A 144179-nucleotide genomic window follows, 5' to 3' on the forward strand; every position below is an offset into this window, starting at 1 on the left:
GAAAAGGAGTCCCCGCTCTCACCCATACCATGACCCCCCTGGCAAACGCCGAGTACGTTGTACCAAACACCTGGCCCCTCCATCTCCTCTGTAATGCCATACATTCTTGCCTAGTTAGGTGGGTCTCCTGAAGCAACGCTATATGGATTCCCCGCCTCACCAAATATGTGTGCACTTTATGGCGCCTGGACATAGTATGCAATCCACGTACGTTCCATGTGATACATTTCAATTCAGGTAATGTCCCCATTGATAAGGCACTTCGTACTCTCCTCCCTCCAACATAGCCAGCCCACACCAGGACCTTCGAACCATAAACCCAAACTTTGTGAAACAATACCCATCCCCCTCCCCCCCAGAACAGGACCCAATAACACATTATCAGTCCCCATCCAAACTTCCACAACAAACCACACACTACTACCCTGTAGTTACCACCACAGGTCGCCTTAAGGGCTATAGGGAGGTGGCGTAGGCCCGACAGGCGGCGGGTCGCATCCCAGCCCCCAGCCCTTCAATCCCCATAGCAATATGGTGCAGCCCAAATGTTCATAATGATCTCCAACTGGCCCAGCGGACCCTCAGCTAGGCTGTAAATATTTACCCTCTTTGGTTGTGGTGAAAGTCACAAATCGTCAGCCAACCTGGGCGTTATTTCCGGGCCTTTAATACTATCCGTGTCCGAGAACTCAGGCCCCGATTGTCGCTTGTCTTCTTCAGAGTCTGTGCCCCTAGTTGAGTTCTCAGTCTGCGACCCATTTATTGCAGCCGTGGCCAACAGCGCGTCCTGTCTGTCCGCCGCCAGCTGCGTAGTTTGGGACGCTTTTTTAGCTTTTTCTCTTTTACGGATCCTTTGTGATTGGCGCATTCGCGGCTGTTTATATTGTGCACCGGGCCCATTGTTCCTGCGGTCTGTTCCTGCTCTATATGATTCAAGCCATGTCCATGCTTCATCCGGTGTTAAGAAAAACTGTGTCACCCCGTCCACGATGACCCTCAACTTTGCTGGAAATAACAGCGAGTATTGAATTCTTTCCGCTCTAAGCTCCTTTTTAATCGCTAGATAGGAAGCTCTCCGTCTTTGAATGTCTTGGGTATAGTCCGGGAATATTGTCACAGTGCAGTTTTCTACTTTAAAGGGCCCATTGGAGCGTGCATTCTGGATTAGTAGGTCTCGGTCTTTATAATGAAGAACCCTGGCCACCACAGGACGAGGACGGCGACCCGGCAGGGGCGGCTTGGCCGGCACTCTGTGTGCCCTTTCCAGGGTAAAGAAGGCGGATAAACCCTCTGGCGCCACCCGTGTTTTGAACCAATCCTCCAGGTACGCTACCATGTCCTTTCCTTCGATTTTCTCGGGCAGGCCCACTACCCGTACATTATTGCGTCGATTACAACTTTCGGAATCCTCCGCTCTTCTTTCCAGGGTTGTCAGGCGCTGCAGCACATCCTCCAGTTTACGTTCCACCGTTACCACCGCCGGCTTCAGCTCCTTTATAGTGGATTCGGCATCCCTGACCCTGTCCGCCAGCTTCTCGTGATCCGCCCGTAGAAGCCCCAGCCCTGTAGCCACTTGTGAGATATCCTGGTGCAGGGAATCCTTTGTTGCCGCAATCGCTTCCAGGATTTTATCCAGGCGTTCAGTGAGTCTCTTCTCCGCTGGCGTGCTCTCCGCGTCCTCATTGCCGCCTTTGGCACCATCCTGTTCTGCTGCTCCCTCCGTTTTACCTTTGGGCTTCATTCGGACTGATTGGGCGCATCACCACTTTGCCACCAAGTGATTCCCTGTTCCCACAACGAGCTGCACTCTCCTCACAGGTCTCCCGTGCTCTGAAAGATGCGTCCACTGCTTAGTGCTTTCGCCGGGTGCTTCTCACCAGTGACCCGCACTAATAACTCTCAGTGTGCAAGCCACATCACCCCCTGCCGTTCGGGCCCCTAGTCATCACATCACTCACCGGCAGCTTTATTGCCACGGATGTCCTCACTTGTTCATCGTAGCCCGACAGCAGGGGGGCTAGTATCAATGTCAGGACCCACTGGCTCCAATTTTCCCCACCAGATACTGCTTGTCTAGTAGCCCTCTTTTGCCCAGCTTCCGCCAGGTATTTACCGTCCTTCCCGCTTTCCAGAGGGGGGGGTGGGGGGGGAGCGCGGCAGCAAGGATCCAGCTCCGTGGTCCACCGAGCTCACTTTCCCGGTTCCTCAGGTCTGTCCCCAGCTCCGTTGCGGTGTCCCTGGGCCTGCGCTACTGCTCCCACCCCCGTCCGCCGATTCTCCAGTCACCAGCCGTCGCCTTCCAACAATCACTCGCGGGGCACCCTCCGGCGTTCTTGGCCTCGTCCCAGGCGGCAGTCGCGCAGTCACTCACCCTGCCCAGCAGCACTCAATAGCCGCTCGTCTCCTCCTCCTCGGACCTCAGGAGCCACAGACCCCAGGAGCCTCCACCTTGCTCCCCTCGGACAGATCAGTCAATCGATCGCTGGCTCAGCGCCCCTTAGTCTGCCGATGGCTTGCGCCTCCCACCAGCTTCACCTCAGCGCGCTCCCGGCAGTCCGCCCTCTCAGCGCCATACTGAATACTTCGGGTGAGGCAGCCGGTCTCAGTTTCCGATTCCAATGAGCGCACCAGCCACTATTTGCGGGTTCCTCACCGCCTGTAGCACCGATCCCACGGCGAACTCCGGTTTCAGGCTCGCTGCTGGTTTACGAGCACTCGGCACTCCCAAGGCATTTCTTCTCGGCCTCAAACGCCGAGCACCGCCGCCATTTTGCCGCACCTTCTCCGAGAGAGTCAGCCCCGTCCCCCGCCACAGAGGCACTCCGCGACCTTCAAAGGGCACCGCAACCGACCAGCATGTTTTCCAGGTGTTCCGACACCCGTGGGTGCGAAAACGGCTGCACCAAAGGTCAGTTCTGCAGGATTATTGGTGGGGTCAGGCCCGGAGCTAGCCGCTCACGCCGCCTTCACCATCGGCGCCCTAGCCACGCCCCCCTGACTAGTGGAGAAGTTACTGACGTCATGCCAGGTGAGCGTTGTGGGGGAGGGAAATCCTTTAAAGTCTAATTTTCTTTCTGGATTTCCCTTCTCTTCTTAAAACGCAAGAGCAGCAACATTGTGGTGTCACCAGGGCTTTAAACTGAAGCTTTTTTCAATATTATATGTAACAAGCCATAATTGCTAATTATTTATCTTATGCAACTAATAACCATTGACAAAGCCAACAGTCCTGACTTGTTGTAGGTATATTACTTGTTGTATCACATATCTGGATGGGATCACTGAAAAAATATCGAGGGTCAAAATATCGACTTGCAAAAATATCGTGGACAAAATATCGACAGTCAAAATATCGAGTTTGTATCTACAAACAGGTAAGTACAAAAATATCGAGTACAAAATATCGTTTACAATAATATAGTTATAAAAAATATCGACTTTGTTAAAAACAGGGTTTAATTAAATTAATATTAAAATTTAATTACTAAAATATACTTAAAAATACTTACATTAAATTATAATAATTAAATAATAAATGAACTTAATAAAAATAATGTTTTACAATCATATTTGTAAAAACATATATATATAATAACATACTATAATTAAATAGGATACTATTATATTAGCGTACAATACCAGAAGTGTAAAAAATACTATTCCCACTCCAAAGAGTAACGACGGTCACATTATCGACTTGCAAAAATATCGTTTAAAAACTGAAAACTGCCCCTGAACCCTAAAAATACCCCTTACCCAAAAACCCAAAACTGACCCTGAACCCTAAAAATACCCCTTTACCCAAAAACTGAAAACTGACCCTGAACCCTAAAAATGCCCCTTTACCCAAAAACTGAAAACTGACCCTGAACCCTAAAAATACCCCTTTACCCAAGAACTGAAAACTGACCCTGAACCCTAAAAATACCCCTTTACCCATGAACTGAAAACTGACCCTGAACCCTAAAAATACCCCTTTACCCTAAAACTGAAAACTGACCCTGAACCCTAAAAATGCCCCTTTACCCTAAAACTGAAAACTGACCCTGAACCCTAAAAATACCCCTTTACCCTAAAACTGAAAACTGACCCAAAACCCTAAAAATGCCCCTTTACCCAAAAACTGAAAACTGACCCTGAACCCTAAAAATACCCCTTTACCCTAAAACTGAAAACTGACCCAAAATCCTAAAAATGCCCCTTTACCCAAAAACTGAAAACTGACCCTGAACCCTAAAAATACCCCTTTACCCTAAAACTGAAAACTGACCCTGAACCCTAAAAATGCTCCTTTACCCAAAATTTATCAATATTATTTAATTACCAATTAATTATTAATTAACAATAACAATAAAGTAAATATATTAGCACATTAGCTGTAATTATTTTAATAATTAATATTATTTTTTCCCAATTAATTACTTAAAAATAACACAAAATTATATATATTAAAAATGTACTCTAATTAATGTAATTAACTAATTACAATTAATTAATTACCAATTAATTACTAATACAAAATATGTTAAAAATTATATTAATTAATTAACTAATTAGTATTAATTAATTATCAATTAATTATTAATTAAAAATATTAACAACCATATATTAATTAATTAATTATTATTAAATTACTTCCCACCCTATTCCCCTATAAACCCACAACCCGCTACAGAATTACATTACGCAATTATTATAAAAACAAAATTCATTTAATAAAATATTTTATAACATTAATACACACTTTTCACACATATTATTACATAAAAATACACTATAAAATATTATATATTATTATAAATTCGATATTTTTGCTATCTATATTTTATACAGTCGATATTACTTCACTTACCTGAAAAACGATATTTTTGTAGTCGATATTATGTCCAGTCGATATTTTGTCCAGTCTATATTTAAAACTCGATATTATGTCCAGTAGATATTTTGGAGTCGATATTTTGTCTGTACACCATCTGGATGCAATGACAGAAACAGCAAAATACAAGTCGGGTGGCACACTATGCTAAGCACAGATTTTTAGCGTAAGTGTTTTAAAGCCACGCCCTTACTTACATCGGCCACGCCCCTTTGAACACAAGTATCCCTCAGTCTTGCTAAAAACATGTACACGATTTCAAGAACATAAGAATGGGATCAAACCTTAAACAACTAAATAAAGTCCATCATCCACATAGAGGAAGGGGAACCAAGGATTTAGGTGGTCGTCAGAGTAGTTGTAGTCCCTTTTCCGTTGTCAGTGGCTTGGCATGCCTCACAGGAGTGACACATTTGTTGGGTGGCTGAGGGAAAGAAGGGTGTACATCACTGGGTTGCTGCAGCATGAAATACACCATCCCTTCCAATATGAGCATTAATGTGGTTGGAAAGCAGACCTAATGGGGCTACAACTCTCCCTGTTATGTCCCTCCACTGCGTCAGTTTTCCTTTTACAAATCTGCTTGATCCAGGATGTGTTTTCATTCTCAGATGCCTGCTGATGCAACAAGGACAAGATTTTAAGTGGAAAGTACACTAATTTTATCAGTACCTAAAAAATACATAGCAATTTCATGAATTGGAAACAAAGCCGCTTTCTTAGTCATCTAATTGGCAAATGTATTACTTCTAGACACTGCAGATTACTGGTGAGCAGTACCTTGAACAATGGCAATTTTACATGGAAGCATAAGAATTCCTGACAAGTTTTTCATAAATGCCCTGTTTTTAGTGCTGGTTGCTCCAGAAGTCCTGGGCCGCACCACATACATACGTAAAATCTATAAATATAGCTTCAATTTTGTGCGAAGCCAAAATGCATGTGTACCAAAGAGTAACAGGTTCGGCTACTTGAGCAGAATGGACCTGAGGCAATTGTTAACTCTTATCTCCCTATACGATTTAGATTCAGTGTCTCCAGCACCTAGTTTTCTGACACTTCTATGATGTGATTCATCCACATAATAAACAAGTTCACTGGTGGGGAAAGGGGCATCAGACAGATCAGTCATGGAGTTACCTAAATATTCAGAAACAAATAAACAATCTTGAGGCTCACAATCCTGTGCAGTGGGCTTAATAGAAGACAGGGTCAGGGCTGGCAACAGACTAGATTGATGTGAGATACCGAGAGTAGCAATATTCATATTGGGGCAATCATGCAAAAGACAATGAGTTTTGATGGTGTGGAGTAGGGCGGCTACAGAATCAGGAATAGCAACTCTTTAGGTGGAACCCAGAACAATATTTTGGAAAGGGTCAAAAGTCACAGGCAGCACGGATGCAGCAATGGACATATGGATTTCGCTGGCACTTTTGTAAAAATCGCGGCATTTTTAAATAAGTGCTGTTTTCGCAGGCATTTTTGTAAAAATCGCGGCACTTTTACAAAAGTGCAGATTTTGCGGCAAACCGGGAAATCGCGAAATCCTGGACGGTCTGATTGGGACAGCTGGCAGCGTGATGCCGGAGCGGTGAAAGAGATCACCTCGCCACTCTGCCACCCCTTTTAAAGGGGCAGGATTCGGCGCAGACTGGTTCCCCGCGATCCAAAAGTGCTTAATGCACTTCCGGATTACTGTGCCGGGCGGACCAATGCCCGTGCCTGGATTATCGCTGGTGCTGGCGGCATCACTCGCTGCCGTCACCAGCCACTTCCCTTCCGGCAGGGACCAGCTCCATGCCATAGGCGTGGTGCTCCCGAGGCCGGGGGAGCACCCTGGCATTTTGGCTGCTTGGTTGCCCCTCTACAGGAACTACGTATTTAAAGTTGTATGCATCTAGCTATCCCAGTAGAGAAAGCACCACCCACTATAGGCTTATGTAGCACTCAGCAAAGAGCCTGACAGTTTTTGTTGTGTACTGCACTGCTGCCCTCTGTGCTGTTCTAACGCCGCATTCACACATGGGCCTTCCACCTTCCAAGGGTGTCTTTGGTTAACTAAGCGGGACACTAAGACTGTCCCTTTCTCTATCTCAACCTTTTTCCGTATTGCTACCTACCTCTACTTTTGACTCTATATATCCCACCTCACCACTCCAAGTTTCAATCCACTTACTTTCTCTGCCTCATTTATCTCTCACTCTATCATCTCTCTGTACTTTGCTTGCCTCCTTTTCCGCTTTCCATATTGCTCTGCCTACCTTCTTCTAGCTTATTCTTACTTATATGTGTCTATCTTGCCTCTCTCTGTATTTCTTCCCTCTCTTTCTACACCCCCCTTTTCTACCTCATCGCACTCGTTATACCTCTCTGTTTTGTTTTGTTGTAGCTCATCTCTCAGTCATCAGTCACTAAATCTTCACCCTGGTCTCAACCTCCCTTCCTAACTCTCCTTGTCTCGGACTACCTCCTTACCACTGCACTTTATCACCGTCTACCTCGCTTTATCTATCTCACTATCCTTCATGTCTCACGCCTCTCTCCTGACTTCACCTCACTTCTTCTATCTCACCCCATCTTTTATCGACCTAGCTCTACTATGTAATTTCCTCATTATTCTAGATCTACTCTTTGTGTCTCACCTCTACCTCATCTCAAATACAGTACACCTCTCTCTACCATGACTTACTCTACTCGTTTCTCATGACCTCACTTTGTTCTGTACCTCTCTCCGTGCTTACGTCTATATCTCTATCACTCTACCCTTTCTAACACAACTCTTTCTTTACCGTCTCTCTGCACCTCACAGTTTTTTCTATCTCGCCTCCTCTGCCTCCCCTCCATCCACGTCATCACTTTTTCATCCAATTCTCTCTTTGTCTCACTTCTCGGTCTCACCCCTTCCTCTACATCACCACTTTCTAACTCTCCTCTCTCACTACCTCATTAGTCTCACCATTGATTGCCTACCTTGCTGCACCGCCTCCCCTCTTTCTTTGGTCTCCTACCTCACTTTATCACTACCCTAATTCTTTCTCTGTACCGTTTTTTCTCTACCTCTTCCTTCCCTTCTGTATCTCAATTTCTCTCCCTCGCCTCTCTTTCTCTGCCTGTCCCTACCCCACCCTCTTCACCACTGTTTCAGCCTCACCTCTTTCTCTACCTCAACGAAGCCTCTCTTCTTCCTCTCTTTTCTCTCTACACCTCATCTCTCTCCTAGCTGTCACACCAGTCTCTGTACCTTTTTCACTGTGTCACGATTCTCTCTACCTCATTTGTCTTTTTATATTTCACTTCTCATATTGCCCCTCTCTATATCATTACCATAGCAGCCCCTCTGCTGATAATGAATACAGAGCCATTTTTTTAAAAATTTGGCTTACAAATTTTACACATTTAAACCCAATGAGCGCTGCACCATCTCATTTAGCACTGTGGTTGCAACCTACTGGTTTTGAGTCTAAACAATGTTATGAATGTTTGGAATACACAATCTATATGTGTGAATACACAATCAATAGGTGTGAATACACAATCTAAATGTGTGAATTACATTACATTGGACTGTATGAAAACCACCTACTATTCTATCCCTCTGGCCCATGTCCATTACATATGTATGTACTTAACATATGATACTTTTGAGAGGTACAATTCATTTACACATCTCAAACAGCCATGGGGTCTATTCACATACTGCATTTTGTACTAAGTTTAGTAGTATTATAATAGTACTACAGTAGTACTGCTCACCTACTACAAATACTATTCACAAACATACATGAGGAGACCACTGCCGCTGCCCCTCCTATCTTTTCTACGAGTCTTTCTCCGCCACAAATGCGCAGAGATGTCAGCACACGTAGGTATACATTTCAGTACTAAATATGGGAGGAACAAGTGGGAGTGGCTGGAAAATGAGTAATACTTACTACTACGCGGGTGGTTTAAGGAAGGGGAAGAAGGGACTTAGGAAGGGCTAAGGAGGGGTTTATAAAGAGACGTGCAAATGCAAACGCCCACCCACAAAAGAGTGAGATGTTTGCTTTAACACGCTGTACTTCTAAGGTTACTGCAGCCACAAAGGAACCCAAACAATAGTACATTTACTCCAGGCCAGTCTTGAAGTAAGTCTAGCAGGACACATGGCCACTGCCAGGTACTGCAGCACACTCCCGTGGAGAACAATGCAAGGCAGGGACTTAAAATAACACCCAGTAGGAAAAATCCGAAATAAAATAAATCATTTCAAATTTTATATCACATATATATTGTACGAGTGTAAAAAGTTATAACCAGTTTAAGTGTCTTTTCTCCAAATAAATATTTAACTTCTAGTTTAAAAATAAATAAAACGTTTGCACATTTAAAAATAAACTGAAATTCATTTTTTTAAACATGTTTTAATAAAATTAAATATAAATATGATAAATGAGTGTAAGCAATCTATGTAAATTTACCTTAGTGTATATTCCTTACGTGGTTAATTGAATGAACACCAAGGAACCACCGTTTCTTTTGTTTATAGGTGTGGCTATTAATCATGGTACAAATATATCTTTCCTTCGAATGGAAATAATTACATACATTGCACTTAAACTCTTCTAAATAAAATCCCAGCTTGATAAGCACACTGTGATACGATGCATTATTTTCAAAATAAGGGTTCATATTTGAAATATTTAAAAACAGAACCCTAAACAGGGCCAAGATAGGGCTCTGCTCTTATAGACAGCATTTAAAAGTGTAATCATGAATCTTAAAGTGGCTCTGTGTGTAACATTTTTCGCATAGTGGAATAGCACAGTGACTCTTGTAGGGTTAGTGATGTATCCGCTCCGATCAGCCCTGATAATGAATGTGATATTGTACTTGACACCGACGAATATGTCTTGTCTTTCTGATCGGCTCATCTGTCCCTCACTAATGAAACTGCCTTTAGTCCCTCTCCATGAGCCTGCAAAGAACAGACTATCCAGGCCGCTCATTGGGAACTCTCAAGTGGCTCTCGCATAGGCCTCACATTTATTTTAACCGCTTTTTGACTTTAAAAATGACCGACGCCTTGTTAAATGTTCATTGATCCAGGCCAATGCACTTTGAGGGAATGTTTGGGATGGGCCAGCATTTCCTTATTTGTAGACTCTCAACTTTGACAGATTGAGGGGCAATGCCAGGACCCCGGAGATCCTGAAGGTATGTGTAAAGTGGTTGAGCCAAAAGAGAGGCATAGCGAGTACAGCTCTAAATTTTTTTTTTAAATCATTTTAAATACGGATATTAACAAAATATATAAAAAGACAAATGATTGCCCTTATCAATGTTCATTCTACCTTTCTACATCTGCACCCCCATGTTTCCACCCCTCTCTTTTCTCCTCAGTGGCCTGCCGCCCCCGCCATCAATGGGTAGAGAGGTCTTTCTTTCCTCCCTCGTGCGTCTCGGTGGCCCAGCGGCCCCGCCCCCACGGCACCGACAGCCTGCCCTAGAAATCGATGGCTCCAATATGTCGGCCACTCCACCGGAGCTATGATGAATTACACAGGCGGTTAGGCACACAAGCGCTGCTGCTGGCTCTGCCATTACGGGGTCATTAGAACATCCCCTGAGCCGTTTATGTCTGTTGTTTTTAGATAAAAGATAAACTCGTGCCTGCAATCATAGGTTGTGAGGGGAGGAGGCCCCGGGGCCCGCTGTACGAAGGTGCGTGTTTCATTGCAGGGGCAGAGCACCTGTTAATCAGGAAAAAACACATATAGCTCGTGAGCCCAGAGAACGACGCCAACAGTCAGGTGTGAGGACTTTTGTCAGACGTAATACCTACTTAAGCAAAGACAAGGAGATGACGGAGGAGCGCTAAAACTTTTCAGCCACTCACCCCAAGTCACAGATCCGGGTTGAATCTATCATCGTTCTTTAGCTCACTTCCCCCATCTCAGCTCAGACACAGCTATATACAAATCAGTCTTGACCCTGTGCCTCCTGGGAACTGTCCAGCCCTTACTGCCATGCCAGGTCTTCCCTGAACCGGAAACAAGCATCCTGGGACCGGTTTCTGGGTAACACCCTTTATCTGCCAGGCTAGCTTGAATCCAGTGGCAAAGTGAGGAAGGGACCCACGTCTGGACATACGCTGCCAACTTAGGGCCAACAAAGCAAACACATGGATGGACGGAGCGCTGAAACTTTTCAGACACTCACCCCCAGTCACAGATCTGGGTTGAATCCATCATCGTTCTTTAGCTCACTTTGCCACCCCAGTTTAGACATAGCTGTATGCAAATCGGTCTTGACCCTGTGCCTCATAGAACAGTCCAGTTCTGCCAAGCCATGTCTTCCCTGGACCGGAAACAAGCAACCTGGGACCGGTTTCAGCCTGCCTGCCTGCTTCCTGTTCCTGCTGGAGGCAGGAACAGGAAGCAGCCGAGCAGCCGAGAAGACGTGGGACCCGGCCAGCGTAAAGGTAAGTCTATTTTTTTCATTATTAAATTAAACCCCCCCTCCCAGTGTGATCCCCCCACCCCCTCCCACCCGCAAGATATGCCAGCCGCAAATATGGTGCTGTCTACCCAGCATGTAAAAAGGGGGAAGTACATCATCACGACATCCTGTTCTTTTCTTTCTGTGCTGCAGAAATGGTGCCTACCGAGGTCAGGTAAGATGATTGTGCTTTTATTTTCATATTTAGGGGCCGATTACGATGCGGTTAGAAAAAGCTCCAACTGTCGGTCAGAGCCTTTCGACCGCATCATAATATTTCGGTCAGATTCCTTTCCGACTGCCTCATTACAATGGAGGCGGTCGGAAAAGAATCCGATCGGGCATTTCGACTGTCTTCCAACAGGCTCAGAGAGCCCTTCTGCTAGTCGGGATGTGGCCAGTAATCCCTAGGACATCTCTTTCTGTCTGAGGGATTATGATGTCAGGTTTTGGCAAATTTTCCGTGCCGCTCTTTCTGACACAGAAAGGCTGTCAGAACTCGACTTTGGGGGCCCCCAGCTGAGCCCCCTTAGGTGCACGGCCTCCGGTTGAAGGCAGAGTTGATTCTTGCAACCCGTGGCAGGCACCTTCAGGTGCCTGCCACAGAGTGAAGTGATGAGCTGCACCTCCTATTTTCCAATGGGAGCATGCATTCTGGCCAGAATATATGCTCCCATTGTAAAGTATAGGAATGCGATCGAACAGTGTTTGGTCGCATCCTAATTAGTCATCGGGACCGCTGACCGGGTGTCGGTTGGTCCCATGACCGAAATGATGTCGGGTGGAGAAAACTCCGCCTGACATTGTAATTGGGCCCTCAATGTTTTTACATATGTTTGTCTGCGATGAGACTTGCTTTAGCAGGTTCTATTTAGGGGACCATATCGCATTGCACAGTGGGCATTGGTCCGTGCTTCTGGGCTGCGGCACTAAGCGTCCTTTTGCCTGTTTTCATCCCCAGCAGGATATGGTGCTGCCCTGAGCATGGGGACTCTTGCCTGCAGCCTTGCAGCCTCCTTACGGGCAAGAGTACGCATCCTGCTCTGGGAGCCCACAGCAACCATGCCATAAATAGTTCTGTATTTGTGGCTCCTTTACTGCGAGCGCTCCTGATTTCATGGGTTGGTGCAGCTGCACACTAGTCACATTTGCCTTTTCATATACATTTCCGTTTGCCGTTTTTGGCATTCTTGTGTTCTATGTTCTGCGCCTGGCTATGGTGGCCCAGGCTCACTTTGAAGAGTCCTTTATGGATGGCTCTCGTGGCTGTCTCTCTCTACCATAGCGTCCTGCTTTAGCGAAGAGGGCCCACGCATTTTAGTGTGATATTGTTGCAGCTGCTTTTGGTGTCCCTGGCTTGTTTGCTCTGCATTAGCAAACAGGGGCTGGGGACTCCAGGTTTGGAAAATTGGAGTCCCTCGCCCATTGTGCTCAGCATTAGCTGGCAGGACTTGGGGGTTTTTGTGTACAATTTACCCTGCTGTTGTGGGCGTATTGGTTGTTTCCCTCTCGCTGAGACTCGAAAAGTGGTCCTTATGTCGAGGGGGCTGGGTGTGTGTGTGTCCTTTTTTGTTTTCCCACGCACAGCGTTTGGGGATTCCAGTCAGTTAGCTCGGCCAATGGTCTGGCCTCTCTGGATACCATCATGTGGTATGTCGAGGAGGTAGTATTTGCTGCCTCATGTTTGTGGTATACAGGGTGATCAGAGTGGTTGGTTTTGTTGTATTGTGGCTGGTGCTACGTTGAGGCCATCAGTGGTGGTACCAGGTCCTTCTATGCACCCTTCTTTGCCTTCCTTACTGGCCATGATTGGGCTACGGAGGAGGTGCCCTTTGTGCCCCAGGCAACCTCTGCTTATGGTCCCCAGGCGGGATGTGTTTTGCCTGCTAGGGAGTGCCAGAGGAGTCACTATGTTCAGGGTTCTGGTCTTGCAGACCTACTAAGGCATGAGGCGTTTTTGTGGGCCTCATTTCGGCTGCGTGAGCCTGGACGTGTACCCTTGCATCACGCTGTTTGGACTAGGTCTGGTTTCTTCTGCAGGTGCCACAGGCTCCTCCAGGGCAAGGGATCGATTCATGCCAATGCTGGCATTCAACCACTGTGAGGACCTCCATTTGCCCTCATGGTCACAGGTTATTTTCCCGGCGGGTCCCCTCAGCCTTTCTTCCTTCTGAGGTGCCAATTAGCATCTGCTGTTCAGAGCCAAGATGCCTTTTTGGGTGGATGTGCGCTTATATGCAAATTCTGTAAAGTGAGTGCTGTTGCATGTTTGGAAGGTGGTGGATGATTCCTCTTTCCTTTGCTTTCTTTCAGGGCATTGCCCTGTAGTCATGTTTGCAGCTGCTTTTCCATCTGTGGCGTTATCCAACATTGGGGTCTAGTGGCTCAGGTTTTGGAACATGGGATCCAATATTTCCCCAAGTTTAACATGTCCTGCGGTGGTGGTTGGGCCCTGATGCTCTCACTAGGGGTCCTCCCTTGGGTCTGCTCCCTCCTGCATGAGGTTTGGTTCTGGGGGGAGCCTCTCCTTTTTCTTTCATCTGGTAGGCCTTGGCCCTGGTTCCAGCTGCTCTGTTTTATTTCCTCCCATCAGTAGAGGATCATTGGCTGTGTATTTTGACAGAAAACCTGGTGTCAAGGTCTTATGGGTGCCAACAAGGGAGTGTGATGGTTCCCTTCCTTTTTGTTCAATCCCGGGTATGGAGAATGGGCTCTCAGTTCTGCTCAGTCTTCAAGGAACACACATTTGCTGCTCCTGAGTTGTGCTTCCTCACATCCTTCGAACTGATGGACAGCTGCCTTCAGGTTCCCATCTATCTGGCTGGTCAGCGGTTTCTTCGTTTAGCTTTGGGCTCACACTGCTGCAGTTTCTGTTTTAGCTTTTCTCCGGTGTCAGGGATTTTTATGACCCTCTTGGCCCCTCTGCTCAGGGTATTCGATTCTACCCATATCTTGCGGACTGGCTGATTGTCTCTCCTTCTTTCTATAGGCAACAAAGGAGGTGTGTATGGTCTACCATCTTCTGGATTCTGTTGGGTTTCTTTTTCCCCACAGGTTGTCCTCCCTGCTCCCATCTTGGTCACTGCTGTTCCTCTGGGCCCTCTTCTGTCTGTTCCACCTTCTATCCTGGGCTCGGTGTGACAGGCACTACCTTTGCTTCCCTCCTCTCCTTCGGCACCTTGCTGTCTGTGTTCAGACCGTCTGCCAGGTCGCTCATGCTTCTGTCGACTGGCTGGGGGACGCGCAAGTCTCTGTTTTCTTTTTTCCCAGGGTGGTTGGCCTGTGGGCCTTGAGGAGTCTCCTCTCTCTCTCTCTCTCTCTCTCTCTCTCTCTCTCTCTCTCTCTCTCTCTCTCTCTCTCTCTGCAGTCCCTCTTCTGGGGGCAGGGAGGGGGGGGGGGATGCGTTTTCTTTGTGCTGAATGTTCTGTTTCTCTCCACGTTCTGCCTTCCCTGGCTGGATTTGTTTGCCTCAACAATGTTGCCCCTTCTTCTTCAGCTTGAGACCTGCTTCCCTCAAGTTTTGGCCGGGACGATATGTGCATTCTCCATCCCTTGGCCCTTTCTTTCCCGGGTCCTTATGGGGATTCAGCTGGTGCAGACGGGGCTTCTTTTGGTTGGTCAGTATAGGTCTTGATGCCATGTGTTCCCCTTCTTGAGGATTTGACAGTTTTTCTGCACTGGTGGGTTCCCATACGACCATCCTCAGTGCTTGCTCCTCTTCTCTGAGTTTGGCCCATGTGAGGATGTTCCTGTTGGCTCTGCGCCTCGGACATCTTGCAGTTGTCCTTGGAGGGTCTTTGACTCTTGGTATAGAGGTATGGGTCTTTCCCCTGTTTCCTGTATTTTGGTTAGGGTGTCGTTTTTTGGGGGGATGGTTTTGTGTTGGGTCTAACGATCTCCCCTATCTGTGTCCAATGGGACTCCGTTCTGGCCTTTGGGGCCTTCTCTTGACACATCTACTCTGGAGTTGGAGGATCTCCGTTCTCTGGATATATTGTGATCCCTTCGCATCTCTGTGGGCCTTTCCATTGCTTTTGGGCTGGTGGCTCCCTTGTGTGTCGCCTCTGTTCTCCGAGGGAGGGGTCTTGAGTCCTCTTTATCCATTCTGCCACAAGGCGTGTTGTGCTTGGTTGTCTTGTCTCATGTGGTTGCTCACCATCCTCTTCCCTCTTTTGGTCCAGTGGTGGTCACCTCAGAGTGTTTCCTCATCCTTGGAACTATTTTGGGGTGCGTCACTACGTGACATTTGTAATGCTGTTCTGTGGGATTTTTCCAACACCCTTTGTTTACCACTACAGACTTCTGTTAGGGATGACTGTGTCCACAGAGTTTGGGGCTCATATTGTCAGCTGTACATGATCTGTGCTTTATGTTTTTTGGTTTGAATTTCCTGTCATGTATGTTGGGTCATCCTTGGTTTCTGTGTAAATCACCATGCTCTTGGGTATGGGCTCATGCATAAGGAATGGGACGGGAAGACAGAAGAGGAGGTAATGCCCGGTTACTCACCGGTAATCTTCCATTCCTGAGCCAGTCCCTCCTTCCCTGGTTTCAGTTTATGGTGATTGGTTTTTTTTTTTTTCTTTCTTATAAGTTTCTTTGGTGTTCTCAATATGTCCTGATGATGTGCTTCCCCCTTTATGCATGCTGGGTAGGCAGTGCCATATTGGGGGCAAGTATTTTGACCATAGCTAGGTAATATTTTCTGTGGAGTAGGCAAACTGCTCATGCATAAGGAATGGAACGGGAATACCAGGACTCAGAGTAATGAAGATTACCGGTGAGGAACCGGGCATTCTATTCTATGACACCATTCAATTCGTTATGGGATTATATCAGTGTTGAAAGTTTTTTTGTACGGGCGAGCACGTGTTTGCATAGTCTGTTAGCAGTACTACTTTGCAAAACAACAAAGAGTGATGGGTAAAATGCTTGCAAAATCCTCAGTCATTGAAAGTTGCTTTTCCGACTGTGCCTCTCCACACCCGCAGCAACCATATTCAAGTCTATCTTCATGCTGCTCTAACTGCTACAGTCCAGGCCAAACTGCCAGGCCTACTTAACAGTAGTGAAGTGCTATGGCGAGGTGAGCCCTTGATCCATGTCAGGGTATACTTGGCACACTTAGGGTAGCCCATTAAAGCAACAAAAGGTAACAGCTGCAAGGCTTGCCAAAAGTCTCAGCGATTGCAAATCGTTATGCCCACAGCGCCGTTCCAGAGAGTGAGCAACCATATTCAAGTCAGTTTCAGTCATCTTCTAATATCTTAGCTATTGGCAACCACTCAAGAGGCATTTCAGTCAAAACTCTTTTTTTTGCCCACTCTGCCATGCCCATCTGTAAATCAGTCTTGGTGCTGCTCTAATCAGATCAGTCCACTCCAATATGTGAAGCTGCATTCCCGTGATGAGTGGAATGCTTGCAAAACTTTTAAGCTGCCAAGTAATCTGCTGCGGAGTGTAAACCCTGCTGGCCTCTAGATAGCTGTGTACATTAGCTCTCTACCCAAGAGGAAGACGAACGAGGTCTCCCTCGGCCCTATGTAAGGACTTTTGACATCCATTGGGATGCACAGCTGCATGAGTGCAAGTTTCAGGGCGATCCGTCAAGCTTGGGGCCAAGAAAAAGGGAGGTTCCAAAACGCATTTCCCCTTTCAATTTTCTAGAGGAATATTGAAAAACAAAACCAAAAAATGGCTCAACAGAATTACACCAAATTTAGCAGAATACTCTATCTTGGCCCAAAAAGTGTGACTTTGTGATTTGGTGTAAATATTTTCAGTAGTTTTTGAATAATGTAATTTCAAAAACTTTGTATATTTGATGCTGCGGAGGAGCCTCTTAGCTGACATATCTCAAGATAAGATCTGATTGGCTCCCACCCACAGATAACAATACCTGGTGAATTTCAGTGGTTTTGTTTGTTTAAAATAGTATGTCTTAGCTGAAAATATTACCTAACTACAACATCCCTTTAATCTTTGTTTTTATTTATTACGTTTCCAAAGTTTTCTTGTGAAGTAACATACTATTTCAATTCCGAACTATAAAGTCACATTACCTTTTTTAAGTGAATTTCTATGTTTTTAACGCAAAGTAAGATGTCCATCAGCATATGTAGCATGAGGTTGGGCGTAGGGCTTTGTCTATGGCCATGCCCTGTGCTTAGCCCCTGTTGGCAGCATAAAAACAAAAACCTGCACATGGCCTTCGGCACAGGGAATGCTTGGCCTTACCTTGAGCTGAGCGTCAGCATAGATGGAGTACAGGCTGCTTGCTGTGACTTGGCCTCCTACATCAGGCCATCGAGTAGCTACACAGAATTCTTCAGGAACCCTACACTCGAATGACCTAGACTACTGACCTCACTGTACATTTCTGAAAATGATAAGGGAGCTCTGGTGTGTTTTCAACCTTACACTGAATTGTAAAGCTTGTCCTAAGCTGGAACCAAGTGTTTTTGCTAAGGATAATCAGTGTGGCGAGAACGGTATATTAGAATCCTGCTGGTGCCCATGCAGTGAAACACTGACAACGGCTCCTGCTGCTTCCTCAGCAATGCCTTCCTTGCCTCCCTTGTGCAGAGGCCCAGACCACAAGCAGGATGTCTCCGTTGTGTCAGGGGTACTCGAGAACCTGTCATCTACCAGTTCCCCAGCACATCTTGTGCCAGCCTCACTGGCTAACTATCCATCATCTCAGCAATCCAAAGATTAACCCCTTCGATGCTGGTGACGGAACCATTCCGTCATCAGTCACGGTTGAGCTGTGCTGATGATGGAATGGTTCCGTCACGACCACACCCAGTCATAACATTGCAGCACAGCAGGAAAATTCCTGTAGCAGCGATGTGGTTAAGAAGATTGTTCTGCTTTCCCCCTTCACCCTGCTAGCAACAGCCCGGAAGGATCCTACTAATACTTAGTTTGACCCTGGGAACTGGCCCTTCAAATAGGCGCTGCACTGCAGCACCATTCAGTCAGTGCTCCAAAATCTTCACACGCGGTATCCAAGCAGATAGAGCCATTCCTGGAAGCACAGGTCTGGCACACTCACAATTCTAGCATCCCGATTGCTTCTTCCTCTTTGAACATGCAATCGAATGGAGTAGACCCATGGCTTCTGCCTCGCGTCCTGCAGTCTGGGCCTCTTATGAGTAGCTAGGGCCTGCACCTCAACCATACCTCAATCCTACATCGAGGCAAGCCATCTTTTCATCTCAGATGTGTGTCCGTATACTAGAGTGTGACCAGATTCCACCTCAACTCTTGCGGTCTTCCATGCCGTTAGCCACTGCTTTTGGGCCCAAACTTTACAGCAGACCCTGGATCCACCTCAAGTCTCAGGGGCACTGTGCAATCCTACCAGAGCCTCAGCTATGATCACCAATGTGCTTAAATAAGAAGAAATACAGGGCCATGTTTACGAGAGAAGTGACGGATGCGGGGCGTTAGCCTCCTTGGCTTAACGCCATGCTTCGACAGTTCTGAAACGCAAGGCTGCACCGTATTTACAAGAATATGGTGTAGCCCTGCGTTTCCCCCTGTGTTGGCGCGAATTTAGCTGCTTACCGCCAACGCAGGCACCCTTGCACCATAGTGAAATGATTGTGTATGTGCAGGAAGGTGTCCCTTCCTGCACATAAGCAGTCAGTAATGGTGCCTAATGCAGCACACATGGAAGCTGCAAAAGGTAATTTTTTTTCAATGATTGTTTATGTGCAGGAAGGGACACTTTCCTGCACACAAACAATTAATGGCCTTTTGCTGTTTCTTTTTTTTTTTTTTTTAATTTTTGAAAACCTTTATTGTGCGCAAGGAAAATGAACAAATACGGGCCTACAACCATCCGGCCGGCCACGAACACTCAGTTAAGCACGAAAGCAAACATTATGGCGACCCAGTACTGCATCAGAACCATATGCATTAAAGACAGAAAAACTGGAGGATATCGCAGCACCGTGGCGCAGGATGTATGAACGTTAAATTTAAAGTTTTTTGTTATGCAACTATCTCACAGGCCGTACTGAACCGTACTAACAAAATAAGAAAGAAGAGCAAGGTCCATGTAGGTGGGACACGACATTAGCAACTGTAGCAAGCAATTCGCGTATCAACAAACAGGTCCCCGCCAGGCAGGATGGTTACACAATATCCATGCTACAAAGTAGCGGCTGTAACCCAGTAACACTACCACTGCCACCCATCACCCAGCACTCCCTATCATGGGCAAAAAGGTAAAATCATAAAAGAATAAAACAGGTCCCATAGAAACTAACAAAAAAGAAAAGTATAACCCCCCACCCTACACACATGCAGAGGCTATGGCCTACCCCCCCTCAAGCAGCGTGCCTGTCGCCCTATAAACCCGAAATTTAGGAAGAAGAAAAGTCGGGAGAAAGAAGAGGAGACAGCAAGAAGCGCCATAAGGAGGAAGAAAGATGAAAATAAAAAAGGGAAAATGTCACTTTTGACTATAGGGAGGGAAAAAAGAACAAGCTAATCTACCGCTCCCAAATAGGGGAAGTTGGCGGGGAGGAGCCCACCCAGTAACTGATCTCCCGGACTCCCAATCATCTGCAGCCCTAGTGCCTTGCGGAGTAAACAACCAGCGTCATGCAGGAGAGGAGGAGCGATTCTAAGGAAGTGGGCAAGGGGAACCGAAACAGACCCAACCCGTCACCGCCCGCCACTGTATCTAACACATTGAATAAGCCCAGTTGCAAATATTTCCGAACAGTCCCGCCATACAATCCGCCACCGCCCCGGAAATTCTAGTAAACAATTACAGTCTCAGCATAACTGGAGATGGGGCGAGGCCTAATAAATCACACATTTCAGTCTATATTCACTGGTTTCCGTTCCGAGTCCCCGCCAACCTGTCAGTCCCGGTCACAAAGTTCAGCATATCATCCCTGGCCAGAGCGCGAGCGTCCCTTCAAACTCAGCAACCGAGGGGGGCCAGCTCCACAAAGAACCTGCAAGCAAAATGGCCGCCGCCGATGAGGATGAGGGAAGAAGAGGCAATATGGACGTCCAGCAGCAGCAGCCGAGCAGCAAACCATCAGAAAAAGTATCCCCGAGTACCAGAGTAGAGACCCGGGCCAATGCTGGAGAAAGGGCACTCGGGAGACAGTAAACGCAGGGGGATACTTATATAGCGGCAAAGAGGGTCGGGGGCACATCAACAATCCTAGAAACAAAGTTCCAAGTTCCGCAGGGAACCGCAACAGTGTATCCCCATCCGAGTCACCAAGCAGTCCCGTGCCGGAATCACAGCTCCGGGAAATAATCGCCCCTTCGCCTGCAGCAGTCGGCACCACAGTATCCTCCGTGCCCATGTCAGCTGGGAAGGTCGAGTTCGCACTGCGCCAGGGATCAGCCACACAATCCCGTCGCAGCTGTTGCACCACACCGTCCATCCGGTCCCCAAGCCGCGCAGAGAGTGACCGCAATTCCGTCCTAAGTGCAACGAGTGCATCCATAATATCCCGGCGTGTCAGCTCCCTCTGAACGTTAGGTTGCCGCTCCGTACTCGGCGGGTGTCGTGATGGAGCCTCCAGGTCACCGTCAAGCGGCGAGATAGTGCCAGTGGGCGAGTTAGCCATCGGCGCTGTGAAAGAGACAGCCGCCATTTCGGTCATCCAGGAAGAAGGAGGCTGCACTCCAGGGGGAAGCCAAAGTGGACCCAGGGGGCTCGGGGCTAGCCGTGGGAGCCGATGGAGACAGGAGGGGCGCACGGGGGGGGGACACCACCGCTGCGCAGCAAGCAGGGGACAAATCGTGAGGCGATCCGCCCAATGGCCGCCGCGGGCCGGTTACAGCGTCGGCCAGTGGAGCGAGGATTAGAGTGAACCCCGCTCCTCAACACTTTGGCTCACCGAGACGGGACTGATGAGTGCAGCGGTAAAATTCCGTCCCAGGCCTCCAGCACCGGCTCCAGAATCAGGGACGATCTCATTCCCAGGGTCGCAGCAGGCGGCTGCCGTCCCGAAAGTCCGCGACGGCAGGGAATGGCGCCGGTCTCAGAGCGCAGCCATGGAGCCCAGCGCCCGGCACGGCGCTATCTTCGGAAGTCCGGCAGGCAGGGACTCCGGAAAAACGCCCAGGGCATCAGCGCGATCGCGGCTACTGTCCGCGGCTGCAAAATCACGGATATGCGAGCAGGATGTGGGTGCAGAACGCACTAGCCAGCGGAGCCGGGAATCGAGCGTCCGTTCAGGTCGCCATCTTGGCTCCTCCCCCCTTTTGCTGTTTCTATGTGTGCTGCACAATGCAGCACACATGGAAACAGCACAAACGAGGAAAAATAAAGCATTTCTCCTCGTTTCGTCTGTTTAAGACCAGGGGCACCATTATGATGTCGGGCAGATTGCCCCCGCCAGGCTGGCAGCCTGGTGGGGGCAATCCGCCCGATATCCACGCTCGTTTTCCCCCCGCCATATTAGTATGGTGGGGAGGACCTCGGCGGACGGCAAGACCGTCCGCCGCTTTTCCGGGGCGGAAAAGGAATAATATGGTAGCGGTGTCTATAAGACACTGCCAGCCATATTACGATGGGCCTGGGCAGGTGCCTTTCCGTGGCGGCGATGCCGCCACGGAAAGTCATGCGGTCTTCACTTTGGGGGCCCCCTGTGGGCCCCCAAAGTGAAGGAGGGTTGGGGGTGCACACGGGGGGGGTACCACCCCCTGCATTTACATATACAATGCGGTAGGCACCGCGCTGTGCCTGCCGCATTGTGTAAGCAAATGCATACATGCATTTATGGCATTGTGGCGGGCGGTGCAGAGAGCACCGCCCGCCACAATGTTATAAATGCAGGATGCTGCTGCCACTGTGGTGGCCGCATCCTAATTCCACCCACGGGACCCCAGCCCTTATGGCGGGCGGTCCCGAGTCCCGATAGGATGGCGGGCGGACTAAGTCCGCCCGTCATCCTAATGACCCCCAGGTTTTTATCTGGTCTTAATTTTGGTGCTGCCTCTTGTTTACATCACCCTTGTAAATAGGGTACAGTGTCCAAATCAATAGGTGTTGGGGTGGAACCCCCACCCCGACACCCATTGCCCTCCCCTTTCACGCTAAGTGTAGCGTGAAAGGGGGCTTTATTTACAAGGCAGAATTAAGCCACTTTAATATGGCAAAGTCCCTATCGCCACCACAACGTCTTAAAAAGTGATGTCATAGTGGCTATAGGTGCTTGGAAATATGCCCTGCAATGTGCTTATGGAGAGTGAACTGAGAACCTGTTTGCATTGCAGGTCGGGGTAGCGTTAACTGCATGGATGTATTAACCTTTGCTTTCACACAAATGGTTAGTTTGTTCAATAAAGGTGTTCACCGTTTTTTTATTTGTCATACAGCCATGCTCTGCTGGTTTGTTTCCTGCATGTGTACCATGTCAGGTGTTATCTTCCCATTCAGGTGCCTGCTCGCTCATTTTGTCCCAGCTACGTCATCTCTCCATAGGGTGATTATCTTCGTCTGTGAGGCTCAAACACACTCTTCTCACACAGCTAACACCTGGGTTGGAGCTCACACTTCCCAAGAGGCACCCTTCTTTCTGTTCTTGTCTTCACAATGCTGACAACCTATCCTTTGTGGGTCTAAGCTATTGCCAGGGGGACAGCATTGAAGGGACTCCAGGTTTCCCAGGTGCATCCAGAAATCTACAAACCGCATTGCACAGACATTATTTTGAAATGTGAAACTGGAGAAAAACCATCACCCAAGAATTCACTTGCCTCATGAACAGTCTATTTTTACTGTTAAGATGTGCAAATTCTGTCACCAAATGCACATTTTCCAAATAAGAGGCCTCAAAATGTGTCTATGTCAGGGCCCCAATAATCGCTAAGAGGGGTCAGCATGAACACATTTCTCAAAAGCAGACCTTCTACCCTCTAAAATGTATATCCTGCAAACTTAGGCAGACATCAGCCACTTGTGCTTAGACCACTGAGTTACCTCACTAGTGATTTGGCTCGGATAACCATGGTACATGCAATTGCAAAGAAATGTTCAATGTAAGGAGATCCTGGCAGTGAATCACTAGGCTCTTACAAAACGTACATCAATGAAGGCCCTAACGTTTTCTAGAACTACCTTGTCTGACGTTTATTGGCACTCTGGATCCAAAAATGTATTCCAGGGCCCAAGTAGGGCCATCCTAATGCTTCTCCCATTTTTGCCAGGTGCAATGAGCACCTGTTTCTAATTAATGAAATAAATGTAGTCCAGGGAAAGAGAAAATCCAACTTAATGCCCTCTGCTTGTTGTGCATACCCTGTTCCAGCATCAGCCCGATTAACAATTTTATGAATCTACAACATTATAAGTAATGCAATCTTCTTTCAACAAGCCAATTGTGCAACAGCCCTGCCCTCAAAGACTGTTAAGGGAAGAAATGATTTTGAAGAATGGAATAGGCAGAGTTCAATAATGCCACTTTCATCCTACGGACAAGCCCCCTCAACATTGTCAGCTTGTCCAAGAATTGTCTGGATTCAAAGACCTTCTATGAAATCCGATTTGGCCAATAGCATAAATTACCAGTTAAATCAGGATCATAAGTAGTGGGGAGAACACTTCATGCATAATTTTCCCCATGCAGATTTTTCCTGCAAAATCTTGTAAAAATATGCACAGCTAAAATTTGGTAAAACATTCAGAAACTGGTACACTAATTTCATATTTCTGTGGTTAGCCCCAACTGGAGGACAGAAACATATAATGGTTGTATTACTGCATCCTGTGGTATCTGGAATATTGTATGCGGTACTACAAAATTGGGAGATCCAAAGAACTTATAATGAAGACCCTAATGTTGCATTTGACGAGCTCTGCGCCCCATTCAGAGCTCTTGGCCAGTACTGTGGTATGATTGCTATCCAACTATGTCATCAAAATTTTCACCTGAACGGGGGATGTGGTCTAGCCGTGCTGCGAGATGGCCGCTCTCTGAAAGGGCTCTGCCAACTGAGTCATCATCCGCCCAAAATCCTTACATATCGGGAAGCATAAAAAACCTTTAATCTCTAATATTTAATTCCGCAACACATCCGGCGCTATTTGAGCCCGCTTTGTAGGCTGCAAGTCCCAGGAATCCACCAGTTGCAGGTCGGGACTAGCAGGCCCTGAAACGCGAGACGAGGGCCTCTGATGAGGGTGAATCGGCGTGTGAGTCGACAAGCGTAGCCTGTGCCGGACGGTTTATGATTCTCACCTGCTTCTTTGCGACCTGACCGGTAAGGCAAGGGGCCTGTTCCATGGAGGGTGTGAGAGGTGGAAAACCCGATCCTGGGACCAACTGCATGCCCCGGCATGGGCGGTGTGCGGTGGACGGGATTTGAGCGACCCTGGTTGTTGTAGCTGGACTGCGGAGTCGCCGTCCCTCATGCTGCAATGGGGCATGTGGTCAAGGCCTCTTCCTGTCTGGGGGCTCCCCTGCGCCCAGTTCGTGACCGAGTTAGATATATGAGGCGGGGCACACCGGCAGGCGTGCAGATGCCGTGGCTAGCAGACGTCACTTTTCTAGCAATCTGACATCACTCGAGTCGGGGAGGGATCCTCCATTTTACAATTTATCCCACATGCAATCGCCCTGGGACGCGGACGTCATTGAAGCACGCCCCCCCTTGGACTCCTGCTCATCTCGGACACAGAGACGTGGCCCCATGCTGACTGCTACATTGGCGTGGGGGAATGTTTGGATTTGGCTTTGCTCCAGGGCCCCAAATTGAAGTCCTACCCCGGCACTTCACTGGCTGTGATCCCTTAGGGTCGCTTACACAGAGGTGTTTGCATCCACAGGAATACCAGCTGGGCAGGGATTGTCGGACGTGCCCCTCCTGGTGCCTACTTGCTTTCCCAGTGACAACAGCGGGCTGGGGTACAACAGTCAGGCCAGGTATTCCCCCTGTGCCAGGACTAGAAAAAGGCGGTGTAACGCAACTGTACCCCCATATTAATCATCCCAATGCCGGGAGGAGTACAAGGGTGAACATCGCCAGAAACATGGGGAAAACGGATACTAAACAATCCAAACAGCCATTTGAAAACAAAAGGTTAACAAGACACACTGATTCTGAACAGGACCCCGAAGTTGAGCACAGAGATGGGGCCACCGAGGGGTACAATGATCTGCACTCCATTCTAATGGAGGTAAAGTCTAGCCTCAAAACAATTGACAATAAGATAGATAAGCTCACACACAGGCTAGACCAGGTTAAAAAACATGTGGACACTCATGAACCGCCTTGATGAGTTAGAAAACCGACCCACAGATGCGCACAAGGTTCAGGTTGCATCCAGAGAACAATTGCTAAATATAGAGAGGGTCCTGGAGGTCATTAAGGCTAAAAATGAGAACTTGGAGGCTCGGTCCCGCTGAAACAACATTCGCATTACAGGCATACCAGAGACCACAGCGATGGGCAAATTTGAGGGCTTTGTTGAAACCCTTTTGCAGGACATTTTTTGATCTTCTCTTTCTGCCATGTTTATTGTGGAGAGAGCTCACAGATCCTTGGCCCCGAGATCTCTAGTGGGTGGCACCTCTCGACCCATCCTGGCTCGCTTACTCAACTTTCGTGATCAAGACGGAATTCTTTGTGCAGCAAGAGAGATGGGCCAGATAACGCACCAGGGTAACCAGATCTCCTTTTTCCCGAATTTCACCCCGGCGGTCCAGTCTGCGAGAAGAGAATTCATCCCAGACAAACGTATCCTTCATCAAGCGGGCATCATCTACGCTCTTCTGTGCCCAGCCAAGCTCAAGGTAACACATGAAGGCAGTCACCACCTGTTCATGGACGCAAAATCGGCTATGAAGTTTGCCAAACATGTGGCTGGTAACAAATGCTTGCCAAAACCTTCAGGAAAATCAGAAGCGACCCTCACTGACAACGATTGACATTTTTGCGTATTTCCAATGATAGGATTCTTGGGAGTGGTGGTAATGAGTGAGATGGGGGCACGGACATGATGTACTAAAGATTCGATTGTTGTCTGCACCTTCCACTGTCCAACTTACATTGTCAAAAAGGGAATGGGTAATCACAACAGATCTCTCATTAAAACTCTCAGCCACCTGGCCTCCGGTAAGGCTGTATGCTGAAGACACCTCGCCCCTTAGGAGATCTCCCATAACTGCTCTCTTTAGCACATGTTGGGGGGCTGTTTGAATTTTGTGGGGGAGTGGGATGCTAATGCTCAACCTAATTGGGGGTTGGTGTGAATGGGGGCTACAGTTCAGGGTTACAGTGCAGTAGAATACTGTTAAAAATTCAAGAAATGTGTGTAAACTACTAGACATGTTTTATCCTATTATTTGTGACAGCAGGGAAAGCCACACTGATATTTGTTCCCAGATTGGGCTGGCTTCTGTACCTATGATGAAGGTTCAGACATGGAGGTACAAATGGAAAATTGGACATATTGCATTAACCCCTTCCGTGCGGCCGCGATTTTCCCCGTGTGCTGCAGCCGGCAGAACACGGGCGGGCCATGACGAACCCCAGCCGTCATCAGCACACGAGCACTGTAGTGCATGACGGCTGGGGTTCGTCACCAGCATGGAAGGGGTTAAAGATACATGACAGCCCTTAGGTTCTTAACATGGAATATCAGAGGTCTGAATGACCACAAAAAGACCAGGCTCATACAAGCATATTTGGTATGTCATTAGATCGATTGCTATTTTCTGCAGGAGACCCATCTGTCTGACACCTCCAATACTAAGCTTCACCATAGATATTGGGGGGAGGTTTACGCCACTGGTTACTCTAATTATGTAAGAGGGGTGGCTATGCTCACGCGCAAGGGTCTGGAATGGAACACCACACATACACACTTAGACACCGAAGGGAGATTCGTCATTCTTAAAGGCTCATTGTGTGGCACAGAGGTGGTGTTCGCAGCTAACTACAGCCCGAACACAGACGAGCCAGAGTACTTCCACAATGTATGGGCTCATATAGCAGGCTTTGAATGCGAAACTTGTCATTTGGGGAGGTGACTTTAAATGCCGTTTTAAATGATTCCCTAGATAGAAGAGGGGCGTTGCGGAGACTACATCCCTGTGTTAGCAAAACTCTTAATTGTCTTATTCAAGCAAATGATCTGCTGGACATATGGAGGCATCAGAACCCAGACAGCACAGTAGGAACATGCATCACGTCACATCATAACGCCTGGTCTAGACTAGACTACTGGGTGTTTTCCCGGGATATTGCGACATGGATGTCAGATGTGTGTCTTTTGCCCAGAACCCTCTCTGACCACGCCCCCTGTCTGTTGCAGCTAGAAACCCCATCGCCAACTAGACACGCTTTCACATGGAGGCTCCCACCCCTGGCCCCACTTGATTCGGCCTTCCATGAGGAAATCAGGAAAGATATAAGTGTCTATTTTGCAGAAAACAAGGGCTCAGTCACCTCGGCAGGAGCACTGTGGGAGGCTTTTAAGGTGGTAATAAGGGAATGCTGTATTTCCCAAAAAGAGGGCATATTCAAATCTATCAGACAAAGACTCCAAACTCTCGAGTCACAAATTAAAGATAGGGAGGGAGATGAATTTTTATAGTATGGGCGAAGGGGAACACTTGGCATCACTTAGAGCACTCCTTTCGGAATATACAGAGGAAGCAAATCGGGAAGTGAAGTTTATGGGGAAATACAACACTGCTAGAAGATACGGGGAGGGAGACCACCCTGGGAGAACTCTGGCATCCATGCTTAGACCTCAGAGAAACTCTGCAATCATTACAGAGCTTAGGGATGAGCATGACAAACCCATTAGAGGATCACAACAGATACTCAATCAACTATCCAACTTTTATGCTAACTCATATTCCTCTACTGTTCCGGGTATAAAGGATGAGCTACATACCTATTTAGAATCACTGGAGCTGCTCTGGCTGGGTAGGGCACACAGGGAACAACTAGATAAACCCTATACAGTAGAAGATATAATGCAGGTCATTAATAGTCTTCCCAATGATAAGGTCCCAGGCCTGGGTGGCCTGACCGCTTCTTTTATAAAACATATGGTACTTTATTAGCCCCACACATTAGAGGTTTACCAGGAATCGATCGACACAGGTCATCTCCCACCCACGATGCATGAAGCAGTAATATTAACACTCTTAAAGCCTGATAAAGACCCAACAAGCCGAGACTTCTATCGTCCGCTGTCTCTCATAAATGTAGATAACAAAATATATGCCAAACTAATAGCCCTCAGATTACTGCCCCATCTCCCTCTGGTGGCCAGGCCAGGTCAATCCGGCTTTATACCTGGTAGGTCGACAGCACATAATAGGAGAACCTTTTTTGCTTTAATTCATTACTTAAACCCCCAGACACCAGCAGCGGCTGTGTTCCTAGACGCAACTAAAGCATTCATTTCTCTTGAATGGACATACCTATTCACTATATTGTCTAGATTAGGCTACAGTCCGGCATTCATAAATCAAGTAAAGCTCCTCTACTCCGGTCCCACCACTAGACTCTGGGTAAATGGTCTCCTGTCAGAGAGCTTTCCCATCACTAGGTGCACAAGGCAAGGGTGTCCTCTATCCCCACTCCTCTTCGCCATAGTTATGGAACCTTTGGCCGCTCGCATGCAACAGCATCATGCCAATAGAGGGGTGGGGTTCTCATCTAGAGGCTTGCTGATCTCGCTGTAGGCGGATAATAACACGCTTCATATAAATGACCAGGTAGTAAACACACTCCCTATACTCCACAAAATGACCAGATTTGGTGGGCTTTCTGGGATCCAAATAAGCTGGTCCTAATCCACAATGTTCCCTCTGACAGATTGCACAGTCCCATTTCCACTTGACTATCCACTCAAATGGGCGGAGGGTCCAGTTAAATACCTGGGGATCTGGCTAAGTCGTGACATGCAGGAGCTCTCGGAGATGAACTTTGGACGCACAATTAGCTGGCTGGAAGGGGAAGTTAATACTTGGTCCCGTCTACCCCTGTTCTGAGCAGGAAGCATCGCTATAGCCAAGATGCTTGTGCTGCCCAAACTTTTATATCTCTTTGTCAATCTCCCCATCCCCCTCACACAATCGTTCCTAAAAACAGTAAAATCCCTGATGATAAAATTAGTATGGGCTGGGAAGCAGGTGCAAATTTCATGGGAACTGCTTATCCTCCCTGAGTCCGGGGAGGGGGGCTGGGAGTACCAGATATCTCCTTGTATGCCTATTGTGCACAAGCCCAATCCCTACATTATTGGGCATTCCCCACCCCATTTCAGCCGCACGTAGCTATTGAGCTGGACAGATCAGCGCCTGTTCCACTAAACGTGGCAATATTCTCCAAATTCAAAAGACCCAGAAATGAAATTGACACTACTGAAATGCTCCGGTGGGCTTGGGACGGGTTACACATGAGAGCAGAGAAGGAGTTGCTGTATGCCCCTTCCCCTGCTCTCACATATAACCCCCAGATACCAACAATGGCCAATCGTGGCGAGGTACTTAGAGCTGAAAGACTCGGCTGGAAGACATTTGCTGATCTGTACCCAGAAGATACCTACTTCTCCCCTCCGGTGGCAACAGGGGTTGGCACTGCACATTTTTCTGACTTGCTCCTAGACTACCTATTAGGGTTAGTTGTTGCAAATTACATAACTCCTTCCCTGCTTCCCCACCCACATTAATGGCCCTAGAGCACATACTAAATAATGCATTCCAGCGTAAGCTTATCACACGATTATACAATTCTATGCAACTCAATTTCCTGATCATACAAACCAAGGTCTTAGCAGGTTGGAACAAAGAGCTACCCAAGCCTCTGACCGAAGAACAGTCAAACTTTTGCTGTGGACAGGTGAAGATGCTTTCTCCAAATTATAAACTCCATTTGATTCACTTTAAATTCTTGCATAGATATTATAGGACGCCTGTGCAGCTTCTCCAGTTGGGTCAGCGTGAGGATGCCAGATGCTGGAGAAGCGGCTCGCACCAGGCCCCCTTCCTCCACATGTCTTGGTACTGCCCCAAGATAGCACAATACTGGCTAGATATTTTTGTTTCAATTAGCAGAATACTCGAGTCTGGATTGGAGCTGTCACCGCCCCTGGGTATCCTAGGGTACACAAAAGACATCCCACCTGATATTAGGCGCTTACTTGCGATGTTGCTACTGTCAGCAAAGAGACGTGTTGTCATGACCTGAGGGAGGGCAAGGGTCCCGAAGGTCCAGTCTTAGATTAACGATGTCACACATTGCCAAGAACAACTCAATACATTCTGGGAGCTGATGCGGATGGCCGCTAGACCCCGGGACATTTGGGGTCCCTTTCAGGCTTAGATTCACTTACAAGACCCATTAGATGTGAATATTTATTTTATTTTTATTTTATGGAGTTTGTAAAGCGCGCAGCTACCCCCGAAGGGGTGTCCCGGCGCTGAGATCCAGGGGTTACTGAGTGGAAACAGGAAGAGAAGAGAAAAGGACGGTGCAAGAAGTTAGAGTCCGGAGAAGAGCCAGGTTTTGAGCTTGGCTCGGAAGACGGTTTCAGAGGGGCAGAACCTCAGCTCAAGAGGAAGGGAGTTCCAAAGTCTGGCAGCAATGACACCGAAACCTCTGCCACCGGTTCTGGAAAGTCTGAAGCGGGGCGAAATGAGGAGGCGGAGGTCATTGGATCTCAAGGATCTGGTGGAGCAGGATATCGAGACCCGATTTTTCAGGTAAGTGGGACCAGAGTTGTTGACGGCACGATAGGTAAGGGTGAGTACCTTAAACTGGATGCGGCTGGCCACAGGGAGCCAGTGGAGTTGCCTTCGATATGCAGAAACAGATTGGCGGTAAGGGATGTTACCGATCAGCCTGGCCGCAGCATTCTGGACAATCTGCAGCCTGCCGATCAGGTACTGCGGAGCTCCTGCATAGAGGCTATTCGCATAGTCCAGGTGGGACGTGATAAGGGCCTGGGTGACTGTGCGACGGGAGTCCGTGGGAAGATACGGGAGGATCTTTTTTATCATCCGTAATTTCATGAAGCAGGCAGAGGTAACCTTATTAATCTGGGATTTACATGACAGGGAGTCATCAAATAGGAAACCCAGATTCCGCGCCGAGCGCACCGGGGTTGGGGCGGGATTAAGGGCTGTCGGCCACCAACAAGGCGAGGGAATAGAGGTTTTTTGATTAAAAAACAGAACCTCCGTTTTATCTGCATTCAGTCTTAAATGATTCGTAGTCATCCAGCTGCTGATGTTATTCAGACATTGGCGGAAGTTGAGAAATGCGGAGTCCGAATGGTCCCGAAAGGAAAACACCAACTGAGTGTCGTCGGCGTAGGATACCACCCTGACCCCGTAGGACTCCACGACGTCAGCCAGGGGGGCCAGATAGACATTGAAGAATAGAGGGCTGAGGGCGGAGCCCTGTGGCACCCCACAAGACAGGGGTTTTTCCTGTGATTTGTAGGGGCGCAGTAGCACTTTCTGACTTCTAGATGAGAGAAAGGACTCTATCCAGCCGAGAGCAGTGCCACCGATGCCTATCTGCCTGAGACGGTCCAGGAGGATGGGGTGAGAGACCGTATCGAAAGCTGCGGACAGGTCGAGGAGAACCAGCATGGCCTCCTCGCCCCTGTCCACACACTCCCGAATGGTCTCCGACACCTCCAACAGGGCCGTCTCGGTGCTAAACCCTGCTCGAAAACCGGATTGGGATCCGTGAAGCAGAGAGTGGCTTTCTAGGTAGTCAGTAAGTTGGAGCTGAACTGCTTTTTCTAAGACTTTGGCAGGTTTGGGGAGGAGGGAGATAGGACGGTAATTGGAAAAGATCGAGGGGTCCGCGTCTGCTTTTTTCAAGATGGGGATCACCAATGCCTCCTTCCAGGAGGTGGGGAAGAAGCCATGGTGAAGGGAGGCATTCCAGACGGAGAGGAAAGGGCAGGCCAATGAGGGTGCCAGTTCTCCCATGATTTTGGCGGGAACAGGATCGGAGGGGGCACCAGATTTGCAGGCGATGAGCAATCTAATGGCCTCGTCCTTGCTTAGTTTGTTAAATGCAAGGAGAGATGGGGACTCAGGGGGATAGAGAGTAGGAGGTGAAGTGATTGTCTCGGTGGGGAAGGAGACACATAGTTTATTTATTTTTTCTAGAAAAAAATCTGAGAGTCCCTCACAAAGGGCCTGACTAGCGGTATTTTGGGGGGCTCTAGCAGGAGGGTGGATGAAGTCTTTAACAACGTTAAAGAGCGTTTTTGAAGAGTTTTTTGCTCTGTTGATTTGGGTGGCAAAGTGGTCTTTCATAGCGCCCTTTTTCAGTTTAAGAAATTGTTTGAGGGCCATTCTGTAGAGTTGTTTGGCATCAGGGTCATAGTGAAGCCTCCATTTGCGTTCCAGAGCTTTGCACTTGCTTTTCTCCTCCCGAAGGGAGGTGGAAAACCAGGGAGCCGAGGGCCGTGACCTGGTGGAGGAGATGGTTATCTGGGGGGAAATGGAGTCGATTGCCTTAAGGAGGGTAGAATTTAGCCTAGCGACATTTTCATCAATGTTCGGGGAGAGGATCTCCGATTGGTAGTGGAAAATGGGGTCCAGGGTGGCACAAGTGACCTTATGCCACTTTCGTCCTAATTCCTTCCTAAGAACCGGTTGGACAGATTTGCGTCCTAGGGTGAGCGAGAATGGGACGAGAAAGTGATCGGTCCAGGTTAGAGGGAGAGGCTGGAGGGCAGTGATGACCGGAAAGTTAGCAAAGATGAGGTCCAGGGTGTGGCCTGCCACATGCGTGGGACCTGCAACCAGTTGCTTAAGATTGAGGCTTTCCATGGTGTCAATCAGGTTAGTAGCTTTAGCACAAAGCGGGTTGTCGATGTGGAGATTAAAATCGCCCAGAACAATGAAGTGTTGATGTTTAATAGAGAGATCGGCTAGTAAGTGGACAAGGGCATTCAGGGAGGGCGTAGAGACGGGAGGGGGACAGTAGACGAGTGAGCCAGCTAGAATAGTAGACGCATTGTCGGAGAGGGAAAAGTACATGGCTTCGATGGTGCCTATTTCACTAAGTCTAGTGAAAGTAAGCTGGAAGGAAGATTTTAGAATGACGGCAAGACCGCCACCGGACTTGCCTCCGGTTCGATTTAGGCATTTGATGTCGTAGCCTGGGGGGATGGCCAGATAGATGTCTGGTGAGGAAGAGTCTGTGATCCAGGTCTCGGTAAGGAAAAGAATATCCCATTCCTCAGATGAGATGGACATCCAGATGTCGTTTGCGTGACGGGGCAGAGATCGACAGTTAATCAAACCTGCACGTAGAGTGGGCGGATTGGAGGAAGAAGAATGCGATAGTGAGCAAGGGGGGAGGCGGGGTTGGCAGGGTGGGAGCGTAAAGCTGCAAAGTGGGCAAAGATAGTGAGTGGTTTCCAGGTGAGTCGGGCTGCAGCGGGGGCAGGCCGGGCAAAAATGCGAATTTAGCCGATGTAATTGGGCAGAGGTCCAGCAGATGCGGGAGGGGCTGGTGGGAGAGGCAGGGGGGCTGGCCCTGGGCCCGGTCCAGGCCCGGACGGGCCCAGACGGGCTTGCCTTTGGCGCGCCTTCGGCGCGCTGACGGCGCGCCCGCTGCGCCCGTCCGCTGCGCGTCCGGTAGATGCACATGATTTTATAGGGGGAAGGGGAGCGGGTGGGCGTGGCCTCGGGGTGGGCGTGGCCGGTTTACCTCGCCGTCAATGTCGTCTAATGATTGGGAGAGTCGGTTTCCTACGTTGCAGCGAGGGTCGCTGTTCGGCGCTTCTGTCGCCTAGTAAGTGCTGAGAGGGAGGGTGAGGGTATTTTTAAAAAACACAGAGTAATACACAAAGATAAATTCTAAATCAAGATTTTAAAAAGGTGCTAGGTGTCTCCCGGCTTCCGCCTCAGGAGAATTGCTGGTTCAGATAAGGAGCGCTGGAGGCAGCGTTTTTATGCAATCGAGGGCGGGTGGGCGTGGCCTCGGGGTGGGCGTGGCCGGTTTACCTCGCCGTCAATGTCGTCTAATGATTGGGAGAGTCGGTTTCCTACGTTGCAGCGAGGGTCGCTGTTCGGCGCTTCTGTCGCCTAGTAAGTGCTGAGAGGGAGGGTGAGGGTATTTTTAAAAAACACAGAGTAATACACAAAGATAAATTCTAAATCAAGATTTTAAAAAGGTGCTAGGTGTCTCCCGGCTTCCGCCTCAGGAGAATTGCTGGTTCAGATAAGGAGCGCTGGAGGCAGCGTTTTTATGCAATCGAGGGCGGGTGGGCGTGGCCTCGGGGTGGGCGTGGCCGGTTTACCTCGCCGTCAATGTCGTCTAATGATTGGGAGAGTCGGTTTCCTACGTTGCAGCGAGGGTCGCTGTTCGGCGCTTCTGTCGCCTAGTAAGTGCTGAGAGGGAGGGTGAGGGTATTTTTAAAAAACACAGAGTAATACACAAAGATAAATTCTAAATCAAGATTTTAAAAAGGTGCTAGGTGTCTCCCGGCTTCCGCCTCAGGAGAATTGCTGGTTCAGATAAGGAGCGCTGGAGGCAGCGTTTTTATGCAATCGAGGGCGGGTGGGCGTGGCCTCGGGGTGGGCGTGGCCGGTTTACCTCGCCGTCAATGTCGTCTAATGATTGGGAGAGTCGGTTTCCTACGTTGCAGCGAGGGTCGCTGTTCGGCGCTTCTGTCGCCTAGTAAGTGCTGAGAGGGAGGGTGAGGGTATTTTTAAAAAACACAGAGTAATACACAAAGATAAATTCTAAATCAAGATTTTAAAAAGGTGCTAGGTGTCTCCCGGCTTCCGCCTCAGGAGAATTGCTGGTTCAGATAAGGAGCGCTGGAGGCAGCGTTTTTATGCAATCGAGGGCGGGTGGGCGTGGCCTCGGGGTGGGCGTGGCCGGTTTACCTCGCCGTCAATGTCGTCTAATGATTGGGAGAGTCGGTTTCCTACGTTGCAGCGAGGGTCGCTGTTCGGCGCTTCTGTCGCCTAGTAAGTGCTGAGAGGGAGGGTGAGGGTATTTTTAAAAAACACAGAGTAATACACAAAGATAAATTCTAAATCAAGATTTTAAAAAGGTGCTAGGTGTCTCCCGGCTTCCGCCTCAGGAGAATTGCTGGTTCAGATAAGGAGCGCTGGAGGCAGCGTTTTTATGCAATCGAGGGCGGGTGGGCGTGGCCTCGGGGTGGGCGTGGCCGGTTTACCTCGCCGTCAATGTCGTCTAATGATTGGGAGAGTCGGTTTCCTACGTTGCAGCGAGGGTCGCTGTTCGGCGCTTCTGTCACCTAGTAAGTGCTGAGAGGGAGGGTGAGGGTATTTTTAAAAAACACAGAGTAATACACAAAGATAAATTCTAAATCAAGATTTTAAAAAGGTGCTAGGTGTCTCCCGGCTTCCGCCTCAGGAGAATTGCTGGAATACAACTGAGCCTTAGGGTTGCACTAAGTTCCATTGCATGATTTTCCCGTTGACCTCTACGGCCCGATAAGTCCTGTGGCCATGATGGCGAGCCCTTCGGGCTAATAACAATCTTTGTTGAATATTCTACATTTTCCCCCCTAGTGTCTACATTGAGATAAATGCTGTGGTTGGCACTGTACTTTATTTGTTGATCCATGCGATTTCAGCTGCTGTACTGGTTTCCCCCTATATTGTGGTTTTTGTTTGTTCTCTCCCCTATATATGTTTTTCCCTTTCCTTTCCCTTCCTTGTATTTTTAGGTCTCGTGGTGTTTACAGCACGAAGCGCTGTCTCGCCAGAGACCTATTGTCAGGGACTCAGCTTTCCAGGAGACAAGAGATGGCCACGCGCATCTTCAAAAATTGGATTGGAGCGGGCCGCGCGCACGCGAACGCGCACGCTGTGGCCATCTCCTGTCTCCTGGGAAGCTCCAACACACACACAGCCACACCTACCCCTGCACGCATGCGCACACACAGAGACACACACACGAGCGCCCATACATGCACGCACACATACAGAGACCCCCCGCTGTCGCACACATACACACACGCGCACACTCACACACACGAGCGCATCGAGCCCCCCATCCCCCTACAACTAAGGCCCACTTACTGGCACTTCGGACATCTGCAGCCTCCGCTGGGCTCTTCCTCGGGAATGGGAGCCCCGCGTCACCACTGCTCCTCCAGGCACTCCGAGCCCCCCCGCCGCCCCCTCCTACAACTAAGACCACTCACCGCCACTCCGGACTTCTTCAGTCTCCTCTGCGGGGTGCGCTCCACGCGGGGCTCTCTCAGTTCACGGGAGACCCAGACTTCCGCGCACTCCATCCCCGCCCATGTCCCAGGCAAGGTGGCAGCACGCATGCTTAGTGCGTAAGCATGTGGGCACAAGCACCTTCCGTGACCCCGCTTGAGAAAGGTGTTCCTGCAACTCCCGCACATGCCAGCTTTTCCCACTGCAGGGGAACCCACACAGCACCACCAGCGGCATGGTGTCCTTAGCGTCTCACCCGAGCGCACGCGCAGTAAATGTTATCACCCGGAAGCATAACAACTATGGATGCCGGCATCGCTCATCCGCATCCTTGCAGAGGCCGGGATGTGCTGACTCTACCTCTCAAGGCTTCTTAAAGGCTCTTCATAAAGTTAAATCTTTCTACGTTATCCCGACAGCAGCTATAACGAATAGGGTAAAACTTAAAATATTTCGACCCTCTTGAAACTTGCGAGCGGAAACTTTACTTTACGAATTTTTAAAGTCTTTAAAGGGCCGTGTATGTTTTGAACGATGCCACCGGATAATGCGAAGACTTTGCTCCCTGCATAGCGCCTCTTCCTCCTCCCCCCCAGACAGCGCTTCACCCCCAGTCACCCGGGGCCCAGCCGTGGGTGTAGCGCTCACCAGTGCCTGGCAAAGCAACCCTCAACACTCCTCCACATTCCTCGGAAGCCCCACCCCGCCCCTTCAACCTGAGACCGAGGAGAAATTGGGATAGCGGGAGGGGGAAACCCAGATGTAATTGGAGTCCATGTGCTGTACGGAGGAGCGCTACCCCTGGGGCATGATGTGCAGAAGCACCATTGATCACGGTGCACCCCTGACTCGACATCCGCGGCGCCCTTGCACCCAAAGAGGTGCACACGTCCTTTGACTGAGGTGCTGGTAGCTGCGCTGCTCCACTGCGCTGCCCCCTCACGCGCCGCCCTTTCAACCCCTCTCTCTAACCACTATTGCGCTCCGTTTCCTGCCGGGCTGTGTTCCACCGCCCCGTGGGCACATTACTCGTGCCTTTGTCATAAATGCCGCCAACACACGCTTCCTGGAAACAATCCTTCCGACTTCAACTTCGGCTTATTACACTCTCCCTGCCGATAAGAGGAGTGGGATCTTCGCGCTATCGAGAGGCAGAGGTCTGGTATTTCTATTCCCCAAGTGAACCACCTAACTACCAAATTGTCATGCAGACATTCGTATCCCTGCTGTGTTGACCCATGCCTCCTTATTTAACTTTCCCCAGAAGGGGGGGGGGGGGGAGTGTCGCCAACTTTTCCCTGCTCCCACCTCTTCCTGCCCCTTCTTTATCCTAATTGTCACTTAAACGGCTATCATCTTTAAGAGGTGAAATCGCCCTCTTACTCAAATGAGGTTACCTCTCCGCGTAACAGCAGCCAAGACCTCTACCCGCAGCTCTTGCATCACCATCCCTATTCCTTGAAACCGCACTTTTCTTATAGACCCCCCACCCCACCGTGACTTTCATCCACCGCCACGTGATCCCAACCCGCGCCCCCCCCATCCCTCCCCTTTCCTTGACCCCCCCCCCCCCCAGTCCGGGACACCCTACGCCTCGCCAGTGCCCGCCCTGCAGCCATCCACCTTTTGTCTCCACCCAAGTCCTCCCTCCTAAAACACAGCCCCCACCAATTAGCGAGCCGCCCCCCGCTGACGGATGCGCACCTCTCAACACATCTCCATCAAACCTGACTCCCTCTGTGTCCAGCATGCCCTGCAAACTTCCACCACCTGGCCCGCATCACCATCCACCCCCTTATTGTCCTTGAGCTCCCACTCCGGGCGCCACCGTAATCCTGCCCGCCCCGTGACAGAGCACACCCCTACTCCTGGCCCCCTGCCTCGAACCCTCCGCACCGTTATTTATTTTCTTCCCCTTGCTGTTGAGGGCAACTGTCTGCGCGGCACCCCCGCACCCATCACCCGCGTGCCCGCAGTTCCGCATAGGCCACCACCCGCACCCCCACCGAACACCCCTCCCCACTGTCCTGCCAAGCCACCCTTGTGCTCCCGACCCCAACCACGCATCCACGACCCTCCCCTGAGCCCCCAACAATTTACAACCAGCCAACCCTTTCCCGAGCGCCCCTCACTGCGCACAAGTCCTCCCGGGTGCCCGCCTGTCCCAGCCTTCGCACCTACCCTCCGTGTGCTCGGCCTCATCCCCTCTGCTGCTATTATTGTTGCACTATTCCGATGCGCGCCACTGCCCCGCAAGACGCCGCCTCGTCCATCCCTGTATAGGATACCTTTGCACAATTACTTGCGAACTCCGCGATGTCCTTGCCTGCGTGCGGCACGAGACCTCTTGCCCCTAAGCCGCCCAGAAACGAACCCCAAACTAGCCCCAGCCTTATCCCCACCGTCCCAAGCCAGTGAAGCCCGCACCAAGGACCCCAGCAGCTCCCCCATCCTCCGACGCCCCCCTGCGTCGTCAATGGTCGGCTGAAATTGCGGGCAGTGACTATACAACTTTCCTTTACCTTCCGCCATAGATAGCACTCTAGCCACAAGAGAATCCCCCAGACGGGCTCCTGCCTCCGTGCGACACCCGTATCCGCCCGATCCCCCCAGCGCCAAACACTCCACCAGGCACCACATCCCAAGGACTCCGTGCATCGCCGGCCTTGCCCAACCAACCGCAGCAGGGGGGCGGGAGGCTGTGACCGCCATCCTGCATATCCTGGAACATTCGCGCACCCGGCTCCCCTGGCCACCCGCTAATAGGCAGCGTCCCGCATAGACCTCCGTTATCTCTGATTGGCACCCAAGCCGCCCTCACCTAGCACTCGTTCCTGGCCCCTCCCGACCTGCATAGACAACCCCCCACAAGCCCTATTCCGCCACCCCGCAGGCCTCTTGCCCCTCCGACATCACTTCGCTTCCAATCGCAACGAGCCCTGCAGCTGCCCGCTTATCTCCACCCCCTCTGTACCCCACCACCCAGAAACAGCGCCCCTCTAGCGCCTTGCCTCCAATACAGAGTTTGTAAAAAAATTCATGCAACACATTGTCATATACAATGCCAATAACTCAAACTTGAATGCTGCGAGACCTATTGCATTGCAAATGCTTGTTTCTTTCCTTTAAGTATTCCTTGATGTACAAGATTATACATTAGGCATTACGATTGCAACATGTATGTACTCATATGCTCTGTATAATTTACATCTATGACTAATAAAATGCTCAATAAAAAAGAAAAAAGAAATTCACCTGAACTAAGTAATTTACTGCCATTCTAGCCAAGACAGAGCGAGGCTTATTTATGAGAGGTTTGCGCTGCCAGAGCGTCACTTATTTTTGACTCTCTGGCAGTGCAAGCCTCTCAATCATATCTATGAGACAGCTGAAAGCCACTCTGCGCAGCTTTTTATGGCCTCATAGATATGGAGAAATATTTACAATGCCCCTGCACAGGCGCAGTGTACCGGACCATATTTACAAGGCCACGCAAAGACACCCTACGTGGCTGTTCGTGGTCTTGTAAATATGGAGTAAGGCAATGACTTAATGTGCGTGGAAGGGGTGTTCTATGGGTGCTGTTGTGGGTGTTCCCATGCAACGCCCATGGTTTTTGACACTGCCCCTGATTTACAACATAGCGCAAATCTGCGGCAGCACCAAAACAAATGCCTTTCCAATGATAGAATCAGGAAAACACCTCCTTTTATTGTTTTTGTGCAGGAAGGTGCCCCTTCCTGTACAGAAACATCATGCCAATAACACAGACATCCGTGCACAAGGGTGCCTGCGTTGGTGCTCGGCTGCAGTTTGGGCGCCAGCAAAAATGACAGGGATGTGCCGTATCTTGTAGATACGGCACATTCCTGCCGTTTCTTTTGATGTAGGGCAGCTCAGCTAGAAGGCTTGTGGGGTTGCCTGCACTAATGTATTGCCTTACTCTGCATTAATGAGGCATTCCATGGGCATTGCGGTGGGTGTTCCCACACAATACCAATGGATTTTGAACCTGCCCCAGATTTGCTTAATCACATAAACCTGGGGCAGTACTAATTGCCAAAACCTTACGCCTCCCAGAGCAGGCGTAACGAGGTGAACTATTTTTTTTCTTTTTGTTTTTTCTTCTGCAGCACACATAAAAAAAGAGAAGAGGAAAACATCTCTCTGGACTGTTTTTGTGCCGGAGTGTCTCCTTCCCTGCACAAAAACAATCCTGCCTGCAACGGACGCACTCTTGCACCATGGTGCAAGGGTGCCTACGCTGGCACTAGGCAGCAAATTGTGCGCCAGGGCAGGGGGAAAGAACAGGAATGCACTGGATTTCATAAATACGGTGCATTCCTGACCTTTCACAATGGCGTAGGGCAGCACAGCGAGAAGGCTTGCAGCGCTGCCCTACGCCAATTACTCATAAATGAGGCCAGTGATGTATAAGGCTGAATTGGCCTTTTGTGTTTTATAAACTGCCCACTGGTGATGTAATTTGCTGCATATCCTTTTCAGGTAACCTTAAAGCCAAGCTGCTGCGACTTCCTCTCCAAACAGAGGGCATGCAGTTTCTGATGCACTCTCAACCTCACCTGGGGTTGCAACTTCAAACTTCTCTTGGGTATGCTATAGCATTGTAGGGCTGCTTCTTCCAAACACATTTTAATCAGTCGTACTGCAATAAGTTGCACATTTATTTCTTAAATGTTCAATAAGGTTGCAATTTGAGCTCTGTTCCTGTTTCTCTATGAAACAAGACCACCATGGACAGTGTGGGCCCTAGAAAGAAGTTCCTGAAAGTACCAGAAGTCTGGTGATTGTGTTCACCACTGGTGCCGGCCTTATGAGTGGCTTTCATTGTAACCATAGGTCCAGGGGGTGTCCTCCTGAAATCAGACACATCTCCCTTAGTCCTTGAGCAATACTTCTCATCCTAGTAATCCAAGCCAGCCCTCCAACGTTTGCTTGTACTTTATTTATAACATTTTTGTATTCGAACATGGAACCACTCAGACACAATACATACATGCTTGAATTTATCAAAAATGCTCATGTCCGCCTTTCATTGTTAATGAGCACTCCCAATCTGTGTGGCTGATACTTTTGTCCAACTTCTTGAATCTCTACTTGAACATCACTTCCCTGTTCAGGAATTTCAGTGTGTCCACATATTTTGCTCTTACAGAAGGTCCATTGCTTACCATTGGTTTGCTTTATTGTCCCTCATTTGCTTGCTTCTTATTAGTTGCCTTCTTACTCTTGTGTTTTTCCCTCCCCTTGAAAACAGTTCCTTGATTGGATGAAGAGTATTCTTGAACTGCTTACATTCACGGAACTACTTGTTTGTTTTTCTTCCTGCTCTCCATGAAAGTGTGCATGCTTTGTGGCTGTCACCCTCAGGTGTTTCTTCTTTCTGCAAATATTCACCCTCCCCCCCACCCCCCCAAGGTTCTCTATATTGCTCCCTTCGTCTCCCCCAAGCACTCTCCTCCTTACTCCACGCCTCCTTGCCTCTTTTTAAATTATTTTTTGTATCCTGTGGGAAGTGTCCAGCACCTTCATTGTTCCATCAAAGCCCCACGCCCCATTACTTCCCCTCCAGCACTTTCGCCCCACCCACTCCTCCGTTGGTGCCTGGAGCCTTTGCAGTCCATAACATTTTCTTTTCTTTTTTTTCTTTTTTAATAGGCCCAGCAATTGTATTGTAAAAAGAGATTTGACTCAACTAAAACAATATTTTTTCATCTATCGATTGAAATGCAGTCCACCACCTTAGATCGGTAAATAAATAAAAGGAAAAAATGGTGTCTTCATCATTCCGTCGGGGCGTACAGACATAGTGAGGCATTCCCGTCGGCGCACAAGCCAATTTCTTCCGGAAAACCAATAAGTCAAAAAGACGCAACCTATTGGCTTTGCCAATGGTTCTTTGGAGGATACCAATAGGAGTGCTCCCAGTGGTTTTGTAATGCTCATGCACAGCAATCTATTTAGTGACTTACTGTGCTCTACTTCCTTTGTCACCTTCTTACCATCATCTTTTCTTTCTTTAATTGTGTCCACCCACTCGTCCTATTTTCTATTGGGGTAGGATGGGTTGCATATGTTTTGTGATGTCCCCTCCTCGACCACACCTCCCCTTAGTTCCACATTTTGACTTCGGACCCACCAATAGAGTAGGGAACCCCCTGTTTAGGAGCTTAAGTGGGGGTGGCCACTGCACTGGGTGGCACACTATGCAAACCATATGCTGTTAATGTTACTTATATTATATTTTAGCGATCATAGGTACCGTGGGAAATTGAGCTCCCTAATTTCTGTGGCTAAAAACCGAAGGAGTGGGGCCTATTGTGATTCAAAGGACCGGAGTTAATAAGAAATAATGCAACATAGAGCACTAACTAATGTTGCTGTGCTGCGTTGCGTGGAGGGAAGAAAGCAGAGCGGCGCCTTTTCTACAATGATGTGGCAGTGTTTTCTCTCCCTGCGCTGGTGCCCTTTTGGCAGCCTTGCACCAATGCAGAAACCCTTGCGAGTTCTCTAAAGCATAGGTTTTGTACTGAAAAGGATCTCTTCCAGCATACAAACTATGCTTTAAGGCTTTTCCCTGTTTCTATGTGTGCTGTACAATGCAGCACACAAGCCCAGTAGGACAAAACAGGGAGAAATGAAAACAGTTTTCCTTACTGCACCTGCTTTGAGGAGGCATTGGAATTATACGATTCTTTGTAGATAGAGATTTGTGTCAAAATCCATGGGTGCTTGCTTGAGAATTCCGATGCACCACCCATGGAACGCCCCGTGACGCAATGCATCGTCCCGTCGAGAGTCTCCCCTGTGTTACTCCCCATTCATCAGTTGGTCCCTTGTTGACACTCATTGTGGCGGATCAACTGCCCTACCCACACCTGACCCCTCCCAAAAAGATTGCGCAACAGGTAGTAGCGAGAGAGATTGACCGGGACCTAGAAACGCTTCTGAGACAGTTCGGAAGCAGACCAAGAGACTGCATGACTTCTTTCTGTTTTGAGACCCGTGTGGCGCTTTCTGAGTGGATGCTAACCTCTTCCTTGTTTACATCTACCTAATAAATTAATTGTTACATATTCCCACCTGCTTCCTGAGGACCCACACTAAGGGGCTGATTAGGATGGAGGATTTTCCGCATCCTCCGGGCCGGCGGAAGCCACCGCCGGCCCGGAGGATGCGGAAAATCCTCTGCGGACCCACCAAAGACCCATCGCCACATTAGGATGGCTGGTGGGTCCTGGTTTCAGTCTGCCGCTTTTCCGCCGTGGTTGACTTACAACCGCGGCGGAAAAGCTGTAACATGGCTGGCGGTGTCTATCAGACACCGTCAGCCATATTAGGATAGAGTAAAAGAGATGCTTTTCCACAGCGGCTTTTCCGCCGTGGAAAAGCATACGGAATTTGACTTCGGGCCCGTTGCGGGCCCCCTGGGTGAAGGGAGGGTGGGGGTGCACATGGGGGGTACCCATGGTACCCCCCTGCATTTGTATGCAGAAATCGGCAGGCACCGCGCGGTGCCTGCCGCTTTCTGCATACAAATGCAATGTATGCATTTTTAACATTGCGGCAGGTGCAGCTTGAAGCTGTACCCGCCGCAATGTTAAAGATAGAGGATGTGACCGCCACCCTGGCGGTCACATCTTAATCTGCAGGGAGGGAACGCCTCTGCCCATGCGGCGTTCCCTCCTACTCTGGGGTCGCGGACGGACTCAAGTCCGTCCGCGATCCTAATGAGCCCCTAAGTTTGAGCATTGTTCAACTTTGCGTTACTTTGGATACTATCCAATATAAATCTAGATTTACGTTGAATAGTAAATCCCACCTTAACACTTTGCGTCAGGTTTGCATTACCAAAGTAATGCAGATCCAGTGCAAAGCGTTAGTAAATGTGGGACAGAATGTTTTGCCAAGCCTCCATGGATATTTTTACGAGGAGGTGCCACAGTCGATAGAGTAATTCCCAAAGATCCAGGGTATGACCTCCCACCCTAAAATGCAGTTGTCACTTGTTTCACCCCACATAGGAGCAAGGACACCAACTTTTCAGTCTTTGTGTGTGGTGGATATGTGTGGTGAATGGCTACTCCCACAAGTACATATGCCAGGAGTCTAGGATCTGAACCTGAGTCATACTATCTATGCCATCTCCTTCCCAGTGTAATTGCAGCTTTGGATATTCCCAGAGTTATTGGATTAATGTACCGTCTGTGTCACAGCTTCGTCAATATTCCCAGGGGTTTTGCTTGTTCTTTCCCATCTCTTTTCTGGGATATGATACCAGTACATTTTTTGTATAATGCTTCCTGTGTTATGGCTGTCCTTGCAGTATTACGAGACCTAGTGTATACCTCCCTCCACTCTTTGACGGACAACTGCCCAAAGTCTACTCGCCTATTGTTTTGTATTAGTGTTCAAGATCCAGTGTCTAATTGGAGTGTATTCAAATCCTTCAGATTCCAGTAAGTCACAGTGCAAACAAATATTCATAAATGTTTTGATTTTGGAGCTATCAAACATTCCTCCTAATCTTGTACAGCTCATTTCTACAGACTTAAAATCTTCTGTCTTCTCCTGCTGGGTCAAAATCTGTATTTTCCAAACCTAGGGGTCAGAGTGGACAGGAAATGTTGTAGGCTTATCATAAGAGGAATAGGAACATTAAGGATTTTATTGTTCACTCTAGATTTGACAAGAAATTGGCCCCTACTGGATCTAGTCAGAGATCACTTTTGAATAATCTTCCAGTACGTGGGACAGTTAAATGTTCCTCCTGTAAATCATGTGGAAACATCCTAGGGGGTGAACATTTTTCTCACAATGGCTTCTCCACCAGAGCATGTGAAATCTGGAATTGTAAGACAGCAAATACTGTGTTATTTTCTCCTATGCCCTTGTGGTTCAGGCTATGTTGGCGAGACCTCTAGACCTATTCAGGTTCGCCTTACCGAACACAGATCCGCCGTTAGAACAGGCAAACTTGCAGCACCTTTGGTAAAGCATTTTTAGAAAAGAACCACAAACCAGATGAATTCCAATGGCGTATTTTGGAAAAAATTAGGACACCTGATAGTAGGGGTGGTTGTGCTATCCGCAAAAAGAAGGCAGTATATTGGATTTTTGTTCTGAAGACTTTTACAAAAGGATTGAATAGCGAAATCCCTTGGGAGAACGCGATATTCTAATCACTACTAGCAGTCAATTTCCTGTATGTTAGATTCCCCTTACCACTCCATGAAACGTTGAGTACAAAGTAAGCATCCTATAAGAAATCGGCACTCAGACTGATAATTGAGGACAAAATAGATTTGTTCCTCGGTTAGATTACCCCTCTTTTTATATCTTTCCTATGGAATGGATGTGAACTTAGCGCGTAGTTTGAAGAAAGAAATGTTTTCGCGTGTTAGTCCTATCTTTGATACCATCTGAACCGTTTAGTATCGTTTAAAGTTTTTTTTGTTTTTTTTTTACTTACATTAATGTAGTGTTACGATCTGAGAATACCTAATATGCTTTTATTTTATGTAGGCTGGCTCTTTAAGGGCTTGACTACACGCATCGAGATAGACTCCATGAATCGGTCGCTGGGTCTTTAAGGCTCACAGGTGGTGCATCACATGACTTGCGTCGACACAGTATTTAAAATCTCGTCGGGCGCAGCTCTGTTGCAGCATCCTCGAACCGATGTGAGACGCCAACAGCCATCTTCTGTTTGAGCGTCTATTTGCTATACAGGCGGCCGTTATCTCGGTAAGTTGTTTCTATCCTAGGGATTGATTTCTGACAAGAAGCCCACATCATGGCGCTTTGGTCGGTAATCTTTAAGCCAAAACAACAATATTCCAGAACCGTTCTTGACATTACATTAATTGGTTCGTTTATTTTTATTTTCAGACTCGTACACCTTGAGTCTTGATACTCGAAATCTTGACGAGTAATTGAGTGGGCCCTTGTGCCTTTTATTCTGAACATTTCGAATATTCCAATCCCATGTGAATGATATTTGATAGTCTTTTGGTGAGTGGAATTGAATTTTTTATTTGTATCCTTATATGTTAGGCAGTTCCCCGCTCTCAACAGACGCACGTAAAGACATAATATCCTGTGATATGCTACTTTTTTAGACACAACTGTTGCAGTATCTGGAAGCACGCAAGTTTGTGATACATATAGACGGTTATCTTCCGACTATATACGTGGTGCAATTGTTATTTTAAATAATTTTAATCGCTAATAGAAAGGTGAGCCAATTAGGTCTATCTACTATATTCGACCTGTTATTCTCGAGTTTCATCATAAGTTCTAAATGATAGAGTCACAACTAAAAATGCGCTTTGATACACTTCTATCCCACATTTAGATGAACCATTGAGGGAATCTAGGATCTAATTGACCTGCCTCTGAGAAGTTTATTTGGCCTAGTAGTCCTTACTTATACGCTTTATTACAAGAGATCTGGGATCATCCCCTTTTTAAGTAAGTTTTCGATCGCTAATAATGTTTCTCATACTTTTAGACTATATTCTGTAACCTTTATCAGACATGGTTATGTCTAGACACAATGTCATGCATTAGTTAGTGATAGTTGAACGCACCTTGCTGCTAAGGGCTGTTGATCCCATCTGACTCACGACCCGCTATTAAGTAATACATTGTTGCACAGTGAGGTTCTTTTTATATCTCCTTTTGAGTCAGTTTGTCCAGGACTGTATTGAATGCGAATGCTCTGATATGTTATCTTGATGTTCAGTCATATATTTATCATGTACTAAATTATTTAAGCAATTAGGGACAAGGTTTGCATTTGAGGTTGTCATTTGTTATTATGAAATGTGAGATATAAATGAATTTTATGAAATGTTTTTTTGTGATTGATTATGTATTATTAAGATAATCAAGTTTTATTTTTCTTCTGTTCATTTTGTATTTTAGCATTTTATGTGGCTCCTGAAGAAGACGTTCCTTAAACGCCGAAACGCGTGTCGATTACATTAATTGCCACTTTTGATATTATTTGTGTGTGTTTTAATTGATTCTTTTGTATTTTCCTTATAAACAACGGTTTCATTTTCACTGTGTGTTTATTTATGTATGTATTGTATTCAATATGAATTATGATCGTATAAGGATTTTAATATAATTGTTTATTAAAAAGAATATGGTTTTATAATATGTGTGTACTTTAATGTCCTTCCTTGCATACTTGTTCCTTATACTGTTGCTGTGATTGCCTAGGAATTGATATACACAAATAGTAGGCTTATCTATCTCCACTTCTCTATCCCAGACCTCCAGTCCCCCTCAGAGGATGAGTACACTATAGAGGTTCTATCTTTTTTGCACATCCAGGGGACCTGTCCAATGTATACCCCCGTTACAGTCTGGTCCATAAAGCACCAATGTTTGTCTGACTCCCATTGGGTCCATTCAACCATGTACTTCAACTTGGAAGCTTGGAGATATTTTATAATATTCGTCAGTCCTACCTCACCGTCTCTGTTATGATTTTGAAGTAAACACAATGCAATTCTGTGCTTTTCCCCGCCCACTCTGAGTCATCTATATGCGCTTGTATCTTGAGTAGGAGAGCCCCTTTAACTAAAAGTGAGAGAATAGAAAATGTATACAAGAGGCAGGAGAGTAAGGTCATTTTTACGACAGATACGCACTCTATCCGAGAGAATTCCTCCAATGTGCCATAACAAGTCTATGCACAGAGTTTTAATTAGGATGTCATCATTTGCGTGGGTTGTGCAGTCTACTTTTGATGCAACTTGCATTCCCAAATATGGAATGGTACTGTTGGGCCATTGACATGGGAACTGGTGATCGAGCTTTACTACTTGGTCCTGGGGAAGTGTACGATTTAAAGCTTGGGATTTATTAATATTGACTTGGAAACCTGATACTTTGCCATTAGCCTTTCATTCCTCCATTAGGGCAGGTGTGTGGTGTCTGGATGTGACGCTGTCATCATGAGAGCATCAGCATACACAACTAGCTTACAATTGGCTGCCCGATAGAAATTCAGTGAATGTCTCGTCTTCGCTGATCCTGCTAGCTAAAGGTTGCAACATTAGGTTAAACGGTACCACCGTTATTTAAAGCAAAGTCCAGACAATGAGCCCCACTAAAGGAAACAGGCACTTTCCTTTCCAGCACTCTTTTTTACAATACATATATAAATATACATATATATAATTTCTCTTCTTTCTAACATTGAAGTATACAAAAAAGTGATGGATGAAATGCTTGAATTAATCTCAGCCACTGGTTACTACTCGGGCAGCATCCCAGTACACTGGCAATTTGCACACCATGCCACGTCAGTTTGGACCCAGCTGTATGCAAATCAGCCTTGAACCCTGCGCTAGTGGGAACAGCCCAAAGTGCCAGACCAGGTCCTCCCTGAGCCAGACCACCAGCAACCCAAGACCTGTGCATAGGACAATGGATCAATGGAATTTCATGTGGTGCATTAATCACCCTGAGATTAATTTCGGGTCATTAATCTCTAGTGATTAATACTGGGAACTTGTCATTATTATTTTTTATTCATTTAATTGTTTTCCAAAATGAGTTCGGTTTTTAATATTTTATTGAAGTTATATTTACGGGCGGACTTTTTTAAAGTAAGTGATTTGTTTTCTTTTTCTTAATTATTCTGTTTTATGGTGGGGTTCCCTGTATCACCTCCTTCTTTTTTAATATTCCCTTCTTTTCATTTGTATTTAAATCTCTAAAGATAATACATAATGGAGAACCATGTAATATGATCGATCAAGGGGTTCGGGTGACACAGTGTTTTTTAAATGTCACCAGAACCCCGCAATGGCAATATATGACCTTTTTAAACAATACTCGTTATGAATTTATTATTCATATAATGCAGGTTAATTTTTTTTTGGGGGGGGGGGTAAGCTTGAAAAGGGTGCTTTTGTTTTTCAAACAAAGAAATGAGCTGGCTGCCATGGAGCTATTCGGTCCCAGCTGATGGTGATGGGTACGTACAGGACTCTGGTTAATCTTAAGTGAAGTAACCGCAGGTTCTGCAGGGATTGTGGTTATGTGTACACAGATCTGATCACAGATCCGGAGTGAGCTGGGAGGGATCTTCCCTGGGGCCCGGGGATCCACGGATCCTAGGAAGATTATTTTTGAAGGGTCGCATGTGCTGCACTCGTGTAGTTGCTCACTGGTCTAGCACATGCATGACAGGCATACAGGCCATGTTTAGCAATGTGGTTACATCTTAGAATCGAGGTGTCAGCTCAGCCTTTCATCCTTCTGGTTTTGATCAAATTAGCACCGTTGGACAGTAGAGCAATGAAGGGTTGTACTGGGTGCCAAGAAACTGCTTCTCTAGTCACCTGTATGTATGTATGTATGTATGTATGCATGCGGAAGGTAGCCGCTGCCTTTATGGTGTGTATGTCAGACCGGGACCTGCCCACTTAAAAGTAAAATTCGCCATGTGAGATGGCGGCGTGGACTTTGCGGCATTGGGGCTTTTTGCTGAGAGCCTACACCCATCGACGCCCTTCCCCTCTACAAAAAAACAAAAACGCAAAAGTTGATGGGCCTCCTGCCAAAGTCCTTGGGCCTCATTTATGAAGGCCTTGCGTCAGTTTTGCGCCGCCGGTGCGTCACTTTTTGTGACGCACCAGCGGTGTAAAAAATGCGCCTCGTTGCGCCATATTTAAAAAGTGACGCATCTAGGTAGATTCAGAAAAGGGGGTGGTGATGAACAGAGTGCCTGAATTAAGCAGACCACTCTTACCCAGTCCAAAGATCAGGGCTTGATCCATCACCGTTTTTTAGCTCACTGCACCATCCCAGCTCAGAACTTGGCTATATGCAAATTAGTCTGACCCTGGCCCAGTGCATCATGGGAACAGGGCAGACCAAACTACCAAGCCAATTCTTATACTGGGAAGGAAACAAGCTTCCGGGGACCGGTTTCTGGCATTTCAGCCGTCTTCGGCCCGGCTTGCTTGAATCCTAATGGTGCAATGAGCAAGGGACTCACATCTGAGTATACCCTTCCACGCTTATGGTGGACAAAAATGATTCAGAAAAGGGGGTGGTGATGAACAGAGTGCCTGAATTAAGCAGACCACTCTTACCCAGTCCAAAGATCAGAGCTTGATCCATCACCGTTTTTTAGCTCACTGCACCATCCCAGCTCAGAACTTGGCTATATGCAAATTAGTCTGACCCTGGCCCAGTGCATCATGGGAACAGGGCAGACCAAACTACCAAGCCAATTCTTATACTGGGAAGGAAACAAGCTTCCGGGGACCGGTTTCTGGCATTTCAGCCGTCTTCGGCCCGGCTTGCTTGAATCCTGATGGTGCAATGAGCAAGGGACTCACATCTGAGTATACCCTTCCACGCTTATGGTGGGCAAAAATGATTCAGAAAAGGGGGTGGTGATGAACAGAGTGCCTGAATTAAGCAGACCACTCTTACCCAGTCCAAAGATCAGGGCTTGATCCATCACCGTTTTTTAGCTCACTGCACCATCCCAGCTCAGAACTTGGCTATATGCAAATTAGTCTGACCCTGGCCCAGTGCATCATGGGAACAGGGCAGACCAAACTACCAAGCCAATTCTTATACTGGGAAGGAAACAAGCTTCCGGGGACCGGTTTCTGGCATTTCAGCCGTCTTCGGCCCGGCTTGCTTGAATCCTGATGGTGCAATGAGCAAGGGACTCACATCTGAGTATACCCTTCCACGCTTATGGTGGGCAAAAATGATTCAGAAAAGGGGGTGGTGATGAACAGAGTGCCTGAATTAAGCAGACCACTCTTACCCAGTCCAAAGATCAGGGCTTGATCCATCACCGTTTTTTAGCTCACTGCACCATCCCAGCTCAGAACTTGGCTATATGCAAATTAGTCTGACCCTGGCCCAGTGCATCATGGGAACAGGGCAGACCAAACTACCAAGCCAATTCTTATACTGGGAAGGAAACAAGCTTCCGGGGACCGGTTTCTGGCATTTCAGCCGTCTTCGGCCCGGCTTGCTTGAATCCTGATGGTGCAATGAGCAAGGGACTCACATCTGAGTATACCCTTCCACGCTTATGGTGATGGATCAAGCCCTGATCTTTGGACTGGGTAAGAGTGGTCTGCTTAATTCAGACACTCTGTTCATCACCACCCCCTTTTCTGAATAGTTTTTGGCCACTATAGGTGTGGCAGGGTATACTCAGACATGAGTCCCTTTCTCACTGCACCATCAGGATTCAAGCAAGCCGGGCCGAAGACGGCTGAAATGCCAGAAACCGGTCCCCGGTAGCTTGTTTCCTTTCTGGTGAAGAATTGGCTTGGTAGTTTAGTCTGCCCTGTTCCCATGATGCACTGGGCCAGGGACAGACTGATTTGCATATAGCCAGGTTCTGAGCTGGGATGGTGCAGTGAGATAAATAACGGTGATGGATCAAGCCCTGATCTTTGGACTGGGTAAGAGTGGTCTGCTTAATTCAGACACTCTGTTCATCACCACCCCCTTTTCTGAATCGTTTTTGGCCACTATAGGTGTGGCAGGGTATACTCAGACATCAGTCCCTTTCTCACTGCACCATCAGGATTCAAGCAAGCCGGGCCGAAGACGGCTGAAATGCCAGAAACCGGTCCCCGGTAGCTTGTTTCCTTTCTGGTGAAGAATTGGCTTGGTAGTTTAGTCTGTCCTGTTCCCATGATGCACTGGGCCAGGGACAGACTGATTTGCATATAGCCAGGTTCTGAGCTGGGATGGTGCAGTGAGATAAATAACGGTGATGGATCAAGCCCTGATCTTTGGACTGGGTAAGAGTGGTCTGCTTAATTCAGACACTCTGTTCATCACCACCCCCTTTTCTGAATCGTTTTTGGCCACTATAGGTGTGGCAGGGTATACTCAGACATCAGTCCCTTTCTCACTGCACCATCAGGATTCAAGCAAGCCGGGCCAAAGACGGCTGAAATGCCAGAAACCGATCCCCGGTAGCTTGTTTCCTTTCTGGTGAAGAATTGGCTTGGTAGTTTAGTCTGCCCTGTTCCCATGATGCACTGGGCCAGGGACAGACTGATTTGCATATAGCCAGGTTCTGAGCTGGGATGGTGCAGTGAGATAAATAACGGTGATGGATCAAGCCCTGATCTTTGGACTGGGTAAGAGTGGTCTGCTTAATTCAGACACTCTGTTCATCACCACCCCCTTTTCTGAATCGCATCTAGGTAGATGCGTCACTTTTTAAACCCCTGCGCCACATTATACCTGCGTCAGGTATAATGTATGCAGAGGGGGCGTTCCCCTGCAAAAAGCCTCATAATAGTGACGCAGTGAAATCTATGAGATTTCACGGCGTCACTTTTAGGATGCAGTTGCGTCAAAATCTTGCGCCTGCCTCACAGCAGGCGTAAGACTGACGCAAGCCCTTTCACATGGGGCTTTCCCCCATGTGAAAGGACGCATTGCTGGAGTTGCGTCACTTTTGTGACACACCCCAGCAATGCTTCACTTTTGCGCTTACAGATACGTCAGAAATTCTGACGTATCTGTAACTCCTTGCGACATGATGCGTCATACATTAAATATGATGCATCAGGAATGTCGTAAGGAGTGCGCAGTGAAAAGTGACGCATCGCTGTTTTCACGCAGCGATGCGTCACTTTTCATAAATGAGGCCCCAGGTTTTTTTTCGCACCTCCTAATGAATATCTGCTGCTTACAGACTCCGAAAAGGAGCTGGAAATGCACACTTTTCAGTGGTTTCCAGCTCTTCTTGCCTGGCACCGTGTGATTTCGCCTCCTCACGGGGGTGACCGTGTGAAGAGAACTGAAAATAGGTGATACGTGGTAGCGCCGTGTGTGTCGGCAGGTCTGGTGTTGCTTGCACTACTGCTTCACATTCTAGCACCTCTGTGTGGGAAGCTTGCACTGCTGCCTGCTGCCTGTGCTGTGGTTCCAGGTGTGTCAGTGAAGTTTGAGAGAACTATTTCTCTTCACAACCCACATGATATGACACACGGTAGCACAGTGTGAGTCAGCAGGTCTGGTATGTGTGTGTTGCTTGCTTGCACTACTGTTGCACATTCTAACAGTTCTTTGTGGGAAGCTTGCACTGCTGCTGCCTGTGCTGTACTGGTTCCAGGTGTTTTTGTGAAGTTTGAGAGAACAATTTCTCTTTACAGAAGCCAGACCCCTCTGTTATTTTCAATGATTGATCGACAGGGACAGCTTTCACCCCATACGTACCTACATACATATAGTACATCATTTTAGCCTAGTGGTTGCAGGTGGGTCCACCAGCACTCGTTTTTGGGAACCGGCACTTATTTTCCCCAAAAAAAACTTTGATCCAAAGCAAGAGAAGGAAAACACACAAGGGTAAAAGAAGGAGAAAGAAAAAGACAGCAGTGACAACGGGAGAAAGCAGGATTAAAAAAGAACCGGCAAGAGACAGATAAAGAGGCAGTGGGAGTCTGGTGGTAGATGAAAGAGGCATGAGGTGGAATTAAGACTACGCAAGCTCGATATTCAGCTTTCAGACCTTGGATAGTGCCGGCCGCAGACTTCTGAACAAAACGTTGGCCTTTTCACAAATTAAGCACTGGCGACATGATGTATTTTTCACAGTTTAAACCGTTCTTCTACAGGTTCGATTCATCGTCCTGCCGCTGTTGCATGACAGGTCACCTCCAATGTTTGTGTCCCTCCATTGTCTGTACACTGCTCCACTTATGTACTCACACTCTCTCTTTAAACAGTATTTCTCTGCGGTGCATTAGTGCAAATATTTAATATGCGACATGTACCAGTTGACGGATGACACAGGACTTCAGCAGGGTTGGAGAAGGAGGGGGGAGTGCAGAACGAAATGCGTCAAGTCAGAAATAATGAGTTTAACAGGCGCTGAGATTGCGGAGGGGGATGCAGGAAAAACCGGTCTAAAAATAAATAATATAGCAGTGGTGGACTGAAAGGTGCGCAACATCCCAGGCAGGATGCAGCTGAAGCACACATTTGTGACCAAGGCACAGATTCACTAAAGTTTAGCAGAGATGCTCCCTTGACGCAAACGTGTGCTACACAGCACAAAGCAGCATAGATGATAGCTCCAATCGACTTTTGAGCACATACGTACGTAGAGTGCTGAACAGTATTTGTTGCGCATGGTGTGATACCTCTGATCATTTTTGCAAAATGGGTGGAATGGGGCAGGAACAGGGCAAACATCCCTAAGATGCAATGCAAAGCCAGATAAACTAAAGGCACGCAAAGTACCCTTACCTGGTTTCGCATGGAATTTTAGCGCCAAATTTAAAGAGGCTAAAACAATGGGTAATAAGATGGCAAATAAATTGCTTGACATACCACGCATACAGCCATTTCAACAGATTTCCCATATAGTACACAATTGAGCTTTTTGGCGGGTGTGTGCACATAGAAATTTGTACTGGAGGATGCACCTGGAGTCCAAAACGCGGCACAATGTTAATTTGTGTTTAGCATTTAAAAATCAAGAGGAGAGAGAGGATTAGACAACTAGTCGTTATCCCCAAAATTAATATATATCATCAAGAGGAACTAGTCTGAAGGTACCTGATAACGAAACACTGTATGGTTTTTGTAATAAAAAGAAAAATACTTTTTTCTTTCTATTAAGCCCTCACCCACCAACCTAGTTGGTGGCATGCTTCATCATCGGGCCCACCTGGTGACACTGAGTGTGTCCCTGGTGTGCTTCAACGCCTGATTTACAGCGGAGCGGGTATGTAAACTGAGTGTGCAGTGAAGGTGAAGTTAAAAACTGTACAGTGGTCCCATTGCCCACAGGGTTTGTTTTAATGTTTGGGCCTCTGACAGCAATAAAAACAAGGCAGTGGATGTGCGTGGAGTGGTAATTAAAAACTCCTACATTAACATAAACTTGAATTATATGGAGTCCTTAACCCCGAGCCGGTCGCACCGCCGCCGCTCATGATAACATCTGAAACCTTGCTCCCTCCTAAACTCAAGCAGCCGACCACTAATATATTGACCCCAGTGTTCGAAGAGTGGAAGGTAGTCTATTTAAACACACGCTCTATGGTCAAGCATCAGTTGGAGACCTTTAATATTTTAGACACTGTAGCCCGGACATACTTTTGATCACTGAAACATGGCTGACCATGGAATCCATGCCCGAGATCCTTGCAGCCCTTCCAGACTCCTATTATTTGATGCAGACCAACAGACCTGCTGGGAAAAGAGGAGAAGGGGTGGGGGCTATTATTAAGAAAGAAATGCCAGCCACCTCTATGGCCTCTTTTGAAATGAGTTCGGTAGACAGTCTTACACTAAAATTAACCTTCCCCAAGCACACCCTACTGTGCATATTGATATATGGACCTCCTAGTGTAATGGGAAGGTTTGTCACCCAACTGGTTAATTATGTTACTCCACTCACCATAGATTTTGCTAAAATACTATTAGTTGGAGATTTGAACTGTTGGCCTTCTGAGGAAGCGGAGAGTCAGGGTTCTAAAGAACTTACTGACTTATTAACTAATTTGAATCTTGAAGGGCACATAACACAGCCCACCCATATTAAAGGTCACGCATTAGATCAATTATGGACCGCTAATCTTTCGGTTCTGGATCTACTGGTGCAGCTATGCACCTGGTCAGATCACCATCTCATCTACTACTCAATAAATGGCCTATCCACAGTTAAATTTCGGAGTGATATAAGACCTATGATTAGAGGTTGGAACCAGTCCAGCCTACCAGAGTTTTTTAATATGCTACAGTCCACCCTCCCGCCTAAATGTAAATCGATACTTGTATAGCGCACTACTCACCCGCAAGGGTCTCAAGGCGCTTGTACGAATACCGCTGTGGAACCCATCCTGGCTTTCCCTGTGAGGCGTCCAGTCCTGGGCACCCCCAAGGTGGAGGCCAGGCATCCTTAGCGTTGTGGGGCCCGTTGTGGAGATTAAGCAAGCTATTGCCCAGAGTTACAGAGTGGGACTCCGTGATTGGAATAGGCACCGAGGCGAGAATTATCAGGTCCGTGGAATTTTTTGAGCCCAAGACCCGCCGAGGTGGGGAATTGAACCCTGGTCCCGGGCCAGACCTCTGCATCAGGATCTGCCGCTCTAACCATTGAGCCACACTTCTACTGCGCCTACTGCGACTAATGTCAATGAGTTGGAGAAAGCCACTTCCAATTGGCTACTCCAAGCTTGTGAAGTGCACGCCCCCCTACAGCGGAAAGAAAGGTCCCTGAGGCGGCATGAAACCTCTAATTGGTTCTCTGAGGAGTTAAAAATTGTCAAACTTGAACCGCGTCAGGCAGAACGGAAGTTGCTGAGAAGTTATACTTCAATAGAAAGGAAGAGGTATGATAAAGCACTCATTGAATATAAAGCTGCCATAGTAGAGGCAAAAAAGCTTACTATTCTTCTTGGGTGCTTAATTCTAGCAACAAGTCTAGTGACATTTTTAAAATTGCCAGAGAGCTTTCTAGTCCTGACCGCATTACATTGGCTATCACACCTTCCCAGGCTCTATGTGATGAGCTAAACACATTTTTTGTGGAAAAAATTAAGATGATTCAGAACTCCATTTCCACAGGTCATCTGGAATGGAAATCCTATAAGTCATATGAAAATCCTTCTACTATGACTAGTTTCCAAGAGATCACTCCCGTGCGATTGGAAGAACTCAAAACCAAGGTTCAGTCTGGCTCCCCTAATGACCTTTGTCCAGTCAGGATACAAAAAGAACGGCTCTCTCATTTTCCAGCCACATTCCTTTCACTTTTAAATATCTCTCTGGAACAAGGGGTAGTCCCACACACCTTCAAAGAGGCAGTGTTAGTGCCATTACAAAAGAAGGCGGGAGTAGACCCTAGCGTCCTGAGTAACTATAGGCCTATTTCGCTCCTTCCTTACCTAGCCAAACTGTTGGAGGCACACGGGGCCAAGTTTCTATGTGCCTTCATTGAAGACGCCAATTTTTTGGTTCCCCATCAGGCTGTGTTCAGACCAATGCATTCCACAGAATCAGTGATTCTAAGTGTCATGGACAATCTGAAGGAAGGCGTAGACAGGGGATGTACTCAGGTCTTGGTGTTATTAGACTTGTCCGCTGTGAACCTCTCTATCCTAGCGGACAGATTAGCATCGGCAGGCATGAGGGGCACAGCCTTGGATTGGATGCTCTAATTTTTAAAAGAGCGTTCCCAGTCCGTCAGACTGGCACCTTTCAGGTCCTCCCAGGTGAATACCACATGTGGGGTACCTCAAGGGTCCTCCCTTTCACCTCATCTGTTTAATGTATACATTTGTCCCCTGATTCACGCTCTTCAAGAAAGAGGAGTAAAGGTATACAACTATTCAAATGACATGCAGCTGATCTTCACGCTTGATGACACAAATGATTCCAAGGGCACATTCCAACATACCATGCTCTTCATCAAGGAGTGGATGACTCATAATTACCTCAAGTTGAACTCCGATAAGACAAAGATAATTATCTCAAACAATAGAATAGAACAGTGGACACCAGCACACTGGCCAGCTGCATTGGGTATCCCCACAATACCTAAAAAGTCAGTGAAAAGCTTGGGAATTAAGATAAATGCTGACCTTTCTATGCAGGAAAAGATTAGCCTTGTTTCATCTACTTGCATGCACCAACTGAGGACTTTCAAGAAAATTAGGAAATGCTTCTCCAAGGAGGCTAGCATAGCTATCCTGCTCGCACTTATAATGTCCTGATTGGATTATGCAAATTCCATATATTTAGGACTCCCTATCAGCCAAATTCATAAGTTACAGCTCATCCAAAATCAAGCAGCTAGGCTGGTTTTCCAGTTACCGAGACATTGCCACACCAAACCATTAATGAAGCAGCTTCACTGGCTTCCTGTGATATAGCGGTCTATGTTTAAGACCGGTTGATTGATTTTTAATGCACTTCACGAATCAGGACCCAAGTTTATATCTGCCAAGATCTCAAGATATATGCCCACATGGAATCTTAGATCAACAACAATGAAGAGGTTAATTATTCCAAGATTCAAACGTAAAAGAATGGGTGGCTCGCGCTTCTCGGTTCTAGGCCCCACTCTGTGGAATTCCCTTCCAATTGAAATTAGACTAACCTCAGAATATCTTGGCTTCAGAAAAAAACTTAAAACATGGTTATTCACTCAAGTCTATTGTTAAGGCCGTAGGATAGCTCACTTCTCCTCTTAGCGCCATGAGACCGTTGGTATACGAGCGCTTTATAAGTTCCATAAACATAAACATAAACATCCACAAACGGTTATCATGTACCTTCAGACTAATTTGTGTTTAGCGTCACACAGATGTCGCATTTGTAGCATGAGTACCCAACATTTAATATATAAGGTGCGGCACAATTTGTTTGCAGTTCACACAACGCGTGCTGCGGATCTCGATGCATTGCCTGACTCTTAGTAAATGTGGGTCGTGTGCTTCCGCAGTCACAATGGGAAGCCACACAGTGGGGTGCCCAGATATGTCACCATGTAACAAACTCATACTTTCCTTCAGAAGTCACAAGACAAGGTTTTACACAGCGGCATACCATGGCCCAGATTCTTAAAGGATTAGCGTCAGGTTAGAATTACTTTTTCAATACAAACCCGAAGATACCCTGTTTTGGGATTAACAAACCAATGCTAATTGGTATTAGCGTTGGTTTGTAGGTAAAAGGAATACATGGTAGCGCGAAACGTTGCTTTGTATTACTTTGCGTCAAGGGGGTGTTACATGGGTGTTCCCGTGCAACCACCCATGCTTTTTGACACTAAACCCTATACACTAACATTGGTAGAAAGGGTTTAGTGCCAAAAATGAACGCAGCTTAAAAGCAGGCGTTAAACAGAGAAATGATTTCATTTATCCGTGCTTTTCTGACTTTGAATGCGTGCTGTACTGTATAGCACACATAGAAGGTAGAAATAGCTTTTAAACTTGTCTGGGCATAGTATTTTTCACAAAAAGCATTCCCTTGCTGTACAAAACCTATGCTAGACTTGGGCAGACACCCTGGCGCTATGGTGCTAAGGTGTGTGCTTGGCGCACAGCAGCTGAAATTTGCATCAGCGGTAGGGAGAGGGGAGGAGATTGACATATCTCTGTGACTATGGCGCTCTCCTGCTCTTTACCTGTCACACAATGCAGCGAAGCATTTTTGGGTGCTGTGCCACTCTGCGTTGCCTGACGTCTGTCAGAATCTGGGCCCAAGAGTTCCTTGGACCCGAACGCAAGCAAGGACAATAAACCCCGAGCACCCCTCCCACAACCCACCCTTCTGCCCATTGGCTGGTAAAAAGTAACCATAATTCAGCTCCAGTGGATCTTCACTCAAGTGGGATTGGTGCCACTGCACCTGCTGCATCAATGAGGACAGACTTGTGGTATACCATTAATATTTTAATATAATGGAGGTGCCCCTTAAACCACAAAGTGTTTGGGGTGAGATGGGTGCAGAACGCCGTTGACTTTTCTTTTTGCCCGATATTCAGCTCTGTTCTTGCCTGTAGTTGATAAACTCACCCCCTAGTATCTCTGTACTTCTCTTCTTGATGGGCGAACAGAGACAGGCCATGTCGCTCACAGGTGAAAAGAAGCGCTCTACAAATCTACTGATTGATTGAATGATTGATATTGGTTATTTAAGGCTCAGAAGTGGAGGGGGTTGCACCCTGAATATCCAATCCACAATATGGGTGGGACAGAATAATGAGAACAAAATATAAAAAAATATATAGTGACAGATAAGTAAATCTAGATTTTTGTTACATAACTCCACATATATGTACCAATGCAGTACATATATCTTCAAGGTTCATAGATGTAGAGTTAGGAACAGTAAATCCATACTTCCCTATTTGCATTTACCTTTCGACATTTTTCCCCTCAACATACTTCCCTCAATATTCCTTTATCTCAATATTGTTGGGGTCGGTATTCAGTAGTACAAGTACAACCAAGGAAGGAAACTCGCAATTTCCTCTCATCCACCTCTTTCCTACTTTCCCAATCTTTCTCCTTGTATTCAAGAGAGTTCTTGCACTCTTTCTCTCTCTCTCCTTCTCCCTGCACCTTTTCCTGTTTGGACTGCTGCCTCCTGCCACACTCAGACTAATGCTGCATTTGCTATAAGACTCTGGCCACGGTTTACTCAAGTTGTGCACGGGCGCGTGCGTGACGCAAAGTGACACAAATGATGGCGGGCGAAAATCAACATTTGCACGCAGTGGGGGGTTTCACTGAAAGTCAACGTGACTGCAGCGCTAAACAGAACTGTAATGCGGAGTGAGACCCCAATAACACGTGTAATGCTGGCGCGAACACACCTAGGTGCAAACACACCTATGATTCAACGCAAAGCCAGATCCATTTGTCTCCAGTCTGGCTCTAGCTCTGAATACTGAGGCATACATTTACTAATGGTTGCCACGCTGCCCAATCTGCACTGCACAATTTTGCTGGTAAGTAAATCAATATAATGCTTTATGGTGCCCTCCCTCACCCCAGGCTCCCTCATCTAAACTCACTGTCTTCGGTTTCTCTCTCCATAACCCAGCCTCCCTCTGCTCTGTGCTATGGTTTGTACAAGCTGGCAGACTTCTGAACAAGCAACCTTGGGAATACTGTAAGACATTCGCACAGGTTTATGTCTCACTAACAGAAGCTCCAATGCCCCCCTCTGCAATGACAGCCTTCTGCATAAGCACAGGAAAGCTTGTGCATTGGAAGCTCAGTGCTTGGATTACCTATGCACCCAAAACAGCAGTTATTCGCTCTGGTGTGTAGCGCCCCTGTGCATGGGAGGCGGTGACCATGGGAAGCTCTGCATAGGGGAGGCCCTGAACAGTGACTATCTTGTGCACAGATATCCTCACGTGCAGCTTTGCACACGGGCAGCCCCTCACACCGGATCTGGGGGCAGTTGTGCACATTGGCAGACTACATGCCCAGAGAGCCTTCTGTAAAAGGAGTTCAGCACACATGCACCCTTGCCATGTGTGCCAAGAAGACGGTATGTACTCTGCTAGCCCTGTGCACTGCCAGCCATGAACATCATCTGCAAGCCAGGCTTGAACAGAACTTTGCACAAGATCTCTGCACTGCTGCCAGTGCTGTATGCTGCATTGCACTTTACCAGCCCTGTGCACTACCGGCCCTCCAAGGGACAGTCGGTCATTCTGGGCACCGCTGCTCTCTTACGGCAGCTTCCCCTCTGCCAGTCCTGCCCACTGCCAGCAAAGAAGGCAGACTCGCTGACTCCTAGCTATGTGCATTGTAAGCAGTCAAGGGTGCCTTGTGCTCTACGAAGGCAGGACCCTGCCCACCACACCATGCCTTAACAGCGTAAGGGAACTACACAGCAGGGAACCAGAGGATCCTCTTTATTTATTGCGGCAGTTAGAAGAACACCGCCAACCCGGCAGCATCCCGACTGCCACATTAGACCTTACATCCGGCTTGGTAGTGTTGCGGCGGCGGTATGCTTCGGCTCATAGAAAGAGCCTGCATCACATGCCGCAGCAGTGAAGCGCCACTTGCACTTCGGGTGCACTGTGTACCATGCACCATGTCATGAACGGCACACAGGGCACGCATGACAGTGCGAACAAAGCACAGTCCCCAATGGGCAAAATCTATCGGAGGCCCTGTTTGGGGCCCCTTTCCCTGACTTTCTGTCCCCGCAATGAAAAGGTCAGCGGAAAGGCAGGTCGTAATCAGCACAGCGGTGCAGGCGTCGGCACCGCTGCCATGGAGCGCTGCTTTCCCCACTGCTGCCACCGCAGGATCCAAGATAATCGGGCAGGTGGACCGCCGAGGAGGCGGCGGTCAGACCACCACTAACGGTACGGCTGTCTCAAGATCGCCATACCCGTAATCAGGGTCTCTGTCTAGAGCTAGGCAGTCGGGATGCTGCCGGATTGGCGGTGTTCTTCTAACTGCCGCAATAAATAAAGAGGGTCCTCTGGTTCCCTGCTGTGTAGTTCCCTTACGCTGTTAAGGCATGGTGTGGTGGGCAGGGTCCTGCCTTCGTAGAGCACAAGGCACCCTTGACTGCTTACAATGCACATAGCTAGGAGTCAGCAAGTCTGCCTTCTTTGCTGGCAGTGGGCAGGACTGGCAGAGGGGAAGCTGCCGTAAGAGAGCAGCGGTGCCCAGAATGACCGACTGTCCCTTGGAGGGCCGGTAGTGCACAGGGCTGGTAAAGTGCAATGCAGCATTCAGTGCAGAGGGCTTGCGTAAGACTGTGCTCAAGACCTACAGATGGTGCCCATGGCTGTCTGTGCACAGGGCTAGGAGAGTACATACTGTCTTCTTGGCACACGTGGCAAGGGTGCATGTTTGCTGAGCTCCTTTTATAGAAGGCTACCTGGGCATATAGTTTGTAAATGTGCACAACTGCCCCCAGATCCGGTGTGAGGGGCTGCCCATGTGCAAAGCTGCATGTGGGGATCTCAGTGCGCCAGATTTGGGTGCATAGGTAATCCAAGCACAGTGCTTCCAATGCACACGCTTTCCTGTGCTTATGCAGAATGCTGCCATTGCACAGGGGGGCATTGAAGCTTCTTTGAGTGAGGCACAAACCTGTGTGGATGTCTGACAGTATTCCCAAGGTTGCTTGTTCAGAAGTCTGCCAGCTTGTACAAACCATAGTACAGAGCAGAGTGAGGCTGGGATGTGGAGAGAGAAACCGAAGACAGTGAGTTTAGATGAGGGAGCCTGGGGTGGGAACGGGGGTTACTAACATCTTGAACACTCGCTCGGGTGGCGCAGAGGCAGAGCACCATAAAGCAATATATTGATTTACATGCCAGCAAAATTGTGCAGCGCTGATTGGGCTGCGTGGCAACCATTAGGACATTTAGGCCGCAGTATTCAGAGCTAGACAGATAGGAGACAAGTGGATCTGCCTTGAAATGAATTTGTAAAAAAGTAAGCTTTGATATGCTGATACATCTAATCATGTCAATAAAGCAGAATTGTGTTGCTTTTGTTTGAATCACAATGGGAGCTTGCGTACACTTAGCACTAACACTTACTACTTAGGGGATATTTACGAACCACGTTGCGTCGGTCTTGCACCACGCAACGTGGTGCAAGAGCGACACAATACAAAAAAGCAATTTATGATCCTGGAAGGCCACCTTGTGGGGCACTGAGTGGCTTCATAAATCTTGAGTAATGCAACGCAGCGCAAATCGCTGCGTTGCCTTTCTCTGCCCCAGAGTGGCATTCCGTGGGCGTTGCGTGGGTGTTTCCATGCAACTCACAAGGTTTTTGATCCATTCCCAAGTTTTACCAGAACTGGTAAACCTGAGAAATGTGTCTCTCAGGGTTTTTTTTGTGCAGGAAGGTGTCCCGGCACAAAGACAATCCTGTCAGCAATGCAGGCACCCTTGTGGCATGGGGGATGGTTGCCTGCAAGTCCCTGATGGGGACTTGCTGTGCTGCGCTGCGTTGCGTTACTGTGTCATAAATATGGCCCTTAACACTGGACAACCCTACACATAGTCAGCACTGAAGGCAGCCTAGCGCTCTGCCAGCCCTGAATGGTGAATGCCAGCCCTGTTCACTGCCAGATGCACAATGAACTAGTCAATTGATCCAGTGATGCTGAAATCCAAGTGCTTAGGGAGTTGGGGACTGCATATCTTAATTCTAAATGTGTTTATTCTTGAATCCAAATATCTGTGGTAGGTGAATGCCCCATTAGGCATAACCACCGGGCTCATAAAGGATAATTACTAATTACGGCCAAAAATGCGTTCACCACGGAAGCCACAAGTACCAGGGTCTGTCCAGCAGCTGCTGGACGGACTAGTTCATTGTGCATCTGCCCATTAATCTTCGCTTTACAACATTGGGACCTATATTACCACAGATCCTACGTGAAGTAACACTGCTACATTCCTCTTCAAAGAGCTCATCTACCTACGAGTTCACATTCATCACATATCTTCCTCTTGAGGACGCTAGACTTTCTCCTCATATATTCACATGAAGCATTCCAAGTCGAGGCACAGCGCATTTCCACTGCCGTCTCTGCTATTCATAGAGAGTACTATTCCTAAATTGCCCTGAAAAAGTCCCAAGTTTGGACGAAACGCGTTGGCTGTATCGTCTTTTCTACTACATAACAGAATAAAGAAATCAAAACTGAGGAGCCTTCTCTTATGTTATCATTTGGTTTTGAATTATTCTTACTGTTGGTATTCTGTGGTGCCCCTGTGCTTTTGTTTATATTGTTGAGTTCCTGTTGGAACTAACACTGTGACGGTGGGTGTCAACCAGTGTGCACACATTTCCCTATGTTGATAGGAAGGAAACTTTAATATTAGAGTAACTTTGGGTTAGGTGCTGATACTGTCTTCTTGTTTTTTTAGTATAATCTGTATGTACCTGTAAAGTGGTCATGATCTTCGGACCCGGGTTATAGCCAGACTCTGGTATACTATATAATCTGCTTCAGAACTCTACTGCATATGTTGCTCTATTGGTGGTTACTTCAACGACTATCTGACTTATATTGCTATCTGTAGAGCACAGAACAAGCAGAACCTTACTAGTTCCATATTAGTTGGAACTTACTTCATTAACTAGAACACTGGTTTGATTACAGAATGCTTGATATTTACTCACTAATTCCACATACTGCTTTCGGGAGTACAGACTCATATGGTGTCTTAGTTGCCAAGTGTTGATAAGCATTGTCTCGTTTTCTGTAACTCATGTTTGGTGGTTTACGTTCTGATCACCCTTTGTCTTACAAAGGTAAAATGTATTCTCCTTCTGATGGGGGAAGCGATGGAGGAGTTGTCTCTGTTGTGCTTCTCTTCCTTGTTCCTACCATGCATTTCCCATTTCGGACACAGGATCGGTGGGTGAGTAAAGGGGGTTATAGAGGGGTATGGAGGACCCCCAAGGTTTTTTTTTCTTTATTTCTTTTCCCTTTTTCCCTCCTGTTCTTGCATTCTCGGTTCGTTACTCTGTCCTTTTAATTTGTCACCACTCTCTGCATTCCTTTTCGTAATAGTGTGGGGCTGATTGTGGGCCTATGTAAAAGTATTCATATTACTTGCAGTGCAAGACGAGACTGCGATTAACACGAATACTTTCACAACGGCCCACAATCAGCCCCGCAGACTCGCACTATTAAGAAAATAAATGAGCAAGTGCCAGAGCCACTTGCTGTTGAATGCGAGCCCTAGCGGGAAGTGGTGTGTGCGCGCTAACTCTGAGTCACTGCGCGCTCGGGAAGACTTCAGTGCGCTCTTGCACAAGCGCGCACGTTAGGGGGAACAGTGCTTACAGCCTAACCCTCCCAAACTGCATTGTCTGCCTTGGCCTTTTAAAGTGCTGACAATCAACAATCACCTTCTTTATGTACTGACAGATGCCCTATGGAATTTATCTTATTCATACTCTACCTAGGGTCATTACCCTTTGTCTTAAGGTCTCATGGCCAGCCACAAAAGTGATGGTCTAAAACTGGTATCCTTAAATGTCAAAGAGATTATCCACCGCATAAAAAGAACGAAAATTGAAGAATACTTACATAAACCTAAAGGGGGTATTATGTTTCAACGAGAAACTAAAATTAGGGAAAAAGAAATAACTATGGTCTGTGGTTACTTAGGGGGTGAAGTTCTCTGTTCTCCTACTAACAAAAAGAATGGGGTACTTGCAGTCCTAGCAGAATACTCAAAAAATTCAATTTCAGAAATGTACACAGATAAAGAAGGCGGATGGATTTTCAACAAATTGGCTAAAGCAGGACAGGAGTATTACACACTTAACATTTACACTCCCAATATCAATGACACAAAGTTTTGGAACTTAGTCAATGATTTCCTGAACAAACCCCGAAAGATGATTTCATTTTGTTCTAAGGGGACTTCAAATTTTCGATTGACATGACATTATATAGACTGTCTACCTGTAAAGAATGCCCATCCCAACACAAAAAATACTATACAAAATCTGCAATAAATATGCTCCGAAAGATGCCTGGAAACTTAAGCATCAGGACTACACCTTTTTTCTCCCACCCTCACCAAACACACTCTAGAATCAATTATCTCTTATAACATGGTTCGGCCTATGATCATTTCATCAATCGAATCTAGGGTTATTTCTGACCACTCAGCTATCTCTCTGTCACTTGAATGGAAAGCACCTACCTACAAAACAGGATAAAAACTGGCATTTGAACCCATAAATTCAGCAGAACCAACACATGGCAAGCCAATCTGATAGCTATTTGAGATTACTTCAAAGGAAACTCAAAAGTAGATTTTGACCCCTAGTTACGATGGGATGCCTTTAAACAATGATCACAGGAATGTTGATACATTTAAGAGCTCAAACGAATAAGAAAGAGAATAAACAATTGGAATTATTAGAACTAGAGGTAAAAAAACTTGAACTACTATATAGATAAAAAAAGATGGGGTAGTTCTAGACCTGCTGAACAACCATAAAATATGAAAAGAACAGAATTCTAAGTAAAAGAGCAGGACATTGAGAGACAAGACACAATTAGATCAATCTCTGCAAAGGTAATAAGGTGGGGAGAATATTAACACAATATTTGAAGTACAAGCAAAACAGAAATCAAAAGACAAAAAGGGCAAGGTACATTCTAACTCTCAGAAAATCTTTCAGATCATCTTGGAATTCTATAAGGATCTCCATGATGATAAGAACTCTGTTGACACCGAAAGAGGGTACACTGATTTAAACAACAAACGTACCCGATCTCAACAGTGAACGGAAATGTGTCCTAAATAAAAAAACAGCACTTTCGGAGAAGGTACAACCGATTTTCAAATAGCTCAAAGTGGGGAAAGCTCCAGGCCTAGACTGCCTGGTTGCATAGTTTTATAAAACCCTACTAGAATAATCTGAAAGACCCATTAATAGATCCTCTGGGGAAATTACAAGAACAATAGCTGAGGCAATAATAACTCTCATCCCAAAAGATGGTACGGACATACATCTACAGATAAATTATAGACTGAAATCCTTGATCACTCTTGTCTGCAAGATTTATGTAAAGGTTTTAGCTAAGAATTTGGAACAAGTTTTATCTCACTTAATTGGATGATATCAAGCAGGCTTTATGAAGGGTCATCTAGTGAGTGATAATATTAGGCAACTCTGTCACTCATTCAAACAACTAGCCACATATCTTCTCCGGTGGAGGCAATAGCACTGATGCTGAAAGGGCCTTGGATATGGTAGAATGGCCTTTTCAACTCAGAATGCTTAAAACATTTGAATTGGGGGATATAGGAAGCTAGCTCTTTATGTAGTATACCAAAATGAGTTCCTAATGAGTGGACAGGGACTTGCTCCAGCAATCCCAAGTTGCTCTGTCTAGGGTAGAGTGGTCAAGCAGCCTTAGGCTTATCACAGAGGATTGTTGGACACTTTTCCGGTACACACAGAGTGAATTAATGATGCACACACTAAAAAAGGAGAGCCACACCAATTTGGAAAAATAACAGGTAACTTTATATATATTTTGAACCCAAGAACTTTGTTATCAGGTAAGTACGTTTTCGTTATAGACTTTTTACAGACTTAGCTCAGTACCAACAGTGCATTTTACACACAACGCTTTCCTATGGAAGAACATTTACTACATACATATACTGCAATGCGCTTCCTTGGGACTCCATTCAGTCGTGAGCTGGTAGAGGGACAGGGACCACAGGTCCACCAGCAGATCGGTTTTATCTGTCCTAGTGAATTTGGGTGTAGACATGCTGGACGGGTTGGTAGCCTTGTACGCTACACAGCAGAAGGAAAGGAAGGCCACCTAGAAATAGGCTGCAAAGGGGACCTGCGGACAAGTCCACGAGGTCCTAACAGGGGGTTCAGGTCATGAGGGTACTGGGCACATGGCACAGCTGTCGGTTTGTTGTGTCCGGGCCTTTCTGCTCGGGTGTTTGTGGTGGCTGGCTCTTGTGCGTCAAGGCGCTCATGGTTGTTGGTCAGGGCCAGCAAGGGAGACAAAAACAGAACAGCTAGGCCATTTTCTGTGCTTTCTCAGTGCTGGCCTCTGTAGTACTTCTGTCCCTTGTCGGCTGTTCATCTGTGCTGTCGTTGGAGTCCGGACTGACCTACCAACAAGCGTTGGTTGCAGCAAGGGTCCAGTGCCCCGATTATTGATTCAGGAGGGCTTGTGGAGGTCCTGGCATCTTCAGGCTTGGCAGGGAGACGTATCTTTTTTCTTTAAGTGTGCTGACCTTCCCCGGGAGGCAACTGCTTGGTGGAACCGAGTAATATACCAATTAGCCTCACCAAGCACTTATTCCCCATGATCAAAACACAACTCGTGAAACTAGTGTGGGGAGGCAAACAGGCTAGAATTAGTTGGACCACGTTGACACTCTCCTATGCTTGAGGGGGATTTGGGGCACCAGATCTGTACACATATTACTTGTGTGCGCAGGCTCAATATGCCTATTACTGGTTCAGGCCACATGACTTCACTCCACACTTAGCGGTGGAAGACGGGAACGCACATCCCATACCTTTAACAGATAATTACACATGTTAACAGGGGTAGACCCAAAAAGGAGATTAACTCCATTGACGCCACAGTGGCGGCATGGCAGACAATAGGAAAGCTGGCCGGCAGGCACCCTATTTATGCGCCAGCTCTGCCGGTAGTTGGACACGCTGCACTGTTACACAAGAGGTTGGTCCTCTGAGATGCTTGAAGGAAGTGGGAATCACACATATGCGGGATCTTTACCCTGCTGGTACATATATAGACAACGCTGATTTAGGGTTCATTGCTAATCCCACACCGCTCTTTCTGTACACTACGTATCGCCTAAAGCATGCCATGCAGTGCCACTATCCGTCCTTCCCTGATGAACCACCATCTCTCCACTCTCTGCAGCTTCTTATTGCAGCTCCCACCAAAAAGAAGCTAATCACTAAATTGTATAAGGCAGTACAGGACGAAACAAACCGGGTGTTAGATAAAATTCTTGAGCGTTGGATCTCTTAGAGCCCCCAATAACTATGAAAGAATGGGAACTGATATGCATTTTAACTGGCAGACTTTTGCCCAATGGGAACCTATGCATTATTCATTTCAAGTTTATTCATCAGGCATATCACACTCCTACTAAACTGCATAAAATAGGACTTCGCGATTCGGATTAATGTAAATTATGTGGACGAGGTGAAGCTGACTTCTATCCTCTACCGTGGAGGTGTGGCGCAGTCTTTAGCTACTGGGAGGAGGTACTTAGCCGTATACATATTATGACAGGGACCACACTTCAATGTACACCACTCACATGTCTGCTTTGTTAGGTACCTCAGCTGAAAGGAGTGTTGGGCAGATATGTTCGAATCGCCCTTCTGTTGGCCAAGAGGAGGGTGGCTTAGTCCTCAGATTGATGGGTGGATTAAAGATTTAGTGTACTGTAAGGAAACTCTGGAATTTTTTGCAGAGGAGTTGCCGGTCACATCCAGACCCAAGGACATCTGGGAGCCGCTGAGGCAATATCTGATGAGTCAAGCCCAGAGTGAGGTCACATCACCCTAATTGTAATTGTAATGTTTTAATATCTGCAAATCTGAGTGGATAGGTCTCGGACCACATCGTGACCGGTTGTCGATGTCCTGATTGGTAATGTGGAACACATGCATAAGACACAAGCCTGTTGCTTGGGGTGTTTTGTTTTAAACGCCCTGTGAGGCGTCATGTATGTTTTTTTTTATGTCTCACTATGAAAAACCAATAAAGAGAATTTTTTTTTAAACTGCTTGGTGGAACCGGTAGACCGGTGGACAGCAATTTCTTTAAACCTGACGTCGCATTCTGTGCCTGAACGCGGGAGGGTAGTAGCGTCTCTACTCCACGGTAGATGCTGGCTGCTAAGCAAAGTGTTGGTAACCCTCTGGGGCTTGTGGAGGATGCACAGCTGCAGGACAAGTCGGGTCCTTGCAATTTTCGAGTCTCTGTGCGGCAGGCAGGGTTGGGTGCCAAAAGTCCACAGCAGTCTTCAGTTCTTGTGGAGGTCGGCTCTTCAGTGTCCTCTTCTTCTTTTCAGTCAGTGGAATCTAGAGTTTTGGATTCAGAAAGACCCCTAAATACAAATTTTAGGGGCATTAGGGGAGTGGAGATTAGTAAGCCATGGACTATCTACCCTTGGGGTCACTGCGCCCCTATATGACCCCTTCCTGTGGAAAGTGGGCATATCCTTGTGCCAGTTTCCTAAATTCTGCCATCACCAATATCCTACAGTGGGACACATCAGGCAGCTCACCTTATGGGTATGACTGGGTGTGCTCCATGCCTACTTTGCATATCAATTTCCTGCATGTCCTGGTTGCTAAATGGGCCTTAGAGAAGGGGCTGTCATTTCCCAGGTCTGGGGGATACCCAGGTCGCATACCAAAGGTGGCATGGTTTTGAAGCCTCCAGTCTTGATATACTGATTGCTAGCTATCCTGTTTGGAGGAGGTGTAAACACCTCATGCCAGAGCAGGCATTGTTCCTGACCTCTGAGAGCAGGGCACTCGCCTCCTACGGGGTCAGAAATGTATCTGTGGTAGAAGGCTGGACTGGATCAGTCAGCCAGCACACCAGTGGACCGGGTAGGTTTCAGTGGGTACCTCTAAGATACCCTTAGGTGCATGTATTAATAAATCTATCACTGAAATCAGTGTGGGTTTATTAATACCAGATTTTTGATACCGCACATCTTTGTTTCAGTGAAGCCATCATGTATCTGGGGAACTCGTAATCACTAGCTCTAAGTACATATACTCAAGATGGCTTCCATTTTTACTGGTAATGTCCAAGAATCGACCTGGACATCACAGGGGTATCTCTGCTCATGCAGATATGTCCTCAGATGTAATATAATTCCCCCTGCCTTAGGGCTTAAGACCTGCTGTAGCGGTGACTTGCATATATTGCACGCAGTGCCTGCAGGCATGGCTCACAGGGGGTGTGTCATATTGTGTCTTCACTTTTGTCTGCACCACATCACACACTCTGCAGTGGTAGGTTGCATGAGTGTGGTGAGGGGTCCTTTAGGGTTGCACAATACATGCTGTGGCCCTAAGGGACCCTCTTTAGTGCCCAAGGTATCAGGGGTACCATTTAGCAGAGACTTACAGGGGTGCTAAAGGTATTGCCAACTGGGGGAACATTTGCAGTTTTCGTGAAAGAGATCTGGCACTGGGGACCTGGATAGCAGGAACCCAGTGCACTTCTGTCAAAACTGTATTAATTACCATGAAAAATGTGGGGGTGACCCTGTAGGGAGGTGGACCACCTCAACAGTTTAGGGATCTCACCTTTCATTTCCATAAGCCATCTGAGAGGCCTTTGGTCAGTTTGAACAAGGAAGTGAGAACCAAAGTATGGTCTCAATATCTTCAGGGACCAAACCACAACAAAGCACTCTCTCTCAATTGCAACTCAACACTGCTCTCTGGGGAGTAACCTCCAGCTAATGAAAGCAACAAGCTGGTAATGGCCATCATCATTGGTCTGGGATTGGACCACTCCTATCCTATGTTCAGATGCATTTGTCTGCACTATGAACTGCTTAGAATAATCTGGAGCTTTTAGAATGGGTGTTGGGCACATTGCTTCCTTCAGATTGTCACAAGCCTTTTGACAGATCACTGTCCAGTTTTCAATTTGCCATCTTCTTATTGGCGATGAGTTCTGTGAGGGGTGCCACAATGGTACCACACCCCTTCACAAACCTCCTGTAGTTCCCTTTGTTCACCAACATTTGGAAGGTGACAGTCCAAATGGCATTACTGTAAACTGGTAATGTTCATCTAGGGTTTGAAAATGCTGACTTTTCCTTTGCTCTAGGGGTCAGACCAATCTACCAGGACCTATATGTTAAATTAAAAGTACTGAGGAACATGGCTGACCATAGCCTGTCAATTAGTTCATCTGCCTTTGGGATAGGGTTTGTGTATTAAACTGGCTCTGTATATACTATACCAACGCAGGATATAGTGAGCACAGAGTCCAGGGAACCCCAAGAGGTGTAGCAGAGGCTACATTAGGTAAGTACTTTCAACTCTCTTTGTGGTAGTGTGGGCAAGCAGTTAGGCTTATCCAGAGGGTGTGTTAAGCATTTATTATATTCACTCAATCAAGATTTATACACACACTCAGAGACAGAATCCAGACTAATTGTGTAAGTATAAACAAAGGTAAACTTGTATTTTATTCCTAGAATAAAAACAGGACTTGGTACAGGTAAGTAAAATATACTTTCAATGTAGTATTTCACAATGAAATACGGTTATGATTGAAGTGTGCAATAGTTACAGGTTGGTATTCATACGAAAGCAGTTTGCATTATACAATAATTACTTTTAGAATATTTTTTGTTACTTTTGGATTACCTTGAGTACTGGGGGTGGTATGCCTTCTCCAGGGTGCAGGGTGGCTGGAAACAGGGTACATTTTGAGGTCACATTCCACCTTATCGGGCCACTTGCGTTTGAGGGGGTCTCTGTGCAGAGGACGCAGGTGGTGTTGGGGAGTCCTGTAGTGGTCACCCATGGTGGACTTGGACTCTGGAGTGCTGGGGGACCTCGCTGGGACCAGTGTGCTATTTGGACTCGTACCGTAAGTGTTGGGTGCAGTGGTATGTGTGCCATGTCGACTCTTCACTTTTCCCTGCACCACAACACGCAGCCTGCAATGGCAGTGTGTGTGCATTAAGGTACAGGATCTTTAAGGGTAGCATAATATGTGCTGCAGCCCTTAGAGGCCTTCCCTGGTCACAGTGCCCTTGGTGCCCATGGAGACTTAAATATGGCCAGAGAGGTGTCAGTTGTGGCTACAAATTAACAGTTTTGGGAAGGAACACAGGCCCTGGGAACTTGATTGGCGGGACCCAGGGCACATCAAGTCAAAGTGCCTCAAAAATCTGGGAAAAGGTGGGGGGGTTACTGCAACAGAAACCCACTTTCCTACAGCATGCATATGTCTTAGTGACAGCATTGAGACCTCTATAGTCCACACAAAACCTCAGCTCTGGTTTACCACCCCTGGAATGAGTTTTGGGGGCTAAGACCACTGGGCTGGCCCGGGAACTTTCAGAGGGTTCAATAGCCTCTAACTCCAGCATCTTGCTGACTTTGGCACCAGTACTTGCCTGCAGTCAGCTTGTTGTTGGGCAGAGAGTGTCATATGGTTACTACGTTTCTATATATTGTGTTAAGTTAGCATGAGCTTATTAAATGTTTAAACGCAATATTTTCTTCCAGCTTGAGTTTGCACACGACACCTAATTGTTATTGTAGCTTTCAACCTAGACGAAAGATGTGATTTATTTGAGAATAATATGTTATTGCTCTAGTACCAGTCGTGCTCGGTACACTTGGTACAACTGTCTGCACACCGAGAACTGCACACTCTAAGAATAACCTAACACAAGGTTGCTGAAGGCCTGATCCTCGCACCACGTTAGACATAACACAAATAATGTTGCTGCCAATATTGGGCTCTACGCGGGTTTAAGATACAGTTACAGGGAATGAATCAACACACTTGATGCTTCGCATGCAGAGAGCTGGTAGCTGTTGATGTGATCTCCTCCTACTGAGAATTAGAGGTATGGGTCCGCTCTGCTAAAACCCAGATGAGACCTTCTTAGATATCATATAATATGCTAATTAGGGTGCGCGAAATATAGGTGATACAGAATTCTATAGATTTTTGCATCATAACATGCTATCACCTTTTGCTTACTATGGATTAGTGACTATGCTGCTGACTCTGATTTTTATAATATGTATGTTGATATTATACAAGATACTGCGTTTGAGAATGCTGCATTGAAAAAATAAACATTTCAAACTTGCACGTGTATTCTTTGCCTCCCAGTTTCGGTTTGGAATGAATATATAACGAAAGAGTGTTCATGTGTTCCACGATACCTGAGGTACTCTAAGTTCATGTTCTGGATTGTCTAAGTCATTGGTAAGTTATTACTACCGATGAGACACTGTAGCTAGCTTGGTAAGGGGATTTCTGAAACAAAGGTGAGTTTTGGATCATCCTAACTCACCCAGGTTCTAGATCTCTGTGCACAGTTCTGTGGGAGAACGGAAACCCTGCTACATGGCGCCCATACGTTGATTGGCCTTATATCATGACACTCGAGTAGTATATCATTCAAACCTTAACGCCTTCATTCCCGTTTCCGGAAAACGGCAGTGTCGGAAAAACCTACCTATTTTTGAAATAGGTCTTTTTCAAGCTTGAAACTATCTGTAAACGGTTTCTTTGAATTACTACCCAGTTGTGCTACAAAGTAATCTTTGTGTTCTCTCTATCCCGTGCTGACATGGCACAAGCCGTGGACATCCCGCAGCATAGTCGCATTGCGGTGCGTGACCATTTGCGGATTTATGATGTTCCTGTGGAAGGCTTGGCTGTCGTTCTGGTAGTGAGTGCGGAACATGCTTACCCGTACGAACTATTTTATTCGTGGGTGACATTTCCGCCAGTGGACGCTAATTCTGGAGTGTTCCATTCATACACTGCTTCAGCTGTACCGGTTGCGTATGCTCCGTACAGAGCACTGGAGGTTCCTATTGATGCTTGGCAGCATGGAGTTTGGTTTGGTGGCGCCCTACCACACTCTTTATCCGCTTCGAGGTTAGGTCCTTTGTCCATTCCGGGCACACCTTGGCCAGCTTTGGCTGGGTTCACTCCTCACCCTCTACGCGCCACTTGTAACGTGGCTGATCTGCGGCGGCTTCATGAAGTCGCGGTGGCAGTGATTAGAGCGCTTGTTCATTACACAAGCCGTAATGTTCAGGACGCGGCCCCTAGGGGTGCGCAGCTTCGTGCAGAACATGCTGGTCTGAAAATCAATCCAGTCATGGTGAATTCCGTGATGGGTAAAAAGCCCCAGGACAAGGATGATTTTCCGTTCTGGCTTGCTGAGTAATTCGGCCAGCTGGAAGCTGTGTTTCCCAACACGAGTCCGGGTGATAAACACCGGATTCTTACACTAAGTTTACCGAAAGATTTGGCTCCTAAACTTGTTGACTGTGAGACCTGGGGTAAGACTTTTGCAGCGGTCTATTCGAGGTGTTATGGCACCCCGTCTGTGACCAATCTGGGTGGGGTCCTTAAACGTGTTCAAGACGAACACGGACCGGAGTCGGCTGTGGAATTGGGTATGCGCCTGTGTGGCTCCTTTGATGTAGTTTGCGATCTGATCCTTGCGAATGTCAAGGGTGATGCAGTAAACTTTCAGGTTGCTAACGCATTGGAGTTGGTTCCCGAGGCCGAACGACCCCGACAGTTGGCAAGGATAATTGTGGCTGCTTATAAAACGGTCGGTCGCAATGCCATGGGGGTTAAAGCTTTTCCTGATAAAGAGAAAAAGCAGCCCCAGGGTCAGACATCGGAAACTAGTGGTCAACAAAAGTCCAAGAAACAAAATTGGCCTAAAAAGCAGAATCAGGGTAAGCAACAACAACAACAAACACAGGGTTCTGCTCCTGCGTCTCCGTTGCCTGCGCAGTCGGATCGTGTTTATGATTTGCGCGACCGCGCGATGATTAAATCGCCTGAGAGGTTTCAGGCTTCTGACCAACGCTCTCCTCGTTCCTTTCAGGACTCATCGGCTCCGTCAACCGGTGGTGGAGGGGGCGGCAGGGGCCGGGGTGGCCAGCAAGGACGTGGTCAGCCCCGCCCACGAAACAGTGGAGAGCAGCAGGAAGGCTCTACGCCCAAGAGACCACAGTTTGCCACGAAGAAAGTCGCCGCCCTGACAGCGCATCGTTATGCCCCAGATAGTGAGAACGCGGCTTCGGAATCTGACGTGGGCTCTGACCTTGCTGGACAGCGCAGCAGAGATTACCATAGTGAGAGAGGCCCTCCGTCCACTGTTGAAGGTGACAGCGACTGATACTTATGTTGTGATTGAAACTGCTGATACGCATGTTGCTCCCCCTGAACGTCTTTTTGAAATTGTCCTGTTAATTGAAGGTGACATGCAGCGAACTGTAAAAGGGTTTTTTTGGGAAAATCTCTCGTCTACGTATGACATTTTGCTTTCGGAGGCTGACTGGCCCCCACCTTTTGTTCTCGCAGCTCCGCGAGGGGAGGAGGTAATCCTACCCAGTTTCGCGCACACTGTGCCAAGAGTGGAAGCACTGCATTTTGCAGAAGAGTGGGCTCTAGCGCTTGCGCCGGCTGTGTACCGCAATCAGTGTGGCTGGGATAAATTGTCACCAAGCCACGAGATTCCTTTACGGTCTCAGCCACAGCCTCAACCTCAATATCCCATACGGCGTGAAGCCAAAGCTTCAGTCGCGGCTATCCTTGAACAATTGGAATATCAAGGTGTAATTGAAACGTGTGTGTCACCGATGAATAAACCCCTTTTTACTGTAAACAAGCCAGACGGCTCATATCGTTTGGTTTTGGATTATAGCCATTTGAACTCGCATTGCCGTAACTGCGCAGTACAGAATACTCATGGCTCTGCGTTAGTGAATAGTCTTGAGCGTAAACGGTTCAAAACCACGCTTGACATTTCCAATGGTTTTTATGCCCATAGATTAGACGGTCTAAGTTCCCAATGGACCAGTTTTACATGCGGCGGTGTGAAAAAAATGTTTCGGCGTCTCCCAATGAGCTATAAGAACAGTCCTGGAGTATTCTCCGCCCGCATTGTCTCTCTTCTGGAGGGCATCGACCCAGTTGCTTGTTCGTATGTGGATGACATTTATCTCACAGACGACGATCTTTGGGAGCATCTGTGTCGAGTAAATAGCATAATTTGTAACTTTGCTGACATAGGTTACAAGTTTAACTTTGCAAAGTCGCACATTGCAGAGTACACAGTGTTGTTTCTAGGTTACGAGCTTAACAACGAAGGGAAGGGTTTAGCACCCCACTTCCTGGAGAAGTGCGCACAGTTGCGCTCTCCGACAACACTGAAAAAATTACAATCTCTACTGGGCTTTTTGAATTTCGGGAGGACTTACATTCCGGAATATGCCCAGCGTATCAAGCCTTTGTATGCTTTGATACAACCATCTTTTTCCAAATCATGCTGGCTGCCTGAGCATTCAGCCATTCTGCAGACTTTGCAGGCTGATTTGCTCGCTTCTGAATACTTACAAACTCGTGATAACCAGACCAACCTGGTGATAAGAATTATCACTGGGGCGGTGGGTTTCACGTACCTGACTTTTAATGAGGGAGATACAGTACCTATTGCTTACAAGTCACACTTGTACACTTCGGCTGAACTGCGCTTTTCCACTGTGGAAAAAGTTTTAACGGCTGTGCAGATGGCGATTCTTAAAGAACGTGCCCTGGCACAAGGAAAACGTATGTTGGTTGTTACCCCTTGTCCTGCCTTAGAGGCGGTTACGAAAGCCAGTGTACCTAATTCCAAAGCTTTGCACCCTCGGTGGATTCAATGGGCTGCGTTCTTGACGTCCCAGGATGTCACGTTTATTTTTGACGCCACTTTACGGTCGCAGGAGTATTTACAGTATGAATTTGTTCATCCTGCTCCATTAGCAATGCGGACATTGGAGGATTTCCATTGCATCATTTACACTGATGGTTCGGCGCAGGTTGCGCATGGCTCTAAACATGCCTACGTTTCCGCTTGCGCCATTGTGGTCGGTGCCATGGTGAACGATGAGTTCAAGTCCAGTGTCGTGCACACGCAGACGCTTGGGGACTGCACCGCACAATTAGCAGAGCTTCGTGCACTGATGCTTGCATTGGAGTACGCTGATCCTGGTGTGACAACTTTGATCGTAAGTGATTCTTACTACTGTGTCCAGTCTTACAATGAGAACTTGTTCTTTTGGATTCAAAATGAATTTCGTGACTCCAAAGGTAGCACAATAAAACATAAAATGATCTGGGTACGAGTGGCGGAACTGAAAGAGAAGCTGCCACTCGTGTTTGTGATTCATACTCTCGGTCATCAGCGCGTGGGGGTCCACGCTGTTGGCAATTCGCTTACTGATGAAGCAGCGAAGTCAGCAGTATCAAAATACTTAGTTGCAGCAGTCATGAGGTCCAAAAGCAAAATAGATGATGACATCTTGGCTGCTGTTGCTGCAACAGAGAAGGGAAGTAAATATCCTGCGGGGTTCCCTTCTAAATACACATACCACTTAAGTCCCGATAAGGTTCCTTATGTGAAAATCCCTGATGTTGGCGAACGTCTAGTTCCCAACTCGGATCGCAGGGCTGCTTTGATTACTGCGGCTCATGAAGGTGTGGCGTCTGCGCATGTGGGCGTCTCAGCCACTGTAACTCAGCTACAACAAAGGTTCTGGTGGCGGGGAGTGTACAAACAGACGCGCGATTATGTTTTTCAATGTGACATTTGCCAGCAGATTGAGCCTTCAACTGCTGCGCGTCCGCCTCAGACACAGTTGTACATCTCGAATAAACCGCTTGGATGCGTTTATTTGGATCACTGCGGTCCATTTTCTTCTGATACTGCATACAAGTACATCTTAGTAGCAGTTGATTCATGCACACGCTTTGTGTGGGTATGGCCACATCGGAGCGCTGATTCACGTACTGTCATTAAGGATTTGCGAGTCTTTGTGGGAATTTTTGCCTGTGGTACCTTTCATTCGGATCAGGGTCCGGCTTTCGCCTCTAAGGCGTATAAGGATGCTATGGTTTCGATGGGGGTCCAAGTCAAGTTTTCGAGTCCCTACAGACCTGAGGGTAACAGTGTAGTTGAACGAATGAACCGCGACTTAAAGCAATCTTTGACAGCTCGAGTTATAGGCACTGGCAGTAACTGGTTAGCCCACCTCATAGGCGTGCAGCGTGCGCTTAATAACCTCCCTAGAAGGTCTCTGGGTGGGCGGACCCCATACGAAATGCTCTTTGGTATCAAGATGTATGTCCCTGACCTCGATGGGCTAGACTGCAAGGCCCAGGCCACGGCCTTTGACGTAGATGAACATTGCAATGTTTTACAGAATCTACAAAAGACCAGAGTCAGTCTTGCAAAGGAACATCGGATGATGCGCTGCAGATCCCGGTAGTTGGCTGGCTACCCCAAGTTGGAGAACTGGTTCGAGAGAAGATCGATAACAAGAAAGAGTTTGGTCCATCATATCGTGCACCGGTTCGAGTTCTTGGAGTGAAGGGCACAAGAACAGTCATTTTACCACCACTTCCAGGTCGTAAGGAAAACAGATTTATTTCTATTGACAATGTCAAGACACACAGGGTGGCCGATACTTCATAGCATTTGATATTTGATATTTATTGAAATTTGTATAGCGCGACTATCGCTCCGGAAGGAGCATCTTGGCGCTGAGCAAACAGAAGAAACCAGCTTGGTGAAACAGGGATCAGATGGCTGCGAGAACCGAAGAATCGGGCTGAAGGAATATCCAAGTCTTCAGGAGTTTCCTGAAAAGGCTTTCTGTGGGGGCGTGCCTGAGGTTGAGGGGGAGACCGTTCCATGCCTTAGCCGCCAGGAATGAAAAAGTTTTTCCACCTTTCGTTTTGAGCTTAAATCTGGGTATGATAACCAGATTAGCTCCTGATGACCTCAGGCAGCGCGATGGAGTGTAGCGCAGGAAGCGCTTAGCTAGATAGGAAGGGCCTGTGTTCCTGGTGGCTTTAAAAACCGTGACAAGGAGTTTAAAGAGGATTCTTTTGTGAAGGGGCAGCCAATGGAGAGTGTTGAGGGCTGCAGAGGCCGAGGACCTTCGTGGGAGTTTGAGAACGAGCCTGGCCGCTGCGTGTTGGACGCTCTGCAGTTTCTTAAGGGTGGACTTCTTTATTCCTGCCAGGAGGCCATTACAATAATCTAGCCGGGATAGGATCAGGGCCACGGCAACTGATTTCCTGGCAGAGATAGGGAGAAAGTCGAAGAATTTCTTCAGCTGTCTAATGAGGTTAAAACAGCACCCTGCAGTGATGCGCACATGATCGTCAAAACTGAGGGACGAGTCGAATTGGACACCCAGATTGCGGGCCGAGGAAACTGCACTCGGCGGGGCTTCAGAGTGTTGAGGCCACCAATCTTTTGGAGAGAAGAGGATGTCCTTGCCTAGGGGTATAATTTCAGTTTTGGCGCTATTGCACTTGATGGTTATTGTTGAGCCAAGAAAAGACTTGGGAGAGGCAATTCTGGAATCTGAGGGCAGCATCGGGGATTTTTTTGTCTATGGTGACGACAAGTTGGGTGTCGTCAGCGAAGGATGTTATGAGGATTCCATGGGATTCAATCAGAGTGAGCAGGGGGCCATGTAGATATTAAAAAAGAGAGGACTGAGTATGGACCCCTGGGGCACACCTGATGTGATGGGTCTTTCGCCAGAGAGAAAGGGGCCTAGTGAAACTGTTTGTGATCTGTTGGAAAGAAATGATGTTATCCATGTTAGAGCGGTACCCGTCACACCAATCTCGCGCATTCTGTTAATGAGGATGTCATGGGAGATGGTATCAAATGCTGCGGTTAAGTCGAGCAGGATGAGTATAGCGTGTTTCCCCTCATCCTGCAAGAGCTTAATGGTGTCCGATAGCTCGATCAAAGCAGTTTCAGTGGAGTGGCCAGGGCGAAAACCAGGTTGCTGTGGATGGAGAATGTGATTGTTTTCCACAAAGGCTTTTAACTCCTCGTGTACTAGTTGCTCAGTAATTTTGCCTAGTGCCGGAAGTAGGGAGATTGGGCGCATGTTAGATAGATCTGTCGGGGATTTGTTTTGTTTTTTCATTAGAGGCTTAACAATGGCCTTCTTCCATTCAGCGGGGACAATGCCTGAGCTGAGGGATTCATTAATAATGGCATTGTTTAAAGGGTTAACGGCCTCAATGAGAAGGTGGAGGATACTCGGGGGGCAGGAGTCCGTGGGGGCTCCCGATCGACAGGTCATGATTGCCTTCTGTGTTTGTAGCAGGGACACTATAGAAAAATTACCAAAAGAGGGTGAATTAGTGTCGGCAGCTTGTAAGGGGATTGCGGGGGGGGGGGGGAAATCCTTATGAATGTTGTTGATTTTCTCAACATGACACCGGCTGTATCCTGTCCTTCCATGGTGAGGCACTCTGTGCTAGCAATAACATCTGGTGCAGAACAGGAGGTGTCCCTTGAGATGCCTGCCATATCCAGTCCTTTATTAAATACTATTCCTGTTACTAACATTGATGAGCTGAACTACACTTATCCTGCTGATTTATCGATGCCTGATTTACAGACCCGTTTGGCAGACCAATCCAGATTCTCTTTTGACTCTGTTTCGGAACTTTCAAAGAAACCCTCAAATATTTCAAAATATGCCAAGTTATTTAAAAAACATTTTTTGATTCCCTCATGGACATACATTTGGTTGATCCTATTTTCATTTTACCTTTTTATGTCAATTGGTTTTGTGTTTTATTTTTTCCGCCTGATCGATGGTCACTACGTTAAAGAAAGAACAGGAATTCGGTACCTAAATGGAACATTGGCCCCTCTTTCCTCTTCACATTCAGCGCACAGACTGAAACGAAACTTAAATACAGTCAACATTACTGCTTGGCCTGTCCTTGATGGGATTGTGTGGGATGCGGTTAAGTTTCAGATACATGGGCCCACTGAAGTGATTAATGTTCCAAATGTGCTTAGAGTAAACATGGGAGATGTGATTAAACAAAATATACGTTCTGATGATTGGGATATTCAGGCCGTAGAAGCATTATTCTCTGATTTGAAGTATTATGCTGCCTTCGATGCTGAGGATCTGTATTCAGATTCTACTAATTATGGTGATTTGTTTTGTTTTCAACACTATGGTAATCATTTTTTACATAAGACAAATTCCAGGAGGGCTGCTGTAAATTATACACAATGGGAACATTGCCCTGCTCCATTAGGTGGCAGCTCCAATACGTTTCTGAAAAAATACACTTACTTTACAGACTTTAATCAATCTAATCCCGAGTCATTTTATTTTAAAATGACGCAAAAGTCCATGTCCAAAGTTAGACTTACCGATACAAAATTGCTGTATTCGAAGTCCTTTCTAGACAGGTTGGCTGTAGATGGCTACGAGTTTTGGAAGGGAACAATTGACCTTAAATCGGTTTGGGGTACCAAAGATTGGCAGGTACAAGGCACTGAGGCTTTGCACCGGGCATGTCTCATCCCGAATCACATGTTGTTTTTAAATTCATCCATTTTCCAAACAACATGCTTTGGATTGGCTACTTCTAAAAAATTAAATACACCGACCATCCCAGATTTAGAGGAATATGCAGGTTGGGGTAATTTTACTGATTTGTCCATTCATGAGGTGCAAGCTCTTTTGCACAATTCATCCTTTAACGTTTCCAGTTTGGATTCCAAGGGTTGGCTGATGTGGCATAGGAGTGCTGATTCTTGCCAACGTCGTTTTCTGGGTTTGGCTGAATTAATATTGTGTCTTCTGTAGTTGACATTGTACAGGATGAAGTGTCCGTGTTATATCATGGTCAAAATCAATTGCGTTCTGTGATGCAGTTTGCATGGACACTACAGACTTTGAAGTCTGGTCGAGTGCCATGGAATTTTATGAACGTCTCATCACTATTTGCCCCATTTAATTTGACTGAAAAACAGCGTATGCTGTCAATGAGAGATGCATCATTTTCTATGTTACACATTGAAAAATTAGAATCCTTGCCCTTTTCGGTGGCTGAGGTGACTGCTGCTACATGGCTTATCCATGGTGTTATTACCTTGCCTTTTGCTCTGTATAAATTTACAAATTGTATGAAATATATGGCTATAGGACGATATGAACCATTAGGCAGTGCTTTCCTCCATGAGACATGGTCTTTACCATACACTTACAGATGCCTAAAAGAGGGAAATGAAGTGAATCTGAATGGTGAAGAATGTACACAGTCGCCTGACCGCTCACTAATATGCAGACACATCCAGTTGCATGGTTCTTGTAATCAGGACAAACCTAATTTGGCCTGTGTTTTGAAAGGGACACCGGTTCCTGCAATAGTTCCCATGTTCACTTTATTGTCCAATGGTAGTTATTTACTTTTGAATGACGAACTATGTTGTGGGTTACAGGCCGGTATCGCTTATGTGGTAACCGTTTCAGAGAGGGTGGTTTGTTGCAAGAATGTGTTATATCCGCCCACGCATGGGAATTCAGATGTTTCAATTTGGCCACGAATACCAGCCTTGAGAGCCGAGTTCAATGGTTTAAGCCGTATAAGAGCCCTATTGTCTCAAATGCAGGTGGCCCTGAGCTCTGCCCGCGAAACGTATGTCCTTTACATAGCAAACACACGCACAGAGGTGCAGGCACTTAAGTACTGATTTGCCGTTTCATTTCTCCGAGCTGGTTCATCAAATCTTCAATGCCTCCTCCACAGTAGGCCTGGCTCATTTTTTTTAATTGGTTAGCAGTGGTCTCGTGACTACATTTGAAAAAGTATTTGGTATTATCCCTGCGTTCTTTCATTCTATATTCGCAAGCCTGTTTGGCGGATTTCCTGTTTTGCTGGCTTTGGCTGCAGGCGTTCTGGTGATATTTTACTTTATAAAACATGGATGCCCATCCTGCGCAAGGAAACGCTCAGCCCCTACTGATGCAGTTTCGCAACCGGATGCTTGATTACTATGGCTCCTTGCCGCTTGCGACTTTAAGCACAGCTTTTGGATTATCGTTCAGATTTTCCTATTTCACATGTGTCCAGCCCGTGTTTCATTGCCTGAGCTGTGATTTCGACTGGGCCATTGATTTGTGTCTCTGTTTACCGACTTCTCCTAACGTCGATTTTGATCAGCTGATGAACCCTGTAGTGGCTCACGAGTTGGTCTGTTCTGGCGAAAGGGTTATGGCTGTGGCAGCGATGCATGGACTAATGGGTCAGTGGGACATATTCGCAGCGGCGCATGACTTTCTGGCACATAGTGTTCTCGAGAACCCACTGAGTTGTCCTTTGATGTTGCTAGAGGAATTGGTGTTGGAGGAGCACGTATGTTCTTTCCCATTGCTTAATTGGATGGCTGAACTGTTTTCGGATGATGACAGTGATTTCATGTTGGAAGCTGTAGCTACCTATTTTGCATATTCATTCAACCCATGAGGGACTTTGAAGACTTTCATTATTATGGCACGTGACTTTTTAGTAATTCTGAATGGTGCCTTTTTCAATACGAACATTCGCTTTTCATATGTTCTGGGCCTATGAACTGAGAGTAGGCCTTAAGTTCGACTTTTATATTTTGTGTGGCCACTATAGGCATTCATACATATTTTTGTTTTTAATTTTTACATACATTTGCATACATTTAGCTTGGCTCAATATCATTGAACTCTGCTTTCATGTTTTGACTTTCATATGGTATTAGCTTGTGTTTTCTCCTTTTTAAACCGTCCTCGGATCATTGGGGGGGTGTCATATGGTTACTACATTTCTATATATTGTGTTAAGTTAGCATGAGCTTATTAAATGTTTAAACGCAATATTTTCTTCCTGCTTGAGTTTACACACGACACCTAATTGTTATTGTAGCTTTCAACCTAGACGAAAGATGTGATTTATTTGAGAATATTATGTTATTGCTCTAGTATCAGTCGTGCTTGGTACACTTGGTACAACTGTCTGCACACCGAGAACTGCACACTCTAAGAATAACCTAACACAAGGTTGCTGAAGGCCTGATCCTCGCACCACGTTAGACATAACACAAATAATGTTGCTGCCAACATTGGGCTCTACGTGGGTTTAAGATACAGTTACAGGGAATGAATCAACACACTTGATGCTTCGCATGCAGAGAGCTGGTAGCTGTTGATGTGATCTCCTCCTACTGAGAATTAGAGGTATGGGTCCGCTCTGCTAAAACCCAGATGAGACCTTCTTAGATATAATATAATATGCTAATTAGGGTGCGCGAAATATAGGTGATACAGAATTCTATAGATTTTTGCATCATAACATGCTATCACCTTTTGCTTACTATGGATTAGTGACTATGCTGCTGACTGATTTTTATAATATGTATGTTGATATTATAGAAGATACTGCGTTTGAGAATGCTGCATTGAAAAAATAAACATTTCAAACTTGCACGTGTATTCTTTGCCTCCCAGTTTCGGTTTGGAATGATTATATAACGAAAGAGTGTTCATGTGTTCCACGATACCTGAGGTACTCTAAGTTCATGTTCTGGATTGTCTAAGTCATTGGTAAGTTATTACTACTGATGAGACACTGTAGCTAGCTTGGTAAGGGGATTTCTGAAACAAAGGTGAGTTTTGGATCATCCTAACTCACCCAGGTTCTAGATCTCTGTGCACAGTTCTGTAGGAGAACGGAAACCCTGCTACAAGAGGGAATCGGAAAATACCACTGCATCAGCTGACCCATCTCTAGGACTGACTGTGGGAGAAGAGGTAAGGGAGAGGTTCACTCTCTTCTTCCTGATCCTCATCAGTGACCATCAGCATGGCCACATCAGCCCTATAATGAAAAGGGTTTAGGCGGTTCACATGGGTGACCCTGTGAGAGTTCTTGCTAGTGCCTCCCAGGTTTGGACCGGCCAGGGTGCCTAGCTAAGGGGATGTTATGAGCTAAAGAGAGTAAGAAATCTCTATACTGCTGAGGTATTGCCACTCTCCTAGTGGCACCAGGTTTAGGGTATCTGGCCCGTACCTGATCTAATCCAGAGACCTAGCCATCTGACTGATGCCCGATGGAGCTACCCTGTGAGCTAAAGGGAAGACTGGCTGTGGACTCCCTCCTCGACCATCTCCTACCCAGTCGACTATTGAGAAGATTTTCCCTTTGTCTCTTCATACCGTCTACTCCCTCCTCCTCTCCCTTCTCAATCCCACTTTGCCCATATCCGCTCTATTTCTCTCCCCTTCTCGCTCTTCAATTTGTTGCATATATGTATCGATACCCCCTTACCCTTCTTAGATCCATTTACTTCATATTCTATCCTCCTGAAATGTTCTTCTAGTATTTGATGTAATCGTGTAACTGATGTAATTTTGTTATTTATGTTGAACCTTATGTTTAGCACTCCCCCCCCTGTCCGCTGTACAGGCCCCTTTCCGCCCAATCTGTCCCTTATCGGTCTCCATGATTGTGCCCCTTGCCAAAGCACTCCCTCTCCCCTTGTTGGTGAGGGTTCCAGCAGTAGTGCCTCGTAGTCTCAGAGTACCCTCTGAGAGAGTCCACTGTGTTAGGGATTTCACACATAATGGAAATAGGCTTAATTGGCCTCCTTGAATGTGCCCCTTGCCAAAGCACTCCCTCTCCCCTTGTTGGGTGAAGGATCCTAGCATTCCAGTCCTGGAATCTCATATACCCCTCTGAGAGAATCCACAGTGTTAATGGATTCTTCACTTAGCGGAGGTCTGGGATAGTTCCCCTTTATCTCTGTACTACCAGCCCGCCCCGACATTGTCCGGGTATGAATTGCTGCCGGCCAGTAGTATATTGTTTTGTAGGATTTCGTTTTGATAGCATTTATCTGTGACAGGCCTGTGAAACGCTCCGATTCACAGTGCACTGCTGATGCACTTAAGAGTGCGCGTTCAGTAGTGTGTGAACTAGAGTTTCCCTACTTTATTATTCCTTGCAATATTATATAGCGCAAACTCGACAACATGGCATGAGCACAATTTACATTACAGAAGAACACATTCATTTGTGGTAGGCACGGGGAGACAAAGCGTTTTGCCTGGAATCACAGGATGTTGAGCTGATGCCGAGATTCGAACGTAGCTCCCCAGCTCTAAAGTTCGCAATTCTAGAACTTGTGGCGGGAGGTGTGTCTAAAAGTGTATGTCGGTGCTGGCCATCAATGAGAGAGACCTGTGCATTTTTCAAATGGGTGGTGAAAAATTATGAGTATGTTGCTGGAGAAGAGGGCCGCCGTGCCACCAATGTACTTACCGCGGAGGGTAAACACCCATTATTCCACAACTTTCTTTCCGCATACCATCACTCCGCATGCTTACATTACGAAAGTACCATGACTCCGCAATGCCATTATAACACATTGCATTACATTTTATATGCTTTTACCACGCTTACATTTACAACGAAATTCGTTGTAAATGCATGAATGGTAAAAGCATGTTTTTTTTATGTTTGGATAAGGTAAGTATGGGTATAGGGGTATATGTTTTGGGGTACTGAGGTATAGGTGTTGGGGTGTTTGGGTATTTTAAGGGTTCAGATATAGTTTTGGGTTATGGGGTACAGAGGTAGTTTTAGAGTTTAGGGTTAGGTATGGGTTTTGGGGTACAGGGGTATTTTTAGGGTTCAGGGCTAGGTTTGGGTTTTGGGGTACAGGGGTATTTTTAGGGTGTAGGGCTAGGTTTGGGTTTTGGGGAACAGGGGTATTTTTAGGGTCCAGGGCTAGGTTTGGGTTTTGGGGTACAGGGTTATTTTTAGGGTTCAGGGCTAGGTTTGGGTTTTGGGGTACAGGGGTAGGTTTGGGTTTTGGGGTACAGTGGTATTTTTAGGGTTCAGGCTAGGTTTGGGTTTTGGGGTACAGGGGTATTTTTAAGGTTCAGGGGTAGGTTTGGGTTTTGAGGTACAGGGGTATTTATAGGGTTCAGGGCTAGGTTTGGGTTTTGGGGTACAAGGGTATTTTTAGGGTTTAGGGATAGGTTTGGGTTTTGGGGTACAGGGTATATTTATAGAGTTAGGATGGGTTAGTGTTTAAGGGTGTTGGGGTATTTTAAGGAGTAAGGGTGGGTTATGATAATGGGGTGCAGGGGTATTTAAAGGGAGCAGGGTGGGATTAGCACACGATATGAGACATGGCATGAAGGGCGGAACATACCACAGGCCCCCAGTGTTTGTCACGCCCCAGCACACGCCCACAGCACAACGCAGACACGCCCACAAGGGACTACTTTGCTGGCACGGTTCTTTTACCTTTCAAATGTATATGGTGGGAGTCTGCATAGTCTATGTCCTTCTGCTGCAACTGCCCTTTCCAACGCTGTATTGGGTGTTGTGATTGGTGCTGTCGTTCCTGAGATTACCTGCCTCAAAAGTTTGGGCCCTCTCTTTATTATATTAGTATAGATATAGATATAGATGGCACCCCTTGCCAAAAGCACTCCCTCTCCCCTTTTTGGGGAAGGATCCAGTATATAGGCCTTGGAGTCTCACAGACCCCTCTGAGAGAGACCACTGCGCAAAGGGAACCTCTCGCAACAGAGATGGGGAAATTATACCACTTCCCCTGGGATCACAACTTACTGGACTTTGGATGCAGCTTTGACTCGTCTACTGGTTTGTGTCCCCATCACCCCCCCACTCCTCTTTCCATGCTGTGTCTCTCACCCTCCCCTCTTCTTTCCCTCCTTCACTCTGTCTACCTCCCCTGCTCCTACCATCTCCCGTGAATCTCTCCCCTTGCCTGCTTTTTCCCTTACGTATATGTCATTATTGTCTATCTCACCCTTACATGTAACTATGTTGCCATGCTCTAACAACTGTGTAACCTTTATAACGATGTAACCTGCAACTATGGTCTGATACTCATGTAAAGCGCTCTGATACCTCCGGGTCTAGCCAGCGCTATATAAAACCTTTAAATAAATACATCTATACTACTATTATAAAGAGAGAACACAAACCTTTGAGCCAGGTAAACTACAAAAGTAATGCACCAATCACTACACCCAATACACCATATGATAGGGGAGATGTAGCAGGAGGACATAGGCTATAGATATGTACACCATATACATTAAAAAAGCAAAAACGCCAAAAGTGGTAAAGTAGTCCCTTGGGGGCGTGGTCGTGGGCATCTCAAACAACAAAGGTGGGCGTTTACAGGGCCGTGCCAAGTGCAAATAACAAACATAGGCCAAGCGACTTCACAACACACTTACATATGCAGACAGAGCGGAAATGCGCTTTCAATGAATTTCTAACAAACATTTGCAAATCCCAACACATACAGCGGAAATGCGCTTTCAATGAATTTAAATTCACACATACAGCACGGTAACACCAATATACAAAAACAGCAGAGGTGCGCGCTATAAGAAATACACACATTTGTTGTAGTTACCCAGACAACATTGGCGCCTTCGCATTAAAAACCGGGCGGGCCTTCCATCGATGAGGAGTAAGCATGGGCGGAAAATCCGTTCCGCTCGCGGATTTTGCGGATTTTCGGGAAATTCGCAATCCGCGAGATTCGCGAATCTCCCGCAAAATCCGCAAATCCGCGAGCAGCGGATTTTGCTCGCACTGCTAGCACTGTTCGCGTGAGTTCGCGCCCCGCGAATAAGTGCAAAATTGCAGAAATACGATTTTAGCAAAACTGAAAGTAACTACTTACCAGGTTCAAAAGTTCAGGCTCATCATTAGTAGCCATTTCCTGTAGTGCTTCCTGAGGGGCCCCTCCAGAGTTCAGTTGCCAGTTGAAACTATTATGTGACCCTGCTCTGAACCTCAGAATAGTTACACATATGCCACAAGGTCCTGAATTACAGCTAAGGGAGACAAGGAGGAGCCAGGCTGGAAGTTAAAATCCATTAATCAGCCCCTAATTCATTATTGTCAGTTGGGGCAGGGCAGGTGTTGTAACTAATTTTGCAACAATGAAAGCACTTAGCAAGTGCAAAAGATCACTAATCAGGGCGCACTAAGGAAGCAGGTGCCAGCTAAAAAAATATTCTGTGACACATTAATCAGCCCCAAATTAATTCAGGTCACTTGAGGCAGGGAAGGTGTGCTTTGCTTTGCCGAAAATAATGTACACTGGACAACCAGAGGGTGTGGTGATGAAACAGAGGGTGGCATGGGTGGGCCAGAGGGTGGCATGAGTAGTCAGAGAGTGGCAGTGGTGACAGAGAGTGGCAGTGATGAAGAAGAGTGTCCCAAACAGGCTGGACACGTAGAAACAACAAGTTCGCAAAACTTGCGACCCGACAGGTAAGTTCGCAAATTGCGAAATTGTAAAAACCCTCGCGAACTGGCAGAAACACGGGCGAACACAAAAAAAAAAAAAATCCGCAAATTCGCGGGAATTCGCGGATTGCGAATCCGCAAATCCGCGGATTGCCAATCCGCAAAATCCGCTCATGCTTAATGAGGAGTGTCAAATGGCGCCACACAGGGGGCAGGATTAATCGTATACTACACCAATCACAACGCACTAAAGAAACACACACGACTTCGGCTTACCAAGAAAAAAGTCTTTAACCATTGGCCATTGACCAATGACGTCACAGGGGGGTAAACACAAACAAAAAAAGCCGACATTTCTTAACGGATAAGAGAAAACGCTTACAATAAGACATACGAATAACGAAAATAACACAACTGCCCATAATCACTCGAGCACTGCCAGGACTTCACCACACAATTGACAAAACAAAAGGGAAACTTCTTTGAAGGGATACAAAATTGAACACACGGAAAGAGCCTTCGAAAGAAAAAAACATTAAACAGGTGACACAACACTTTCCTCACATCTTGCAGACAACATAAAACGCGGAAAACAATACATACGAATTAAAAAAATAACACAAGTGGGCCAAATCAGTTGAACAGGGCCAGGACTTGCACAGACAACTCTTCTGCGGGGCGGGCGGGGCCCTGAAGCAGCCTTTTGCTCCCGGACAACGTCAGGACGGGCTGCTAGTAAATAAATAAAGAGGTATACAGGAGTCCACCCTCCCAACAGGATCTGTGGGAGCCACTGACATCTCCCTTTTTCTGATCAGCAGCTTGCTGGATCAGGTTCTCAAGAGTGGGACAGGTCCTGTGTCCCAGGCCCATATGTACCCTTGTGTGTCCCCCTGGGCTTATGAGCTCTGCTGTGTAAGACCCAACTTCCTGGGACTCAGTTCCCACTGGAGCTGACAGGTCTTCTTCCTGAGGAGAGGGAATCTGAGCTTGTGTCTGCCTTGAAGTTGGTTTCCCAGACTTCTTGCCTTTTCTCTTGCAGGATTGAGCCATTATTCCAGGTTCCAACTCCTCTTTTTCACCCAGAGCTTTGCTTTGTGCTCTAGTTTTCCCACCCACCCATTCAGGTATTCCCAGCATGGCTTTTTAGATCTACCTCAGCCGAAACTGAGGACTCCAGATCATTTCCAAGCAGACAGACTACAGGATTTGCTCTAGTTTTCACACACACCAATTCAGGTATTCCTGATCTCTCTATTCACCACTGGGCTGACTCACCCTGTCTCCTGGAACCCCCCAGCCCTGTCACTCAAACTCCAGACAAGGAATACGCAACCTAGCAGAGGCAGGCTTGGATAGTTAAACAAGAAAATATGTACTTTCTAAAAGTGGTATTTTCAAACACAGAATGTTAAAATCAACTTCACTAAAAGATGTATTTTATCATTCTCTGTTCAGGCATACTAAACTCGAATTTCTACCATGTTCCCTGAGTCAGTTAGTGTTATAAAATGTAATAATCTAACTGCCCATTCTGGCCTATGGAGAACAGGTAGCCTTGCAATAGTGAAAAACAAAAATGGCTGTAATTCACTATTAGGACACGCCACACACACCAGGGCATGTCCTACCTTATACTTACAATGCACCCTGCCCTTGGGCCTACGATAGGGGTGTCTGATATGAAGAAAAGGGAAAGTTTAGGGACTGGCAAGTGGGTGCACTTGGCCAGTCAGCATGGCAGTACCAGACTACTCACAGGCTCTGCAATGGCAGGCATTAGACACACTTTTACAGGCTGCTTCTGTGGGTGGCACAACCAGTGCTGCAAGCCCACTAGCAGCATTTTGATTTACAAGCCTTGGGCACACTCAGTGCACTGTACTAGGGTCTGACAAGTAAACCAAATCAGCCAATCATGGAGTTACTAATCCATACATCAATTTACAAAGGTAGAGCATATGCACTTTAGCACTGCTCAGCAGTGGTAAAGTGCCCAGAGTCATACAACCAACAAAAACAGGTCAGACAAAATATAGGAGGAAGGCAAGTCGGTCGGGCCGACAGATGCTTTCCGACTGGCTCATGGAGCTCGTTAGTAGGTCAGAAACTCCTCATTATCCCTTAAAGACGGAGTTTCCACTGTCGGGATTGTAATGTTGGTTTCCGACAGCCTTTCCATGTCGGCTTATCCATCTTGGAAAGGCTGTCATAAGTGACATTGGGGGCTCCTAGCAGGGCCCCATGGCACTTCGCATCATGGCTTGTGGGATAGGTGCCCCCTGAACATTCCTGCACTGTGTATGCCTGCCACACGGTGCAAGGATGTTCACAAACTCTAATTTCTCAATGGGAGCTTGTGCTACGGGTGGATTCTGCCCACCGCACAAGCTCCCATTAATATATGGAAGTATCTGGCTGCACTATGTGTGGCAGATCGTTATTGGGTGTGTGGAACCCCCGACCTATGGTCGGGTGGTTCCTCCACCGCAACGGTGTCGGTCCGAGGCAACTCCGACCAACATCGTAATCAGGCCCTGAGTATTGTTAGGGGAATTGTCAGAAAGAGAAATAGAAACAGGGGAATAATAAACATTTTAAACAACGCAACTCTGCCAACCAGGGACAGAGGAATAAAGCCCATCTTTTCAGTAATCTCCTGGTTTTTACAAGTGTTGCACGGTAATTTAAGCAAATTTGTTGTGACAAAAATCCCTAAAGATCTAAAAGAGTGCTTTGGACCGTCTGTAAAACAGCTGAAAGCTCAGTACAGGGTGAATTAAACAATAAGAGCCCGGTCTTAACATGATTGACTTTATAACCCCCAATTCCCGTAAAATTATCAATTCCATTCATAGCATTCTGGATGTTTAAACTGTCGGCCCTTAAATATAAATTCAGGTAATCGGTGAATAACTTGATTTTCCTCATCTCCTCAATATTTGGTAAAATAGTTCGATTTTTTTTTAATGCTGGAGGCTAAAGGCTCGATAAAAAGAAGTGGGGAAGGGGGCAACCCTGACCAAAATTTATTTTCACTATCCCCTCCTCATGAGAATTAATAATAATCTTAGCCTTGATCCCCTGATAAAACTTCTTGAGCATGTCTACAATTGTGGGTTGGAAGCCGAATATACGCAGGATATAGAAAATGACTTTCCAGTTGACAAAGTCAAATGTTTTTTTTTGCATCCATTATAAGGATTGCCACTTTCTCTTTATTAACTGAAAAGTAATTGATGGCTTGTACCAGTTGATATGTACCTTTGGGCAAAAATTCATTTGGTTCCAGATGAAACAGTGATTGCGCAAATGGTGCAAACCTATCCGCCCAGATCTTCATGAATAATTTTTAGTCTACAGTAAGTAGACTTATGGGGCAATATGAATTAGGGTTTATAAGATCTTTATCTTTTTAAATAAAACTGACAATGACCGATTCTTTAAACATTTTGGTTATTTCAGCTCCATCTTGAGGCTATTAAAGAGGACTAAAAATAGTTCATCTAAAAAAAGACTTGCACACTTCCATAGGAATCCCGTTGCTCACACTCGCCTTAGTGTTGGCCATGTTTTGTAAGGCTATGGCAACATCATATGATTCTATTTTACTATTCAGTTTACTTTTTTGAGCGCTTGAGACTTGCAGGAGCTGCAGCCCATTAAAATACTGTTATAAATTGTGCACCACAACCCATTCCGCTTTTTCATAAATGCACCTGTAATTATTGAAAAAACACACCCCATCTATTTTTGTATTATCGGTCTCCATTACTCCTGTGGCAGGATTTCAGATTTTTAAAATTATGTATCTATTCTTCTGATTCTCGGCTGTCCAAGCCAGAAATGTCCTTACCTGTTGGCTCTCCTCGTAGAGTTTCCGTTGGTAGGATCTGACGCCCACAATTTACTCTAAAAACAAAAAATCCCTGCATTCTTGTTCTGCCCTCGAAAGCTGATCTTGCAGAGGCTGGTAAGTACTGTAGAGACATAGCCCCTGCAACAATCCCATGACACCTCAGGAGCACATCTACTCATGCAGATATATCCTCATATGTAATATAATTCCCCCTGCCCTAGGGCTGTAAGGCCTGCTGTAGGGGTAAATGACATATATTGCACGCAGTGTCTGCAGGCATGGCACACAGGTGTGCCATGTCATGTCTCCACTTTTATGTGCACAATGTCACACACTCTGCAATGCCGGTTTGCATGAGTAAGGTGAGGTGTCCCTTAGGGTGGCACAATACATGCTGCAGCTTTGAGGGACCCTCTTTAGTGCCCATGCCCTAAATACCAGGGGTATCCTTTACTAAAGACTTACAGGGGTGCTGAAGATATTGCCAATTGGGAGAACAATTGCACACTTTTAATGAAAAATATTTTGCAATGGGGACCTAGATAGCAGGAACCTAGTACACTTCTGTCAAAATTGCATCAATTACTAGGCCAAAAGTAGGGGTAACCATGTCAACTTTCCTATGGGGGACAAATTTACTAAGATGGCTATGGCACTCCACCACCAACCTAGGGCTGGAGTTGAAATCGGAAACACCCTCTCTGAATGTTTTTTGAATGAAGCAGGGAAACAAGACACAGATGCCCACTTTCGTCAGCTTTGTCCCTATTAGCCATTGAGCTACAGCTGGTGTTAATTAATCATAATCTGAAAATTACTGGCATTCTAAATAATAATGCTGTCCTTAAGACAGCTGCATATGTAGGTGATATTATGATTAAGTCAGAACAGGTGGATACAACAATCCCGGTCCTTATTGAAACTATCAGTGATTATGCCAAGGTTTTGGGCTACTCCCTAATAAGGACACATCGAAATCTTGTCCACTCAATATTCATTGTAATAAACCTATTCTGGAAAACCCTGGCCTAATTTAACAAAAAGACTTCCTAAAATGATAAGAATTTAATGATCTCCAGGAATCTCAGAGCCATAATGAGCACTTAGTGATTAAGAAGATGTTTTCTATAATAGATTCCTGGTCACCTACATTTCTCACTTGTGGAGCAAGGTAGAATCAGTTAAAATGATCATTACTCCAATAATTAACTATTTGTTAAGCTTGATTGTTTTTGATTTTTTTTATTATCCTCATACGCCATTAAATCTTGACAGAGCCAGCGTGTTTACCTCTGCTGTCCCCCCGTCTGATGGGACAAGCGCAAGAGCTTTCATTTTAATGGTTTGCACTTTACACAGAACCTCTCGTGATTTGTCTGTTCTCTGCTTCTATCTGTGGACCCCAGAACTGACCCAAGTGGTGAAGTAATTCCATGTAGAGGCATAATCATTGGACAAACAAAACCCTAAATCAAATATTATCCATCCATTCTATACATGGTGTCCAAAAAGCCCTCTTATTATTATTTTCTTTGCGTGTAGCTATATCCAATTTCATTACATATTTTATAGAGTTAAGCCAATCTAGGTAAATCGGAGGGGTACATTTAATCCAACATTTGCACATTTCTCTACGCACTAATAGGATGAGATAAAAACACAACTTATTGATATCTAATGATAACAAATTATAATTCGGGAAAATACCAAAAAATAATAAGGAAATGCTCCCCTGAATGTCAAACCCAAATATATCTTCCATACCTTTTATTACCAGACCCCAAAATTGCTGTAAGCTAGGCCAGCTTATGAACATATGCTCATCGTTCGCTTTATCCTTCCGGCATTTTGGACAGCATGGAATGGTACCTTTTGTAAACTTTGATAATTTGAGAGGAGACCAATATACTCTGTGAAGAGAGAAAAGATGATTCCTCCTTAAATCGGCAGCTTGAAATGTAGAATATAGTAAGTCAAAAGATACTTGCCATATATCTTCTGTACTGGCGCCGGGCTAGCACTCGCCCCACAGCTGTACTGGGAGGATATAGTCCCCGTCTGCCAGAACCATCAGGAGCCAGTAAAAGTTTGCCACTTCTTTCTTGTTTCGTTGTGTGGATCTCAGAGCATTCTCAAACTCATTTGTAAAACCAACCAAAATACCAACCGCTTGGGACCAGCTTTTTATCTGTAAGTATTTGAATTTTGATAATTGATTATCCGTTATAGACTTTAGATCTTCCCATGGTAACAGAACTACCTCTGGACTAAGTTGTTCCGGGCAGTTTACATCAGCCAATTTTAATGGTGTTGCTAGGGAATCTTTAGTCCACTCAGGTGAGCCAGGTGAGTCCCATATAGGCGCCTTAGCTCTATAACAGCTGATTTTTAAAAGCTTTCTGATTTTGCTCCAAGTGATTGCTAAGTCCCTTAAAGTTTTCAATCAGACTTTCTTTAAGAGCGAGGATCTCCAAATGTATCAATATAAGCTTATTCCGCTCCTTTTGGGTGTTGCAGCATTTCCCTGAACATTATTCCTATGTCTGAAAGATTTGGCTCATTCATCAGCATCTTACCAGCCTTCATTAAGAAGACCCATGCATAAATAATTATATCCGGGGCACTTAGCCCTCCCTTATTTTTCCTTCTCCGAAGTTTCTTCCAGGAGATTCCAGTCCCTTTAGAAGCCCATATAAATGAATTAATATTTTACTGAATTTTCGTCAAGCTTTCTTCTTTGAAGGCTTGCGGTATATTTTGAAAAATAAAAATCAATTTAGGTAAGAGCATCTTTTTTACTAGATTGACTCTACCTATTAACGTTAGGGGTAGATATGCCCAGCTTTTTAGAGAGTCGGAAATGTATTTCTCTATTTTGCTTAGATTTGTGTTGGGTATATCATTAATGTCCTAAGTAATTGTTATACCTAAGTATCTCATTTCTTTTTTTGGTTGAAGGAAACAGACTGTGTAATTCCAGGCCATACACTGAAATATTACCAAACTGCTTGACTAAACTGTATATAATAGGAATGGTTTTCTCGAGATCTGACGTGTATAACATGATATCATCAGCATATAATGAGACCTTTTTTCCCCAATTACCAAATCTAAACGGCAGAATATTCTCCTGTCTCCTTTTGCTTTCTGCAAAGGACTCTATATATAAATTAAATAACATTTGCGAAAAGGGGCATCCCTGCCTTGCGCCTCTTTGTATTGTATTGAAGAGGAGAGATTACCATTTATCAAAATTCTAACTATTGGGGCATGATAAATGGCTGAGATAACCCTATAAAATGTTCCTCCCAAGTTTGATTTCTTGAATACTTTAATCAAATAGGTCCAATTGACCCGATCAAAGGCTTTGGTGGCATCCAACGTGATAACGGCCAATGGTAATTTGTAAGCCGTTGCAAGATTGATAGCGCCAATCAAGTTATAGGTTAGATCTTGAATACCTCTTCCTCTAGAAAAACCCTTTTGGTCCTGATGCAACAAACCACTCATAATACCATTCAGCCTGTCTGCTAAAACCTTGACAAAGATCTTGTAGTCAAGGTTAAGCAGAGAGATTGGTCTATACAACTCACACTGGTTGGCCGGCTTAGTTGGCTTTAAAATCAAGGCTACCGTGGCCTCATCCCATGAGGCAGGCATATTCCCACCTTTATCAACAATATGAGAAAACAACTTATCCATTTTTGGGATCAGAACTTCAGCCAAAGACTTATAAAGCTGAGCCGGAAGACCATCTGGCCCTGGCGTCTTGCCTTTCTTACACAACTATATTGCCTTCTTAATCTCAAACTGGCATATTGGTTTATTAATATTGCTGGAAGGCCTCATCACTAGCTGTTTCTGAAGGATAACTCTGAAGCCAGGATTCTATTATGCTATCCTGAGGAATGAGTTCCTCTCTATAAACCTTCTCAAAATGCTTTAGAAAGGCTTCTTCGATATCTGCCGGACCCTGGCACACTTTTCCCGTACCATTACATACTACTTCTCTTATATTACTCCCTGCTAATTCTTGCTTAGTTTTCCACACAAGAAGTTTACCGGAGCCTTCCCCGTATTCAAAGTGCGCCATTTTCCTTTCCTCCCACCTCTTCTGCAATCTCGCATCCAATACCCCTGCCAAGTCTATTCTATAAGATAGTAGTCTGTCAGTGATGTTCCTATCTATACTTTCTCCTTGCACCATGAGGTTTTGTTCTAACTCTTGAATTTTATCCTCTATTTCTTTTGATCTCTGTTTTATATTTCTTCTGTCTGGCATATTGAATAGAAGTTATACAGCCTTTTGAAAAAGCCTTATAGGCGTCCCATACAACTTCTATGGGAGCGCTATCAATGTTTTGTGAGAAAAAGGCATTAGTTTCTACCACTAATCTTTCTACTATTTCCTCCTCAAACAAGATAGCTTGATCTAACGTCCATCTTTTACTTATTGGTTTACTAGGAAGTCAAAGTTAATGTCACAGCAGCATGGTCAGATAAATGACCTCCTAGATGTTTCACTTTTATCACCCAAGTTCTCAGGGTCTCACTGATTAAAAAGAAGTCTAGCCTAGATCTAGGGCCATACTTCCTATTGTGAAACGTATAACCTCTCCTGCCTCCCTCTCTTTCTCTCCATATATCCATCCACCCTAATTGCTTCATCGTACTTTTCAGTAAAGACCTCATTTTACAACTTTGTGATGCTTTACTGTTTAGGGGTCTATCCATTACAGGATCCAGGACTAAATTAAAGTCTCCTGCGAGCATTAACGGATCTTGGAAAGGCAGCAACTTAACACAAAGATCCTTCAAAGGGACTGTATCATCCTAATTTGGACCATAGTAGCCTGCTATCGTAAATTTATGAGAGTAGAACTTTATATTTGCTATGACCCATCTTCCCAACTTGTCCACTTAAGACCCTTCTACTGTTAAAGCAGGATGTTTCTTTAGAATGATTGCAATACCATTCGTTGATATATGCGGTGTGGTGCAAATAACCTCCTTAATATAAACTTTTGGTTTTACACAAAACCCTCCTCTCTTCCTCAACTAGGTGTGTTTCTTGGTGAATTAAAATTTGTTCTGGGACATCTTTTAAGTACTGGAATATCCTTTCCATTCTATGTTTCACCCTTAACCAATTTAGATTCCACTTCAACATCTTCAGATATACAGCTTGATCATCGAAAACCAGTGTCATTACTCTTTAAAGTGTGTGGTGGACTTTCAAAAGATTTTACATGACGACTTGGACATATTTTTTTTATTTTTTTTACCCTATGCTCTCCACCCAGTGACCTACCCTGACCCCTCCCTCCTCCCATCCCTTCGCTCCCCTGGAGAACCCCCACTATTTCTCCAATGGCCCTACCCTGGCCTTTGATGCCACCCCTCGGTCTGGAAAAATGTTACTTCCTTAAAGCTCCATGAATAGCTGCTAGATTTTGTTTTTTATATTTATTATACATTATTTGAAGATAGCTTTCCAATATCATCTAATAATCTTGTCCTAAAGACTCGAGATGAAGAAAACATTCTTTCCCCTTTAGTTTTTAGATTCTTTATCGAACCATTAGTTCACTGCTATTTTCTGTGATATGCTGCAAAAGTGTTTCTGCGTCCTCCACCCATCTAAATGTATGCATTTTATTTTGAAACATAATTTTTAGAGTGGCTGGAAATTTGAGTTGCGCTGTTGCTCCCAGTTGGTTAAATGGTTCTAATAGCTTACCCAGCTCCCACTGTTTGGATGCAGTTATAGAGGAGACATCAGAGAGTATCTGAAAATTAAACCTTTCTGCACTTAATGTATTCATTTCTAGAGCCTTATTTAAAATCTCATCTTTTAGATTGTATGGCAAGAAATGGATCAAAATCTTCCTGGGTCTCTTCTTGTTCGGATTGAACCTAAAAGGATCCCTATGAACTCTTTGAATGTCAGCACATAGAGCTTGTTCTGAACATTCAATGTTAGTTGTTTGCTTGATTAGTTTAACTACAAACTCTTTTATATTATCTCCTTTGACTCCCTCCGGCACTTTAAGTAAACATAAATTATTCCTTCGTTGAGCATTTTCAATGGATTCTAACTTGTCCTGAAGATTGCTCTCCTGTTGTTTTATTTTAACACGGTCTTTCACTTTTCTTGTTAGCTCGACCACCTTCGTTTCTAATGCTTCTGCTTTGGCTGTTAGTGAATCTAACTTATCTTCCATTTTCTCGCAGAAGACTTTAATTTCAGCATGATTTTTCTCTGAGACCTGGAATCTGTTCCTCATCTCGTCGGTTAGAGCCTGCAGGAGATCTAAGGTTGTACTCTGAGTGTTTAAACTGCTAGCTCCTTTGCTTGATGTTTCCTGTTGTTTCTTCTACTTCTCCTTTTTCCCTTCTTGAGAATCAACTGAAGGGGTCCTATATTTTCCCAAATCTAACGTGTTGTCAGTTGTCTCTTGCATCCTACGCCCTCCTGTTCCTTGCTCTACTTAGAGATCTACTAATGGCTGATACTTAATATGTATTGATATACCGTCAGAATATTGAGGCAGCCCGACAGAATCACCCAAATTGCCCCTAGTACTATCCTTAGACAGGCTCTCTGTCGGTCTGAGTATTAATGTACTAGGCACTGTCTTGAAGTAATCTCTTAATGAGGGCGTGTGATTTATTCTTTTTATCTGTTCCTCATTCGGTGTCTTGACTTTTTTCTTTGCCTTAGATTTCGATTTTTGTTTTACGGAACTAATCTGTGACCGAGTCTCGTGATTAGGGGATAAACTGGCTTGATGAGCTTTGCGGGCTGTCGCGCTGAAATCAGCTATTTCCAGATCTATTAACCCAGGAGGTAAATCCCGTCCTGAGCTCCTCAAAACATAATGTGGTGGTATCTTGCCAGATAACCCCCTCTTATTCCATAATGACCCCTCTTGGCCCAGCCCCCCCTGTTCCACAGACACTATAGATGTCCCATGCACAAGTTAAAAATGTTGCGCCAGCGGAGAACATGGCGACCAGTGGAAAGCTGGTCGTGAGGCTCCAAGGTCGGGATGACTTCTACTGTATAGTTGCTTTAAAAAGCTGAAAAGTATACACGCGGATACGATTTTGAAAAGCTGCTGTTATACTTGGAACGAAAATGAAAATATATTAACGGCAGAGGGAAAGCGAGGAAATTGGCAAGAGTGTTTTACCGAGTCGAGGGCGGGTCTCTGTCTCCGCCTGATTTTTATGCTTGTTGACAGCGAGGCGGGCTGCAAGCTAGCTGTGGCGCTTCTTTCTCCACGGACGTGCTGGTTGTATTCACCTGGACGCGTTTCTTTGGTGTGTTTTCTTAGATTTGTGGCAGAGGTGGTGGGGCTTGAGGTGCCTTCCCCTGACGAGCGAGCGAGAGAGACTCAGGAGGAGCTGGTTGCTCTCTGGGCTCGGCAGCTCTGCAGCTTCATCGGGGGCGGAGGGCGGCAGCAAGGCTCCCTATCTACGGCGGTAGGGGGAGAGGAGGAACACGAAGAAGTCCTGAAAACTGCAAAAATAATCAGCTCGCAAGAAGAAGCGGATTACAATACACTCACAGTGAAAGGCAGATAATAATGACAGCACACGTTTAAAACAGAAAGTAAGTGCTGCCTCTATAGTATCTATTTGTTAAGCATGATGTCTATCTCTTCCTCAGCAGAGTTCTTTATCACCATAGACAACATGATCAATAGATTCCTATGGAACGGAAAGATGCCACATATTTCTATAAAGAAATAAAGGCTTTTGAAATATCTGGGTGGAATATACCATTACAATGCATACTTTTACAACATAGACTTTACAACGCGCCTACCATTACAACGCATGATTTTACAACGCAAGCCATTACAACACATGTTCATAGGGATATATAAAAAGTACCATTGCAACGGATGCCATTACCATGCATACCAATACAACGCATTCCTTAACAACACATTTTAATTATTCTATGTTAAACAAATATTGATATTACTGAAAAAAACACAAAATAAAGAAATAATTAAATATATATATATATATATATATATTCACAGAAAAAACCATAGGTTATAGTGGATATATAGTTAGGAATTTGCATTTAGAAAACCTTGAAAATTCAATGAAAAAACCATTGGTTATAGGCCATATATAGTTAGGAATTAGCATTTACAAAACCTTATTTTACTCGCATAAAACCATTGAAATTCCATATATAGTTAGCTAACTATAAGCGCTAACTATATATCGCGCACCCGCAATCCACTGCTGATGATGTCACATATTACATCATTCATGACATGGTCAGTGACATCACTGATGACATCACTGATTACAACATCCAGTGACTGTATGTTTCTGTAAAGTTAAAATATGTTTCACATATTGAAGAATGAGTGGATGTATAAGTGTCTGGATGAAGAATTTAGTAGGTGCATGACTGACTGTATGAGTGAGTGATTAAATGTGTCTCACTGAGTGCATGGGTTAGTGACTAAACTGTCTTAATTCGTGCATCAGTATGTTTGTTGTTGTGTAAACTGCTGCTTGTGTTGATCAGTAGCTATAAGAGTAGCCATATGGGTTATTGATTGGTTGCCCAAATATTTGAATGGGAGGCTGAGTGTGTGTGTGGGTGGCTGGGAGGTGCGTGACTCTGTGCATAGATGTGTAAGCAGTTGATTCACTAGGAGTATGAGTTCAAGAGTGCATGTGGAAACAGCTATATGAGCGGTTGACTGTGCATGGGTGTGTTGGTGAGTGAATGGATTTCTCATTGCTACATGTGCAAGTAAGTACGTATGTAAAACACAATACATGTGAGAGTTGAGATATATAAATAACTGAACATAAGAGCCAGTGAATGTGTGAGTGGCTGTATCGATCACTGTGAGCTTGTATCAGGGATTATATAAGAGAGTAAATATGTGTTATTATATGTTTGAATAAGTAAGATGTGTATAACTGTATAGTTGAGGAAATGGAGGTGTGATTGATTCTTTGCATGACTGACTAGGTGTGTGAGTAAGTCCATGGATGAGTGACAGTCTGTGAGTGTCTGTTTATACTGAGTGTATGTAAGGTTATATTAGAGTCTGAAGAGGTTCATTGTATTATCACATGAGTGATGTGATCAGTGATGACAAATGAGATGTCATCAGTGATGTCATTTGAGTTGTCATCAGTGATGTCATTTGAGATGTCATCATTGATATCATTTGAGTTGTCATCAGTGATGTCATTTGAGATGTCATCAGTGATGTCATCAGTGATGTCACTGACCATGTCATGAATGATGTAATATGTGACATCATCAGCAGTGGATTGCGGGTGCGCGATATATAGTTAGCGCTTATAGTTAGCTAACTATATATGGAATTTCAATGGTTTTATGCGAGTAAAATAAGGTTTTGTAAATGCTAATTCCTAACTATATATGGCCTATAACCAATGGTTTTTTCATTGAATTTTCAAGGTTTTCTAAATGCAAATTCCTAACTATATATCCACTATAACCTATGGTTTTTTCTGTGAATTTCATTGGTTTTTTAATAGCAAATATGAAAAGCTTTAAAATGTCAATTACGTGATAGATAAAAACATTTTCGTATTTATGCACGCTGATGTGCTTTGAACGCTGCACCCCCCCCCCTCCCCTCTTTTGTCTTAGTAGTACTCTCTCTTTGCAGATACTGAAGGGTAGTTAACGCAGGCCTTTACCCCCGTTGTAATCCGTCGTGCCTGCTTGTCTCTCCATTTGATTGATTGTTGTCCAAGCATTTACTGTTTTAGAATTGGTTCTCTTTGGATCATTCTCTATTTACAAACAAGCACAAAGTCGCAATACTCTGTTTAGTCTTTGCAGATAGTGAAAAATCGTGTAAAAAAATAAAAGTAATCAAGCAAAATCAGTAGGCCACTAATTGGATCTCTTTTTGACCTCGCTAAAATAGAAATATTAGGAACAACCCTTCATGAGAAATACGAAAATAGTGAGATGAACTGAGCTCCACACCATGAGGGCTGCAAGACAGCTCGGCTCCATCACCCATCCCGCACAAAATAACGACAAACCCTATGCAAATATTAAAAATATAGACAACACACCAGCAAAGAAACAGGGTAAAACATTTTATTAAAAAACTATTTACATAACGTTGGTTTATAAGATGATGTCAGTAGTGGACCGATGTGTGAATAGATCGAAAACAGCACAAGGCTCCAAGATCCGGATGGCAAGCTCCTGGATGTTGGGTGCCATAGTTTAGAGTTCTGAATTTCAGCCTTTTTCAATGCCTGTGCTTTGTTGAATCAAAATGGCGGCTTGACACAAAGCTGACTCAAGCGTTGCTACTGATGCTATGCAGACCAAAACTGGTTTTCAGTTTCTACATTTTTCTAGATTTTTCAATCCAAGTTTGGTTGACTTTGTAGAACGATGGCTTCAGATTTTCAACATACGGTGTGGTGGCGCTGACTGGGAGGGGGCGCTTCGCTCCTGCCCCCTCCCCAAGTAAGATTTTCATACGTGAAAGTACGTTAATGGTTTTGGTCCCTGAGATGCTTCGATGTCACTACCATTCTCAAATAGCATAAGTTCTGGATGTTGGGTGCCATAGTTAAGAGTTCTGAGCAGTGCTTGTAACACTGTCTGAAGCTTATTTCCACCTACTGCAGCTTCACTATTCTCAAAGTAAGTGAGTGTCGTTTGTGGACCTGACTGCATTAGAAAACAATGTGATATGTTACCTTCCTAAACAGCTTGACGGAGGCCCCTCAGGGGCGGTGTGATGGCCATGGACTCGGAGAAGACGCTTGGCTCCGACACCCTCCCCAAGTCTTATAGCACTGGTGTAGCCTGAGATCGCCCCCGACATAGGCGGCCGGCTCCCGGGGTCAGGCGGAACTTTTTGCCTTTTGATGACTCTTCAATTCTGGACCTTGTCCCACAATCCGTTTGACCTGAAGACAAGCTGTAGTGGGGCGCCCCTTTATCGTTTTAGTTGCCATTCCGCCCGCTTTTGCTACACTGTGCCTCTTCCGCTATTCAGCTGTTTACCGCCCGCTCTTGCGACTACAGCGTCTCGCTCACCATGTAGTTGAGATGCGCCCGCTCTTGCGCTGCAGCGATAGGCGGCTGCCACAGGACTCTCAAAATGGCGGCCGGCTCTTCGGTTTTGGGCCTGGTCCACTAAAATGGCCCTGGGACACCTTGGAACTCGGACGCTTCCCTGATAGGGCTTGGGTCCCATTCTCGAAAAGCGTCCCCTCAGCCGTGAAGATTCTACAAAAGTCTTGGGGGCCTCCGACTCCCGCAGGCTTCTGGTGGGGAGCGGCTGCCATGATTGCTCGTGGAATGGCCACGACGGAGCTACGAGATGGTAGTGGTCTCATGCTGACGCCAGCTTTAGTCTGAAACATCCAGAAACACTATAGACTACCAATTCGATCAGTTCCGGTAGCGCCCCAACATGACCCGGAAGAGAAGAACTTGCCCTCCCCTCTTTGACTGATGGTTCTTGTTGCCTGTCCCCTCTGTTGTCATTTAACAGAACTTTTTGGACTGCTGAAAGGGGTTGTGTTCTGAACGCTGGTTGGTGGAGACATTTAGACTATATTCTTGACCTACGTTGTCGCGTAATGCGTTTTATGACACGCCGCGTTAGCGCACCCGGAAGTGATCCGAGGCGCGGCGCGCAGCGCGTAACGTAAGCATAACAGGTCATGTGACTTGTTAATAAAACTTTTCATTGGTTCATTTTACTTTTGTTAATTTAATGATGAAAAGCTTGGTCATATGACCTAAAAATTACGCTTTTTATTATTTTCGAACAATATTTTTTTTTCAAACACATGTTATAATATTCCAGGCTAATGTACTTTCCCGGAAAATTTACAACTGTCTTGCAAGTAAAATATATTCCTTTTTCGAGAAAAAGGGCGTTTCTTCCTTCCATGACGGAGCCGTTGAGTAAAAGAGATTCGGCCTGCTGTCTTAGTCGCCGATACGCCTGATTATCAGATTCTTATCGATCACTTTATGTTGCAGACATGAAAAACACAACTGCCCTTGACCATTTATCTTTACTGCGTTCCTACATATTATACCTTTTATCCGTCGTGTAATTGGACTGCTTTATTTCACTTGCCTTTTACTGATTCGAAAACAGTCACTAAAAGTAAAAACTTTACAAATGTAAATACTACTACCGTGTTTTGTTTTAAAAACCTTTATTGTGAAAATGTCAGTATACAAATACGGGCCTATAACCACGTGGGCCGGCCACGGAGCAAACTGAAATCGTATATGATGAGGAGACATTTACATTGTAGAAGAACGTAACGAGCGGGCCATTAGGTGACAAGAACAAAGGTGTCTAACAGTTGCGGAATCGGTGGACGTACATTTTGTAATTAAAATACGAGAGGGCCACTTACAATAACATTTTCTAGATATACATTTGCGGGCAAGGAGTTACGAGTCCCATTTATACCGGCGCCATTTTGGGCGAGGCCGGGCAGGTCCAAGATATAGTCAAAATGTCTCCACCAACCATCGGCCAGACCAGAACCCCTTTCGGCCCTTTATTCTACAAGATGGTGTCTTCCATTCAGAAAATATTGTTGGCAGCATTTTGAAAGGAAACAGAAACAGCCGTTCTCCTAGTGAGTTTCACATTGTTACATTTAGGAAGAATGTTGAAGAGTAGTATGTGGAAAATCTGAAGCCATTTTTCTACAAACTCTCAATCAGACTTGGATGGAAAAAAAAAACCTGAAGAATGTACAAACTGAAAACCAATTTTTGTCTGTATAGCACCAACAGTAACGCTTGAATCAGCTTTGTGTCAAGCCGCCATTTTCATTCAATCAATAGCGTCCCCCTGCACACATTCAGGGACCTGGTCGTGTCTTTAGATGAAACGCATTGTAGGAAAAGAAGCAGAAAGGAAAAGGAAAAAAGTTCCGCCGGACCTAGTGAAGCTGCAGCAGGTGCAAATAAGCTTCAGACAGTCTTACAAGCACTGCTCAGAACTCTCAACTGAGGCACTCAACATCCAGGACTTGCCATTCGGATCTTAGCGCCTTGTATTTTTGTTTTGTTCTTGATGGAGGGGAAACAACAAAAAACAGGCATTGAAAACGGCTCAACTGGAGCAAAAAAAAAATTACTTCTTGGGTGCATTAGGGCATTTATGATTTTCGAATGCCGTATTCATCATGTTGATGCTCATGTTGCCATAGGACAGCATAGCACCACAGTGTATACAAGTTAACTTCATATGTTCAGATGAGGCAGGTGGCATATTTAGCATTCACCTTCTTTGATCCAGGAGGGATGGAGAAAAACTGCCAGATGAAACTTGAAACTTGGCCATCCAGATCTCGGCGCGTTCGACTCACTGTACCGCAACAGTGACCGCAACTCAGCTGGACACGCCGTCTTTCGGCGCAGCATTGTAGGATGGCCACACCAGTGCGGCAATTTGCTAGACACCACCTCGGTGCCATCCGGATCTCGGCGCGTTCGAGTCACTGTACCGCAACAGTGACCGCAATTCAGCTGGACACGCCGTCTTTCGGCGCAGCATTGTAGGATGGCCACACCAGTGCGGCAATTTGCTGGACACCACCTCGGTGCCATCCGGATCTCGGTGCGTTCGAGTCACTGTACCGCAACAGTGACCGCAACTCAGCTGGACACGCCGTCTTTCGGCGCAGCATTGTAGGATGGCCACACCAGTGCGGCAATTTGCTGGACACCACCTCGGTGCCATCCGGATCTCGACGCGTTGTGCTGCCTTCGGCCTATTCGCACATCGGTCCGCTACTGACAGTGACCGCAACTCAGCTGGACACGCCGTCTTTCGGCGCAGCATTGTAGGATGGCCACACCAGTGCGGCAATTTGCTGGACACCACATCGGCGCCATCCGCATCTCGACGCGTTGTGCTGCCTTCGGCCTATTCGCACATCGGTCCGCTACTGACAGTGACCGCAACTCAGCTGGACACGCCGTCTTTCGGCGCAGCATTGTAGGATGGCCACACCAGTGCGGCAATTTGCTGGACACCACCTCGGTGCCATCCGGATCTCGACGCGTTGTGCTGCCTTCGGCCTATTCGCACATCGGTCCGCTACTGACGCCGCCTCACGTGCCAACGGATTTTCTACGCTTTTTGTAGCCCTATGCCGCAGAACAGGTCATGTGACTTGTTTATAAAACTTTTCATTGGTTCATTTTACTTTTGGTTTCCTAAAGATGGAAGGCTTGGTCATATGACCTAAAAATAACACTTTTCATTGGTTTAGAACATTTTTTTTCCCAAACGATGAAAGCCCCACCTTGTTTCTGGATCATTCAGACTGAAGCTGGCGTCAGCATGAGAGCACCACCATCTCGTGGCTCCGTCGTGGTCATTCCGCGAGCAATCATGGCAGCCGCTCCCCACCGGAAGCCTGCGGGAGTCGGGGGCCCCCAAGACTTTTATACAATCTTCACGGCTGAGGGGACGCTTTTCGAGAATGGAGCCCAAGCCCTAGCAGGCAAGCGTCCGACTTCCAAGGTGTCCCAGGGCCATTTCAGTGGACCAGGCCCAAAACCGAAGAGCCGTCCGCCATTTTGACAGCCATGTGGCAGCCGCCTATCGCTGCACTGCAAGAGTGGGAGCAACTCCACAACATGGTGAGCGAGACGCTGTGGCCGCAAGAGCGAGCGCAACTCAGCTAGATGGCCGCCACCTGGGGAGGCCCGTTCACGCCGCCTCCCCCCCCCCCCCCGGGCCGCCGCACGCCAATTTTTGGAGCAGCATTGTAGGATACCAAAACCAGTGCGGCAGTTTACTGGACATCACCTGGGTGCCTGTCGTACATGTTGTGTCAGCCATGTGACACTGGACACAGACCGCTACTGACGAGGCCTCCCCCCGCACCACCCGGGACGCCCCACGCTGTTTTTCTGTGCTGCATTGTAGGATCCCTAAACCAGTGCGGCACCCAGGCGACATCACCTGGGTGCCGTCCAGAACTCTGCACGTTGTGCTGCCTTGGGACTATTCGCACAACAGACCGCTACTGACGAGGCCTCCCCCCGCCCCACCCGGGACACCCCACGCCAATTTTCGGAGCAGCATTGTAGGATCCCTAAACCAGTGCGGCACCCAGGCGACATCACTTGGGTGCCGTCCAGAACTCTGCACGTTGTGCTGCCTTGGGACTATTCGCACAAAAGACAGCTTCTAACCATTGTTGCTTTTTGTGTTAATAAATGTTTAAATGTTTTTAGTTTTTGTTCTGTTCATTATCGTTAAAAGTTAATAAAGTTTTATAACCTTACTTTGTTGGAGTGTTATCTATTTTTTGAAAAACGGGTGAATGGGGCCTTGAATCGGGTTATTGTCATGTGTGGGCTTTGGAAGTGTGCTGCTGCAGGATCGGACATTTCAAACTCAAATGCACGTTCTTTTTCTTACCTTTCCGAAGCATGGAGCGCAATAGCAAGCAGAGAAAGGGTGATGCACGTGTTGAACACTACCTGACCTGGCAAGTTGCTGGCAGTGCCCCCCCGCCCGCTCCTGAAAGAGGGCACACACACACCGCCGCCCCGAGTACTTCAGAAATCTTTAAAAGACCATGCGCTTGTTCATGAGGCTTAAATGGTTTATCACTTCTTCTAGAACCCCTACATCGACCCTCTGACGTTTCATGGAAAAATTACCATGTAACACAATACCAAGCCCTATCAGCTGAAACCCCCAAGGAATCGTGGGGCATATTAGCAAGGGGGTTTATCTCCGCTTTTTTGGCTTTAAAAACCATGAAAGCGGAGATAAAATTATTTCCCTATTATCAAGCTGTCGCTAACACCAGTTAGTGACACCTAAAAGGAGATAGCGACCATCTTGGGCCCGGCTTTGCATGTCAGTGATACTTATCACTAATGACATGCAAAGTGGCGTGCCAAGATGTTAGCGACTGGAAACAGTCCCTAACATCGCTACCTTCTATTACCAACTTTTGGAGATATTCGCACTAAGCGCGAATATCTCCAAAAGCTAACACCTGCCCTGAGCAGGTCTTAGCCATGTTATCCAACGGGAGGTGGATAACATGGCTAAGAGCATTAGGTCGATAATACATGAATATCGCTGACTTTTCTGCGATAATAGCAAGGTTTATCTGCGATAAAAATCGCCGATGTGCGGCGATAATTTTTGTCTCTAAACAAGTTATAGACAAAAATTATCGCTAGTTGTTAGTAATATGCCCCCGGGTTTTTGCTTGCAGAAATCGGGAGGCGGGAGACTAGCACTGAAATCAGTACTCACACGCCTGAATCAGGAGAATTGGCATGTCTGAATTCTCTACAGCTGGGGCCATAAACTACATCCGCAGGGGTAGGTGATAGCCTGGGACCAGCCTAGCATCTAAAATGGCTGCCGTGCACGACAAAATTGTGGCATTCCAAAAAAAGGCAAGATGGCGCAGCCGCTGGAAGAGATATATCAACATATATCAGCCTCCTCAGCCACCCTCAGGAAACATAGGGGATTAGGATATGTCTCCCGCACCCCCTTATACCTAGTACTTTAATTAACGAAGCACAAAATGGCGAATTCCCGTTTCGCTACCAGTTTGCGGCCCAGTTCGCGGCCCGTGAAGCGCTTCTACCGTGAAAAATCATTTTTTTTTTATTTTCCCCACGGGACCCTTTAATAACCCCAACAACATTCCTAGGGGGTCAAGAGGGGGATACCTTGCCCCCTTTCATTAAATTCCCCCTTAGTTTTTCACCTTTTCTTCTCTCTCGATCCTACCGAGAGACAAGATGGCGGCCGCTCCGGACTGTCACGCAGCAAAAAAAAAAAAAGCTCACGCACAGCCGCTGGAAGAGATGTATCAACATATATCAGCCTCCTCACCCACCCTCAGGAAACATAGGGGATTAGGATACGTCTCCCGTACCCACTTATAACTAGTAATTTAATTTACGAAGCACAAAATGGCGAATTCCCGTTTCGCTACCAGTTCGCGGCCGCGCTTCTACCGTGAAAAATCATTTTTTTTTTATTTTCCCCACGGGACCCTTTAATAACCCCAACAACATTCCTAGGAGGTCAAGAGGGGGATACCTTGCCCCCTTTCATTAAATTCCCCCTTCGTTTTCCACCTCTTCTTCTCTCTCGATCCTACCGAGAGACAAGATGGCGTCCGCTCCGGACTGTTTAGAATGTTGACAGACACCGGAGAGCCAATCAGCTTTCTGCGCGCAAAGTTCCGATAAGCGAAAAGTAAGCGGACCGGATCGCTGCCCAGAGCGCTGTTACAGATATATATCTTGGTTTGAACGTTAATTTCTCAAAAACTACTGGAGCACATATATTGAGACCTAGCAAAGGCACATCGGGCTAACAGTCCCTACAATTTTGCCAAGTTTCGTGCAAATCCATTCAGCCGTTCGAGCTAAAAGTGAGTCCAACCGCCCTATGGAAAACTCAATGCAAAAAACGCGTTTTGGGACCCCCCTTTTTTCTCAGCCCCCCCTTGACGAAACCCCACCAAATTTTCAGGAGCTGCTCAGAAACAAAATGTGCCATTTTCCTGAAAATTTCAGCCGATTCCATCCACAAACGCCAAAGTTATTAGACATAGAATTTTCAAAAGTCCCATAGGGAATTTATCCTAACTATATATACCTACTGGCGAACGCCAGTAGGTAATATATATATATATATATATATATATATATATATATATATATATATATATATATATATATATATATGCAAACGTAAAAAAACACATTTTTCAGGATGTAAATCACTCATAGTAGTCATCTAAACAATTGTAAAAAAAACACTGTACACTCAGTGGTAAAACCAGCATGTACATACAAAGCTTAAGAAACTGATGTCCTTCCACTATTTCCACTAAGACTGCACAGCCATCATCTACTCAAAATGGTTGCCATTCTAAAACGAATGCCTGCCTCTGGAAAGGTGCTGTTCAGTGGTAGAGGGCAAAATTGCTATTCTAACTCTGCAGGGGCTTGCCTCAGGGAGGGTGCTGGTCGGTGATGGGGGCAAAATTAATTTTCTAACTCCACTGAGTGTTTGACTCAGGGAAGATGCTGGTCAGTGGTGGGGGGCAAAATTACATTCTAACTGTGCCGGGGGCCTGCCTCTGAAAAGGTGCTGGTCAGTTGTTGATTGATGAAATGTAATCAATTAAATGTTGAACACACAGTCATTATACTTTTTTCACAGGTTCAATAAAATAACCGGAATAAATTATACAAACAAAACCATCAGCTGGACTCCAAACCATAATCACCAGCACTTGCTCAACAAGCAGAAGGCCTTTGAGAGGTAACATAATTGAAAAACCTCATGTTACAGCCAATATTAGCCAAACCATTTCTCATTACTAACCATAAAGCAAAAAAATACAAATCTGTTTTAAAAGAACAAATTTACAAAATGTCAAAAACAGGCTAAGCTAACAATCATTTTCAAAGCCTCTGTTAATGGCATATTTTCCTTTTAGAGCTACCTAACATCACCCAGAAGGGAGAAAACTAAGTCAGGAGAAAGTCCTATACTAGCAAAAGGACAAGCAAGTAGACAAAGGAACCTTACTAAAGTAAAGCAAAATACATTGACTATTTGAAATGCCTATTTTTCTATTCACAGGAAACAACTACAGACCATAGTACAAAATCATAGCTGGCTAAAATAAAGTCAAACAATAGAATAAACAACATGTTCTTGGAAAAGTCAATAGTCACTTAAAGAAATATTAACCAGATTTTGTTACAGGTTGTAATCAATAAAAATGTCAATTAATAAAAACACATAATAATCTTTATTTTCAGAAAAAAATCAATATGTCAACTGGAAGACAGTCAACATACATCAAGTCCAACAGAGGCAATCGGTAACTGAGCCCAGGAGTCAATGGAGGTGTGTGCAGTATTACTCATCCCATTGCACAGGCAGAGTGGTTACCCTTGGTGACACTGTTGAAAAGGTCCACAGAGAATAACCACTCTGCCTCTGCAATTGAGATCAAAGTTAGAGAAACCATAAATCAATTGAAAGTACTTGCATCCACCTACAATGAACCCTGCGGCGCAGTTTTGAGGGAGGTATCCTAAGACATTCCTATGCATGTAGCAAGTTGTATACCACAATTCCTAATCCATGCAGAATTATCAAAAGGAAAAAACAGGCAAGTAACCCCCAACATGTAACACCCCAAACATACTCTGATATTAACATTCCTCCTGAACTGACTGTAACCGTTACAAATGAAATCTTTCTTTTGTATGACAACCAAAACTGTCAGAAAAGGATACTAATCTTTAGCACACCCCAATACCTTGAACAATTGGGGACTAGTGATATTAGGGTGATGGATGGGACATTTACATTTACACCCCATCCTTTCACCCAAATATACACTATTCACCCCAACAATAATAACACTACAGTTCCTTTAGTGTGCAGTTTACTCCCTGATAATCAAACCTCAACATACACTCAAATTTTAAAATCTAATACACTGAATAAAAGTCCTAGAAAAGTGATAACTGACTTTGAATTACCCATGATTAACACCATAACTAAAATGTATCCTGGGACCTAAATTCAAGGATGTTTCTTTCACTTTTCACAGACCTATTGGAGAAAAACTCAAAAACATCCTTAGTTGAGGATTACATGTCAGACAGTAAATAGCAATTTGAGTTAAAGAAACAAATAGCATTATGCTTTGTTACTCCTGACAGTGTGGATGAATACGGCAACAAGACAAAATATCAAATTCAAAATATCGAATTACCAAATATCGAAGACAAAATATAGAACGGACAAAATATCGAATGGATAGAATATAGTGGTGAAAAATATCGAATTGAAGGTAAGTAATATATTATCGATTTTTTAAAATATAGAAAGTCAAAATATTGAAGTATATAATATAGCTATTAAAATATATCGAATTTTTAATAATATCGAATTGGTAGTCTGAACCCACACATTTCTAAAAGAACAAGAGAAATGTCAGAGCGACTTTTGGGACAATGTTAACAATTTTTGTCGCTGGTGCCTTCAGACTACCGAGACAATATCGCACACATACTACATTTCTGACACCAACATCTATACTATCTTACGTTTTGAAATTCATTTTTAATAATTAGATTGACATTTTTCAAATTATATTTTTCCAAATTAAAGAAATGTTGGGTTTCCTACCTGGAGTTGTCTTCTTTCTTCAACTCTTGGTGATTCATAAAGTTCAACAGTTCACCAATAGTCTTGAGGACTCTAAGAATCCAAAGTTACACATCCATAATCCACAATGTAATCTAAATTCCGTTCAAAACTATCAAAAGAGACACAGATTGACAGATATATTTTCCAGCAAAATCCATCGCTGCAATCCGCTGTCTATACGTTTTAAATACATCCATAACTGTGTAAAAAATTCGAAAAATCCAAAAGTCTGAAGTTTCTCACGCTGTAAAAATCCTGTATAAAGATTTAAAAAAAATGTTTTAAATGCATATTGTTCACAACATCCATTTGGTGAACCAAGGCATCTGTGCTCTCAAGACTTCCACGTACTCGAACTGGCATTATTATGGTATACTTTGTTTAAAAAAAATGTTGCAAAATATTTTTAATTTAAATAAATATCTTTTTATTAATTTGTTTCTTTTTTTAATCCGGTATATATATTTATTTAAATAAATACATCTTTTTATGCTTATATTTTGTGTGTCCCACTAAATTATTCCAATTTAAATAAAACGTGATAACATTCTAAATATCATTTTAACATTTTCTGTATATTTTTTAAAATTATATGAGTGTACATATATCCATGTTTACCTATTTTTAAGAGTGTTATCAATTATTTTTTTTCAATGAATACCCAGGTATTACAATTATTACCTGGAGTTTAATACTCTATCCCGTCCTAAACCCCTATTTTGCTTGAAACCAGTGCAAGGGGCTGGGTGTAAGAACCTCATACGTTTTAATTTAATTATTTTATAATAACTAAAAGTAAAACAAATGAATATCCAGGCATTAAAATTAATACCTGGGTATTAATACAGTCTCCCACCCAACCCCCTATTTCCCTTGCATCCCGTACCAGAGGGTGGGTTTTACACCCTCATAGGTATTGATTTAAATTGTTATAAAATAACTAAAATATATATTAAAATTAAAACAAATTAATGCCCAGGTATTAAAATTAATACCTGGATATTAATAAGCACCCCCACCCAAAAACCTTATTCCCCTCACAGCCCATGCCAGAGGATGTGGGGAGTTTCACCCTCATAAGTGTTGATTTTAATTGCTTTAAAAATTTTAAATAATCTAAATGAATATTAAAATTAAAACAATTCAATATTCAGGTATTAACATTAATACCTGGGTATTAACACACTTTCCCACCCAAAAAACCCCATTTCCCTTGCATCCCATGTCAGAGAGGGGGGGTGGGGTTTTCACCTTCATAAGTATGTATTTCAATTCTTTTAACCCCGTCGCTGCGGCGGCTATTCCGCTGCAGCGCTAAGGGGGCAGGGGGGCCGCGCGGCGGGCGCATGCTGGTGACGGAACTGTGCTCATGACGGAGAGGTTCCGTCATGGCCCGCCCCGCTCAGTAGAATGCGCCGCACACGCGCGAAATCAGCGCCGCGCAGGCACGGCGGCCGGGCCATGACGGAACCGTTCCGTCATCAGCACAGCGCCACCGCGGCTGATGACGGAGCCGTTCCGTCATCAGCATGAAACGAGTTAAAATAATAAAAATGTATATTCAAATGTATACAAATTAATAACTAGGTATTAAAATGAATACCTGGAGATTAATACACTCCCCCACCCAAAACCTTTATTTACCATGCAACCTCAAACCATGATTTCAGTACACACACACGCTCAACTCTAAAAATTATTCACTGCATTTGATGAACAAAATAAAAACATATGGCATTTCAGACCCACAATGTTCCTAATTTAAATTTCTAACGTTTAGAGGCTTCCTCTGTATTTATAAGAACCTGCACCTCTTTACTGATTCAAACTTCCCCTCTCAAAACTAGAGGAGTGCGAGCAACCAAATAACAGGCCAACCCAGAGCCGAGCCAGGGGTTTGGCTTGGCTCTAAGAGACCTAACCAGAGCTGAACCCTACAAAATAATTTATATGTAAAGTAAACTGAAATTGTTGTGCTAAATATGATAATCTTTCAAATTAAAAATAAGTCATAGTTTCTCAACATAAACCTAGAAACATTATAAACCACCCTCCGGTCTCCCTTGATGATGATAGAATCACTGAGCCAAGAGGTAAGTTAATGTTCATGGCATTACGTATTGGTCAATATTGTTCATAACCATGCAGCAATAAATAGTCAGTTAACCCTTATACAAGACAGGCCTTTGTACAGTGCACTTCCTGAACAGACGTACTTCAAGGTGCTTTTAAATGTGATAATCACAGAAAAGATGGCAGAGTAAAGTAAAAATAATTGCCTAGAATGACACCATCAAACGGTGAAGCTGGAATTGATCCCACTAATCCTGGCTCCAAACTGTGCAAATGAGCCAAAGGATGTGTGCCTCCTTATCTCTACCGCTCAACCCCAAAGGACAGTGCTTGGTGATTAATTCGTTGAGGAGCTGGATTAGTCAACTTGCGTGGAATCGAAAATTAAATCAACTGACCCAAGAAGTGTTTCTAGGAAAAAAATTAAGTACTAAATTAAGGAATTCAAGGATACTCTGCTTTTATACGTTTATCGCCAGCTTCCCCAGACTTAAAAAAAAACACCCACAGCAAGAGAGCCTAAAGCCCATCAACACCTCACAAAATCCAATTAGAATCATTAGCACGACAAAGGAGTCTCCGAGATCCTACAGAGTTACAGGTCTGCACTGAGACAAAACAGAAGTGCAGAGCTAGGCTGCCAACATACTTTTACACTCACAAGCAAAGACTGGCTATACCATTTTTAGGTTGAAGCCTACCAGGCATCGCATCTATCTGGCTGCGTAAAGGATTCTTGTGGGCATTCTGAGAGCTTCCCTAAGAATGCATTCCACCTATTGCTTACCATTACCTTTGTGGTTTGCAACTCAGATTTTCTGGCTTTCTATTTGCTTGCTTTTTTTGTTTTAGCCTGGCCAGCATATCTTCGTCTCTCCAATGGAGTACAGCTTGTTCACCAGCATTCCCTGTAGGCTTCCACAAGACCTTACTTTCAGTAAACAGGCCTTTAAATTGTGTTCTCATCTTGTCACATTTGCTGTGTGTTCAAAGACTGAGGTCAATTGTCATGCTCTGTCTTCCAAGGGAACTTGGGGGCCCATTAGGATGTCGGGCGGATCGCCACCGCCATGCGGGCCGTGGCGATCTGCCCGACATCCTTGCCCGCCCGCCACCCGTTTCCCCCGTCATATTACTATGGCGGGGGGGACCGCGGCGGACGGAAAGACCGTCTGCCGCTTTTCCGCCCCGGTCGCAAGGTTTACTATGGTGGCGGTGTCTATCAGACACCGCCAGCCATATTAGTATGGGCATTTGTCAATGCCTTCATTGCCGCCAAGGAAAGGAATGCAGAGACTCCCTCGGGGGCCCTTTGAGGGCCCCCATGGACTCCGGGGGGTTGGGGGTGCACATAGGGGGGTACCTATGGTCCCCCCCAGCATTTCAAAGAACAATGTGGCAGACACTGTGCGGTGCCTGTCACGTTATGCTTTGAAATGCACAACATGTATCTTTACCATTGCGGCGGGCGGTGCTTCCAGCACCGCCCGTCGCAATGGTAAAGATACAGGATGCGCCCGCCAATGTGGCAGGCACATCCTAATACCCCCCACGGGACCCCCGCCTTTATGGTGGGCGGTCCCTTCACACGATGAGATGACGGGCGGACTATGTCCGCCTGCCATCCTAATAGACCCCTTGGTGTTTACTTTTTTTTCTTTGACTTCAAAGTGAGAGGATTTATGTGACAATCTTGCTGGGTATTGGGAAAGAAAATATTTTTTTCTAGCACAAAAGAAAATGGAAATGTCTGTAAATTAACTGTGCAACTATTTCAGAATATATCATAAGTAGGAAAGCAAAAATGAAGCAAATTGTTTTTGTAATTCGGAAGCGTGGTGGAAACAAATATTTGAATGCGATCAAAACAAATTAACACACTAGGTGATGCCATTTCCACACATTATCGTTTGTACTCTGTATAACTTTATCAGTAAAACTGTATGTGCAAATGTAATGGTCCTTTCAATTGACAATGTGCTGTATGCAATGGCAATGTGCTAACACATCATGCATCACTCTACGCCACTCCACTCTATGCCATAACACTCCATACCATCACAGTACATGCCACTGTGTGCCAGTTTACTCTAGGCCACTCTTCAACACTCCACTTTACACAGAATGTGGTGCAAGAGCTACGCAAACCTTAGGACAGATTTTTTATGCTTTCAAAGACACTTTGCATGGTGGCTCTGCGTGGCTCCAAAAATCTGGAGTAACACGGCGCAGTGGAAATCACTGTGTTGAGTTACTCTCCCCTGGGAAGGAATTCTATGGGTGTCGCTTAGGTATTCCCACACAACTCTCATGGTTTTTAATGCATTCCCTGATTTACAAGAACTTGTACAGCTGTGAATGTGCCAAAATCCTATACCTTCCTCATGGAGGTGTAACGAGGAGAAATATCTCTATTTCTCTTTGTTTCTTCCTCTTTCTATGTATTCTGCAGCACACATAGAAAGAGGAATATGCCTCCCAGGATTGTTTATGTGCAGGAAGTTTCCCTTCCTGCACAAAAATAATCCTGCATGCAACGCAGGCACTCTTGCTCCATGGTCAAAGAGTTCCTTTGTTGGGCTACGCAGCCAAAAGGGCGGCAGCGCATGGGAAAGGACAGGAATGTTCTGTATTGCCTTAAATAATGCATATTCATGCCCTTCACCTGTAACGCAGTGCAGTGCAGGGCTCCAAGGTGGCTTGGTGCACTCTATGACTTCCCCATAATAGGCTCCCTTAGTGTTTAAGTGTTCTGGACACTGTAAAACAGAGGGTTGAACTGAGCACGTTAAATTTAATTATAAAATAGACTTACTTTATAGATACGTTTTTCCTTTTGAGCAGTGTGACAAAAACTGCAAGATACTTGTTGATCTGCTCTTCTTCTAAAACGAGTGAAATGCTAAGTTCGTAAATGCCTTTTATGTGAATAGACCTGCACACCTGCTGAATCTACTTCAAAAGTCAATGATAAATATCAAAAAACGTTAATAGCTATTTCTGCATGCTACTGCGTTGTGGGGTATAGCCCTAACCCCTGTATACTGCTTGTAGATACGAGGACCCGGAAACATACGTGCCTACGCAGTGAGCTGCTAAGTCACTAAGGTTTCCAGTGGTTTTCTCTAATATCCTACAGTTCTCATGCATGCAATAAAATATTTACAACAATTATTTTTGCAATTCTGTATTCCCTATTTCAATATCATATGATTAAACTAAACACAACAATGGCTAAGCATTTAAAGTGAGTGGCTTTTTGCCATGAATTATGTAACACTAACAACCTTTGTGCTATAACAATTTTTTGTACAAGAAAAAAAAGTTCAAAATGCGATCCAATGCATTTCGGGTTGGAAAAACCCTTCTTCAGGGGTATATGCAATAAGATGTTGACAATATGTAGAGTGGAAGAAACAACTTCAAGCAGCCTCCATTCAGAACTACAAGAACAGCATATGAACATTTATCAGTATTTCTATGTGCTTTGTAAAGGAGTACACATATGGAATAGGATTTGCAAACGACATGCAGCACCATTAACGTGAGACATGCTGGTGAATCAATCAATCAGTCATTTTTTAAGCGCACTACATACCCGCAAGGGTCTCAAGGCGCTAGGGGGGAGATGGGGGCCGCTACTGATCGAACAGCCAGGTCTTTAGTATCCTCCTGAAGGTCAGCAGATCTTGGGTCTGTCGTAGGCTCAGTGGGAGGGTATTCCATGTCTTGGCGGCGAGGTGGGAGAAAGATCTCCCGCCGGTAGTTGTTCTTCGGATGCGCGGGACTGTGGCGAGTGAGAGGTCAGGGGAGCGTAGCTGGCGGTTGGTGGTATAAAAGGAGAGCCGTCTGTTGAGGTAGGCTGGGCCGGTCTTGTGGAGTGCCTTGTGTGCGTGGATGAGGAGCTTCAAGGATATCCTCTTGTTGACGGGGAGCCAGTGCAGGTTTCTCAGGTGGGGGGTGATGTGGCCGTCTCGTGGTACATCGAGGATCAGTCGTGCAGAGGCATTGTGGATGCGTTGTAGTTGATTGATGAGCTTGGTCGGGGCTCCCGCGTAGAGGGCGTTTCCGTAGTCGAGTCTGCTGCTGACGAGGGCCTGGGTGACTGTCTTTCTTGTATCTGTCGGGATCCATTTGTAGATCTTGCAGAGCATGCGGAGGGTGTTAAAGCAGGAGGAGGAGGAGACGGCGTTGACTTGCTTGGTCATTGAGAGCGTTGAGTTGAGGATGATTCCCAGGTTGCGGGCGTGGTCGGTGGGGCTCGGGGCTGCCCGCAGTGCCGTTGGTCACAAGAGGTCATCCCAGGCTGACGGGTGAAGAGACACAGATTCAGAAAACGGAAGCCAAACTGTCATGCGAAGGTACACGAGTGTTACCAAAAGTATAATTACTTAATTGCTCGGTGAGTAAAGGTGCCTGAGTGAGGGAACATGAACAACACTTAACAAGCAAGGATTCCCACTGTTATGTGGTTGTGATGAAATATCCATCGAATCGAATAAAATCTGGAAAATGTTTGCCTCTCTTACCGCGTCTTGAAAAAAACGTGACCTTCTATCTGAGCCTGTAAAAACACCGGATGGTGAGTATCTTGAATGCCAAATGGCGTATAGAGATAAAGAAACTCTGTGTGAGTTCAATAATTCTTACCTTGTGGTGGAGAAGGTGCCCAGTATCTGCAAACGAAGTATGCGTAATCAATATCAAACTTAAATAAGAACAGACTCAAAGTTATCTGTATGATTAAAAACCGAGTTGCAAACTTTGGAAAGCTCACCCTAATTATCGCCAACCTCCTGAGAAACCGACGGGTACACAGTACAACTTAAAAAAGCCCATTTTTTTTTTAAAAGGAACTTTATTGGTGCTGTTTTAGTGCCACTGAGAACACTGAGGTGCCGAGAAATGACCACTTGCGCTCAGCACTCTACTTCAAATACTGGCACTTCAGAAAGGAACTGATGATTAAAAATTACCAATAGAAACTTTAAAATAAGAATAATGAGACTTAAAAAGGAAAATGAAGAATAAAAAGGAGATACCAATGCTCTCTGCCACATTGAATCGCAACATAACCAGAGTGAGCCAGTGTTCATAAGACGTGCTGTGCGGCACAATAACTGCCGCATAACAAGACGAAGCAAAATAATAAAAGTCTCAATAATGGTAAGCTTGTAACAACGTGAATAGAGGAAAGGAAAGGTAGTAGTGTGCATGTGCAAATCCTGTACAGAACGCGAAGCATATATGTACCACTGTTATACATCATGAAGAGAGTAAGGGGGGCGTGGCTTGGATGCCGATGACGATGGTCGCCTGAGAGCTCGGCTCCGGGACTGAGCCCGCTTTTATCCTGTATATCGAGAATTTTGGGGCGCCCCGACCCCCACAAATCGAAGATCGGGTTGAGGCCGACCTGATGAGGCACCTGGGGGTACCCAAAAACTGATTATTCTGACGGAATAGCGAAGTTGCGGAGGTAACGGAGCGGAGCCCAAGATGGCGCCCGGACCCTCTCGATACCCTAGCCGAGACCCCTGGCCCGGGAAAGCCTACCAGATCTGCTTGAGCTTTCTCCACATCTCATCTTTCCGAGAGGCGACCATCCGGCTGGCGGTCTGGGAGTGTCTGGACGCCGTGATCATCCCTGGACTGATTGATGGTCGCTTTCCTCGCGGCGCAGGCTGATCGCAGGAGGCCGGTGGCCCTGATTGGAATGACAGCACCACTCGAAACGATCGGCTATGTCCCGCTGAGAGCCTGAATTCGCCGGGTCCCAGGGAACTTTATGGGCGGCACTGCGACTTGGCACTATAGGGATTCCAGCCGCTCTGGTGGCCACAACTCAAGGTCTCCCTCGACCCGACGGCCTACACCGGTCGGCGCCGGTCACCCCCGCTTCCCCCTTGGTGGCCTCCGGGGTCTCAGCGGTGGTTCATCCCGAGAGATCGGAGAGGTGGTAGGACTTGGCGAGGACGATCGAAGGCCCTCTTCAATACGGCCACACGCCAAGCGAACAACAGCGGACGCCCATACTTGGTGGATAACCTGCCGAGCTTTCTCCCGCGGGGCACATCCGCCATGGGAAAACCAAGGGGACCTAAAGGAACCACTCCGGCTGCCTCGGACACGGAGGAGCAGGACAAGGACGATCGAGGTGACCCGGAGTGTTCTGGAGGCCCTCACCTACAGCAGCAATTTGACCGAGTACTGGAGGCGATCGCAAATACGCGATCTGCCCTACAACAAGACATCGCCCAGGTTGCGACGAGTCTGGGCCTACTCAGGGCGGACCATAGTAAGCTCTCGGACAGAGTCAAAGAGGTGGAGAGCTCGATGAAGGTCCTGGAGCCGGCGCAGAAGACTCTGGCTGCTACGATGAAGGATGCCCTGTCCCGAATCGATGACTTAGAGAGACGGGCGGAGGACGCTGAAGGGCGTAACAGACGGAACAATATTCGTGTGGTGGGCCTACCGGAAAAGATCGAAGATGGCGACATGGTGGCCTATCTAGAAGCTTGGCTCCGGAACGTGGTGGCGCCGGAGGGTCTGTCCTCCTTTTATACCCTGGAGCGTGCACACAGAGTGCCGGCGAGACCACCGCAACAAGGCCGCTCCCCACGCCCGGTGGTGGCTCGCTTATTGCATTTTCGAGACAGGGATCTGCTCCTCAACGCTGCCAGACACAATGGCCCTTATCAAGTGTAGAATAGCCAAGTGAACATTTTTCCGGACTACACTTATGAGACCCAACATAAGCGGACCTCCTTCCTAGCGGTCAAGCGTGAACTTCGGAGCGAGGGAATACAATACTCGCTCCTATTTCCTGCGAGGCTCCGTATCATCTTTGACGACAAGACCCAGTTCTTTGATACCCCGGAGGACGTCTGCACTTGGCTCGAACTATATAGGGCTGGCAAAGATGGTTTTGGAACTTCCTTCCAGTCGACGTCGGAAACCGGACAACAACGGCGATCCAAGAGACTTCGGAGCCGCCGCGGCAAACCGGGCAATCCTTCGACTGTAGAGACTATGGCTGAGCGGCGAGGAGTGCTGGAAATGGTTTCCAACCTGTCTGGCTCCCAAGGCGGCCCCATCGTTGAAGAATCGGAACCGGGCGGAGAGGGGGCTCGCTCGGACATGGAGGACTCAGAGACTGATAGTGTTCCCTTGCCAGTGGTTACTCCGGACTCGGCTGAGGGCATGCTGGATGGACAGGGATGAACTCGGGTGAGCTGACTCCATTTGGGCGGGGGTTTACCGGGGGGGATGTGGAGGTCGCGGATCACGCTATGGACCACTGGTGGGGTTGGGGGGCCCTGATCTGGCTGATACTTTTGATTTGGGGCTCAACCTAGTCTCGGTAGACCGAGACTCGATGGCCCATTACTGGCGCCCAGCCCGCACTTAGCCCTTAAGGCTTCCCTGCGGTGGCGACCGCAGGTTTAGTCGGGGAACAGGGGGTTTTCCAGGGACTTGGTTTGGATGGGAACTAGATGGTACTATTTGGGTCCTATTCTGGGGTGGGTGGGGAGGGGTTTGTTTCAAAAGGGAGTTTGGTTGCTGTTGGGGGGGATGGCCGCCATTAGTGTTGACTTGACTGCTGTCTGTTTTTTGTTTGAGCGATGTTGGGAGAGCCCGGGAGCGACGATGAGGGACAATGGCTGAGATCGCTAATGTAAAATGCGTCACTTGGAATGTACGGGGGCTTCACACTATGTCCAGACGCCACAAGATTCACGCTTATCTAGTGCGTAGAGGGGTGCAAATAGCGCTGCTGCAGGAGACACATCTCACCAAGGCGGAAGGGGCGGAGCTACAACGTAGATGGAGAGGGCAGGTTTACTGCACTACATACTCAGCTTACGCGAGGGGGGTACTAATATGGATAAGGGCTGGGGTTCCCCTGCAGGTTTCCAAATCGGTGGTAGGTCCAGAGGGTCGTTACGTGGCTATCTCTGGTACATTGGGAGGTAGGGCGCTGAATATTTGTTGTGTTTATGCACCTAATGTGGACCAGCTCGCCTTCCTCTCCGGGTTGTCGGGCTCCTTGGCCCATTTCCTGTCGGGAACCCTCCTACTAGGTGGTGATTTTAATTCGGTGGTGGATGTCGACGCTGACCGCTCACACCCCCCCCTCCCGGACTCCCCGGTCCGGCGGGTGGCTAAAGGCAGGAAGGAATGGCAGACACATTGGGGGCTGACGGATATTTGGCGTGCGCAACACCCCGACACTAGAGACTACTCATTTTTTTCTGGCCTGCATGAGTTACATGTGCGACTAGACGGGTTTCTGGGGTCGGCGGAATTGGTGTCTGCGACGGTGCGTTCTGAATATTTGGCTAGGACCATCTCGGATCACAACCCCCTCCTAGCGGACTTCATTTGGTTTCCCGGGGCCCCTAGTGTGCCTACTTGGAAACTGCGCCCCGAGATATTAGAGGATATAGGGGCAGATGTATCATGTGTTTTGCATGTCGCAAAAGCTGCGATTCTCTATTTTCCAGCGTTTGCGACATGCAAAAACGAAAATGGGATGTAAGAAAGAAATCGCATCGCACATTAGGAATTCGCATGTTTGCGAATTCCTTAAGTGCGAGAAATTTAAAATCGCAGAAAATATTGCGAATCGCGATATTGCATTGGTGCAAAATTGCGAAATTCGCATGGATATGTATGAAAAAATCGCAAATTGCGATTTTGTCATATTCGCATATTAAAGAATCGCAATTAACACCAGGTACAAGCAGGTGGTAAAAAAAAAAAATATAAAAGAACACCCAGAATGCATTTTCACTTTCTCCAAAATGGCGGGACTGTACCTGATTGCCAGGAGGATGCGCATCCAAGCTCTTGCCCAGAGAAGACAACGTCAGGAAAGGATATTTCGAATACGCATTACGCTGTTCCAGCAGACACAGGAGGAGATATATGAAAAATACAGGCTACATCCTCACAGCATTTTGGACCTCATTACTGAATTGAAACCATTTTTGACACGCCAAACTGCCAGGACACAAGCCATACCAACACATGTGCAGGTATTGTGCTCACTGCACCTTTTGGCTTCTGGCTCCTTTCAAACAGTAATAGCAGAGGTTGGTGGAGTGTCACAGAGTGCCCTATCGCGTTTTTTCCATGTCTTCTTGGATGCAATGATCAGTAGACTCCAACATCATATATATTTTTCCAATACACAGCAAGCCATACAGGAAGCCAAGTTGGATTTCTATCAAATAGCAAGATTTCCACATGTGATTGGATGCATAGATGGAACCCATATTGCCATCACCCCACCAGCAGCCATTGAATATGTTTTCCGCAACAGAAAACACTACCATTCACTGAACATCCAGGTCATATGCAACGCTAAATACATAATACAGGACATTGTGGCAAAGTTTCCAGGGAGTACACATGACTCTTACATCTGCAGACATAGTGCAATACATAGACGTCTCAGTGCTGGTCAGTTTGGAGATGGATTCCTGCTAGGTAAGTAATACTCATCCATCCTCCCTTCAACCCAACCAATGTAATGTAACTCTGAGTCACTTTTCCCTCTCTAACTTGCAGGTGATAGTGCTTACGCAGTGCGTGATTTCATACTCACACCATACTTGAATCCTGCAAATGCAAGTGAAAGACGCTACAACAGGGCACACCGGTCCACACGTGGGGTAATAGAACGTACATTTGGAATTCTGAAAAGCCGTTTCAGACGCATTCACAAAAGTGGAGGTGCATTGCAATACAATCCAGAGACATGTTGCAAAATAGTGACAGCATGTGCAATGCTGCATAACATAGCAATCCGCAAAGGCACAGAAATTGAAGTGAGTGACTCAGACACATCTGATGATGAAGATGATAACCCTCCCCCAAGAATGGCAGTTGGAGGAGTAGGAGCCATGGCTGGTCGGCAAAGGAGGGCAGAGATTACACGGAACTATTTTTAGGTGAGAAAAAATACAGAAAACCATTTTCACTTTGCCATTGTTCTTTAATGCAGAACAAGAAAACAGTGCTATATGTATGTGAAATTATATGTAATCATTTTCATTTAACATGTCCTTACTACTAATGAAATTAAACATTATCCATGCATGACTGCTGCATGGGTACTTCATGGGTACTTAAAGAAGGTAAGTTATTTTTTGCGTTGGCGACTGCCAGCAGGTTGATCAATTGGAGGCATGGCCTCTTGCTCTGCTCCAGTAGTGGAACGCCTTCCACTCCTGCGTTGTACCATGATGTTTGTTGGTGTGGGGTTGCTGCTACTCCTACTGGAGTTGTCCTCACTTTCTCCTGAGCACAGAAGGGCCCTTGCACCTGATTGGTTTGTTTGTATACTTTCCAGTACCAAAGTCATATTGTTCACACTCTGTCCAACTGAACGTGTGCAATCACTCAATTCCCGCTGCATGTTCACACTGCGACGTGTGAAGTTGCTGGTGACTGCACATAGCCGGTTGATGGCTTTGGTGTAGCTGTGCATTGTGTCCTGCGCAGCCTGTGCAGCCCTGTCCCGTGCATCCTCTGTGTTCACAAGTGTGAGGCAAAGTTTATCAATGGCATCAGCCATGCGTTCCTGATTCTTGTTTGATTTAACAAGCTGCCTGTTGATGGATCTGAGTGCCTTATGTTGAAGGCGTTGTACCTCAAGCATGTTTTGCTCCAGGCCTGCAAACACTGTCACAACTTCACTCTGTCCTGTGTTATTTGCAGATGGCTCTATGCGGAATGCACGTGACCTCCATGGACTTTGTGAAGGCTGTTGTGCATCTTGGCTGGACACAGTGACTGTGTCATTGGACACTGCTTCAACATCAGAGGTTTCTTCCTCTTCCATAGGTTGTAGAGGTAGCACTCGTCTGCGCTTCCTCTGTATGGTCACAGGGGCATTACTGACTTCATTGTCTAAATCTGACATCACATGGGGAGGTGACAATTCCACATCATTGTCAGTCCTGTCCTCACTGGTATGTCCTGTGAATGTAGAGTGCAAAATATTAATTTGTGTTCATGACATAATAAAATTTACTCATGGCACTGTATTACTTGTCCTGCACTGTTTCAGTATTACGTAGTCCCACATTAAGGAGTCATATAAGTGAATGTTATTGTGAGTGTTACTAGGGCAATGGGACTACAACTCCCATGATGCATTGCTGTGGTATTGTTTCACAGTGTTCATGGCTTAATGGTAATCTCAAATGCAGTGCACACACACACACACATTTTTGGAACACACACATGGATGCACTTTCATATCCTCTTACCTTGTGCTGGTGCTGTGGGTTCTGAGCTGTCTATGTTGGTCACTCCACTCACACTTTCAGTTGTCAGTGTGGATTCTATCAATTCCTCATGGGGTGTTGGTTTGTCCACCATGGAGCTGCCACCACCTGTCATGTTGCCATCTTTCAGCCTCTCCGCAAGTTTTTCCTTGGATCTCAGTCTCATATCGTACCACCTTTTTTTGATCTCTTCAATGGAGCGAGTGGTGACTCCTACTGAGTTGACCTTCTCCTGGATCTCCAGCCATATTTTCCTCTTCCTGGAGTCAGGTACCTTTAAAGATTTTTTTCCAAAGAGGTCTTCATGGTTGCAAACCATTTCTTCTATGAGCACTTCTTGCTCCCTCTCTGAAAACTTCTGCTTTCTTTTTTTCTTCTCAATTGGCTGCTCCTCCTGTGCCTTCTGTGCCTCCATAGCTGTACAAACAGGTCTGCTCTGCCTCAGCACACTCTTCCAACTGCCACTGGGTGTGGCTCTGGGGAGCAGGTGCAAGCAATCACTGGTACTTCCTGCTTGTGATGTCATCAACTTGTGCCAGCATTGCATGATTCCCGTTTTTGCGAGTTCCTAAAATGCGAAAATCGCAATTATGCGAATCGCATTTTTCTCGCACAATTTTCTGCGAGTTTTAAGAAATCGCTATTTTCTCACAATTTTCTTGTTACATACCATTTTGCGATTCCGAAATTGCGATTCGCTACAAATCGCTATTACGGACTCGCAAAATGGTTTTTTGATACATCTGCCCCATAGTCTTCAGGGCGGACCTGGAGGACAAAATTTCTGACTATTTTGTGACCAATGGGGGCACTGCTGGATCGAGAGCATCGGAGTGGGATGCATTTAAGATAGTGGTCAGGTGCTATTGTATCTCCAAGAAAGTGGGAATGCGTCGTGTCATCCTTGATGACCTGGCCACTGCGGACCGGAAGCTCCGCGAGATGGAACTTCGCCGCCCCGGCCATCCAGAACTTCAGGAGCGCACTGCCGCGGCGAGAGAGGCGGTGGCAGCGGAGGTTGAAAGACTGCGCTGTTTTGATTATAAAGCCTATACCACCAGGTCGCTCACGGAAGGGGATAAGTCGGGCGCGCTTTTGGCTTGGTTGGCCAATCCCACATGCCGGACCTCCTTGACGACGTCCATGCGCACCGCGGAGGGTCTCGAGGTGCACACTCAACCAGAGATACTAGCTTGCTACCAGCGTTACTACGAACGGCTGTACCACAGTAACCTGACCCGAGATCCTACCCTGATTGATGATTATCTGCAATCCTTAGAGGTTCCCGCGCTGGAGCCCGACGTGGCGAAGGCCCTGGGCACCGATATTGAACTGGGGGAAATCCATAGCGCCATAAAGGGGATGGCGAGAAATAAGACCCCGGGCCTTGATGGGCTCCCGGTCGAATTTTACTCCACCTAAGTAGACCTATTAGCGCCCAGACTGTTGATAGTTTACAAAGAAGCGAAGCGCTTGGGACGACTCCCCGGCTCGATGTGTGAGGCCTTAGTAGTTTCCCTCCTCAAACCTGGTAGGGAGTCAGCCGACCCGGCGTCTAATCGACCGTTATCTATGTTAACGGTCGACTATAAGATTCTAAGCAGCATATTGACATCGAGGCTGCTGGGACACATGCGCTCCTTGGTGCACGAAGACCAGGCAGGATTCATCCCAAAACGTAACACGACCATGAATATTCGCCGGTTGTTTCGTCTGCTAGAGGAACCGCACACGGAGGCCCTGTGCCCATTGGTCCTTTCGGTTGATCTGGAAAAGGCTTTTGATAGCCTAGAATGGGACTACTTGCGCAGAGTACTTCTGAGCTTTGGTCTGGGGGAGGGCTTTATCAGGTGGACCACGGTACTCTATGCATCGGCGTCGGCCAGGGTGAGGGCAGGCCCGCTGATTTTCCAACAGTACCCAGTAGAACGAGGCACGAGGCAGGGATGCTCGTTATCCCCATTGCTCTTCGCGTTAGCGGTGGAGCCACTGGCGTTGTCAGTCCGATCCGGAGCTTCATTCGGCGGACTGCGGACCTTGTCTGGACAACACTATATCTCACTGTACGCTGATGACCTGCTGCTCTTCCTTGAGAATTCAGACACTGCTTTAGACGGGGCTGCAGAGGCTCTGATAACCTTCGGGGAGGTCTCAGGCCTTAAGGTGAATTGGGCCAAGACCTGTCTGTTCCCAGTTCGTAGGGGGGAACCCAGACCCGACACCAGCAGAGAGATTAGGTGGAAACCTAGCTGCCTCAGATACCTGGGGGTGTACGTGTACCATGACCCCGCCGACTTTCTAGACGGCAATATAGCCCGCTGTACTCGCGCGTTGCGAGGCACCATGGATTTCTGGGCTACATTGCCGCTCTCAGTGGCGGGGCGTATAGCACTGTTGAAAATGGTGGCACTACCCCGGTTGCTATACTATTTTAGAGCGCTTCCGATTTGGATCCCGCCGGCCACCTTTCGGCTCCTGAGATCCATGGTGGTGGGGTTCCTCTGGGGATCGGGCCGCCGGAGAGTGGCACTCAAGACCCTGACGAGACCAAAATCGGAAGGCGGCCTAGCGGTGCCAGACTTTGAAAAATACTATCTGGCAGCTCAATTGCAGACCTTCACCCAGGAGATAGCGAGAGAGTTTCGTGGCCCGGAAGATGGGAGGGGCAGGGGAATGCCCAGACATGTTATTTCCTTCATCGCACTACGCCAGCGCTTAGCCCTGCAAGCCCTAACGCTCGAAGAAAGGACTATTAGGTTATGCTGGAATAGCGCCCACGCCCGGGGGGAGCTTAAAATCCCATATGCACCGAAAATGCCGCTGGGGATGTTAACGGCCTTACCGCACGGGGGTGACTGGTCGCGCCTAGGGCATTGGGAAGACGCAGGATTGCAGTTAGTGGGGGATCTTTATGAGGACGGGGTGCTACTGCCCTTCCAGGAGATCCTGGACCGTTTTGACGTTCCCCGAGACGACTTCCTCCTGCACACAGCTCTGGTTAGGGCAATTCAGTAGCACTGGAAAAGTGGTATGGAGGAACCGCCTACGTCGCCGGTGTGCCAATACGTTATGATGTCCGCGGGGACTGTCAAGGCAGTCACGTGCTTATATAATAGACTGATTAACGAGGGTTTGCCCCCGCTCACCACATTGTGGAACCGCTGGGAAGCGGACATAGGAAAAGAGATACCGGAAACGACGTGGACACAACTGATGCGCCGAGCCTGGAAGGGAGGGCGCCACGCCCGGTTTCAACTGGTCCATTTTTATATACTCCACAGGGCCTACCTAACCCCGGCGAAAATCCAGCAATACTTCGCTACGGACACAGCGGATTGCCCCAGATGCCGAGCGCCTGAGGCAGACCTCATTCACATGCTGTGGTCCTGCCCAGTGCTGTCCTCATACTGGCTTTTGATCGGGGACACTCTTAATAGGGTTACTGGGAGAACCTTGACGGTCGACGCAGCGGTGGGGATCCTACATTGGTTCCCGCATACCCCTAAAAATAAAATATCAAGCAAATTTATAGACTTAGGGCTCATTCTCGCTAAAAGAGAGATAACCAGGAATTGGAAGGCAAGGGTTGGTCCGACAGGAGCTAAATGGCAAAATGAACTGCTGAAGTGGGCGACGGGGGAGAGCACTCTGCGATACCAACTGGCGAGGCGGCAGCAAAATGAGAGGGCGCTAGAAACAGCGTTGGAATGGGAGACATTAGTGCAGGCCCTGAGAGATTACTGCGCTTCCAGCGATTCGGAGGGTGATGATGCAGCACAACTTGAGTCCCGTTAGACATCTACAACACTGATCTCTACCCAGTCACCTAGGGTTTCTTCCCACAAGCTCTTTCAATACGTACCACACACACTGATGGCAGGGTTGGGTGGGGGGAGGGAGCTGAACTGAGTGACTGTTGGGGAGGGTTTGTTCTGTTAGGTTGATTTAGAAAAGCAGACGAAGGCCGCTGGATTATACGGATCAGCTTCGACTTTATACCAGATCCCCATCTGCGTTTTTGTAAGCAGACGCCGCCCGACCCTCGGGTTGTGGGCTGAATGGCTGTGTATTCACGATATTTCCTCACGGGGGATCGGATGTTTCTTTTTTATCTCCACTACAGATATGTTGCTGATCTAACATGTAACTTTGGCTAATTCCTGCAATAAAAATATATTTTAAAAAAAAAATCATGAAGAGAGTACGTATTTACAAGAAACATAGCAGTTCATTATGATCATTCAATCCTCCTGAAATAATGGTACCTAAATATTTGATCCAAAATGTTTCTCTCCGCGCTAAAGAAACATTATACTCTATCCCTGGAATGTGAACAATTTTTTCTAAAACTGTGAATCTGATCTGAGGAATGGTGTGTGGTGTATTGACCCAATGTGCTGCTAGGCTGGAACTGCTGTTCTTATTACGAATTGTGCTTTTGTGTTCTATGATGCATGTTTTTATTTTGCGTGACGTTCTGCCCACATATACCAATCCACATGGGCATTGGATTGCATAGATAACGCCTTCAGTGTTGCAATCGGTAGTGTGTCTAAGCTGGATTTTTTGCCCTGTATGTGGATGGGAGAAGGTATTGCCTTGGATTATATTGCCACATTGTCCGCAATTCCAACATTTCCTCATACCTCTGGATTTGTGTCGAAGGGATGGATCTGGATTTTAGCAATTCCCTCAGGTTATTTGATCGATTGTGTGCAAATAAAGGTTTGTCCGTGAACAAAGTTGCGAAGTCAACCTCTTGCTCTATGATTTCCCAACATTTGGTGACAATCTTTTTTATTTTTGTGGATTGCACAGAGTGTTTAATAACAACCACTTCTCTTTGTTTTGTTGATTTGACAGATTTCTGCAATAAATCATTCAGACTCATAATCTTTCCAATACTGAACGTTTACAGTTTCCTGTGCGACTCGCTTTTGCAATGACCATCAACAAAGCATAAGGACAATCGCTGCAAGTGTGTGGACTACATTTTGAGAATCCGTGCTTCTCACATGGACAACTGTATGTGGCCAGCTCACGTCGGAAAACCTTCTGATTTATTTGTGTACGTACCAGATGGAAAAAAAAATACTGTGTATCCACAAGCACTCAAATAATAAACAGAATTTAAACAACACTTTAAAATGCTTTCCATATTAAAATGAATAAGTTTCAATAAAATTACACAATGTAAATTGAATGTTATCATAACAAGTTTCCTTAAATTTCCTTTTGTTAGAAATGGGATCCCTGGCTGGCCAGGGCTTGCGCCAATGTCAGTCAGAGACCACCACTCCTAAGTCAGGGCAAGGGAGTTACACGCCAAGATAACCCCTGCTCACCCTCTAGGTAACGTGGCGCGAGCAGCAAGGCTAAACTTGGAGGCGATATGAGTTAAGTATTTGCGCACGCACCCCAGCAACAACACCCAAGGCCCACCACAAAGGAAACTCCACACAAGGTTATATATAAAAATAGCCTTTGCATTACACCAAAACACATTAGATAAAACACACACTTTACAATGTGCCAGGGGCACAGGCAGAATTTACAGGGGATATTTACAAGACAGGGCCACCTGGACCACTGTCAGGAATCAGCACTTTTAGAAATAAGCACTTTTTAGATCATAGAATTATCACAGTAGCACAAAATATAAAAATAGAGCACACAACCAGTAACTACTGGTACCAGGTGAGCACCACCTATGCAACCCTCACTATCTTAGGAGATCACACAAGGAACCTGGGCCTCGCTAGTACCACCTGTACTAGCAAGAAGGAAACCACCTAAGTATCGCTATACCTGTAGGGGTCTAAGAAAGGAAACACATGATGCATCACAATACATTCAGCGGTGTAAAAGGACAAAGCACATGACGCATAAAAACACATTCAGAGGTGCAGGAAAAGTACAATTGCGCCAAACTCACGTAAGTCACCACCTGTTACTGTCCCTAGGCCAACTGGCCTTGTTGGGGCTAGGACGCCCTGTGTCTAATGTCAGGGGGGCCTAAACGGAGCAGTTGCCCACAAAGTGCTGGGCAACTGGGTAGCACAATGATGGGGGCCAACACGCTGGGGGAGCCTCACAGGCTCTGCAGAATGACTGTCCCCTTGGAGCCTCGCTGGGCTCTGAATACACATTTGGCCCCTGAGCCTCTCGGGGCTCTTAAACAACAATGGGGTCGCCTGAGCCTCTCTGGGCTCTTAACTCATGATGTGCCCCTCAAGAGCCTCTCGTTGCTCTAACAAATGGTGTGCCCCCAAGAGCCTCTCAGGCTCACACACGAAATGCCACCTTCGTCGGAGTCCCCCCTCCTGGGGACTCGAAGCAACTATGGCCCTCCCAGAGCCTCTCAGGGCTCTTGAAGCAAGAATTGCCCCCACGACGTTGGAGCCTCTCTGGGCTCGAAATACCAATGCCCTGGGAGCCTCTCAGGGCTCAGAACATCACGCAATGCCCCAGTACGTTGGAGTCCCACTCGGGGGAATCGAAACAACTATGCCTCCAAGAGCTGAGGAGCTCTCCGCAGAGGCGCCGCAATCACCGGCTTCTCTTAATCGGGGGGCGGCTCCTTCTCCAGCTGCAAGCTCCTCAGGTACCGCGGGCGGGGCTCCTCCTCTCCGGGGCCTCGCCGGTCAGCCGCGGGCGGGGCTCCATGCCTCTGCTCCTTTGCCCCAGGGTTCTCCCTTCACGTGGGAGCCCCGGCCGGCAGCTTCCGCCTCCCTCTCTCCTGCCCCCGGCCTGCCTGACTTCCAGGTCGCGGCAGCGGGGCGGGACTTCTGGTCGGCACGCTCTCTAATTGGCCGGCCAGCAAGAACACTTCCGGGTCGTCGCGGGCAGCGCGGCGGCCCGTTTCCGGCACTCCTTAGGTTGGGGAATAGTTAACCGAGGAGTGGGTTCCCTCGAGTTAAATAAATCGAACAAATATGCGGCGTGGGCAGCCGCTCGAGCAGCAAAATGCAGGGTGGGCACCTGCCTTACAGAAAGCGCTCCCAAGCGCTGTGGGCACAAACTACAGCGCTAGGACAAAATAAAAGCGCTCTTAAGCGCTAGAAGCACAGACACAGCGCTCCCAGGTGCCCTCAGGCAGATAAAGCGCTCCCAGCGCTGGCAGACAAAATAAAGCGCTTCCAGGCGCTTCAGGGGAAACACAAGTCCAGCAAAAGTCCTCCTTGGCAGGCAGGGGGGGGGGGGGAGGCCAAGGCTGAGCCAGGGGCCAGCTCACTGGCCCTCCAGGCAGGGAGGCAGTCCAAGTGGCAGTTCCTCCTGGCCCCAGCAGCAGCAGCCCCCTCAAGTAGGATCAAGAAAGAACAGTTTCTGTGGGGACACAGCCCCATTTTTATACACCTAAATCCTTTGTCTGTAGCTGCAGGGTGGGGGAGAAACCAGTCGCAGCTGGTTTTGAAGTACTCTGTTTACCTCAACCACCCTCTCTATTCACTGGCAGGGCTTGGGTCATCAGTCGCACCACAGGGGGCGGAGCCAGCATTGTGTAGGGAAATGCCCAGCACATTCAGGACATAGGTACACTCCTCCCCAGCCATCAGCATGCTAATCTCCCACTCACCACCGGGGCAGACCCATCCAGACTCCTGGAGCCAGGCTCACCAGCCTGCTCCAGCCAATCACACGCCAGGCATATTTTACACTAATATGCCAACTCCTGGAAATGGCATTTCTACATATGACACACTCATGCAACACACACCATTGCGAAGCATTCACTCTCACGAGTTCGCACATATCACATTCGAACCTGTACACCCCACGCATCAGGAACTACCAGGGACACATACATTCCCCATGCATTCCTATGGGAGGGCAGGCTTTTCTCATTACATGCACTCAGAGTGCGCACGCACTTTCCACTGGGACACAGTGCAAGTGCACAGAACCCAAAAATCACCATCACCAGGTCACCATTACAAGCAAAAAGTCTAGGGGTGAACCTGCCATAAGGGCCAAGTCCAACACAACCCCCTTCCAGCCAAAACGCAGGGGAGAACAATCACCACCGTGATGGACTTCCCTGCTTGGGGCGATAGAACACGGACGCGGGCCCGCAACTGCAGGGACACCCTCCTGTTCTACGCCACGGTGAACCCATTCCTTCTCAACACACTGTCTGGACCAACTGGGCTACACCACTGGTACTCCCGAGCTGTCCGCGGTCAGGACCAGGACCTGGGCCACGCAGGTGCCACCGGTCCTTGCCTATTCACAGAGTGGGGGGTAGTAACCCCTGGCACATAGTAGCCATTCTCCACTCTTCCTGTCAGCAAGACAGGACTAGACTGCCACTGGTTCTCCAGCCTAGGGCCTACAACCTCAGGCGGACCAGGAGTCTCGGGGAAGGCTCTCCTCCCCCTACCTCTTCTTCTAGGGTTCCTCCTCCTCCTGCGAGGGGTACCCTTACAACGCCACTCCAACCCAGGGTTTAACCCCTCAGGTTTCACCGGGGTCAGAGGTGGGCTCTCCCACCCTCTGCACCCCCTTCCAGAGGTCTGCCCTCTCCCAACTGGAGAGGTTCCTCTGGAAGAACCGGTCAGGACACTGGTTACAGTCGTCCTACCCTTCAGGTCAGGCTGATCCTGAACCTGGCCATCCAACCTCCGGTCTAAAACCTTTGGTGGAACAATTGCCTGGCACTCCAGGACTTCTGGGGATGCACACACAATCCCCCTGAGGCTAACAAATGACACATCTGTTGTGTGACTGTCTGCCTGGCGCAGATCTCCCGCCTCCTGTCCACCTGACAGTGCGCAAAGATCCCCCAGCACAGAAGTGGTGTCACCATGGTCACTACACGGGATCCTAGCCCAACGGGGTAGTCCCTGACCCACTGGTTCTTCCACTGGGGAACTCCCCCAATCACTCCTCACACTGGACTCCTGTACCCTCCCTACCGGAGCGGTACTGCCAGACTCTAGAACCACAGGAGCTCTGGTTACAGACGCTCCAGGTCCTCTACTCACTAGGAGATCTTCCTCAAATGGACTAACAGGACAGCCTAGGTCCCCAACCTGGTGTTCCCTACAGAAACCATCCAAGTCCTGAGGCAGGGCTTCGGGTGTCTGGGGAACCTCGGTCTCCCCCTCACTCCTGCTCCACTGAGCCAGGCAGTGAGCCCCTACACTCTCCTCGCTATCCTGGGACCTAGCTGGGCTACACTGAGCCGCCTCCACCACGCTGGGCTGGAGGATACCTGAACCACTACTTTTGGAGTCACTCCCTAATGACTCTAGAGAACCTCTAGCACTTTCCCAGGGCTCTGCTTCCTTAGCAAGCTCCCAAGGGCAAAAGTATCCAAACTTCGACAGGTGCTGGCGCAACTCTGGACAACAAACACTGAGCAACTGCTCCTTGAGAAAAATATTCACTACTCCGTCCCTCTCATCGTCCGGGTTAGCCGCCAGCCAATCCTCCATTGCATCAGAACAGTCATCCACAAAATACCCCCACTTCTGGTGAGGCGGTTTCCTAAGGCTCCTGAACTTCAACCTGTTCTCCTCCTCTTGGGAAACAGGTTCCGTACTTGGGGAACTAGGAATGGGACTGCTCGCACTGGGCTCTATATAGCTGCCACCACTGGACTCAACCCTCCCTGGGGAATCCAGAAAATTAAAACTGTGCGCAGGGGATAGTCTACCCTCCAGAGCTACTTTGCCTCTGGTGGAGGCCCTCTCAGCCTCCTCTATCCTTTCCTGTGCTGAGACCCTTTCAGTTTCTAACTGTTGTTTTCTTACGCCCAGCTGTGCCATAGCCTGGGCATGCTCCAACCTGAGCTTTTCTAAAGCTAGCTGGTGCTCCCTTTCTCTCCTCCTATCTTCCAGCTCCTCTGGGGACAGGGAAAGAGATGAAGCGCTGCCTCCTACGCTGGACCCAGCAAGGGACTCCCTATCTATGGGGACCTCACTATATGCTGGCGTCCCTGTGCTATCATTTTCTTCCTCCTCTTCTGAATCTTCAGGGCTCCCCACAGACCCACCACCCTCCTGGTGTGAGGCCCGGGCCCTTTCCTCACTGCGCTCAAGATCCCTTTGTTCCTTACACCATCGGACCAGGTAGCTCCTAAGTTCGTACTTAGTATCTGACCCATCCACCCCTATGTCTCTCTCTCTACAGAACCCTTCCAACTCCTGCGCATTGTACCAAACTAGATCACTGAGATCAAAGACAAGCTCCATCTTGGCAGGACGTTCTAGAGACAAGATCACACAGGGAACCTAAGGGTCTGAGCTTAAGACAGGAGTACACAATTCACAAAGGTTCAGCAAGTTCCCTCTCCCAGAGAACTCACACTCACTAGCCTAGTGCCACACACCATTCATTCACACACAACCCCCCCCCTCGGACAGGTAAGGCAGTTTCTACAACCCCTGATTCCTCAACCTGACCACATGTGACACAGGTACCAAACTCTGGGCGCGGGGCAGGGGAACAAATGTACTGGACTGTATTAAACAATGATACCTTCAGGAGAAGAAATATGGAACTTCATAAAAACAATAATCCCCAAAAATGTGGTCATCTAAAATGCAGAGTTTTGTGTGTGGCCAGTTGCCACTGTGGTACAACGCAAACACAAATCCTTATCCTCACCGCTGCGTCCAATGTTAGAAATGGGATCCCTGGCTGGCCAGGGCTTGCGCCAAAGTCAGTCAGAGACCACCACTCCTAAGTCAGGGCAAGGGAGTTACACGCCAAGATAACCCCTGCTCACCCTCTAGGTAACGTGGCGCGAGCAGCAAGGCTAAACTTGGAGGCGATATGAGTTAAGTATTTGCGCACGCACCCCAGCAACAACACCCAAGGCCCACCACAAAGGAAACTCCACACAAGGTTATATATAAAAATAGCCTTTGTATTACACCAAAACACATTAGATAAAACACACACTTTACAATGTGCCAGGGGCACGGGCAGAATTTACAGGGGATATTTACAAGACAGGGCCACCTGGACCACTGTCAGGAATCAGCACTTTTAGAAATAAGCACTTTTTAGATCATAGAATTATCACAGTAGCACAAAATATAAAAACAGAGCACACAACCAGTAACTACTGGTACCAGGTGAGCACCACCTATGCAACCCTCACTATCTTAGGAGATCACACAAGGAACCTGGGCCTCGCTAGTACCACCTGTACTAGCAAGAAGGAAACCACCTAAGTATCGCTATACCTGTAGGGGTCTAAGGAAGGAAACACATGATGCATCACAATACATTCAGCGGTGTAAAAGGACAAAGCACCTGACGCATAAAAACACATTCAGAGGTGCAGGAAAAGTACAATTGCGCCAAACTCACGTAAGTCACCACCTGTGACTGTCCCTAGGCCAACTGGCCTTGTTGGGGCTAGGACGCCCTGTGTCCAATGTCAGGGGGGCCTAAACGGAGCAGTTGCCCACAAAGTGCTGGGCAACTGGGTAGCACAATGATGGGGGCCAACACGCTGGGGGAGCCTCACAGGCTCTGCAGAATGACTGTCCCCTTGGAGCCTCGCTGGGCTCTGAATACACAATTGGCCCCTGAGCCTCTCGGGGCTCTTAAACAACAATGGGGTCGCCTGAGCCTCTCTGGGCTCTTAACTCATGATGTGCCCCTCAAGAGCCTCTCGTGGCTCTAACAAATGGTGTGCCCCCAAGAGCCTCTCAGGCTCACACACGAAATGCCACCTTCGTCGGAGTCCCCCTTCCTGGGGACTCGAAGCAACTATGGCCCTCCCAGAGCCTCTCAGGGCTCTTGAAGCAAGAATTGCCCCTACGACGTTGGAGCCTCTCTGGGCTCGAAATACCAATGCCCTGGGAGCCTCTCAGGGCTCAGAACATCACGCAATGCCCCAGTACGTTGGAGTCCCACTCGGGGGACTCGAAACAACTATGCCCCCAAGAGCTGAGGAGCTCTCCGCAGAGGCGCCGCACTCACCGGCTTCTCTTAATCGGGGGGCGGCTCCTTCTCCAGCTGCAAGCTCCTCGGGTACCGCGGGCAGAGCTCCTCCTCTCCGGGGTCTCGCCGGTCAGCCGCGGGCGGGGCTCCCTGCCTCTGCTCCTTTGCCCCGGGGTTCTCCCTTCACGTGGGAGCCCCGGCAGGCAGCTTCCGCCTGCCTCTCTCCTGCCCCCGGCCTGCCTGACTTCCAGGTCGCGGCAGCGGGGCGGGACTTCCGGTCGGCCCGCTCTCTAATTGGCCGGCTGGCAAGAACACTTCCGGGTCGTCGCGGGCAGCGCGGCGGCCCGTTTCCGGCACTCCTTAGGTTGGGGAATAGTTAACCGAGGAGTGGGCTTCCTCGAGTTAAATAAATCGAACAAATATGCGGCGTGGGCAGCCGCTCGAGCAGCAAAGTGAAGGGTGGGCACCTGCCTTACAGAAAGCGCTCCCAAGCGCTGTGGGCACAAACTACAGCGCCAGGACAAAATAAAAGCGCTCTTAAGCGCTAGAAGCACAGACACAGCGCTCCCAGGTGCCCTCAGGCAGATAAAGCGCTCCCAGCGCTGGCAGACAAAATAAAGCGCTTCCAGGCACTTCAGGGGAAACACAAGTCCAGCAAAAGTCCTCCTTGGCAGGCAGGGGGGGGGGGGGCAAGGCTGGGCCAGGGGCCAGCTCACTGGCCCTCCAGGCAGGGAGGCAGTCCAAGTGGCGGTTCCTCCTGGCCCCAGCAGCAGCAGCCCCCTCAAGTAGGATCAAGAAAGAACAGTTTCTGTGGGGACACAGCCCCATTTTTATACACCTAAATCCTTTGTCTGTAGGTGCAGGGTGGGGGAGAAACCAGTCGCAGCTGGTTTTGAAGTACTCTGTTTACCTCAACCACCCTCTCTATTCACTGGCAGGGCTTGGGTCATCAGTCGCACCACAGGGGGCGGAGCCAGCATTGTGTAGGGAAATTCCCAGCCCATTCAGGACATAGGTACACTCCTCCCCAGCCATCAGCATGCTAATCTCCCACTCACCACCGGGGCAGACCCATCCAGACTCCTGGAGCCAGGCTCACCAGCCGGCTCCAGCCAATCACACGCCAGGCATATTTTACACTAATATGCCAACTCCTGGAAATGGCATTTCTACATATGACACACTCATGCAACACACACCATTGCGAAGCATTCACTCTCACGAGTTCGCACATATCAATTCGAACCTGTACACCCCACGCATCAGGAACTACCAGGGACACATACATTCCCCATGCATTCCTATGGGAGGGCAGGCCTATCTCATTACATGCACTCAGAGTGCGTACGCACTTTCCACTGGGACACAGTGAAAGTGCGCAGAACCCACAAATCACCATCACCAGGTCACCATTACAAGCAAAAAGTCTAGGGGTGAACCTGCCATAAGGGCCAAGTCCAACACCTTTCTTCTGGGATCGCAGCAACGCGCGATGGGTAAGCTAGTTGAATATATAATTAAAATGGGTTTTAGAATGTGCCATTCTTGCCTTTCCCACCTCAAACCCTCCTTGAAATGGTAAGGCTCACTAGCTGCACTCACTATGCTCTGGCCGGGCTTGTCTGACATGTTTCTAAGCCTGCTTTGGATTCCCAGTCCTGGACTGGGAGTCCCTGCATTCACAGGCGCTCAAAGACCGGCCTGGAGCTGATGGCGGAGGCGGGCTGAGTGGGCTTGGGGAGAATGGGAGATGTGAGTTGGTGTGCAGCTGACAGCCTCTGTTCTGAAGGCTCGGTGTTGGGTGAGGTGAGAGTGGCTTGAGGCGCAACTAGAGCCGAATTCCGGGGGGGGGGCTAAGAAAAAAATTCGGGGGGGGGGGGGGCTGAACCTTTAATCAGTATGCAGAGTGGAGCTGCAGGGGCTCTTAGAAGGGGGTGAAACAACTGCAAGGCCTAATTAACATTTAAATGGTCTTTTAAAGACCTGTGAAACGTTCTGTGTGTGCCCGGGATCTGTCTCATCCCGGGCTGCCACACACGACTGGGGGGGGGCTGAAGCCCGGTGAGTCCAATGGGGGTTGCGCGCCTGGGCTTGAATGTGCATGAAGTGAAGTCTCGGCTCGCTTTGGACCCGACTCCGAGGTTCAAAGAGGACCTGGAGCAGAGCCAGGCACCTGGGGCCTTATTTATGAAGGCCTTGCGCCGCCGGTGCGTCACTTTTAACATGGGAAAAAGTGACGCACCGGTGGCGCAAGGCTTTCATAAATGAGGCCCCTGGTTCGAGCATTCAATGGCCCCGCCCACCTCCACCATAAACTTTCTGGGAGTTCGCGGAAATCACTGTGTCACGTTTTGTTTATGGAACTCTCAAACGTTTGTTTCCTCTATCCAAAAGCCTTCTTCTGAGTGGAGCAGGCGCGCCGCCTCGTGGTGAATTGGAGGTAGGTGAATTTGTCAGAAATAATTTTTTTCCAAACAAAATGCTAGATTCAGGTGCAACTGATTCTGTGGGTGAGTTCGAATCTGGCTTAACATGCTTTAATTACCCTAGCATTTAAATCACGGATAGTACAGAAGATATGTATGAGGCGCTTAAGTATATATTACCATTTATTCTGTCACTTTTTCAGGTTTTCGCTTTCGTTTGCCTCAGAATAAATCATATGTGAAAACTAAAATAAATCCAGAGATTGCTCTTTAATCAATGCATGTATTTATTGAAGAGTTTTGTATAGTGCTCAGCATGTTGCTTGCCAGTCACATCAGAGGGTTCCTTCTGCCATAGAGTAACCAGATTTTGGGAAAAAATAACCGGAACATTTCGCAAAAATAGAATAAGCACGACAATGTTGCATCATCCGAGGGGAACAGAATGACAGCGCTCATGCACACACTAACACAGTCAATGAGGTGTTAAAGAAATAAAATGTTTCTTTTAATCTCAGTACCTTACCTGTTTATTAAATTGCTGTCTGATACCATTTGCTAACGAGGGTTGCTTTGGAACACATAAACGATGCCTCCCACTTTTTTTAGTTGACGCTCGCTGGAAACCAGGAAACGAGCCAGATATACTGAAGTCTGACTGAACAGCACGTGAAAACCGAGACTGTCCCGACAAATCCCGTACGCCTGGTCACCCTATTGTGCTCCGCAAGTATTACTAAAGAGAGGTATTCTAAGGGAGAGGGAGGGCTTTAAGTGGGATGAAAAAACTGGGAGGGTCAAGGGGGCGTGGCCTATGTAATTAAGGGCATGGCTTAAAATCACGTAAGCTAAAAGTTTGTGCTTAGCATAGTGTGCCGCCTGATTGGTATTTTGTTGTTTCTGTCATTGCATCCAGATATATGATACAACAAGTAACATCATACTTAACAAGAAGTCAGGACTATTGGCTTTGTCAATTGTTGTTAGTTGCATAAGATAAATAAACAGCAACTGTGGCTTGTATATAATATTGAGAAAGCTTCCACATAAAGCCCTAGTGACACCACGGCAATGTTGCTGCTCCTTTGTTCCGAGAAGAGAAATCCAGAGAGAAATTACTCTCTTTAAAGGATTTCCGTTCCCCTATAACGCTCGAAAAAAACGGACCTCCTGTGCCACGGAACAAAATAGAGCCCGATAGAGACCCGTTTCGAGGCCTCCTTAAAAAAACTGCCTGTGGTGAGACCCGGCCTACTTAAAGCCCTGGGGAGAGGTATTCTACAGGGCCGAATGCCTACTACAGCAAGGGCAAACTTCATTGCCTTACACAGCCCTTGCTAAGTTTTCCAGGTCCATGCGAGATGTACTGCTCCAGGTGAGGTTTTTTTCATTGAATTCTCGGACTTGTAGTCTTCTTCACGGCGATATAAAACAGGGCCACAATGCCAGAATTCAAAGGAAAACCTGGACGGAGCTGCTTCACGCCGGGCCTGGGACACCTGGTCGCACTCTAAAGACACGCCTCCTAGAAGACGGAATTCAAGAGAAGGCCCTTGACTGGACCACGTCCTTCCTCTCCGGCAGAACCCAGAGCGTCCGCCTCCCACCCTTCCGAACCGAAGCCACCGAAATCATCTGCGGCGTCTCCCAGGGCTCATCCCTCATCCGCAACATCATCTCCTACGCCAACGACATCCAGCTCATCCTCTCCCTCACCAAGGACCCACACTTCGCCAAAACCAACCTCCACGAGGGAATGAAGGCCGTCGCCGACTGGATGAGGAGCGGCCGTCTGAAGCTGAACTCG

Source organism: Lissotriton vulgaris, chromosome 10, assembly GCF_964263255.1.
Source record: "Lissotriton vulgaris chromosome 10, aLisVul1.2, whole genome shotgun sequence".
Classification (NCBI taxonomy): domain Eukaryota; kingdom Metazoa; phylum Chordata; class Amphibia; order Caudata; family Salamandridae; genus Lissotriton; species Lissotriton vulgaris.